Here is a 144,179-nt window from a genome sequence, read left to right as displayed (position 1 = left end):
TAGAAAAACAGACATCTCCTGTACAGGAGCAGTAAATAGCTAGTGGTTCACTGGCAGACCTCCACAGACACGTTTCCCAGAAAATGCTCAATGCATGAATAAAATGTAAATGTAGGAGAGCTCTTAGGAAGACATCCATGTTCCACTGCCACTGCTCGGTTTTCTTTTCAATGGATTTCTGCAAAGGAAGTCGTCATTGGGTAAGTGATAACAAAATGAACCTCGCATATAAACCCAGAAAAATATAATCCCTTACCATACATCATAATTATTAAAAAGTGATTTGGGGGGTTGGTAGGAAGATTGCATTTATTCTATGAAGCATTTTTATATGGACAGACAAATGCTACTTATTTGCACTGGCTGGATATGTGGCATTCATACCCAATTTCATGCTTTGCTAATTTAGAAAAGTTAGAGCCTTGTGTATTATAAAAGAATGGAAAATAGCTATAGAATCAATATGTGATTGCCCTAGGATATTTTGTTGACAGGTAGAAATATATATATACAGACAAAGCAATGTCATTGGATCCTAATATGAAATATACAGCTTCATGAGTACTGTGAATCAGAAGCCTTTTATTTGTTAGGGTTTTCCCTTTTCCAAACTGCAAATGATTACAGAACTTTGAATGTATTTTTTAATGAAGCCAGGATTAATCTTTTTTGATTACCAACCTATCAATGAATTGGAGCCAGTCATTGAGATCTGAATACCTGTTACTGGAACCAATTTGTATCCCATCTTTCTTTAGCTTCTTCCTTGTTTGTACTGTTGTAATTCTTCATCAGCATCATTGACATATTCTATATATAGTCTAAAGAGCTGGGTTCTCATGCCCCACTAATTCAGAATATATTTTCTTAGATTCTGGGTTAGTTTCTTACGAGACTGTACCTCGTGTGGTTTGGAAAAACTACAGTATATGTTATGGCTTAGCCTGTAGTTTATTTATAAGCTACTAATAAAGTATAGTTTAGCCACTGTCTTTACCCATTACCATGAGGGACAGCCCAGTCCATATAGGACACAAGGGAAGAAAATGTGTTCAATAAATGGAAGCACACAAAGGTACACACAGTATAATCAATTAAGCTGATTATTCTTTTGAGTTACATTTACAATGAACAAGAAACTATTGTAAGAACTAAGTTTGGGAAAACAATGATTCAGCATAAGGAAGGCACATATCCATTTAATTTGTTAGAGAATATATTATGGCAGGATTGGAAAATATGACAACTGCTACCAAAGCTGGAAGTTGAAACAATTTGAGATATGCAGATATTACTTCTTTGTTAGCTGAAAATAAATAAGACTTAGAAGAACTCATAATGACCCGATCATTATGACAAAGAAGTGAAGATAGTGGATAGTTTTGTTTTCTTCTGTTCACATATAAAAGGTAAAATACTTATATAAACAGAAATCAGAGTATCTTGGGCTCAAGTGTAGATAAAGATGGACAATATGCTAGAGAAAGATAAAGATGAATCTTAGGAGAATGGTAATAACAAACAGTTCATTAAGGTTAAGAATATTTCTGTGACACTGAAATCAGAATAATTAAAACAATGGTTTTCCCAGTGGTAATGTGAAAGCTGAACATTGAGAAAGAACTAGAGAAAGAAGATAGACATCTTCAAATTATGAATCTGAAGATGGTTACTAATAGTATTATGGACAATTGGATGAACCATTCAGTTAATCTTAGAAGAAATAAAGACTCTCTGTTCCTTTGAATAGTGATAGCAAGCAGAAGCTTATATACCTTGGGCACATGATACAGGTAGATGATGGGCTAGAGAAAAATTAATAATGCTATGAAGAAATAGAAGGGAGAGTCAATGGATGGATGGATCTAATGTATCATGGATACCACTGTAATATTGATGAAATAGCTGCAGGCAGTCTCCAAGGGAACTATTTGTCTATGCAGTCACTAGGAATCATGCCTGGCTTGAGAGTACTAACTAAATAACTAAGGAATATGAACCAAACTGAAAAATATTGGCATATATGCCATCTACGTATGACTTAAATATATGGGAGGCACAAAATGCTGGGTGGGCCCAAAATACATGAATTATTACAGGAAACATTGTGAAATCCCAAGATAGATGATTAGTTATTGAAGGCTACTATTCTACATATTAGAAAATAAATGTATGATTTATATTTTGATGATATTTTTGATCAGCAATGTATAGAATCGTGGTGTCATCCATTCATTATACTCCTAATGGCCCTTTCTGTAGCTTTAAATTTTAATCTAAATATGTATATATCACTATGCACAAAGAGGCCCCAGTGTGATTAGAAAATTATTTTAAATGAAATGATTTATTTCAAATATATTGTTTATAATCTGCTTTATAACTGATGTGCTGTTGATTTTAACTGGACATTCTGGATTTGTTCACTAACTAGTCTGTCTATTTATCACCAGGCCCTGTTCAACATCTGGTTTGAATGTAGAAATATCTAAACAATTTAAGCTGTGGTTACTTAAAGGAATACCACTCTCTGAACTATCTTTCCTGTGACTTAAGAACTGGTGGGGATTGCCTTTTGGTTATGCCATCATCAAACAAAGCCTGGATATCACAATTGGCCCTTCTTGATAATATCGTCCTGCTGAGACATATCCCTGCACTAGATATTAGGCTTGTACTGACATTTGATTAATTGTTTTAAACTTCTTTTTCACATTGTCCTTTGATTAATAATGAATGCCAGGGTGGTAGGATAGCTTGGGAAATTGAAAAGCTTCCCAGAAAAAGGCAATGGCAAACCACTTCTGTACTGTTGCCAAGAAAACTGCATACTGTAGACATGCCCATAAAGTCACCAGGAGCTGCACTTATCTGGAAGATGACCTTTTATCTATCAGAACAGGATGATTAAAGGGCAATTTATTGGGAGGGAAGAACGGTTGACACAGTGGGCTTCCATAATGGTTTTGTATAGTACGTTTATGCCAGGCTATTTTTTGTATCTCACATTTCCTCATAAAACTGATACAACAGAGATCACAATGATGCTAAAGAGAATATGCAGTATTTTTTTTAATTTTATGTTTCTTAGATATACAGGTTTTATTGCATGTTGGCTAAATGTAGATACTTATTTTGTTTTCTCCCCATTATCCTGGTTATATTCAAACAGACACTGGAGAGTGAGATCTTTGGGATATCTTTTCCAAGAATGTATTACAAGAACACGTGCTGAATGCTGGAGATCTTAGTGGACAGACAATTTCTGATGGGCCCTAGCAGATGTACCGTATATTGGAATGAAATGGATTAATACATATAAACTATTAAGCTTAGCTGGGACTCCTGTTCAATATTGTAAACTGACAACTTTATCACCTTGAAGGCAAAAAATACAGGGTTTTTCCCTCCCCAAACAAAGACTTTTGTAAAAGCAATAAGGTAACTGTATGAAGTGTGTCTATCATGATATAATCACCCCCCAGGGGGGAAGAGGTATTTGACTACATCTTTTGCTTTGTAATGACCCAAGGGTGTGATTATCTTATGATAAGCACACTTCCTGTCATGCCTTATTGTTTATATATTTCATATGTTGTAATGAATCCTGAAGCACTTTCTAGGGCTCATAGCAAATGCAAGTGACTTTGAAGTCTAGGAAGTAGCCAGATTTTCTAGGTACATATAGATTAATATTGTATACAGTAGGAAGAATGATGAATTATTCGTATTAATGGTTGTCAGGACAAAGTTTTTAACTTCTCTTTCTGTGAACTTCACAAGCAGGAGTTACTGCTTTGCTCATTACATATGCTAAGGAGTTATTCAAAGCTGAACATTATCAGAGTTAGATGCTACATTGCAATTGGCATACAATAGATTTTGGCTACATTTGGGCATACTACTGAATCATAGTTTAATGTTATGAGAAATAAGTCAGCACGCTCATCTCTCTCATTTTGTGCAGCCAGGAAAATACATGGTCAGGAACTACCACATGCTTTGTATATTAATCATATTTAGTATGTTGTTTGAAACCAAAGCTTAATTTAATTTCAACTGTAGGTATTTAGAATAAGCCACCTTTATAAACTACATTTTAAGGTGTCTTATTTCAACAGAACATAGTTATAATTAAGATTAATTAACATTTGAAAAACATTGCAAGTTGCAATTAATATGAAAAGGTGTTTTCAAATTTGAATTCATATTCAAATTCTTCTTGAAACTGTGTCAAGAAAAGAACAAGGGAATGGTACAGACTAGAGCTGTGAACGTGAGCTCTTGATTGTATATACTGTATAGTCTTTAAGGATTCATTTTGTGTGGTGTTTTTCAGTATTGCAAGTATGCTGTACCTTATCAATGGACTATCAAAAATACATAAGTGAGGGAGATAAAACAGCAAACCTAAAGTACCAAAAGTTATAGTTACAGTAATTGTCCACACTCTTCTCATTTCATAACCAATCATATAATTATTTCTATCTTAATTAAAATACAGTAGTAGAATGCAAAGCAAAACCAGACAAAATCTGCTGACTTTATCTGGGAATTTATATAAGAAACCTGAAGATTTCATTTAAAAACATACTGGTATGCTTCATATCTCCTAAACAAATGAGTGGCTTAAAATTTAATTATTATTCACTTTTGGAATGTTTCTGAATATGACATTTAATTATCAAATTTATAATTGTAATATTTTAGAATAGTGCATTTTAGGAACATTGCATATTAAATGTGTACCAATTTTAATGTACATAAAAATCAGACTAATTTTGGAAATAGCATGAAATGGGTTTACAAATTAATACTGGCAAAACACCCTGATATATTGTTGTTGTTTAGTCGTTAAGTCGTGTCCGACTCTTCGTGACCCCATGAACCATATTGCGCCAGGCCTTCCTGATATATTACTTTACAAATATGTGCAAATGTGTTCAGCAGGCTAAAGATTACACCTACTTACATACTTATACACATATGCACACGATATGATATAATATTAATAATAAAAGCAAAATATTTCCAATTTGTTAAAAATAGAAAATGATCAATTTGGAATATGTATGTTTATAAATACAGTATTATGATACTCCTTTTGATGGCTTAAATCCTCTTCTTTCACATGTTTTATTGAAATGTTTACATTTTACTTAATCATTCAAAAAAGAAAAAAAGAACACGGTCTGTATAGTTTTTAAAATAACCTGGGGGGGGAGGTTTTCAGCTGAAAGTACTGATTTGACATAATTTTGTTATGGTGTAATAACATCCCTTATAGGATGTTGGCCGACTCTCCTGTGTCTCCCACTCCCCACTTTCTCTTTTCGTAGTAGTCTCATGACAATGAGCCACTGGTTATTTGGAAACACCTATTTAGCTTTGTGGGGGGGAAAATCCACATTTTCACAATGAAAATAGTAATACAGCACATTCTAATTAAAAAGAATGGGGCTAATGGTTGGTCCATAAGGAAATAAGAGAGAGATCAATAGACTTCTGAAATTTCAATTAGGGACTAGTATTAAAGACAACAGGATAATAAACTAAGCAATTATCTTTGATATACCTTATGATACAATCACACCACAGGGTGAATCTGCACCACAGGATATGGAGTTCTCTAGTAAGTTTGTAACCTTGTTAATCTGATCTATGTAGCAGTCAACAGTTAAATACTGCTTCACTGCGGGAAAATTGTTATAGTCTTCCTAGGCTGCCACCATAAACTGGATGATAAAGATGATGGCCTATCATTATGACTCCTGATGGGTTGATTCACAGGCTGCATCAGCTCTGAGATCAGCCAAGTTAACTGCAGGTCATCTTTCAAAACATCTGTGTGTCTAAAAGAAAGCTTATTTAGCAAGATAGCTGCACAAGCAGTATACTTCTGATTATCATAAAGGTCAGACATGCACATTTTAACGGGTGGTAATGAGTAGTTTTAAATATGTTTGAGCCTTTTCTTAATCCTGCCATGTCACAAGGCTTCTATTGTTATGCACCAAAGAATGTGCCTTTAATTGTACCATTTGCCCTATTGTATCTTGATCATAGAGCAGGAAGCGCAATAGTTACTTGTGATAACTGCCTACCACATGTCCTAATAATTACTAGCCTTCGGTAAATTGCAGAGGGAAGCAACAGAGGAGACTGGTAAAACAAAAGGCTGTAAAAAGTTGCAAGGATTATTTAAAGAGTTGCATGTAGTATGTTAGATTGTGCCAAATATGTAAATCTGCCTGCCTGTTACTCCTTTAAACCAGCATCATATAATGTGGATCATTGTTAGGAACATTTGGGGAAAACATTTTAATAGAATTAATGAGAAGAGGCTTAATCAATGCTGCTTTCATTAATAAACCAATCATATGTATGTACAGTATGTCTGAATAAGTCCCAATAAAGCACATCCCAGTCAAGTGTATGTTACAATCCATCCAGGAAATTATCACTAGTACTAATCATCTGACAACAGCAGAACGGTCTCACCCAGGAAACACTTTTATATTGATGTGCAAAACAATACTTGTTTATAAAGGATGGGTTAACTCAGGTTTTCAGATTTAATAGATCTGTGAAACTATCTAATATTAAAAATGACAAGTTCAAATATTTCAGAGTAGTATCCATTCAAATAATTAAAGATGTGTAAAATGTTTTTACACATTTTAAGGCGGTTGTTTTTTTTACTTGTGTAGAAAACTTAACTGCTGTCAGTGGATATGTTGGTACTGGTCCTGTCGTCATCCTATCCTTTAAATATCTGTTTAACGTTAAATTTAGTACAATATTTCACAAGTTCTGTCTTAACCACAGTCAAACAAAAGGGAGATGTAGTTGGCATTTTATGTAATGGTTAAAGGATTTAGTAGGATAGCCATAATAATGTCCAAGACCGCAATCATAAATAAATTGTATTATGGATAGGTGCTGTTGCTCCCAATGGGATTTACCTTGGAGGAAGCACACGTATTGCATTACACCAGTGTTTTTCAAACTTGGCAACTTTAAGATGTGTGGACTTCAACTCCCAGAATTCCTCAGCCAGCATGCTTCTGGGAGTTGAAGTCCACACATCTTAAAGTTGCCAAGTTTGAAAAACATTGCACTACATTGTGCTAAAGTAGTTGACAGATGGAGTTGAACTTATGATTGCAAACATGCATATAAAGCAATAAACTTCACTGTTTTGACTAGGATTTGAAATGAGATAAATTTCCAGAAATTTGATGTAACCTATGAGTGCACAGGTTTCCAGCCTGGGAGTCCCCCTGGATCCAGCTTTAATGCTGGACTGCCCTAAAACATTTGAGATAAGGGAGATCTTTATCAGCTGCAGCAGATATCCCAAAGACAACCTTGTCTCGGGGAGAGAGATATGCTTTGGGGTGACTCATGCTCTGATAACATCAAGGCTAGATTATTGCAACACACTGTTTCTGGAGCAACCTTGAAAATGGTCCAGAAATTGCAACTGACTTATCAATAGCACAGATTAGTTGTGGTCCCTGGAAGTCCTGAATTACTTTTGTGTTGAATTCACTTCACTAGTTGTCAATTACTTTTCTAGTAAGGCTTTCTAAGGCTCAGATCCACCTACTTATAACATTTTTTACTCCTATACAGTTTGCTCTTGATTGATCAATGGACAACTATCATGTGTTCCTCCTGCCATCAATACATTTTGAATCAGTGATCAATTAAGCTTGCTTTCTGGTAGGGCTCATACAATGGAATAATTATTAATAGAATCGAAGCAAATTCCCTCCTTATTACAGTGTAGAGGAGACTCACAACATTTACTCAGTAGCTGTAATATTATTTTACTTTTTCTACTCAAAACATTTGTTATTTTTTGGTTTTTTAAAGTTCTTAAGATTCATTAAAGTGGGAAAATATACATGTTCTAAATATAAAAACAAAATATGAACTTTCCTTGCCCATCATGACTGCCATGTGCATTTAAATGAATGGAAAGATCTCTACACAAATTTCTTCTGCTATGTACTAAACATTCATTTGCACATTAAATGTATGCTTTGAACAGGAGAATAAAATAGATTTGTATTCTTTCTATGAGGTGATTATCCAACACACCACCAGAATGTACAGTATGCAATAATTGTTTTTTGAGTCACTGCTTGAAATATTAAAAGAATAGAAAATGGAAGACACCTCCTCCTGGCCACTTCATACAATTAAGTCTAACCTTCTAAACAAACTGATTCAATTATTTTTAAGGGAAAAAAAATCAAAGAAGTAATCATCAGCTCCCAAAAGCTGATCTATACACTTTTAGTGTGCAGATTCTACATGCTTCCAAATAGATTATAATTTTACAAAGACATGAAGAACTCAAATATGTTCTTCCTATCCTTTTTCATTTTTAGATAACTTGTCTCATAAAATGTTCTTAAAAACTCAAACCTTCATTCTGTAAACATTCAAGTGACCCAGTAAAGATTTCATCTCAGTATGAATTTTGGGTGATGCCCCCCTCATGCTCTACACAACTGCTTTTTGACTTTTATGCTTTATTATTACATTTTTATCCCACCATTTATATGTATGTATATGTGTATGTCAAGGTGACAAACATACTTCATACCCTTGCCTCCTATGTCCCCCACAAAAACAACCCTCTGAGGTGATTGGGCTGAGAGAGAGTGACTGGCCCAAAGTCACCCAGCTGGCTTTCATGCCTAAGGGAGGACTAGAAATCCTGGTCTCCTGGTTTCTAGGCCAGCACCTTAGTCATTATTCCAAACTGGCTCTCTGTATAATCTATATATCTATAATCTATATATCTATATCCAATCTATACTGTATTTTTCTATATATCCTTTCAAAAAAGGTTCTACTGTAAATATAATTTATATTATAATTGGAATTTTGCTCAGTTTAAAATCCTTCAGAATACACATTTGCTACTTAAATTCTGCCTTGCTTTCAGCCAAAGGGTATTGAGGATGGTTTATACAAAATCATGAAATAGTAGTACAGTGCAGCTGCTTCCATCTTCTCCTTTATATATGGAGGTTTTCTCTGTACATAATAGGGTGCAGGGACAAAGAACATTTTCCATGATAATTTCTCCTGTTAATTCTGTGAAACAATTTAGTGAAGGAAGACAAATGATGGCTGTGGAATAGCATTTCAAGAATGCTTGCAGTTACCAAGAAAGATACAGTGGCTTAGGGCTAAGGTTACAGTGGGAAAATGGAGCAGTGTCAGCCTTTCCAGGTAGATCAGTCAGGAAATACGACCAGATGAGCTAATTCTAAGGCTACCTTAACAGAATCTTCCAAGTCTGAAAGTACACATCTCCCACTGTCTCCTTTACAGCCTGAGAAGTTAGGAAGGGTCCCTTTTGAGTCTCTTTCTCTATCCATTATGCAGCTGCAGGCTATGCCCTCTCTTATCTGACTGTTCCCTAGGCAGCATCTCTTCATCCTGTTTCTCAAGGTCTTTTTCATATACCATTACAGACAGTGATTCAAAGTGGGTAGATCAGGACTTTTTCATTTTCTTGAGTTCTGGAGGGCTGGATTGTGGGTGGAATATATTAATGCAGTATAAAATATAACTGAGAAGGGCAATAATGAAAGAAATTTTATCTATAGGTATGGGCCTAAGAGACAAGTGATATTGGCTTAAATCCCATAATGAACAGGATAACCATTGAACCAACTTGATATGATTTATGTATTTATTTAGAGTCAGATTTATATCCCATCTTTCTTCCAAGAGCTCAAGAAGCATACATAGCAGCACCTTTTCCCATTTTTCCTACCATCATAACTCTTCAGAAGGAAATTGGGTTGCAAAGTCACCCAGTGGACTTCTACAGTTGGGGATGAACTTAAATCTGAATCACCCCGATCTATTCCAATACTTTAGCCACTATGATACATGGACTCACTTATATTTTTTATTCAGACATCAATATCACTTAAGTCAAATGGGTCCTTCATTAATGATAAAAAGACTGTAGCTTTAATAAGTTATATAATTCCAGGATTTACTCCTGTGCTATTGTTAAAACACAAGTCAATAATCCTTAGATGTACTAAATTTACTGGAACTTCTAAATAAACAAGTGTATGATTGCATTAAATGCACATTATTCATTGGGCATTATTTCTCATTAACTGTAATTAATTATAATCTACTGCTCCATTTGCAATTACTCTGTTGAGAGATTGCCAGGTGCTTGGAAATCTGAAACAGTTGTGTATGGCGTAGCATTTGGACAGACATGTGTGTTTATTTTTCAAAAAACCTTATATCCTCACAAAGGGCAAAACTGATGGGATGGCATTTCAGGAAAACTTTCTGGGGAATGTAGTAACACCAGAAAAGAAAATGATAGGTTTGAGACATCTACGATGTAGCTTTTATTTTCTTTTTTCATTTCTAAAAAAGATTACTGTTACTTCACAGGAATGCTGTCAGGTTAAATTAATAACTGATTCTAAAGCTCAGGGATACCAGGAATGGCAGAAATGATATTACACTCATGTCATTGACAACTCTGTTGTTAAGGGAGCTTTCAGCTTTTTACAAAAGCGGAACTACCGTGCTCCTATTGCACATATTGTTGGTATTACGAACCCTCCCAGTCTGATACAATAGTCTGTGGTGGGCTAATTTAATGAAACAATGTAACCTTTTAGTAGAAGAGATACATTGAAAAACTCTATTACAAATATTTTCTTACATTTCTTGCTTACTGTAATTGTATCTTGAAAAGCTGAGCTTCCTGGCTTAGAAGGTTGAATGGCTATTCCCAGCTATGCTTCGGGTATTCCTTCAGCTCTGGAGTCAAGAATTCTAGACCTCACCTTGGCTCTTCCTAAAAAGCTGAAACGCCATACCAGCTTCTAGAAGTTAGCTAAGTGAGTCCCCATTCAGAAGGGTGTCAGCCACCAAGCAGAGAGCCAGGGAGAATGGATGAGGAGGAGGAAAAGCCTGGCTTTTCTTAATATTAACCTTCACAGGAGGGCATTATCATTTAATTTGCACCTTGTGGATTTTTTTTTTTTTTTTTTAGTAAGACAAGTGTATTGCCTTAGTTAGGCAGTAGAGGTGGCAAAGGCAGCAAAATCCAGTTGTAATTAGGCTTCTGAGCTGCAGCAGGATTGCGTAAGCAGATGGAGGAGGACTCATCTGGCTTGTGGGGGGCTGCTGATCTCCACCTTTTGGCATGGGACAGCAGCAGGAGCTTCTGAGTGGAATGAACCTGTGTCCTGCAGCTGCCATCGGACATGGAGCAATGGCCATTTTGCCGGTTACAGCTTCTTTTCCAGTTTCCTCTACATTGGCAGGGTGCTGCAATGAGTGGGCTCCCAAACTTTTATTACAAGCAACTCCAAGATTCTTTCCCCTTACCATTTGGAGGAGAGGTGACTATGGTGTGTTGGATTTCAGAACTTTAGACTCTTCAGAGTTTTGATGGGAGTTGTTGGGCCGGTTATACTTCTGGGCTGCTGCTGCTGCTGTTTGTCCTTGGGTGAGAGAGAAGGAGGCATGGACAGACCTGGTGACAGCAGGGTAGGTGGTGGGGGACAGGTTGGTTGGATTGGGCTATGAGTTGATGTGAAGTTATGGAAGAGGGTAGTGGTGTAGCTGGTGCTGAATGTGAGGCAGAAGCATCCCTGAAGCTGGTGCCAGTCTTTAACTCTGCCTGGGAGTCTACTTCCCAGTAAGAGATGGTATGCAGTTTGGAAGTCTCATGGCTCCTGCTCAAAGAGCATGTGGCAGCCTTGGCTGGGGTTGGGTGCTTTGCACAGTTCATCTTGTATACCAATTGTGCCCATTCTTGGACCAGAAGGCCTTGCTTTTTATGATTCATGTCTTAGCTCCCATTTGGATTACTGTAATGCACACTACATGGGCTGCTCTTCAAGAACATTTGGAAGCTGCAGCTGGTCCAGAATGCAGGACCATGGAAAGGTTTTGGAATCTCTCAATATGCTCATATAACACTGCTGCTTCGTGAGCTGCACTGGCTCCCAGGAGGTTTCTAAGTGTGATTCAAGATGCTGACTACCACCCATAAAGGTCTACATGGCATAGGTCCAGGCTATTTGTGGGACTGCCTGTCCCCCATTGATTCTGCCCACACCACAGGTCTAGCAGGGGCAGCATGCTCCAGGTCCCTTTCATTAAGCAACGCCATCTTGTTGGACCTGGAGTTGTGCCTTTTCTGTGGCTGCACCTGCCCTGTGGTATAGCATCCCTCCAGAGATCTGGATAGCCCAGCTCTGTTAGCCTTTCATAAGGCTGTGAAGACCTGGTTCCCCTAGGCATTTGGGCCAGGCAGATAGCTGAGCTCTGTTGGTGATGTGGCTTTTTCTTTGGGAGGTTGTTGTTTAACCAGGGCATCATGGTTAAACTATTATGATAGTTTTAAACTTTCTCCAGCGCCCAGAGTCAATGCTGTGAGATTGGTGGCTCTATAAATCATTCAAATAATATTTTTAGCTCAGTATTTCTCTGAGAAGACTGTCTTTAGTCAAACCTAGTCTTTTCAAGGTAACCACTTCATACATTTAAATGTTGAAAAGTTAATTGATGTATCTGTGTCTGTGTGAAGTTTTTAAATGTTTCATATAGTTTTTAAGTGACCTTGTTTTCTTTTGTTGTAGCCAGTTATCATGTAAGGCGCTTGTCAGTTCTTCTGTAGCCACTATGGGGGCGATATGGGTTTCCTGAGTTGAAGGATAATAGTACATCCTTCACATGTAGGATCTTAATTCCTAGTAATAACAATGATCACAGTTGGTATGTCAATACATATGGAAAGCATGTATTTGATATGGAACTTTTTTGTTTATTCATAACCAATAGTTTATTCCATCTCTTTTGCTACCTCAGCAGATAAAACTCAAGCAATAGTAGTTTAAAGAGTTTAAATAGGTTGATATGTTTGATCCCATTGTGTGAAAGCTTCAGTATTCTCCCTCCCACACACATACGATTCAGTTTCTAATACCAATTCCTCCTTACAAAAACACGAGCTCTGATATCTTTGCATTTTTCACCTTATAAAAGAAATCCAAAACATTGCTCATACCACCAGGGGGTTGTCTGAATTTTTCTTCAGACTACTCTCAGTGCTTTTGTTTTCTTTAAAGTTATGCCTTTAGTTCTGACTTGTGTTTGACAAAATGAACTTTTTTTACACCTTTTTTTTTATGGCAAAGCAATGCATTCAAATAATAGAGAAAAATGCATACCTAAGTGGAACAAATCAAACTTTTCCAAGATCTTTCTCTTGGAAGCAAACATTCTCTTAGATGTTACTTTCTCGGTTCACTTCACCTGAAATATAAATGAACTGAAACCAAAGAAGAAAATAAAAGAAAATTGGTTGACTTTTTTTTATGTTGGATTGCAAATTTCTTATGCATAACAAAGTGATATGAATAGCAAAAATTCACTATCATTAGGAATTCAGTGATATCTGTAACTATATAATTGTGTAAATCTCTCCTTATTTATGTGACTTCTGGTAAGATTTACTTCAGGGTATAACCTGTGAAGTGTTAATGATCTTACACTGCAGTCCTAACTGTCAAATCAAATTATAACAAGTTTGGTTTATTTTTCAAGTAGCTTCAACATGGATTACACTTATATTGGATCCAGGACTAAGCACCTCATTAAGAGAGTTTAAAATCAATGGTGATAACTCAGCTAAAATAAGTAGTCTGCTATTGATCGCTCATTGCTCAGCAATATGAAGGTATTGTTAATCAGGAATAAGAGTTGCTGATTTTTAAATGTGTGTGTATTTGTGTGTGCATGTGTGTTCAGTTATTAGTAGCACTGTATTTCTACTGAAATTAGTAGTGGTCAAGAACGTTTCAGAATCAGGTCAATTAGTTTTCTGCAACTTTGTTGAGAAAACATGCATATGGATCTCCCAGGTCTACTGATTTTGTAGTCCTTCCCCAAATTGATTCACCCACTCCACTCTTAAGGATAAACAGAAATAAATAGAGAATTTACTATAATGCTAAACTATACTGTTGTTTGATGGTATTGGGGTTACTAAGTTGTATGAGCTTAGCCATTCTGTTTTGTGCAGTCTGTTTAATGGCTTAGCACAACGTGTGAACAAGATACGTTGTGGTTTATTCAACAAATCATGGCTAAGTTGTGAGCCTAGGGTAGTTGTAATTTGTTTTTTTTCTGTGTTAATATGCAAATGGGAAAGGCTGTGTTCTTGCACACTATTCTTCTTATGCATTAATAATAAACTAGTTCTCTGTGAATCAATCCTTAAATAGCCACAATGGCAATTTACAGAGGAAGTATCACATTGAAGGTATCCAAATATGCAGATGGTGTATTGACAGCAAACAATAAACCAATATTCTGTAAAACCTTAATTGAATGTGAACTTCTTATATTTACACTCAATTAGACATGATTCCCCAGAAGCTTGACTTGCCACCGTATTTTAGACTGGATTTCTAAAATGGTCCAATGCTTAGTAATCTATAGAATACTAATAGATTGTTAATAGAAATGGAAAATTGGGAGAAAGGAACTCAAATGAAATACCCTGGAAGTGATGACTGGCTGACAAATCCTGAAAAGGAGCAGCCCTCCAATGTTGGCAAATTTCTTTCCATGTCAAGGATATACTTTAGTCTATGCTTTTAGCCAGCTTTCTTTTTTTTTAAACAAGAACCATCTATTAATAGATGATTCATGTGTGGAGCACTTTGTATACAGAAATCTCCAAAAGGGGTCATTTATATTTGCCATATCTAACAATCAGCAACAAGATGGGAAAATCTTGTTTTGAAGATTTTGAAAGCTTCCCTGCCACTCTTCCATCAACTCTCAATGACTTCTCCCAACCCAAAGTCCCTTTCCACAAAACTTACTTCTAGAATTGATGAGAGACACACGTTTCAAATGTTTTCCGATGGAAGTTTTCCTGACAAATATCCCTGCAAATGGTCATTTTGTGCAGTCCTTACTAAAGGTCCCAAAGCCTAGAAAAATATAGGATATTTGTGCTGGGAACTTCCTGTTTATAATAGCTATGGGGCTACAGAAAAGAGAAAGGTAGCCCTAATTTTAACTCTAGACAGCTAGGAATGGGCCAAACTTTTTTTTTTTAAAAAAACTAGCCGAAATCAAAAGGAATTTAGCTCTGAATGTAAAAAGCTAATTTTGGTTTTACAAGTGTTTTTCTTTCTTTCTGAAAATACACATCAGTTCCAAAATTCAGCACTCTCTCTAGTTCTAAACCATAGCTTTAAAGAGCTGGCCTCAGAGGTTCCCTTTCCCTACCATTTCCTTTAGCCTGACCAAATGCTTCAGCTGCTGGTCTTGCAAGTTGGATCTTACACTGATTTTTTTTCCTGTACACCACATTTTGTCTCTCTTCCCATTCAACATTCCCATTCTTCTTCCAGTCTAGTACCTCCAAAGTAAAAGAATGGGACAAAGCAATACTGAATTTATGAAAATGATACTCAAAATATATCAGTGATTGTTTTAGAAGTGATGCATTCTGCGGACTTCAGGACTAGAGGATTTTCTTCCTTGTTGCAGACTGTTCACCTTAAATCATAAGCCATAAAAAAGCAGCAGCAGCAGCAGCAGCAGCAGCAGCAGCACTTGCTTTATGTGTTGGTCCCTTGTAGGTGGTGATATGGATTGCATAAACAATTTGAGAGGTAGTACAATCAGTAAGAAATGCTTTATTAAAAAAAAAAAACAACAGCCTGAAGGTACCTTTCTTAAGCCCTCTTCCCAAACCCAGAGCTGACAATCCCATGTTGTATGCTCAGTTGTGAACTATAGCATAGGTAAATCCATATCGTTGTGTACCAGTGGAAGGCATTGTGGCTGACTACCAATTTAGCAAGCTTTCAGTGGCTGCATTTACTCATGTCAGCAAACCAACGTTACACTGCATGTAAGACAGAGGCATGGGGAAAGGTAGGCCATCAAAAAGTCAAGATGATGGCTTGACTGTGCAATCAGAGCCGCATTCTTTTTTTAATGTATTTTTAATCCTTCTACATTTTTTACTCAGATTCATAGTATCTACAGACACTAGTTGGTTCTTTTCCTTTTAAATGGTCAGATTCTACTTGGTTCCTGTTTTGCATGGTTTCATTGGCTGTTTTTATAAAACCATCTTGTAAGAATTTCCAGGATGAACAACCCTTCATAATCTTCATGCTCAAAAGGAAGTGCAGGTTTTTAGGATTCCTCTTTTGCAGATGGATAATTTTGGATGAGTCTGACTTTGCTGTCATTGAGAAAAGTGTGGTCGCTAAGAGTCAGCACCATCTTGATGGCACATAATCAATTATAATCAATGATTTAGCTGCAGTTGGCTAGGTCAAAGTCCAAAATTCAGATTCAGACCAATAGATTTGAAAATGAATTGTCCTTATGTTACTTCCCCAAAGGGACCAGTGCTTTAGTCTAGAAGAATAATCCAACTCATTTAATGTTCTCTTACTAATAAGAAATTAATTGTCTATAAGGTATTGTCTTCATTTCATACTCCTCCCCCATCAACCACAACAAACCTTGACTGGTGACTAATGGCTCTCCCCCCCCCCCCCAAAAAAACTTTTTGTAGTGTTCATCATTCAATCTGCGGGCAAACAGGCTAGGAATAAAAACACATCTGATGTTGGCTTACATTATAAGAGTTCAGTTAGGCTGCCAGGAAAATTCAGAGTACTTTTTCTTTAGTATGCTGAATGGCCTAATTAGAGTTTTCCTTTGTTTCTTCTCTCTTCCTTTTGTGAATATCCTGTAGTTCTGCTCAGTGGACTGAAGTGTGTAGTTTCACTTTCTTCTGGTGCTGCTTAGTTTCTCTTCCTCTCTGACTGCTAAGCTGATTCCAAATATCATTTCTTTTATTCCTCTCCCCCAGCATTATTCCTCTGTTGGAATTCAGTAGGAATTAAGGAAACTTTTACCCTTTCCATGGTGAGAATATTTTCCTTTCCAAAATCTCTAAGGAACAAACTCGTATCTCACTTCATTTCAACAGCATATGGCTTTGCTAAAGACAAAGCTTTATGCAGTTGATTTGATTCACTGGATCAAAGAAAGACGACAGCAATTTTTCTTTCTAATTTTTGTTTCAGTTCTTTACAGCCTGATTCCTTCTGTCTGCATATCCACCTTTTTTCCATTCTCCATCCCGAACTGCAGTTGGCTTCTCTCTTACTCCACCTAAGAAAAAGAAAAAGTTACCTATCCTCTTTGTTTATTCTCAGAAAGCTAAATAAAAGAATGAGAAGAAGCATCTGCATTTAGCAGCAATCTAAATCAAGACAAACTTCTGCAGAGAAGAAAGAAAAATCTGCTTGGGATTTCTTTGGAAAGAGCGAAGATTGTGTCTCCTATCAATTCAACCTTGATTTTGGAAAAAAAATGACTGGGTTTGTCAAGGATGGGAAGCCAGTGTTCAGTTTTGACTATATATATATACATATACATATACATATACATAAAATTCTTGCTCATGCAGAACTATACTTATTAATCTTCTCTTAAATTGCAGGGGGCGGGGGAGGTTGTTATTAGCTGGTTGTGAAAAAAAGTCATTTTGCAGATACTCAGAGACACTTTCACATATCCCTGCTGGCTAACATAGATTTTTTAGTTATTAAGACTACACATAATTTGTGATCTCCCTGGTCACCTGGTAGCAATTCCTATTACAGCTACTATTTACAAATCTGTTTTGTATCAGGTATCATCATTTAATATATTTAAAGCACTATGGGCTGTTCTATTTTCATTGCATATTTTCCCTGTTTAATATATATATATATATATATATATATATAAGCAAAATGTATCCTCCCAAGTATACTTGTAACTCCAGTATAAATCATTGGTTTAATATGTTTTCTAAAGTGGTAGTAAAATTTAAATCCAGGCTGTCATTTTTATTTTACTGCTCCCGGTGCTTGAGGACTTTCTCGCAAATGAAGAGATCTATGCAGGCATAGACAAGATACACTGTGTCTGTGGAGATATGACTTGGAATAATGAGGATATCATTTTTTAACAACAACAATAAACAGAGGTTTTGCTGTGAATTAATAGAATTAATATTTAATAAAATTTCATATTTTATTTTGTTTGCAAAGCTTCTGTCTCAGGCTGTCCATTGCTCAGCTCTGCTGACAGGCTGTATAAATTTGATGCTTTCTTTGGAACCGTCTGATCAAAGAGCATCCATTTTATTTGCCTTTCAAAACCCATAAATATTGTTTTGAGGGTTTTGTTCAAATCAAAGGATATATCCAAAGTCACTTGTCATTTTAACTTGTATGTGCATGTGTGTGCTAACACCACAAAATGCTATAGATTTCTAAATCAGCAATGTAAGTTCTATTCAGAATCACTAAAGAAAATGTGGCTTATTTCTAGAATCTAGCACCCCTCCAGTAAAACAAAGGCACCTTTTATCTTAAGTTAATTAGTTCATTATATGGGAGATACATCATTCTTTTAAAAGAAGGTGATGAATCCCAAGTGAAATAACAAAGGTAGCTATTGGTAATAAATTAAACTGAAATGTAAGAAAAAATTTTTAAAATATTGATTTTGATTAAAATTGTATTTAGGAGCAAGAATACTCTCAAGTTTGTGTTAACCGTGCTTGTGCAAGGTTTTCACTCTGTACAGAAGAAACAGATACCTATTGTTTGTAAATAAAAAAGGGAAATTTTCATGGTGGCACTTCCATCTGTTACTACAACAATAAGTGAACTGGTGCAGTTAATCACAGCACTTTTTTTTTTGTAGTTGTCAAGAGAAGAAAAAAAATTCTCATCTTGAATCTCAACTCCTGTCTGTTCATGCTTTCCCATCAAGTACATCTAATCCTGATGGTTAGGGTTGTGTTTTAATTCCAGAATGGGTTTGCTTTAAGTTCAAAGACTCTGGGTTTCATACCATATTTGAGATCTGCAGCCAGGAATAGCTGCTTTCAAGAAAATGAGCTGCTATTTAAAGCTCATGTATGCGTATTTGACTCTGTTGGCCTGCAGTCTATTTAGCAATATATTATTTTTCATGTGCTTAATGAAAATTACGAAATTTTAAGAAGGGGAAAACATCTTCAAGCTAGTTTACCAGCTTAGAATTAAAATCTTGGTTTTTTTTTAAGCACTCATTTTTGCTAGGGGGGAAGGACAGTGATTCAAATCAGTGCAATTGCAAGACTAGGTACTCCAGAAATCAAGACATACCAGGGCCAAAGGCTACAAGGCAAATTCCAAATTTAAGTTGCTTAGTAGAAAGGGGGTGGGTGGGGGTTCCATTTACTTTTTGTAATTGATTTGCATTCTCCCAAGGAAAAAATGCCTTGTACTCTATTTTAATCAGTGTACTTATTTATGTGTCCAACTACAATCTGGCCAAATTACTTATTTTAGAAGTATATTGAGATTATTTAGTTGCTCAATGGATTTTGCCATATAGGCTGAACATCCCAGATAGTGATGGAAAGTCAGTAATATATTCCATTCATAACGGGGAACACCGGAGGGTATATGAATGAGTGTTCAGAAACAAACAGCAGTTTCAAACATGTCAGCTCTGCTTTGTCCTGTTCTGTCAAGTGTATGTATGGGGGTAATTTTATGAAAGAATTGCTTTCAATGGAACCAGTTTGGAATTAGCAAAGGGGAAACCAGCTTTCTTTCATATAATACAAGAAAATTTACTATGGAAATGTTGGATTTCAAACTTCTAGAATGGGCACTGTGATAGGTTTATCATTCTATGAAAAAGTGTAATGAAATACTGAGGTAGCCGAAAGATCAGAATGTTTACAAGCTTGTAAACCATGCAGTTGTAAGTGGAGCACTTTTTTGATACAGAAAAATATTAAATCACTTGGTATTTTCTCTTGACAGTTTGTTGTTAACTGTTTTTTTTCTTAGAATTAACTTGTATCCAGTGCTCAAAAGAAAGCAACCTCTATTGGCTTTTTTAGTACATGATGGAAATGAGAACTTAGTAAAAATGATTCTGAGTCAACATTGCTGGATCTTAGGCCAGCACAGGGAGCTGCATGCAATTCCACAGACTTTCAAGGATTTCAGCTGCACTGTGTCCATAATGGATTGTGCCACTCATTTGTTTAAATCAACTCAGATTATTCCTCCTCCTCTCCCCAATGGCTTTTCTTTCTGGCTAATTGAAAAAAAATGTTTTAATTTTAAGGAAAGGTTAGCATCAAGATTCTGTGCAAGAACAACGTACAAGTATCTCAGTGAAAATTTAAACCAAATGCTGCCCATTTGGGGGCAGTGTATATATAATATGTAATTTAAGGTGGAGACAGGACAGTTATATCTCATTCTGACAGCAATTAAATCCATTTAATGCAGTGGAACCTCTGGTTAAACTTACGTAGGATCAGTCCCATACAGCATACTAAACAAACAAAGGTTGTTCAACTTGTTAGAGGAAATGATTATTTTTGCGTACTCTGGCATTTTAGAGATAAAATTGGGCACATTTATTGATGCTTAGAATACCTGATTTCTCATGAAACTGATCTTTTCACTATTAAGTGTCTTTCAAACTGAATTCAACTTTTGGCAACTTTATGGACGCAGCCAGCTTTCTTGCATATTTAGGCTACTAAAATCTGGACAGCCACTAAATGGCAGGAAAGATTTAGTGTTTTCTGGATCTTTTACTCCCATCTAATGGGTATCTCAATTTGGTAGCCCTAAACAACACATAAGTGTGTTCCTTGCCTTGATCCAGATGTTTTTCAACTTCCCAGTTTAGTCTACAGCCTTGCTACTCTCAGTGGTCTCCAATCTAAGTACTGACCTGGCCCAATCCTGCTTAGCTTTTGAAATCAGACAAGTTGTTAAGCTTAAGCACTGTTGCCTACTATAGGAAAAGGTGGTCATTGCTTACAGCAGTCTCTCTGCTGTAATGTTTACCATGGTATGTAGAAAAATATTGCCATCTGCTTTCTGTATGATCAAACCACAACTGCAGGGACTAGTTGAAAAACTAGTGCCTATATTCATTTAAATATAGCTGGCAACAGTTTACATTCATTTAATCTGCAAGGTTGTATGTACTGACTTCAGTAATCGGGTATATTAGACTAACCATAACAGCATACTTTTAATGATTAGCTTACTAATAAAGAGAAAGGAACACCAATGCATCCTTTAAAAATGTCCAAAAGACAGAATAAGGACAAGGATTTACAAAATCAGAACTGAACCAAACATATAAGGATCCAAAGGGATTTCTTGTAATATACTTGTCAACTTAACTACAGCAAGATCCATCAGAGGATCCTTTTCAAGGTTGCATTCTACAAAAAAAATTACTGCCAATTGTCATATCTAAAGTGTACTGTCTGAGTGTACATGAAAATATATTTTCACCCTATCCGTCTATAGATTTGGCCCATTATGTGCAGCTCACATTTCATGGTGGTTTGGAATAATTTAGCCACAGAACCCGAAAAACAAAGTTGTAGTTACTGTATAACAGCACAACTAATTTAAAACTGCCGTTGTTCTTTAAAAAAGCAATTATTTATTGTGACCTTGGGTTTCAAAGTTTAGTCAGATAAAGTGAAGTCATCCCAGTTATGTTTTGTTTTCTGATATGGAGCTTAATTCTTGTGTGGGAAAAAGTGCTGAAATGTACAAGATACCCAGCAGCATTTGTTTTTTCTTGGAAATACAGTGGAAAACTTCCCAGTGACAATCTATCACCAGTTTCCTGAACAATTTCCCTGGATAAGACAGGCACATGACTATTATGCATTATTTTTCAAATGTTGGGGGGGGGGGCGGGAAGGGAGTATCTGGCATTGCTAACTTCCTCACATCTGTGCCAAGGCATGACATTTAGGTGCTGTTACAGTTTTAAAACTGACAGGAATGTTTCTAGCAGAAATTATCAGGATCAAATGCCCTTTGAGGGAAAAACAGTGAGGAACAGCCATTTTTTCTTCTTGTTTTTGTACCCAATTAACCCTCACCCTCCTCATGGAAGCCATCAACTCCTAACAAAGCAACTGTTCTAACAAGAAAAGGAATAGGACCACTTGCTTTGGGAATAAAACATCATCTGAGCCTCCCTGAGCAACATCTTCAGCCATAACTGTCCATGAAAAGAATAATGAAACATTAAGGATTAAATGATCTTGTTTTCCTTTTTTCTATTCCACTCCCTTTCCTTTTAGGTCATGCATTTTTAGATTTAAGCCTGCGAGCAGAGACAAATGAGTTTTTATCATTAGGCAAGATACATCGTAGACAGAGAGGTGAGGACTGAATAGCAGAAAGCAAACACTGGACTCTCCAAGATGTAGAGAGCCTGCTGAAGTTTATTCTTCCCAGTCCCTTAAGCATCTAGAGAGAGGGGCTGAAAACAAAAACAGACTGTTTGGAACATCAGCAGTCCAAACCAAGAAGTCAAAGTAATGCTCAAAATAAAATATCTAACCAAGGAAGTAAATGGATTTGGCAGCAGCAGTTTGAGCCTTGTTCTCCTGCTCTAACACCAACAGTTACAAATAAGCCTTCCAGCCTCAGCTGTGGGCATATAAGCAACGCCTTCCTTGAGTAGTCTCTGGCCTCTTCCTTCCCTCTGAGAAAGGCTTTCCAGTGGGAAGAACTGGCTCTCTTCTCTGCCTGTTCAATGAGTTGAGGCAGCTTAGAAGGATGGGGGAGTTTGTTTATAGAGACCTGATAAGAGTAACCTAGCAGGTGCTTTCTCTGTAGGCTTCTGTTTGTCTTCCTCTGGGCCGACTATATTTCTCAATCTTCTTCTTCAACATCCACTTCTGCCCTTTCTTCGGAAGGGATTTTTGCTTAGCAGGCATTGAGTTTGTAGGCACTCATGCTTTGGTGCTGTGGCTTACTCACAAGGAGATTGGTGTTTTCCCTTGTCAGCCTTACCAAGTAGACCAGACAGGAAACAAGACCAGATAAGCTAATTCTACTTTGTTGTAAAGCTACATTAACAGAACCTTGTAAGTCTGAAAGTATGATTCTCTCACCATCTCCTTTACAGCCCAAAACACTAGGGAGGGTCCCTTCTGAACCTCTTGCCCTGCCCATTTTGCAGCTGCAGCCTATGCTGTCTCTTATCTGATTCCCTAGGCAGCATCTCTTCCACTCATCTCCCAAGGTCTTTCCCACATACCATTACATCCCTTCACTACATTACCCCCTTCTCAGGCTTCAAACAGCCCTCTTGAATGGGTTTCTGGGGCTTCAAATCTACCATGGTGTCAAGTCCACGATGTCCAACTCTCAGTTCTGAAGCATTCTCACACAACCAGGCTTGGGTCAGATAAATACTTCTTTATTAAGAGGTACATGTAGCTTGTAAACAGAACATTGCTAAAACTAACGCCTTGGGTAAACCTCCCTCTATTTATCCCCCCTCCCCTTATTGCCTGGCGTTGTGACTCCTCTTCACCTGTTGTTGACCTCTCTCCTTCCTCCCCGAGCTTCTTCCTGGTTTTTTGGGCCCCAGCTGCTTGGCCGGCAATCAGCCCGTCTAAAGTGCCCATATATGGTTAAGCTGCTTCCCAACTCCCCTTACAACCATTAACAGCCACCCCTCCCCTCCTTAGTTACAAGTGGCAGAAACAAATCAATCCAACTCCCAACGAATGCAATACAATGGAAAACAACAACAGTTGGGTGATGCAGGTTCTGACACATGGGGTAAGGAGGAACCAGCTATACATGTTTCTTGATTGCCTCGATTACTTTATCTCTGACTGGTATAAGCCACATGATACAGAGTAGGTGTCTGGACAAACTTCTGGTTTGCTTTTAGCTTGTCTTGGTGAAGAATGGATCTTTTTCAGGGATATAAGGTGATCATCACTGGACAATTGGGACAGCACTTTCCCTTTATCTCTCTCATGAATAATCATCAAACATGAACTAAATTGGCTTGTGGATTCCACCCACTCTCTAAGCAAATTGATATTTAATTATTTATTTACTCAATTTATATAGCCATCCATCTTGCTTTTAAGTGACTCTAGGTGGCTTACAATAAAACAAATAAAAACACAAAATACACACTATAAAACAAAAATAAAAACACCTAGCAGCTGGGTTTGGATGCTGGCTGGAAAATTCTGGGAATTGAAGTCCACACATCTTTAAGTTGCCAAGGTTGAGAAACACTGATCTAACCTATCATCCATGCAACCAGGAGATGGGCTCTAACCCATGCCCAGGGCCCCAGGCTTGAGCACAAACCCAGGTTTTCAAGGCCAGAATAGTGGGGGTCTAGCGATGGTCCTTTGAGGAGGGGGCAAACCACCTCCTCCTTAAGAGATGGCGGAACCATCCCCTTCCTCAAAGAGAAGTTAAGCACCACTAGAACCCAACCATGTGCCCCTTCTGAGAGAGGGACATGGATCTAACATAGAGGTGGCTACACTAACAGCCCCAAGGACCCTGTCTATTTCCTCAGGCCCAACAGGATAAAACTTTCCCCAGAAAACCAAGCTAGACCCAGCACCAGTAACCTCAACAGGACCTGCATCAAGGCCAGAATCCAACTTAGAGTGGATCTGATTGACTTTGTCCATCAGATGCCTAGCATACTCTTTACAGGGACTCTGTAGGTGAGCCTCAGGACTGCTCCCACCCAGGGGGGATCAGGCCACCCGAAACAGGGCCACTGGACAGCTATCCACAGATGCAATAACAGCAGATAAATATTGATGTTTTGCCACCCTTGCCACCAATTGTCCTGGATGGACAATTTCTTGTAAAGGCTGAACAGCACCAAGAAGCCTGTCACATTCCTGGGAGTAGATGCATCCAGATGTCCCCTAGCATTGCATCATAGCGGCAAGCAGCTGCTGCTACAGAAGCAAGAAGTAGCCCATTACTTAACACAGAGATATAGATTTTGAACTTCTTCAGTGACGTGTTCTGTCCTAGACTGTTAGTACTCACTAATTCCTTGATTTGAGCTTAAGGAAGACATGCTTAAGGAAGACAAATGTCAAAAAATATTCAGCTCCAGTTCCTAATGCCTTGTTTTGTTCTGTAGGCCTCATTAGGACTTGAGAGACAGAGAAGGTATCATTTGGAGTTGCAGGGGAAGAACAAAGATATCTATAGATAAATAGAAATCTATAGATAAATAGATAAATAAATAAATAAATAAGCAAGCAAGCATTATATGTTGTTTATGATGCAAAGCAAAATGTCCCTATTTTTTATCCTAAGATATTGATAAGCATTGTTTCTTGATAAGGCAGCTCCCTGGGTAGAGAGGCCTGCTAAAAATACAGCAATAATGCTGCCAGAGGTCCTGTTGTTCTCCCATGGAAAATTCCAGATGTGTCTTCCTTGTAGTCAGGGCTGAAAGATAGTCCATGGCATAGTTACAAAGCCTCTAGTTTCCACAGATGAAATGGGAATATAGGTTGGAAAAAAGGTATAATACGTAAGCATATTATACCACATGTAAAATTATACCATTATTCCCATTAGAGAGCTGTTGGCATCATTTCTGGCCACATCTCCTCTAGTGACTTATAGCACCTTTCAGAATCTCCTGGAATCACTCAATTATCACTGTACCAACAGTAATGAGGACAGGCTTGCATTGCCTTAGCGATGGCTGAATGACACTGTAACTCACTAGTGGGAAATGGCCTCAGTGGCATGTTAGATTAGTGACTTATTTATGTATGTTTAATAATAGGGGGGAAAGATCTGAATTTCAAAATAAGCAAACCATGGGAAGTTTTGTTGACAAATCTTCAGTTCTGAATTTAGGCATCATTCTGAATGGCAGAGCAGGAGGCTTTATTCAGACAATGGTACACTTCTGTATTTCTCACCACTTTTGGTCATTTTTGCTAATGCAAAATTCGATTACATTTCGAGAACCTTAAAATCTGAAATCTTAAAAGAAGTAATATATTACTTATTGCACTGTTTCTGGAACGGTTGCTCAAAAGGCAAGTTATTCTGGCAGTAATAACGTTATTATAGCTATACCTTTGTTTTGTTTCTCCCTTCTAATAAGCTGTCTTAAATAGTTTAATAAAGCTGAAAGTGATTGTTATCTCTATTGCTTCATATATTTTATATTTTGTGTGTGTGTGTGTCTGTGTATACATACTTCTTTTCTGTTTAACAATGCACCAGAGATTCATTGTTTTTTTTTTCCTCCCCCTGTTAAAAAAAATGTGGTAAGGTTGAGGGTCAGTGAAAGAGTCATTCTAAGCAGAACATTTCCCTCAGCAAATGCAGCTGAGCTGTGAGAAAAGTCTGTGGAGGATATTGCCTGAGGCAGTATTAATTCAAGATTCACACTCTGTGCAAAGTCACACTATAACAAGGGGACTGCAGTGAAGAAGTGCGTGTTCATAAGCTTCTATGATTATCTAAAAGTTCATGTTATTACTCAAGTGAATGTGGGAGGACTGAAAATGGCTTTATGTTTAGAGCTACCACATGGATTGGAGTGGCAGATTCTGCACCTTTCGCAGCACTGTACTAGGTGTGCTCAGTGTGGGGACAAAGTACACAATGGCCCCTTTCTTCTGTAAGGACACGTTCACTGTACTGTGCTGACTTCATTGAGTAACTCTGGAGAGTAGAGAGGAAAAAAGGACCCATTATTGTCACACTGCACATGAGGTTAAGGCTGCAGTTTTGAAGTGATTGAGATAAGCATGCTCAGGAGGACGTCCCTTGATCACCTGGCACTTTGGCCCATGGGCCATTTTGACCCATATCAGAGGCCCACATTTAAAATACAAGAGGTATATGATTTGCACAAGATTATTTAGAGCTTTAGGTATAAGCCAGCATTGTCCTTTAGGAAGTTATGGCTGTAACTTCTCTATTCTTCTTCAGACTGTGGAAAGGAGTACTGCCATAATAGCGATACTATAAGGAAAAGATACTATAGAGAAAAGGAAGGAAAAAAGACATACAGTATATTTTTAAAGGTAAAATTTAACATTAAACTTAAATGGTAATATTATTTGTGAAAAGTATGCATGCATTAATATTTATAGCATGAATTATAATGTGAGCTAAGGACAGATCTTTGTGGATTTGTAAAGAATTCCCCTAAATATTTATCATTTAAGGGCAGGTATATTATAATTTTGTGGCATTAATTGATCCAAGCCTGGATTTCAAAATGTCCCAAGGTTAAATGTGACATATAAATGAGCTGGGGAACCTCTAGCCCTGCTGTTGTTGCTGAACTACAATTCCCAGCATCTTACACTATTGGCCATGCCAGCTGGTTCTATTGAGAGTTGTAATTCAGCAACACGGGAAAATCCCATCTCTACTCTACATCTTCTATGAATCTGGAGGCATATTTCCAAGTATCTTGGGCCTCTGAGCATAAGGTACAAATGTGCATGTTCAGAATTTGATTATTGTGGTATCATTATACGTGCAGGGCAGAAATATAAGCATGACTTCCTGAATACTCCAGAGTAGTATGCTTTATGGCATATCAGTTACGATATTAAAATAGTAAAGAACCAGTATTTTTACATAGAGGATAGTATTTTACCAACTTGTCTGATTCAAGCATCCCAACCATTTTTGAAGCTTCATGTATAAACATCCCAAGAAAGAGAACACAGAGGTCCAAAGACCCTCTACAGTCTTCCAAATAAGCCCTTGTTAACCTTACTCCTATGAGTAAGGTGTCAGTTACTCATGAAGCATTTGCGCATATGATAAACAAGGAACATCTGTTTTTTTAAAAAATAAAGCATTTTGAAAAGCCTCTTGGGAAAGTCTGAGCTTGTCATGATAACTGATGCTGCATGTATACGCATGTTGTGCGAAGAAAGTGCATAGAACGTGCAATGTTTACATTTCAAATGTCTTTTCAAAAATCACAGTCTAACCCACGATCCATAATCTTGTCCTGTTAAATGTGGTCAAATGTAAGTAAATTAAGATGGCAGTAGCTTGATACCACCAAGTATTCAATTATGGTCCTTGATCCTTGACTGAAAGTTGTTTATTGGTTATTTATACATATATCAGATGATACACTAGATTAAAGGGATAGAATAACGTCTTCTCTGTTATTTGATAACAGATAACTGATATTTATATTATTGTCACTTTTGGCATTGTGTTGCAGAGACTGTGTGCACCACTTAAATTAAATACCATAATCTTTACTACTTAAAGCTGTCTACTCTAGCACTGATTCAAAAGCTGTTTAGATCAATAACATTTTTTTTTTTACTACATTGGTTGGTTGACCTGGTCATAGCTTCATGCAAAATCTGTTGGTTGTTTTAGCATTCATTTGTAGCATTAACTTGCTACAAATGAATGTTTTAGCATTTATGTGTAGCATTAACTTGTTTACATGTCCAGACTATGTTGGCCACCTTCAACATTTCTGAGTGGTCACTCCACTGAAATCAGTGTGGTTGCTCTTAGTTAAGTGTTTTATGAGCTTTAGCCTAAATAAGTCAAGTACACTTACATATAAACCAACTTACCTAGGGTTAGGAAAGATATGCAGTTTGCTAGTAAAATAATGTTTTAGAGGTTAGAGCACTGAATATAATTATGAAAAATTTAGGGCCATACTTGATAGATCCTACACCAATTAGTTACATCTATTCTGCTCATACAGAAACAGGGACCTAATATGGATTGAGAAAATTTGGGATGATGAAAGAGAGTATGGATCCTACAGCTTCAGGTACTTTGGCTGTAGAAAGAGGTATGCTTTGCCTTCCCAGTTGAGGGAAATGTTTGAGCTGGGCTTTGCTATCTCAAGCTGAATCCCCTTTCGCATAATCTTAAAAGAACAAGCTTCCATGAATATCATTGTATCTCGGGCTGGTGTGATTTCTAGACCTGTTTCCTTCTAATCCAACACAATTGCTACTATTTTTGCTTTAAATGAGGTGCTTATGGGCACAATGTAGTTGCAAACTCTCTTGGTAGCTACTGGTCTCTTTTCCCCAAATGACTTGGTTCTGTAACTGACAATTTCTTCTCTGGCAGCCATAGAATCTACATTGTACTCAAAATACCAAATATTTCTGCTAACCAAATGTTTGGGGACCCTGGAATCGAGTATCCTTATCAAATGCAACTTCTACTAAACTTTCTTACTTAATTCACAAAAATATAGAATTCTAAGAGCATTGTGTTCTCACTTTAAAATATGGTATCAAGAGAAAACTGAAGCAGTTAACTTTTTATTATTTATATGTTCAATTTATATGGCTACCCCTCTCAAGTACATGTCTCTGGGCGGCTTGCAATGTTTAAAACAAATCAAATATCTGGGCGGCTTGCAATGTTTAAAACAAATCAAATATATACTAATATTAAAATAAAACAATAAATAAAACACAGCAGCTGGAAAATCATGAAACACCCTCAACATAGCCAAGAAATGGGCTCCTTCTCACACCCAGGGCCCTAGGCCCAGGCCCAGAACCAACATTTTGATTGTCCTGTGGGTGGAAATGGAACAAAATGAAGTAACAGGAATAGCTATAGGAAAGTGAGTTGGAAGCCAGTGCCTTAAAATAACGCAGGAAAAAAAAAAGTTTTTTGATTTCCCTTTTCTTTGGAAATGATTGTCTGGAGGGGAAAATAAAAACAGGCACTTACATTACATAGTAGTTTTGCAAATATCACATGTGTGTGACTCTCACCAGATGTCTGATGCAAGACACTATTCAGTGTGTTAAAAAGCCAAAGGCACATTAACAGATGCTGAGCATAATGAAGTAAGCAGCATGGTGTAGAAGAAAAAGCACAAGATTGAATCCCACTGAAGCATCCTTTAAAAAGCTATTTTTCTATTTTTTTCTCATGTTTTTAAGAAAGTAGACCATGCCTGAATAGCAGCAAATAGTAAACTTTGCTTTTAATACTAACCCTTTTGTTGTTTATTCTACATGGCAATGGTTTGCTTAGAAAAGTAGCCCTGCATTTACAAATTGAATGGATCACATTGTTTGGGTGATTCTGGTAAATATTGTATGACTAAATCATCCCCTCATTCCAAAATGGCCCACTGTGGTGTGGGTGTGTGCATAGACTGTGTAGAGACTGTGATTCTAACACAGTGTTTCTCATATTAGTAACTTTAAGATGTGTGGAGTTGAACTCCAAGAATTTTCCCACGCTGGCTGGGAAATTCCAGGAGTTGAACTCCACACCTCTTAGATGCTGAGGTTGAGAAACACTGCTCTAAGATATCTGCAAAAGTGCAGAGACAACCATGGTTTGGAGGAGATCCATCCCAGATCTACCACCCTTTTTTTTCTTTTTAACCATACCTCCAGGGTGCAGAACAAGTATAGAGAATCCCTCAGCAACAGTGGTAGGTAGTTCCTATTCACTGGCATCACAGAAGCATGCAAGATTTTCTTATGCCTTTCCACTTGCTAGGAGGGCAAGAAAGGGCCTAAGACAGTGATCCCCAGCTGCCATGCTCCCTTGTAGGAATTGTCTTGTCACACAACTCTGGGGAGACAGCTGTTGGGAGAGAGATGTGGAAGGGGCTAAAATATGAGATGACAGAAAACAAAGTGAAGTCTAAGATTTTGGTGGCTGTACCCCATAAACTTTGGGAGGGACTGACAGATACTGAAGCTAATTGGTTTATTATCACTGCTTTGGTTTAAGTAATTGACAAAATTATTCTGCTTATGAAAAGAGTCAGTAACAGCTTGGGAGAGTGTGGTGAAATGATTTGTTCTTCCAAACAGTACTTTGTTTTTAAAAATCCCTAAACTCCATGAGCTAGGGGCTTTCCTTATCCCAAGCAAAATTTTCAAAATTCCACTAAATTCAAACAGAAAATCCAAACAAAAACACGGTGACACCACAAACCATTTTTTTTAATCTGAAACAAAATATTAAATATGTTTCCCTTACTTCCACAAAGAACTTCCAGATATCTATTGTTATCAATTTATTTAATTCAGATTTTTCTACCTCTTTACATGCAATCATCTTAAAAGAATGCACAAACAACAAATTACAAATTACAAATAACGTACAAATTTAAAAAAACAACAAAAAATACAATAACAATAAATTATAAAAATCAATAGAAAATGTTCATTAAAAAGGGAATGGAGAAGACAATTATTCAGTTATAACATTTACAATAGAAAGATCTGTGTGAAAAGATTAGTCTACAATAGATTTCTAAAAGGTATTGATAGTAGGCATCTCATAAATGAGATTTCATCTCTGGATATCATCAGGGAGCACATTCCAGTGAGTAGTTCAAACAAAAGGAATAACTCTCTGAATCAATTGCTTACTTTTCCAAATAATAGCCCTAACTACAACCACTGTTTCAATGTTACTTGAAGTCTGATGCTAAAAGCATCTACTTTAAATGAAAGGTATTTGGAATCTAGGAACAGAACTGAATGGTTCTCAGGGCTTTTGTCAGAACGAACGAACGAATGAGTGAATGAATCATTTCTTGATCATTAACTCTAATTATGTTTGTTTTATTTTTTATTTCAGTAGTATTGGGGTAAGTGTTTTGATGTCTCCTTTATTAAATAATTGGACATTTGGCATCTTTGTCAGTCTACTTCAAATTTAAAGAGCTCTACCAGTTGATTCCCATCTACTTTTTGCTCACTTCCATTATAGATGATAAAAAAACAAAAAAAACAAAAACCAGTCATGTGATTCTTCCACATGACAACTAGGGCTATTATAATAGTTATATGCGAAGAGTTACAAGGTTATATCAATAATCCCATGGATTAATCATCAATCAATCCCATATTGATTAACCCAGTTCCATGTTCCTGTGTTGATATTCATGAAGCAAAGCAGTTGGATATGTCTATCCAGGTTGGATAGGAGTGTCAGATAGAAGTCATGCTCTCTACCTGGGAATTTCGTCAGGATGAGATTCACTGTAAAGAGAGCAGAAAAGAAGCATGTGATTCACAGACTCTATTAAGCCATCCTTGCAAGAGCATATGCATTGATATAAAGAAATGTTTTGTTTTTTGTTAATTCCAGCAAAACAGCTTAGGTTGGTTGCAATCTGGCCTAAGCAAAGACCCACTGAAGCTTTAAAACAATAAAGGGAGAAAAGTAGGAAGCTGGCACATACTGGTTTGAAAGAAATCACATAGACTGTAAGGTAAGGAACCAGACTTAAATTGATTTGAAAATCAGTATTCCAGATATGCTGCTTTATACCATTTCTGGTTCAAGGCTTCTTCAACAAGAATCCTAGGAAGTAGAGCTTGGAATAGGTTGGCTTAAAGTGGTCTTGAAGAACCAGTGGGGCCAAACCCATTAGGAAAAAAAATAGTTTTCAGCAGAAATTAAGAAGCTAATACCAAACTCTAACATCTATGGAGAGCAAGTTCGTCTGTAAACATAGAGCAGCATTCTTAATACAACTTAAGACTTCCAAAATCGCTCCAAGAAACTTAGACTGTACTGAGTTAGAGCCTACTTAAAGGATGTCGAGCTTTGTAAAAGTATAGACTTGGATGTCATAGAGAAGCTAGAGACATAACTTTGGCTGCAAAGACATCACAAGCTCCAGAGATGAAATGTGTTCCTTTTTGGTGGCTGAACAGCTATGCTGAGCAACACCAGCCATACAGGAATAGGAGGAGGAAGGAGAACTAGGTTTGTTCACCACCTTGAGTTATTTATAAAAAATAATAAAGGTGGGATTGTTATAATTATTTTTTAAAGTGTTCTCTGCAGGACGTTGCGGCCTGGAACAGCACTCCAAGATATTTATAGTTATAACCTGCTTGACAAAATTCCCATTCATTTGCCAAATATGTATTTTATTGTAGTTTCATGCTAATACTAGAACTTTTGTTTTCTGATGGTTTATAACAAGATTTTCTTCAAGGCAAAAAGACGCCAAAGCCCTCAGTGCCCTTCTCATTCCAACTCGGAAGACAGACATCATTACAACATCATCAGTGTACAAAAGAGCGGGAACCACTATTTGCTAATGCAGGAGGTGATGGTTAGGAATCAAGAGGGCCTGGATTATTGAATTAATACCCAGTGTACAACGTTGATGGTTCACTCTTCATAGCAGATAAAGAAAACTGTAAATAGAGAATGTTTAAAAATATCATAGCACCTGGAACTACTCTGCAGTGTACAACAAAAAATTGACCCAGGCAATTTGCCAACAACTATAGGATAAATCTGGAAAAGCTTAATAGACACAAAAAACTGATCCACTTGAAAGCAGACTGTATGGATGTGCTTGTCACATGTTGAAGTCATTTACTGCTTTGAATATAAAGTAGGCTTTGTCATTATATAGAAAAATATACCCAAGGCTGCTGAGCCATCCTAGAGTGCCATTTTAAAATAGCTGCCGGACAGAGAGGTAAAATACAGCCATACTTCTCCTGTTAGTTTTTAATAGTTTAGAAGATACTGTACTATAGCTTGGGAAGAGGTAATTGAAGGAAATCTTAGTAAGAATGAATCACACCACAGAGCAACAAAAGGACTGGATGAATCATTCCACCAGGTTTTCGTAGATGAACAAGAAAATATGAGGCTTCTGTTTATATAGGGACAAATTAGCTATTTCCTGTTCCCAGTAACTATAACGCTTTTTTCACTGAAAATACTGTTCAGCTTTTCATTCTTCTATAAAGCACCAAGGATGAGCTAAAGATGTATGAAATTGAAAACGCTGTCTTAAGGTAGACAGTGAAACATATGTATATTTTAGAATATAAAATAACAAGAAGGTATAGAGATTTTCAAAAGGATATTGGTGCAATAAAATGTACAGATACAAAAGCTCTCTCCATCAAAGGGATCTGTAAAAAGTAATTATTATGTGCAACATGAAATGTTAGGTTTTTCTATTAGGGTTTTTTTTTTTAATATCCTACTATCTCTTTTCTCTCTCAGTATATATATTTCTCTATTGTTCCAGCTTTCACCAGGGAAATACCAGCTTCAAATTTATCCCTGAGCTAAAACCTATAAGATGATTGACAAAATATTAAGAAAACGGAAAACTGGGTTAAATATAAACTCTCTTGCTATTAGGGATATACTCCTCATGAACAGGCAGTGACTATTCACATTCAGGGAGGAGAGAATAATTTTTAAATCATTTCTTTCTTTTTAAGGCTAAGAACCCTTCGTAGTTTCCATGCAGCTATGCACAGAGCCCTTCCACACAGCTATTTGTAACATCTTTAAGACTTGCGGGCATTCCTGCTACCTTATAGCCTTACCCCATTTTCCATGTGGTCTCCTGATGATATACTGTACGCTCAGGCTGAATTAATAAAACAGGTAGAAAATACATATACAGCATTAGAAAGTTTTATTTAAGTAAATGATGCCATATCTATTAATTAGTTCTCACTGAAGACAGACTCATTTCAAGTTGTGATTGCTACTGGCAGCAACACATCCTTGTCCCTTAGCCTCTGAACTAAGAGATGAACACAATGGCAGTAAATTGCTCTGTTGATCAAACTAAAAGACCATTTAGCCCAATATCCTGGACTGGCAATAGCCCTGCCCTCTAGTTTTTCTCAGGCAACCGCTTGAGAGGGCAATAGGCTATGAAAGGTATCCTCTGCTTTCCACTGCCAACCCTGTTGCTTCTAAGCCTTAAAACCAAAGAAAAGATTCCCTAATTCAAGGCAGCTTTTCCACTGTAGCTTTGAAAAGTTGTACTTAGCTGCAGAAGCTCTGTAGAGTTCTGTATTGCACAGGAAACTTTCATGTGTATACTGACCTTTCCAGAGTCAGGCGATGGAGATTCATCAGAGAGAGCTAGTTAGCATATTCCTGTTGTCTCCTTTCATATGAAGAAAGTGAACACTCAGAGAGGACTATGATCTTTGTACTTGTTTCAGCATGAATGGCTAATTACTAGCCAAAAATCTGTCATGTGAAGTGCAACATTCATATTTTCCTGCTGTGTTTCGTGCATCCCAGGGTTTCACTGGTCTGAATATTTGTAAAATATTTGTGTACAAAAAAGGACAGCACGTTCTAGGAATTTTGTTGATGAATAAAGAACATGGAATTATGGGGAACCACTAGCTACAGATAGTTACAGTGGAGTGGAGTAGAACTGGTCCATAAGTTATTACTCAAATCTAAGAATGACCAAACTTTTCAGATGATGTATATCTGTTTGAATGTGTGCATTTGGGTAGGAGAGGGTGGATGCTCTCTGGCCAAGTGTCAAGAGTTGTACCTAACGATAATATCAATATTGTTGGGTAAAACACTTACTGAAATGGAAATTACTACTGTGGCTACCAAAAACATATTTTAAAATGTGCAAAACATTTTTCTGGGATGAATGTTGCATATGGGTCTTTGAATAGCATGCCAAAGATAATACTGCAAAAAACCAAACCAAAACAGAACAGAACAAAAAGTGGAGTACAAAAACTAAATTTAATTTGATTGATTATGTGCCATCAAGTTGTTTTCTACTTCTAGTGACCACATAGGTAGATTTTCTCCAAGACAATCTATCCCTAACCTGTTCTTTCATGTCTCTCAACTTGCTGCTGGTCATCCTCTTCTTCCCTTTCCTTCTATCTTTCCCAGTATTAGAGCCTTTTCCAGAGAGCTGGGTCTTCGCATAATGTGTACCCAGGTAGGATAGTTTGAGCTTGGTCATTTCTGACTCGGGTGAGAACTCTGGGTTGATTTGTTCAATGATCCATCAATTTGTTTTCTTGGCTGTCCATGATATTCTCAGGTGTCTTCTTCAACACAAAAGTTCAAAGGCATCAATACTCCTTCTATCCTGCTTCTTCAAAGTCCAACTTTTGCTTCCATAGAATGTCACAGGAATACCATTCCTTGCATGATTCTGATCTTTGTAGGCATGGAGACATCACAGCGTTTGAATATCTTTTCCAAGGCCTTCATGGCTGCTCTACTAAGTGCTAGTTTGTGGCATATTTCTTGACTGCTTGTTCCTTTACTGTTGATGATTGATCCTAAAAGGCAGAAGCTATCCACCACTTCAATATTTCATTTTAATTTCATTCATTTATCTTTAAATATAATTAAAATATGCCAGATAATTTAATTTCTAGGCATGGGTTTAGTAAACTTCTACCCTTGTCATGTTAAACATTAGCTTTTAGATATCTCTGGGGGATATACCCAAGCTTTTTGGCTCTGGGGGTTTCAGTTCAGTCAAGTAACTTCTGCAATAGTGCTCTCTTTCATATGGGTTGGGACATACTACCTAAAGTCAGACAGAAAACTGCCCTAGCTGGTCAAAAAGGTTTTGTGTTGAACCTAACCAATTTTATTATCAGTTCTCTGCAATGGAGGCAAAGGTTTTTCATACCTATTTCATACCTAATCCTTCTGATTGGAAATACCAAGGATCTCCTATATCCAAAGCTTGACCTCAGTCACTGAGATTCTATCTCAGAACAATTGAAGATCATGCCTCATGCAATACTTCCACCAACTGAGAAAACGCATCCTACTCTGCAAGCACTCTGCCTCATGGAAACTTGATTTCCTCCTTTATTTCTGCAGGAATAGAGTTGGAATAATAGATGATGTTTCCAATCAACAAGGGATCTATTTTGACCCAGCAGGTATCCGATAAGCTAGAGGCTTTTCCCAGGCCTCCATCATAATGCAAAGACCATTGGAATAACTCTTCTTTTGTTATGCAGTTTATCTAACAAAAGGGAGTACTGTCTAAGATAAGTACTGTGAGAGGAAAATTATTAGTAGCCTTCTATATGTTTTAATGTTAGTTTTGATTGCATTTAATAAAGCCAAGTTAGCTAAAATGTGACCTGTAGGGCAATGACAGGAAATAAGTAAACTTGCAAGACTAAGCAAACTTGCTGATGGGAACAGACGTGACAAGGACGAATAGAACAGGAAAGTATGGTAAAATTAGCACCAAGGAAGTTATGGTTCAGTTGCTAAACCTAGGAGTCATGTCTGTGGTTTGTGGTTTTTGAGGATAAAAAGGATTGCATCTGAGGGGGTCAGTGCCACACGGCTAAGCTGTCTTACCTGACCGCTTGCTTGTGATGGTCGGCATTGCAATGTGTATCTAAGTAAGTACCTTGTATGCTATCGGTTGAATTTTACTTGCTTATTGAACTAACATTTAATAAAGCTTTTAGAACTTTGAAGTGACTTATGTTTTATGGTGTGTCTGCCTCCCGTGTTTAATGAGGTTTTTTCCCTGACAGTACTATTTCTGATTCACTGGAATCCCATACAAAATGGAAAGGTTTGAGGTCTCTCAATTCTCCAGTTTCAGGAGAAAGAGAGACTATTGAGCCTACCAATTGGCCATTTCAACCAAAGACTTTCAAATGCATATTTCCTTACTAGGCTGAGTTTTTGCACAGATTGAAGGTATATATACATCATATCTCCCTGTAGGATCTCCCTGCAGAAGTTAGCTCAACAGTTACAATCATGCTGAGACAAGTAGCTGATGGTCCTCCTCTTTCAGGAGATCAGGGGAAACAAAGTCCATATGAGTTGGGCGGCTAATACATTTAAATAAATAAATAAACAAATACAATTTAAAAAACCAATACTTGGAAATGTTTTTTTTTTCCTTATTGGTACTGCTGACCTTTGGAATGGCCTCCCACTTGAAGTTAGGTCTGCTCTTGGCCACCTTCTGGAAGACTCTGAAGACTGAGCTCTTCTGGACAGTGTTTGAGTTGTGATGCCTCTTTATTTGGTACTCTATGTTTTTAGTTCTTTTCTGCAATTCTGCATTTCTGTATTTTTGCTTGGTTGCATTTGTAAGATGCTGAGAGTATTAGTGACAGAATAAAAATCTACCCAATAAGTAAATATGGGCATTGGAAATATGCTTTTATATTATGAATCAAAATGCAGATGCAATCAAACTGAACCATATTGGCAATATACAGATGAGATGGGGATGCATCTTTTCATCTGACCTAAAATTATGATACGTATCTAAAACTTTACTAAAATATAGTGAAATCAACTAAAATGTTACTAATATATAGTAAAATCAACTATTTCAGGCTCCTAATCATTCACTGTATCTTGTCATGATGATTTCTTCATGGCTGCTCTATATTTAGACATCTATATTTCCTTAAGCCCATAAATAACATTTTTACTTTGAAATGTCTATCACACCCATTTCAATCTCTCATTCTCTGCATCCACAGTTACTCAAAACAAAAGCAGACCTCAACAGGCAGTGTTTAGGTTGTGGTTTTATAATGACACACAGGGGAAATGGAAATTGACGAATAAGGTACATCTACTAATCCACTATGAAATGTATCTGCTAACCAAATCCTTGGGTTGACCCTCCATTCCCCATTTCCACACAATCAGCTCATTGTGTCAATGGCAGAAGTTCACTTTAAACATTTATAATGGTATTATAATTTGACACAGACCATATGGGTAGGCCAAATGATTCAGTCCAGCCATACAAGCCTTGGGCTGTTTCTCAGCATATGCCACTGGTCACAACATAAGGATTGGTGACAGAATGCAATTCAGAATAACATTATTGTGCATAATTTGTAGCCCCAAAACTATGTTCCTGAAATGTCATGTCATATGCCATTGATTTCAAAGTAGAACTCCCATTGAAATCAATTCAGGGCTTTGCTTAAGAAGAAGGGGTGTATGAAAAAAGGATAATTGTGCATCTTGCACTTGTTAATATTTTCCAATTTCTTCAGGAAACTGTATGCTCAAAGCCTCTCTTTCTTTAAATGTTGAAGGTCAAGAAATAAAGTCCTAATTTTCTTCCCCTCTTTTAGCTTGTTCAGTGTATGAAAGATAAATACCTTTGTGGCAATATCTGAAAGGAGAATGCTTTTAATATTTTCTTCCCTTTTCCTTACCTCTACACATACTGCACGTTCACAGTTGCATGACAGTTTCCTCTGCCCTAATGAGACCTACAGTTGGACTTGAGACATTATTAGAGAGAGAGAGCTCTCTTTCTTTCTCTGAATTGGTTAGACAGCATATTATGATAAATAAAAAAAATGGTGTTTTTTCTTTTCTTCTTACATGGTCAGTAAACAAAAGACAGTGGTCTTCCCAATGCTTTTTGAAGTGGAAAGATTTCAGTTTATTTCAGATTTATAATCAGCAAATTAACATGAATGATAAACATCAGTGCTCTAAATATTTCACCTGCTTTTAAACATGTGGATTTTGACTTTCTTTTAGTTTGAAAGATGAATTGGAAACATTTTGTACTGGGAATAAATTATTATTTTATTCTATTATAAAAATATATATAATGCCTCTGAAAATGGTTGCATTTTTCTATAATATAATGCCATACCCAGTTTCGTTAAATAAATACTAGGAAATAGATCAAGTATTTATTGCAAACTCTTTGTATCTTAATTATGAATGAACCTATTTTTTCTGTGTCCAAGATGTGAATAAAATGTCAGTGTTTAATTTTATAAAGTAGTTAAATAAATGTTTCCCTACAAATTCTTGTTTATCCAAATTGAAAAGTATCAGTATGAATAATTATAAATTGCTATAAAGACAGGTGATTTATAGTCAATAAAGTATATTTAGTATATTTTATAGAGTCCTTATAGTATATTTAGTAAAGTTGATCATTTTTTTTTTAAAGGTGCTAAAGTGGGTCTTGGAATGCTAACCCATAGCACTTTTTGACCAAATACAAGAGCAATGATTCAATACTCTCCCCCATTTCAATGAAGAGACTGAGAAGCTTTATGATGTAAAACTAGAAGGTTTTTTTATGTGTCTGTGCACCAGAATTCTGAATTGACATTCATGAGCTGTAGCTACTCCAATATGGTAATATATTTTAAAACTTAACTATCTTTTTAAAGCATTCAGTGCGAGTAACACTGATAGGAAGTATACGATTTTAGATAAAATCTTAAGAACTTGGTTCCTTCTAATCCAACACAGACGAAAGAGTTATCTAATTCTTAGTTCAGGACCCTCTCTCCCCAACCAGATACCTATGTCAAATTACATGAATGCTGTAGCTTTTCTTTCACAAATGTGTTCCCAAGCCCCAGAGACTTTCTGCCTTAAATTTGGCAATAATTAACAGCTATCCTGACAATATAGAGCTTTTGTCCATTAATTAATTTAATTTCTTCTTCCAGTTGTCAGCCACTATTACAACTTATGATAGAAAATTCCATAACTTAACTCTCTCAGTCTGTCTGTCTCTCCCTCTCTCTCTATATATATCCCCCTTTCATTAATTTTGGTTGCAATTTTCTACATCGTCTCTGGTTCTGTGATATCCTTTCTTTGGGGTGATCACATCTGTACATAATATGCCAAGTATGATGATACCATAGATTTGTGTAAAATGTAATATTAACAGTTTTATGATTTATTTATTTATTTGCTTATATCCTGAAATAAAAATGCCTTGTCCCTGGCTGTTGCACACAGCATCAACATTTCCCTTGAATTAGCCACCACAATTACAACATCCATTTTTAACTCAGTCCCTGTAATTCAAATCTTATCAAGATAAGTGTATCACTTTCTATTCATCTGTGTTCCTTTATTGTGAAAAGGAAAGAAACTCAATAAGAAATGTTCAGGGATTTTTAAAGCAATTGTTTTAGCTGATGTGAAAGCAAGTCAAAATAATCAAGCATACCATGTATATCATATGACCCTTGCATATATTGTATGCATGTACACAAACAGGCACATAATATTAATTTATCACTTTCTTTGCTTGGGACTTTATCCTGTCACTTCTTAGGCATAAAAGTCAGGGCTGTTAAATTCTGTTATTGACATGACAATTCCTGATCAGAATTTTCACTGCAGTTGAAGCACTGTAGCTTCTCATCCAGAACAGACATTATATTCTATTCAATTTTGTCAATACCAGAAGTGGTGCTTTTCTATGTAGTAGTAGTAACATCTGGACAAAAGAATATGTTCCTTTACCTTTGCACATTTGTCTATAATATAGTATCATTTCTTCAGTTAGATTGGAAAAGAATGAAAACATTGCAGGAAGGAAATTTTATTTATCCTTTAAAGGATGAAAAATTCTATACATGACATAAAATTCAAAGTTCTGTCACAATTCTCTTGTACAAACATGTTCCAGTTATTTTACTTTGAACCTAACCTGTGAAATCTATTATGTAAATGCAGTCAGACCTCACTGAATGCAATGATGCAAGGGACTGCATTCTGTTCAAACTTCTTGCATTGCAACCTGTATCTTCTATACAACATGAAGAAAGTGGTCTCTTATAGGAAGAAACACAACATTACCAGCCAAATATTACATTTTTATTTCTGTTCTATTAACCACAGTCAGTAGTGTCAAATTCCTCTTTAAATAGATACAGCCTAAAATCTTGAAAGATATACATAGGCTTCGTTTCTCAATGCAGTAATGAAAGATCTATCTGTATTAATTGTTACATTTTCTCAGTGAGTTTAACAGCATTCTAATATTTGGACTTTGAAAAACAACTCTTGCAAAAAAAAAGTGTTAAAAGTTATTCATAGAAAATATTTAAATGTTATTGTTATCAGGACATATTAATGGACACAAAACAGCTGCCATCTTTGCTGATGAAATAAGATTTTTTTATGACTAATACTGGATCTATCTCTGGAATGTAGTGTATTGTTTGTTTGTTTCAATTTAGGTTTTTATAATGTTTGTCAACATTTTCTTACACTGAATATAATGGAATTTATTTCCTTCATACTTCCATTACATCAACAATGCTGACAGGAGATTGTGGGAAAAGTCAATTCATACAAACTAAACTTTTACATGGGAACATATTAGCACTAGTGAGAAATGTAATTTTGGAAAATCATTCTGTGCATTATCAATCAGAAAAAGCTGCCATAAATCAGTGTGCTATGGCTAATAATATTCTTAATAAACATGACACTTTATAGGGTATAAGGACTTATATATAGCTTGACTTATGGGTAATAGCAGAATGAGAGGAAGGAAGTTGACAGAAATGAGGCACTATTTGTCTTATACAGAAATTTTGTTACAGTAGAATATAAAAACTAGAGGTAAAGCAAAAGATGTAGAAAGGTAGGTTTTGAAGAAGATCTGAAGAACTATGGAATTATGGCATAAGAGGTAGTCCTCACAAATGGTAATTGGGACTGGAAATGCCATTGCTAAGTGACATGGTCATAAGGTGCGATGTCACATGACTGTGCTGTCTTACGATGGCAGTTCCAGCAGTCCCAGTTGCCATCATTGGGTGAATGCCATGTGGTTGCAGCATCCTGTGGATAGGTGATTGCCATTTGTGACCTCCTGCCAGCTTCCCCATTGACTTTGCTTGTTGGAAGCCAGCAGCAAAGGTCACAAATGGCAATCACATGACTGCAGGGACACTTGCAACATCATACTTGTTAGCCAGCTGCCGAGCACCTGAACTGTGATCATGTGACTGCAGGGACACTGTGACACACACAACTATGAGAACCTGTCATTAAGTACCCCTCATTCAGCACTGTTGTAACTTTGGACAGTCGCTGAATGAGTGGATGTTAAATGAGAGCTACTTGTGTTCTGTAAGACAAATATAAAGAGCTTCATGGGAAAAAGAGCAGGAAAACTTTGGTTAGTTGTGTGTACAGCTAAACAGCTAAAGGACTGAAACAGGTAACAGGCAAGAGTGATCCATATAACAGAATACCAAAATGTAGAAATCAGAATATTTGCTTTGCTACATAGCAGAATGATGATGACTCAGTGACTGGTAACTTTTCACAAAAGATATTTATCTTTTTATATACATTCAATCACACTGACCTATCTCCCTTATCACATTGCTATGTTCTCCATTGTAGTAAACCCTCACACAATATACTGTGGATTGTCCATCTGGGTGGAAACTTCCCTTTAAGTAGAGAAGGTATAAGTTATATTTCCAAGCACTTGTCTTGATTGCTTGCACATGGTTGCATTTTGCAAGACAAACTCATAAATAATGGGCCAGAATAAAGACACAGTCATACAATTCTGCACACATATCTAGGCTGCAAAATTCTGAATGATTACTAGATGTATTAAAGAGAAACACAAAACTCTTACTTTTTGCTGCCATCTACTAGTCATTCAGATTTTTGGAACCCAGCTATGATATGAACATTTGAAGATTAGGGTGATTAAAATATCTCATTGATTTAAATGGGTTTCATCTAAGTGTGGCTAAGTCATATCTACCTACCTACCTACCTTATAATGGTCAGTGTCCAGAAACAGAAATGCTATTACAAACAATGAAATGAAATGAAACATTGAATAAGATCAAGGTGATCAGCAAGCAGAATGAGTTAAATTATGAGACAACTTGTATCAGTTAGTACTTCATTTTTATATTTTATATTTTGCTACAAATTCAAGTTGTACATAATTGAAATTGAACATAATAAAATCCTATAAAAGTTGTCTGTTCTTCCAGGGTATTGATGAAATAGGGGTAAGATATAGGTGATTATCTTTTATTATATCTTTTATTATAGATACTATAATAAAATAACACATGTTGGACTGTTTTGATATTCTCAGTTCCACATGGGCAAATGTATTTCTCATATGGGATCTTAGAATATTTCCCTGTAATCATGACAAGGGCAAAGTATTATATCTAGCTAGGAAAAAGGGCTTTCCTTACCTTGAGAAATGTAAGTAGAGAGAGATAGCTGGTCACTTTCCCCAAACTCTTTATCACTCAGGTCCTGCTTCCCTGTGCTACACAATTTCCTTCCATCTGGAACTCAATATCATTTAAGCTTGCAGAAATGTATGTTTGGCATGATCATACCCCAAGGATTGCATGACTCCTGCTGATAACCCACATGTCATTAGTTTTTGTCCTGTGACATTATTCCAACTTGATGGAAAATAATCAGCCATTATTAGTAGAAGTAAACCTGGGGGAAAAACTGGGGCTTTAGTTAGTAGTTTAACATTAAAGTACGGCTCGGTCTGCCTCTAACTGTCTATGTTCAGTGCCCAACATAGGCACTGAATGTATTGTGAACATCCTTTAATATGAACATTGTTCTATATTGCAGGCTGTGTATGTACATCATTCTGAATCATTGAAACTGTTAGCACCAATGTCTACAATGACAAATAGCTGGAGAGTGGGGATTCTTAGATTCTGCCTATTACCTTTTTCAACCCAGAATGAAGTTTCATTGAATATCTTCCTCTCCTTTCCTCTCCCCACACTATTCCCCCCGTTAGTGGCATAAAACAAAACCCATGTTTAAAGGAAAAACAAACTGCTCAGAGATAAAGAGGAAAGTAAATATAATTCCATTTTATTTATTCATTAATGTTGGTGTACTGCCTTAATCCTTTTGATTAATTCACACCACATCTCTTTAGGTTTGGTGATTGCTCAACACAGCTATGTGGTGATGTGTGCTGACTTTTGAATATTAAAGTACAACCTGGATTTAGGCATGCCTGTGAAAGAACTGCCTGTACATTTCAAATTTAGTCATAGTGCTGCAAATGTTTATAATTACCACACAGAAATTATAATGTTACTTTTGGTATCTGCATCTTATAATAATGAATGAATATAATTACTACAGCAATGTAACACTTACTATTCTGGTCACAAACCATTGTCACTCAACCTTTTTTCTTCTGTGAACTCAGCAGGGTTAAATGTATGGAACAAAGAAAAAAATACTTTTATCTTATTTTTTTTCTTTTTTACCAAACTATCACATTAGCAAGTAGTATAAAATTAACTTAGTTATTACATTTAAGTTCAGTTTCTTCTCTAAAGTACTTATGCAGTTGATATGGTAGGGTAGGATCATAAATTATGTGGTCCTATCCCAACATTTTTGAGTGGTGTGTTATAATAGTGACCTTAATGAAATATTTACTTTTGGGATATATGTATCATTTTGTCTCAGTAATCTTGTGGAATTATCTTTTCTTCTTATTGTAGAACTCAGTGACAAAATTGGCTTTAGGTTAAATGGGCCAGGAAAGGAGAATGAAGGAGAGCAGAAGTTATTTGAAAGCTGATCTGGCTCTCTATTATTCTATTTCCCTCAAAAATGTGTGTACCTGAATTTCTTCTGTCCATCACATAGGAAGTTTGTTGCATTTTATTAGCTTTATCTACTGTTTTGTAATTCCCACCAACTAATGAGACACTTGCTCATTCCAGTTTATTTCTTATAATGCCCTTCCAATTCTATAAGGAATAGGTGTTTCCATCCTTTGAAAATTAAAATACTCTATAGGGGATGCAAGGTAGTCCCTTACTTCTCTTCTCTAAAACGCAAGGAATTCAGAATTGCGCCATGCAAAACAGGTAGCAGGAAAGCTTTTTGAATTATTTTGCTGTTATACCAGAACATCTCATTTGGTTTTCTCTGACAGGGAAGCCAACTATAAAGGTCATTTCTGCAGCGAACTTCAGAAATACAAACTCTAATACTGAGTGCTGAAATCTAGTTATAAGCACTGTGATATTCACTGCCCTTGTTGATCTTTTGTTGGCTTCTGCTGGAGGCTTTTCATGGTGCCCTTGCACAACCCATGTTCTGCTTGTGAAGAATAGATAGCTTTGTTTTTCATGGAAACACAAAGGTTTGTGTTTCCCCTCTCTCCTGCCCACCTGACTAGTGTACATACATACAAACACATACATGTGCAATCATAATGGCCACATATCTGTCTTCATATTATGGTCAAGTTACAAAACACTAGTTTTGTAATCACTGTCCTCATTTTTCAGGAATTTATCTGAAAACTTTGATGGAAAACAGAACATTGAATTAGGTAGGACATGTGGCTCATCTGGTGGGGATCTAACCCTAATTATGATCCAGCAAGGCACTTCTTTTTGATCTTTAAATATGTTAAAGTTCACTTTCAATATTTAGGTCCAAATAAGTTTTATTTGAAAGTAATATATTGGAAAAGAATTAATGTTAATATAGCTAATGAATATAGACCAAAGTTGACAAGCCTGGTGGCTAAAAATAAAAGCTGAGTCAATAAAATCTATGCTGTTTCAAAAAGATTTTATGGTCAAGTTACAAAACACTAGTTTTGTAATCACTGTCCTCATTTTTCAGGAATTTATCTGAAAAATGCAAATGCAAATGCAACTGAAATGCAACTACGGTTTCTCTAACACTCTAATGAATATGGATAGTAATAGGAAATGTGTATTGTGTTTGGGCAACTTGGATTTTGAGGTCTAAAAAATTAAAATTTGATTTACATGATGAAAATAATAATAGTCACAGAAATAAAGTAGCATAAACATATATTAGCCACTTTGGATATTATAGCTTCAAACCACAGCATAATTTTAAAGTTTAGTTATAATGTGTTATATTTGAATGAATGGGTCTGTTTAGAATTTGGAGGACCAACTGATATAATTGTCTTAAATATTTTTTTTCCTGATTCCGGATAACTCTGTTCAGTTACAAAACATACTACTTACAGGTCACTTAAATTAAGAAAAAAGAATAATAAAAAAAATCTCTGTAGCTATTGTGATCATGTCCTACTTGATGTCTTCTCATAGGGGTCTAGTTGGGCACTTTGAGAATTAGATGTTGAATTAAGGTCTTTAGTCTGATCCAGAGGGTCCTTCTTATTTAACTACCCTTCACACCTGAGTTAGTTTTTCAGAGAACTTGGTCATTCTTTAATATAGTTAACTTGATGATTTCATATAATCAGATTTATATATTAAATAACAATGAGATATTTATTGCAAGGGAATTCCATCTTTATTTTATTTTTGCCTTATTATACAGCCAAAAGCACATCAATTATCCCAGCCAATGGAAACTGGGATGACATATTGCAGAAATTGGCCTGGACTTCCAGGTGGTACTGCAAAGAACAGTTCTCAAATTGAGTTAACCTATCTTTTGACTGCTTTATCACTAAATTGGTAAGCAGAATTTTCTAATCTAAACAACTGCTTTGTGGTATCTTTCATTTCATTAATTACGAGTCCAATATTGAGAAGACAGAGAAAACAGGAATTTGCCCACATCTTCTGAAGGAGAGCATTTTCTTAAGTGAGCAGAAGAAAAGGCAAATGTTTTAGCTATGACTGAATTTATAAAAAAGATACTTTTTACTCCAGTTGAATATAAGCCTAAAATGGAAGCAGGATCATTGTGCGGGTTGTCTGTTCCATTTAATACAATACCCTAGTTGTATTGTGAGATTTTTTAGTTCTATTATATGGGATCATATTCTGTATTTATCTCAGCAAGTGGGAGCTTATTTGGCATGTTTTTGCTCATATAAACAAAGGATAAAAGATGTTTCTAAAAATCCATGAATTCTAGTGTAAATAAGTGTTGTGATTGAGAAATGGCAGAGAAGTCATTTGTAAGTTCATCTGAAGAAAATAAGAAACAGTCTTCTTTAATTTTTAAATTTTTTAGAGGGAGATAGGTCACCTTGGCTTGTGGGGAATTCCTTACTTTATTTTCAGTATGTCTCATCAAGATATTCCAATAGTAATAAGGTTTTTTTTTAAACCCAGTTTTATCTTTCTGAGTCTCTCTGTTTTTTCTGTCTTAAAAAAATAATTTTTAAATTCAAGCTTGTACTTTAATATTTTAAAAAGTTTGTCCAGCTAAATTTAATTTCTGTAGCTGGAAAATAATAAGCTTGTATGCTGGAGTTTAGTTTGGTGGATATGTGGTATCTGAAAATCATTCACAACAACATACTTTTTTTTTTCAATTCCATGTCAGACTTGATCCTGACTTCATAACCTTTTAGTATCTCAATCCATTGAACTGATAGATAACTATAATATAGGTCCTATTGCAATCTATAATCAAGCTCCAGTAATTACTAATTATTCTGAGACAAAAATTATCTTATTTTTTCAAGATGATATTTAAATAATGCATCCTTATTAAAGGATTCACTTTTTATAAAACAAATCAAATAAGATTTTTGAGGATTTTTTTTTTAGTTCATCAATAAACTGCAAAGTTAATTTTTGGTGGTGGGATACTTTCATTCATATATTTATGGTTGTATTATTGCATATGCTTCCTAAAAAAAGAAGAATCAACATTCTAAATGAGAAATTTTGGAAAACAAAGTCAAGGGACTTTTACTACATGTGCAAGATAATTTGACCAGAATTATATAAAACCTTTGTCTGCTAAACTAGAATGTAATTCTCCCTGTGCCCTTTATTTATTTATTTATTCATATAAATAATATATTGGAAATGAGGAGAAAGACCTCATATATTAGTGGCCTTCTGATTGAAACACAACAAAATAATATTATCTGTACTATCAAAGATACTCAGACAGAAGTACATAAATTAATTTCATAAATCAGCATTTTTTATATTTTGATACTCATCTATATAATACTAAGTCAAATGTTACTGAAGCAGAAAGTAATATTATTTTTTTTAATAATATAGCTCTTCCAAATATTATAAACAACCAGGCTGTTTATTTAGCTATACTTTTATGTCTTCAGAAAATAATAGAGTCCATTAAATTCATGAAAACAGGAAAATCTCCTAGTCTCAACAACTAGCCTGAGTGTTTCAAGACATATATTGCATTTTTTTGTCCCTGGATTTTTGGAGGTTTATAATTATTATTTTAATGCAGTTTTCCCAACTTTCTTTATCAAGCTTACATAACAGTAATTTGCCTGGGAAAGATTTGGTTAATTATTCAGTCTATCATCAATTTCCTTGTTAAATACCGATGGCAAAAAGTTAAAGTGACTACAGAAGATACTACTTTCAATTGTCCATTCTACACAATTTGATTTCAAGCCTCAGATAATATTTTATTACTTATATTTTAGACATTCAGAAAAATTTGAATCAGCATTGGAGGTCTCATCAGATGTGGAAAAGACCTTTGATATGCTACGGTGACCAAATATTGATATCCTTCTAATTATTATTAATTGGATTAAAATATGGTATTCTAATCTTTCAGCCAGGGTAATTGCAAATATTATAGTTAATCTCCCTGCAAGAGAGTGCACTTGACTCCTAACCCTCATAGACGGTCCAGAAGGATTTCATGGTTGATAGTAGCAAAGGCCACTGAAAGATCCAGCAGGACCAGGAGAATCACACTCCTATCCCAATCCTAATAAAAGTCACCCACAAGAGTGACTGATATGGTTTCTGTCCCATACCCATACCTGAATGCTGAAAGATAAATGTCCAGATAATCCAGTTCATCTAGGAGTATTTGTAGCTATAGGCATTCAATATTCTCAGCAAACTATCTTGAAAAAGTTGGAAACAGGATGAGAAATATCTAAAACAGTCAAGTAGGGAGACAACTTCCTAAGGAGGAAACACCTTATCGTTTCTTACAAGGCAGGATGCAGATATCTCTCCCTTGAGGATGTATCCAGCATTGCCTGAATTCAGTTTCTCATCACTTCCCTAGAAGCTTTCACTAGCCTGTACAGCAGGATCCAATCCAGAAGTACTTTAGCTGGACTGGCAGCACAGAGAATCCTCTCACTTCCTTGGGATCTATAGCTTGAAACTGATCCCAAATAACCACGTAAATGAGACCTGTTATCGCAACTGAATTTGCCCAGTTGGGTTCCACTTCTGAACAGATATGAGCATGTTTATCTTCTAGACACTACATGAACTCTTCTCAACAATCCAGTAGCACACCTGCTACTCCAGATTTCCCAAATAGGGGTTGGCTAATTTTAAACAAAGCTGCCAGGCAGCTACTCACAAATGCAATAAGGGTGGCCAATTAAGTATAGTAGGATACTTTTTATCATCATGAAGTAGGCTTAAATTTGAGGTCTTACCCATGTCCACTTGTACTGCATATCTTCTTCATCTTAGGCCAGTGTCACTCTAGCCATCTCTTCCATCACTTCATCTCTCAGAACTCCTCCATAAACCAAATAGTTTCTTTGGATTAGGGGCAGGGAGAGGCCACTCAAAAGCAATCCTATAAAACACTGCCATTGATAGCTTGTTCAAGTAATCAGTCAGGCAATTTTGAGAAATTTCCAAGCACCCTCTGGAAAAGCCAGAGGATCCATTAGATACCTGAGGCAGATCGGTCAAATAGGTCCTTCCTCTCTGCTGAGAGCTATGCCATTGGAAAACTCCGTTCTGTCATGAGAAAAGACTGGTGGAAACATTCTTCATTGTTAGACCACAACTTATCTGCTCCAAGACAAAGTTCCAATATATGGTCTCCAATGTGGATCAGGCCCATTATTTCCTGGGATAAGCTTATAGCTGTGCTCTCTGTGGTAATATATCAGAGCCTGGTTCCTCTTTTTGCATAATCTTCAATATTTTCAGCATTAAAGACAGGAAGGCATATTGGGATAGAAATACAATTTTGACCCTTATTAACATGATAAACATACTTTGGTATAATGGTAGTTTTAAATTCATTCACTAATAGGGATATTAATATTTTAGATCAGCTAGTCAGATTTTTAGAAAGATTTGAACAAGAGTAATTTGGATTGTTTAAAATTGCAGAATGGCAGTATATTAGTTAAAATACTTTGTGATTTCACAATTTGGTCCAAAAGCATTAGCCACTTCTAAAACCCCTGAATTACTATTGGCACTGAAATGTGTTTTGGATTATTCTGAATCTACAGGTTTTTGTTACAGACAAAAGTATTGCTGGGATGGATATTAGTTATTTCAAAGAACTCTGAAAAAAAGAATTGGAATATCCCATATTAGTAAATCAATTATAAGAATACCGAATATGGTTCTTATGATTTCAAGATGTGACTAATTCAACAAACGTTTGTTTTCATGTTTATTGGATACCTGAGGGAAAGTTTTAAAGGGGCTGGTTGTCATCTTCATTATGCTGGAAGTGTAAAATGATGCCAGGAGCACTTCTACATTACCCATTATTGTCCAGTTCTAACACCCATAAATTAGTTAATACAGTTATCAGAAAAGTAATATGGTACCAAAAAAATTGGAAGTTATTAATGTATGAGGGATTATGGGATTACCAAGCATGGGGCATAGCAAAAAAGAAAACTTTTTTACCACACATATGCATGTTTTGATCCTAATTTTTTTGTATGTATATTTGTTTTTCTTTATTTGATATCTCACCCTCCTTTCTTTCTATATATTAAAGAAAAAAAATAGAATATTTAAAATTGAGAAATTAGCCATCTTTGTCCAACAGAGTTCTGATATATGATAGAAGTTATGTCATGTGAGATGATGGAAGTTACATTAAATACTTGCTATAAGAACTTATAGTATTTTACAATGAGTCTAGGTGTGAGTAAGTCTTTCATTTATGGTGGTTGTCACCATCAGAGTTTCGGAAAGCTTTGATTTCTTTCTGTCAGCTACCTTAATATGTTTTTACCATTTGCTATATTGTTTTCACTGTAATAGTTTTAATGCAAACAGTCTGATAGTAATGTATTGTCGAAGGCTTTCGCGGCCAGAATACGATGGCTGATGTGGGTCTTCCGGGCTGTGTGGCCGTGTTCTGGAAGTTTTGGTTCCTAACATTTTGCCAGCATCTGTGACCGGCATCTTCAGAGGACAGGGACAGGAGCACAGAGAGAACTGCTCCTGTCTGTGCTCCTGTCCTCTGAAGATGCCGGTCACAAATGCTGGCGAAATGTTAGGAACCAAAACTTCCAGAACACGGCCACACAGCCCGGAAGACCCACATCAGCCATCACTCTGATAGTAAACTGAACAAAAATTGACATGAATAAATAATAATAATTTGGGAAAAAATGTGATTTCTTTAGGCTTAAGGCACTGTTACATTAATTCATCCATTACAGATTAGCTTTATATATGAATCAGGCCATTATGGCTTGTTCAGCAAACCATAATTAAACCATGTACTTAATGTTATATGTGAATGCAATCACAAAATCAGCTAAAATAATTCTGAATATGGATAGATACAGAAGAAAATAAGTTAAGCTATAGAGGAAATAGGCTGAGAAGTTTCTGGTTTCTATTGCTTTAGAAATCTGATCCATGTTGAGTTTAGTTTTTGCTGTTTACTTCTATAAAGCTCAGCTTGTTTTGATGTAAATAAAACAGATACCCCAAGAGTTATGTATACATCTACATCAAGCTTGAGTACCAGGTGCTTCTAAACACCAGTGTCTTTGAGCAAAATGAAAACATTCCATGGAGATGAGGATGAGGATGGTGGCAATGAGGATGATAATGAAGCAATTGATGATTTTAAAAAGTGAGAAAAGCCAAGCTAAATTATTTTTAGTTCTAACAAGATTTTTTTTTAAGTTCTATACATCACTGCAAAGCAGGGATGTAAACTTTAATAATACAACACTGCTACTTTAACAAGGCTACATTTGTCTTTGTCCACATGATAGTGAAGGATTAATATGAAGAACTTTTGTCTAGCACAAGTGATTTGAAGATGTTTTGCTCCATGCATGTGAACTCAGCAGGTGATTCTTGCCGGTCTTTGATGTCAAACAGCACAAAACTTCAGTGAGTAGTAGCTTCAGAAATGTGATAGACATAGCTGAGTCTTCATATGAAGCTCATGCTTGAACTACATCAGAAGAACTGACATCTATTATGGTGAGCAAAGACAAGTGTTTGAAAAGAGATTCAAACAGAAGTGTCAGAATTTACAGTGCATAGTTTTATATAAGTTGATTTTAACCAAGCATATCTCTATGAACCCGGCAGGACAGAAAAGAAATTTCAAAAGGCAGAGAAATTGTTGTCATCTAAGGGCATGGAATGTTTTAATAGCTCAAGGAACAATATTTCTGAAAGGTTATATGGTGATCCATTTACTTTGACTTATATGGTGATCCATTACTTTGACTGCGTAATAAGGCTCATCATTGTGATTTTTTCTTTTTTCTCTAACATCCCCCTTCTCCATTGTTCTAAGGGTTATCTTGTGATATAGTTTCAGGAGGTAAAAGAAAGAGACTTCGTTGTGGATATGTGAACCAGCCACATATAATTAAACATAGTTGCTTACAGGATAATACAAATGATCTCTATCTACAGTCAATACACAGGTGGATAGTAAGTTCCCAGTTTCACCTGAGGTATTTTGGCGAAATAAAGTCAGCTTTTAAAGGACCGTATACATGCATTGTTCTATCAAGCCTCATAAACACTGTTTAGCTGTTCTCTTCCATTTATTTGCTTTTGTACTCTGTCTTAAATGCATGCTTCCCCATGCATGACATTCAGAACAGCAATTCTTTGAAGCACACAATTTGTTTGAAACTTTGTCCTACAGGCTTACTCAGAGCAGTAGTTTGAAACTGACCCCAAAAGTCCAGGGTCAGAGTCAAGCCTAATTGTTCCCTTGAAATACTGCTGTTTTTATTCATCTCTGACTTAAAAAGCACAGAAAATAAATCTGCTTGCCTAGGACACAGAAACTCAGTAACTTCAGAGCTTACTTACTATTTTAGCTAGGAAGTTGTGAATGCCAGCTGAACTTTCATAGACATTCCTAATGAGTTGGACAGGCTGAATCTATTCTTCACGTTTCTTCTTAGACGATTAATTGAACTGATTAGTTGATATTTATTCTGTAATACATTTCAAATATACTGCCTTGGCCAGTTCATAAATTTAGGCACTTAATGATCTGTTTCACATAATACTAAACTACAGTTTGATAAAACTGAGCAGGAATGAATCTCGGGGTCATATACTTTTTTTCCCCTTCTACTCCTGCAGCACAATTGTAAGAACACTGGAAGCTTTCACTTCTGCTTTTCAGCCAAGGGTTTCCCACTACATCCATTGGTCTTTCTATTATTCCAGCATTATACAAAAATAATTGTTTTAATTAAATTGAAATGTCTTCTCAATGGTGGAAGAAAGCTGAAGAATTAACTGGAATGTATAGATGTCTAGATACTACTTCTTGCTTTCAGTATAGATTTACAGCTGTCTCAATAACATTTTTTCTGCTATTTTTTTGTCTATCTAGATTAAATGGTCCCAACGAACAACTAAGAGCCAGTTACAGGTCAAGATGTTGCTTAGGTTGTTGTAAAAAGGCATGCAAACAAACAGCTGTATCATTTTTTTATGTAATGTTGAAACCATTAATCTATGTCAGTGAAATAATTTATCATTAGCAATAGAAATATCTGTAAAGAAATTGTGTAATATCAGCATCAAATAGCCTCTGCATATTCCTCCATGTATTCAAATAACTAATAAAACAAAGTCTAACAAAAAAATAACAATTCTTTCATAAGTTAACACATTAAAGCAGCTATGACTTTAATGAAACTGATTAAAGCAGCTACAGTTAACACATTAAAGCAGCTACAGTTTTTTTCAGCTCACAAGAAAGCCTAAAAAAACAAGAGGCTGATATAATGAAAGGGTGCTATCTTTATAATCTTTCACGTTGTGAAGCATGTCTTCTGAATCATTTTTGAAACATGCACAACTTTAATGGAGATCCTCCATGGGTAAGGTCTGTGCTGTGGTATAGTGCCTTGCATACAAGTAAGACAACAAGAATAGTATAGATGGAAAAGGGGATCTAGTATGGTCATTCTTGCCCTTTTTTCTTGCATCTAATAAGAAACTTTAGTAGTGCCTGAATAGAGCTTTTCTAAAATATGCATTTGTCAAAGGCTTTGCCAGATAAAATGTTGTAAGGTGGATCAGAATATTGGAGGTAAGTTTTGCCAGGAGCAGGATTAGACATTATGTGTGAAATTTAATTTTTCATAATGTTCTCAGGGGTTTTGTGTGTGTGTGTGTGTGTAAATTATGGTTACAGGCATTTATATCACCAATTATTCTATCTCACAAAAATTGTTGGGAGCCTCAGGGACTTAATGCCTCTGGCTGGGTCCATATTGCTTGTCTCTCCTCATTGAAGTTCTGTCTTGGCACAGGACTGGTGGAGTGACAATATTTCTTGCTGTACTTTGCTTCCTCTTTCTGAAGCTCCTGACCCCTAAAGCAATGCTACTGAATAGAATAAGTAAGACCTATTCAAGCTACTGTCATTAAAACTGGTACATTGAAATCCATTATTTCATTTACCAGGTGTATTTAAGATGTCTTTCTTCAATTTATGCAACAAAAGAAACCTTAATTCTGAAACTTAAGGTATAAAAATGGCATCCCTCAAAAATTACACCACATTGTTTTATTGGGTCATTTTATTGCTAGTGGACCATAGATTCAAGCTTTATTGAAGAGGGTAACATGTTTTAAGTGTCCATTAATGCATTCTTAATTAAAATGGAATGCCTATAAAAGTCCTTGTGACTGCCACATGAATAACAAAACAATTATATCAGTGTAATTGCAATGAACACTAAATGAATTAATAATGAAGGCATTCTTAGTCTCTCACTCTCTTTTTCTCTTTCACTTCTACTCATTCACAGGAATTCAGCAAACAAAGCTAAGCCAGGCTGCTTAATTTCATCAATACCACATTCATAGGCTGCACCCAGCATTAATTGTAAATAAATTACTTGGTACACTGTGCTATGGTGTAGCTGACCAAAAATTCATGCTTTTTAAGAAAAGGATTAAATGTACACCAGTTATGGAAACAGTGATCTATAGTATGCTTTCACACAAATGATCATGTGTAGCCAATTGTACATGGAATAAAAGTCAGTGGGTAATATGACAGTATACTTTTTCATAAATAAACCCACATTAGAACGTTTAAAGATGATTATGCAGTAATTCTTTTCATATAGGGAAGCATATAGTATGACATTTGATGCACATGTGAAGCTAGCTGAAATGAACTTTCCATGTAAGCATACTGCAACATATAGTAACCTTAAACTAAAAGCATTACAACATGTAAATTTAGGGCTCATAAACCAAAAAGGCTAGGGCTAGAAAAAACAAATGAATAATATCTAAATGAAAAATACCCAAGATGGTATGCATTTAAGACTTAAAGAAGAACTGTATGTGATTCATCTATTTGCCTTTTAAACTGCACCCTTTTCATCTTTTCAAATACCCTACTTAATGATGGAACAGTTTAACTAGTGATAAGGGGAAGAAAACAGATTGGGAAAAATGGCAAAGTTATATATGAAGTGAGTGCTAGAGGCTGAATATTTTAGTTACTTGTGTAGTCTGTTTACATGCTGCCTTTTTCACTATTTTTTCTTTAGGCTGTGACTCATTTGCTTTTGACCCTTTTGGACTTAGTTCCTGTTTTCCTCAATACCATGGATGTCCACTGGGGGGGCAAGGATGTTACAAGCATAGCATCATGGGGCAAATGGCACGAATTACATATTGTTCATCATTTGCTTTATGATGTCATAACCCAATTGACACACATTACATAATTCACACCATTTGAGCAATGACATCATGACATGGGCAATCATGGCTTTTATTGGATGCCTTTGCTAGCCACGTTCACATTTATGTACCATATTTTTCCGACTATAAGACGATACTTTTTTCTAAAATCCTAAAAACTGAAGGGCGTCTTATTCAAGAAAGTCAGCCGAGAATCGCGCGGTTGCAAAACTGCCCATACTTTGTTTCTGCAGAGAGGCTTCCTCCTATTGCTAGCCTCCAATCACGAGTGAAATAGCTTGTCTCCCAAACAGACTTCCTCCAATCACGAGCCTGATGTAACTGATGTCAGCTGATGCTGAACAAACCAATTAGAGGAAGGCTGATTGCAGAGACAAGCTATCTGCAGTTTCACTCGTGCTTGAATGTAATCAGTTATGCAAAAGAGCCTGGAAATAGAGCTGCAGAGAGACGGTTTGGACCTCCTCCCACCGAGTGTATCAGGTAAATGTTAACTAATTACTAAATAAAAATGTGTTCTGCACTATCTTTAAAATATTGATTTTTTAATTTTGGGTTAGAAAAGTGGGGGTCGTCTTGTACATGGGGGCGTCTTATTGTCGGAAAAATACGGTAATTTCGCTTTAGAAGGCCATCCGACTCTCAAATAACTGTGGGTGGCTTGCATAGTTAAAAAGGAAAGAAAGAATGAAAAGAAAAAAGGGCATGTATACCCAGATAGAAACCCAATACATTACCAAAAAAAACAAAAACAAACCCCTACCAGGGGCTCAAAAATCAACCTAACCCCTAGCCTGGGAGCAAAGCTAAGTTTTTAAAGACTTTGCAGAACCCCTGCAGGATAGGAGCCGTGTAAATCTACAGTAGGATGCTGTTTCAGAAGGCAGGCACCACAACAGAGAAGGCACGCTTCCAGTGCATCTCATTAGATTACATTGTTTTCATTGAAGGGACCCGGAGTGCCCCCACTCTGCCCAATCTTACTGAATCTGCCTACAGGCAGGCAATCCCTCCAATAATGAAACCCTGTGCCACAAAGAGCTTTAAGGTGACAAGCAGACTCTGAACTGCACTCAGAAGCCAGCTGGCAACCAATGCAGCTTGCAGAGTAATGATGACACGTGGTCATATTGAGGTATACCCATTACTGCCTGGATTGCTGCATTTTGGACCACCTAGTAGTTTCCAGGTGGTCTTTAAGGGCAGCCTGACATACAGAGCATTCTAATAGTCCAGTTGAAAGGTGACTAGGCTATGAATGACTCTGAAGGGCCTCCCATTCTAGGAATGGGCACAACTGGCACACAATATGGACCTGTGCAAAGACCCTCCTAGCCCTAGTTGCCACCTGTTCTTTCAGCAGGAGCTGTGAGACCGGGAAGACCCTCAAGTTTATTTATTTTATTATCATATTTATATAGCCACCCATCTCACACAAAGTGACTAAGTTGTACATTTGTCTTGAATGGAGAAGTGCTGTCCCATCCAAAACCAAAGATGAAAAATTCCCAGATCCAGGGGACCTGAACAGCCATAGCCACTCACTCTTGCAGGATTGAGCCTGAATCTATTTCTCCCTATCCAGGACTGAACAGCCTCCTGACATTGGGTCAGGTTATTGACAGCATTGCTTGGGCAGTCTAGGGTCAATTGGGTATCATCTGCATACTTATGATACCAGACCCTGAATTTATAGGTGACCTCACCTAGTAGTTCTATGTAAATGTTAAATAGGAAGGATGACAACATTGAGTTCTGAGGCACTCCAGAAGTGAGAGGCCATGGGAGATTACCTCTTCCCCTGGTCAACACTAACTGGAACTGATCACAGAGGAAGGAGAATCACAGCAGCATGACACCTTCCTTGCAATCAGTTCAGAAGGATACTGTGCTCAATATATCAAAAACTGCTGAGAAATCAAGAAGCACAAGGATAGATGCACCACTCCCATCCTGGTCCACCAAAGGTAATCAACAAGCATGTTCAATGCTGTGTCTATACTGTATCCTGGCCTAAAACTCAGCTGAAATGGTCCAGATAATCAATTTCCTTCAAGAACCTCTACAACTGTAACAGTAGCCACACCACTGCTCTCCCTTGAGGTCTTGGCTGACACAAAACCTGAAACCTGGCTGGATACATTTTCAAGAGGGGAAGAACCCCTCTGAGCCCATCCAGGTCTCGGGTCTTATCCACAATAAGATCATGGATGAGGGCAGATTTACTACAGACCCACCTGGCAGTCACAAGCAACACCCAAAGCCCAGGGTCCCCATGGATTCAGCCCTTTGTTACCAGGAGTGAATACTGAGGACCAGAAATTGGGATTGTTCTCAGTCAGCACACCCGGTGTCTCCAAGTGTGGCCTGTCCTTTAATTCCTACCTGCCTGCTGCAGCCTCAATAGTATTGCCTATATACTCCTGATTCCCTCCCACCCCAGTTCCCTGCTCCCAGGCCAGAATTCATACTTCCTTTCACTCCCACACTCTCACAGATACTGCACAAACACCCTCCCTGCACAGCCTTAGCCTTCAGCCCTTTCAAGATCCCAGCCCCCACCCACCCCCAGCTGCTCTGCCCTGGCACTCAGCAGCAGCAAGGGGACAGGTTCTACAGAAGACTATACAATCCTGCCCAGAACCCAGCCCTCCCTTCCTTTCTAGAAAGAACAGTGGGTACAAACCCAGACTCTTGGGTGAATTACAAGGCTCTGACACTCTTAAGCATGTGACCCAAGACTGAACGTTTGCCCCTCAAAGGTTATCCAACAAGGTTCTTAAATTGTAGTTCAACTGTTTTATGATTGATCTGGTCATTTGTAGTTCCTTTTAAGTTCAGCAACAAGGGAGGCTGATATTTCCCTCCTATTTTGTACTATCACCATTCCTGCTGTCAAATGTATGTCCATTTATTTATTTAGATGCTACCTGTTTCTAGTGCAAAGACATTGTATGCAGAGTATATTGCTGGCAAATAATAGCAAATATCATCATACTGGAAGATGTGGACTATGCACCCTAATATTGTGGATGACATTACTAGAACTTCTAATGGTATTGCAAAACTGCTATACAAGTAAGTCTTGCAACCCAAGATTTGTAAGAAAAAAATTTTTTTTTCTCCTATAAAGCATGATTGGTTTTGCATTATAGATTTAACTGGCTGGTGTAGGTGACAACAAGTGATGATCTGTTGTTTTCACTTCTGAATCTGCCTTTTAATATAGTATTATGAGTGAAATGATCTAGGTGGATACTAAGGGAGTGAAAACTACTGAGCCTGAGATAAAGCTTTGCTAGGGCTCCTGTCCATAAATGCAGATGTTAAAGAAATGACCAGTGTTGCTTTATATAGAGAGAAGTCTTTTAAAGAACAGAGATCACAGTTAGGATATGATGATAACACAGTATTCTTACAGGTCATATAACATTTTTAAAAACATCTGTCAAGAGTATATATTCCTAGTAGGGTCACCCAAGGTGTGAAGGTCATCCCAACTGCCCAGTTAAAGCAAGCAGGCACCCATATTGGGCAGCAGCAATATAGGAAGATGCTGGAGGTAGATGATCACTTTAGTGACAGTGGCAAACACATCAGTTCATACTGCATGGGAAAAGACAATGGTAAACCAGTCCTGTATTTTTAACAAGAAAACTATATGGATAGAAAATACAAAATGATTGATGATACAGTGCCAGATGATGGGCCCCTTGGGTTGGATGGCAATTTTAATGCAATTTATGAATCACATTTTCATGATGTGAGGACAATTTTTTATCATTATTGGGATGATTTGCTCATTACTTTGAGAATGAGTGTATGTCGATGTGTAGCTCCACATGTCTAGGATCCCCTTAATTTCTTGGTGCCTCAGGTTCAGAACCTCTGAAGGTTGGAGTTGGCTCATTTCTTGAAACACCAGTTCTAGAATGTTTGGAGCATCTGCTTGTAAAATCAAATCAAGGAAGTATGATGCAAGATACATATTTTGTAGTAAATGTTATATTTATTTCTTGCTCATCCTATCCCAATTAGTAAATTCATTTTATTCATGAGGAGAATTACACAAATTTATTTATCATTTTGGGACTGTAACATTATGCAGTTTGAAAGCCCTGATCTTTACCTATACTACCAGGTCTCAGATACCAAATTCTTTGTGCAGTCATGTATTGTGATCTAAAGAACTTGAATGAGCTGAGATGCTGTGCTTCTAAAGGTTCTTGCAACCATATTCATAGACACAATTGCAGGTCGTCATCAGAGGTTCTTCTTGAAATACGTTTTGGTAACCAGATAGGTAAATTAGGTCTCTTCAAATCTTCACCAAACTTAACAAATTTTTAATGAAAGGATCTTTGATTCTGAACTAAGATATACAAAATTCTTGGCCGTGAGCAAACAAAATCTCATGCAGAAAAATAATGCATGGGATCAAAATATACATTGAACGTAGCCATTCAAATCATAACCAAAACTGGTTTCAAGTAAAAGTACCTGCTCCAAATTTGACATCTTCCTTACCACATATTAAAATCGCAAGCAAGGAAATAATAAAAGCCAAAATGTAAGCTCCTACAAAAAAAGAAAGAAGGAAAGAAAGAAAGAAAGAAAGAAAAGGACTACATTATGCAGTTGTGTTACCATCTATGTGATAGTAACATGAACAAGTTACCATTTAACATGTAGAATGAATCTCTGTGAATCTATGGCAAATTCAGTTTGGGCTGCTTCAAGGATTAGACTTTTTTTTAAGATATAAAGAATTAATGTCAGTGTACAATATTTTTCTAGAGCATTGTAATTGTTCTGCATGCATACAATATTTACTTAAGTGTAATTTTCAAGAAATGGTAATTTGAAAGCTAGCAGTCTGTGATAGGATCCTGTTTTCCAAAAAAACAGAACATTTCTTCCAAAAGTTAAGGAACAATTCAAAACAGTATTTCCAGTAACTGACACTTTAGTCATACAGATGCTTTTCATGTGTCAGATTTTTTAATATAAAAGATCCATGGGATTGAACCAAGAAAATCTGAGGATGTGACTGACAGTTTTTAATATGCCAAGTATAATTTTTAACTGATTTTTTTTGGAATAGCCTTATATACCAAGCATTGTACTGATGTTTGTGTAAATCTTTGTATGCATTTCAGATGACAGGAAAAAGATGATAAGGTGGAGATGTTTTGATAGAGAATTGAAACTTGAAACTGCAGTCCTTCAATTTAAACAGTGATCCTTTTTCATCTTTCTTTCATGTTCCTGTTTTAACTTTTGCCACTGATGTAAGGGGGTTGTGTTGCTGAGAAGTAATTTGAAAGATATCAGGTACAGGCTGTTATCTAGGTGAAAGATCACAGAACTAGTGAATAACAGATAGCTTGAATTGGTTGCCTTGACAAAATGATGAGCCAGATCAAATGACTGTCAACAATCTATGTTTGTCCTACTAAAGTCAACATGGAAAAATCTAGACTATCGCATCTCCTCTTGCATTTCTCAAAATATGTTAAAAATATTCAAATTAATATATCAAGTGCTCTTCTCTGGTTCCTTTTCCCTGCTTGGGATTTTCAGATGATGGTTTTGAATCCATAATCAAATATTTCATAGGTTAAATGGTATTGACTGTGTTTTCCTGAATGTATAGGACTATAAACTTAAATCCAAAATGTTTGAGTTTTCATTTTGCATAAATTTTGTAAAGTAAATTAGCCAGAAGGATTCTTAAAAGAAGCAAGGTTTTTTTTTCTAATTATTTTGTTGTAATGCTGAGACAACAGATCAACTCTTTTGCTATTATTGCTAATTATTCTATTGGATTAGACAAAACATGTTGCCATTCTTGGCATACTGTTCTTTCAGTTCTGAAGAGTTCTTAGTTCAGGAGTATTTTTGCCTTATTTTTATTTATTAATTTACTCCATTCTTATTCTTTGTGTTGGAATGTGCTCAGGAAATAAAATGTACAAGTGCACAAATGCCAATCAAACAGGGAAAAAATATCAAAAATATCAGGTAAATATAGAATCAACCAATTAAAACTAGTGTCAAGCCAGTTATAGAATTGAACTGCATTGAATTTGCCTGTTGATCTAGCTCTTTTCTGGCTTGAAATTTCAGAGTGTGAGAGCAGTTATTGGAAGACTGAAATATGTCAAACACAACAACTCTTGAAACATGAAGAGGTACTTCCACATTAGATGTGGATGTAGAATTGCCACACTTTGTTCCTTCTCTCATTTTTATAGGATATTTGCCTAGTACCATTTTCTTATCATCTTGTCGTATTCTTTCTGTGTTCTTATGTCTTCCCGAACTGAAGAAAATCTAGCTTTCTCCTAAAGAACAGAAGTACTGGACAATTTCTACAAATGTAAGTGCCTGTAGTACTTTTAAAAGATCTTTTTAAAGCAGTAGAACTTGTAGGTGCAGTTGACTTATTACAGCAGTATATATTCATTATAAATTTTACATTTTAATCTCATTTTTAAAAAAATAGTATTTTAATTATTTAGAATTATTCAGAAAAAGTGAAACCTTAACAGTATGGCAAGTGGCTATGCTTCCAGTTGTAACTAATAATGGAAACTATTTGTTAGTTCTAGGAGCCACCCTTCTGGAAGAAGACAAGTTAGAATGGTCTTTTTTTAAAAAAAGATTTTTATTCCACCTTTCTTATTTTTATAAATAATTCAAGGTGGCGAACTTACCTAATACTCCTTCCTCCCCCTATTTTCCCCACAACAACAACTCTGTAAGGTGGGCTGAGAGAGAGAGTGACTGGCCCAAAGTTACCCAGCTGGCTTTCATGCCTAAGGTGGGACTAGAACTCACAGTCTCCTGATTTCTAGCCTGGGGCCTTAACCACTAGACCAAACTGGCTCTCCTTTCTTGGCTTAATATAAAGGTGTTGGGCTGTATCAATATGTATCCATAATAGAATATACCATTTACACCATTTGGATATAGTCCATTCAAAGCACCACCATATTCAGTTAAAGTTGGCACTGTTTGAAAAGATGTAGCAAAAATGCAGAACTCCAGATTATGATAAATAGAAATTATCCTTTATAGACCTCTTTGACAGCAGACCAAAACCATATTACAGAAAATCTTTGTGTTCACTCTAGGCATGTAAGTGTCTTTATTCTTGTGTTTCTTAATTCCATCAAACTACCATTGTTAAACTGATTTAGAAGCTCAGAAAGAATGGATTGGTATATACACTCTCCTGATTTTGTTGTCTCTCTCTCTCTCTCACACACATCCACACACACTTAAATATATCTAGATAATGATTTTCAATGATTGGCTTTGTAAAGATAAGTTTTTATTTCCAACATTTTCCCCTCTCTGTGTTGAAGACACTAACTTTCAAGTAGAGATAGACATAGATGACTAGTTTAACTATGATTTGTACTAAGCAATATATACATAAAATCATTTCGTAATGGATTCTGTGTTCGTGATTTTGCTTCATCTGTGACTGACATGACATAAAGCAGATTAAGCAATCCATCCTGTCTACCTGTAACTTAATTTCTCAAATTTCAGTTAGACATTAAAAAAAGAAAAAAGTGTGTGTGTGTGTGTGTGTGTGTGTTGCTGGGGGGGGGGCGGGGGAAGAACCATAGTTGGAGTTATAAAAATAGCAAGCATTATTTCTCACTGTCATCTATTTTCAATACACTATCTCTCCTTTACCTAAATGGGAAAATTAAATTGTTACTGGAGGAAAAAGACTTTCTTGCCCTAATTGAAAGAGTTTAGAGCATATAGCTGCAAATGTGCATGTCAAACAGCGGCCTTTGTTGCAATAAGTCTTTCCGACATCCCAGCACCTACCAAGCCCTCTCTTCTGCCAATCTTGAGGTGAGCCGTGCAGAAACATTTTAATTAATGTTGAACTTCTTAAAGTTGAAGCGAAAACAATTACAGCTCAATTTTAGTTTGCCTCCTCTTTTTCATCACTTACATTCTTTGCCTCCTCCCTCTCCATTAGAGTGCTTCATTTCACAGTCTCTGAACTGTAATCATATATTTTTAAAGTTGTGTGCGTGCATATGTGCATGTATCTGTTAAAAAGAAAAAGAAAAAAAGCCTAACAAGACGTTGCTTTTCTTTCCAACAGTCTGGAAGCTTTCAGAAGAACAAGGGAAAACCTCATCTCTCACTGAATGCTACAACCGCAGTAAACCTCTAGCATTAACATCTCATTCCCTGTCTGTGACACACACACATGTGCGCACACACAAAGAGAGATGCTGCAAATGGACAGCATCTCTCCCTTAACAACTGTTTGTGAAGAAAGTTCATAGTGTACATCACATGTATGTTGGATCTGTAAGTGAAGAGATCTGCAGTGCTGCTAATTAGATCTAAATTCTTGATTTACTATTTATAAAACAAAATTGATTATTACTTCATCAACAACATTTAAAGCATCATTAAGAGAGGTCTGCTCTAGCAGCCTCAGGTTAAATTTTTTAACAAGCACTTTAGTTGCTAATCTGTGTTATTGCCAACATATGTAAACTTCCTAATGCTAATTGCATTCAGCTGTGAATCAAACAATGTCTAATTCTCCTCAGGATTAATTATGCACATGTGCTGCCTGCATTCCTAAACATGGTTCTCATAAATAATAAGAGATATATCTGGGCAGATGGGGTTTTTCCAACTAAATGATCTGTTTATCATGAATAAAATAATTGACATATAGTAGACTCTGAATACAGAAGTCCCCACAACATTCACATTTTTTTCCATGAATAATTACCAAGACAGTTGTGCAACTAGACGTTCAACACTCAGGCTCTAAAAAGCATATTCTTCTCCGTATTATATAATCTCAACTGCTTACCTCTTTTTTCAGTGTTAAACTGAGGGCACATTATAAAATAGCCTATATTGTATGGTGGATGAATAAAGATAAGTGGCTGTCAGGCAGACATGAATTTGGTATGGCCAAGGAAGCCAGGGGGAGTGGACTTCAGAGGAGACCATACTAAAAAAAAATATGGTGGCTCTGAAGGTTCAAAAATGTCCACAGAAAAGGATGCCAGTAGTTCCTCTTTGAAAGTGTGAAAGGGTTATTGATATTTTGTACATCAAAGATATTTTACAATCCTCCATTTTTAGAAAAGTACCCCTTGCTTTTGTTCATCTGTATATGCAGATTTGCATCTATGCGTGTTCTCAAAAACATTTAAGAATCTCTGGTTTTAAGGAGCACAGAGGAGTAAAAACAATAGGCGTAGGCAGTTCTGCACCACAGCGTAAGCTCTTTGTCTCCCATGCTGCTTTTGGTGTTTTTTTAAGCCCGCTTCAAAAATTCCAGTCTGGATTGCAGCTGGGTTGACAATAAGGCCACCATAAGATCTGACTGGTCATTCTCCTGTTTCTTGCCCTTCCTGTCCTTGCAGGAAAGAGAAGCCTTGCTGGCTGGCTCCTGTGTGGACTGATCTACCAGTCCCTGCTTTTTCATTTTAGGGATTGTTCCCTCCTCACTGGTCCCCGTGCTTTTCCTTTGCTTTCTCAAATGTTTGCAGATGTTTGCACATATGGATACTTTCACACCTCCTTCCTAAATGTCTCCTTCAATCCTAATGTGGACCGGCCCTTCATTCCTTTCTCTTATAGTTTCATTGTTGCTCTGATGCTACAGTAATTAAAGCAAGAGTTGTTCTTTTGCTCCTATGTCCTCGATAGGTTCATGGAAACTTTGTAGCAAGGAAGAACTGCTATGTCAGCTTCACAGAAACAATGTAGCAGTGTTCCTACTAAAATGCTAACATTTAAAAGATGTTAAATATATGAAGGGAAGGGAAGCTTTGAGGTAAGATGGGCAGAGGAAAACAAGGAGAACATGCTTCATCTGGACAGAAAGAGAGAGTGCCCATGGAAAGGGAGATACAAGGGTTGAATGGAGCATGCACTTCTAAAGTCGAGAATAGTTGACTTAACAGGTAGGTCAGAAGTGGAACTGAGACTGGCTTGAATTCCAGGTCAGAAATTCTCTGTTCCTCTTAGGTTGCAGTAACAATCAGTCTATTTCGCATGTCCCATCAGTGTTTTTTAGGCCAAATAAAAATAATCACATTTAAACGGAGCTGGAAGGTGATACACTCTGCCAGTGTAGGTATCTGTTCCTAAACACAGTAACATCCATATGATGAAGCGTGCAGTACATCACAATGCAAGCTCTAACCTTTTGTAATTGTGACATCATCTGCAAGTACAAAAGACAGATTTTGCATTGCGATATTGTGATGCACCCGTTTGTCATCCTTAACCTCTCTAAGCCTCAAAATACATTTTAAAAAACTTTGCCTTTTCTATTCTAAGGGTGGCCTTAGGGCCTCAGAAGGATTGCTAGGGAGGATTGTAGGCATGGAGGTTGCCCACCTGTGCGGTCTGGCTTGTTCCACAATATACCTTTCTCCAGAATAGTTATGTGCTTAACTCCATTAGTTGATCATTTGCAGTGATCAAGGAATAAACCAGAGATGGAGATACTGAGGTCTGTAAAATTGAAAAATAACACAGTTAACCCAAGTGGAATACAAAGTAAAACTTGGGTGGAGAACAGTATGAGTATCAAGAATGAGATAACCTGCTTTTTAAAGAAAGACAGCTTTCTTCCCCCAAAGCTATCATTCCCCATTAATTTTTTTTCAGTCTTTAGGATACATATTTCAATGCATTTTTAGATCTCCATGTGGACTCATTATGGACCAATTCTGTTTCCCATATGCTTGCTTGCTTATTATTTATATATCTATTTATTTTTCCATTTATGTTTTTCCTTTTCTCTGTGAATAGTGTATATGGAATTTTCCTCACTTCTGATAACAGAAACCCTGTGAGATAGGTTGGACAGGGCCACAGTAACTCATGAATTCCATGGCTGAATGGGGACGTGAGCCTGGATCGCCACAGTCAAATCCAACTCATCTAGCTAGTAAAATTATACTTTGTACTGATTTTGGTTAGTTAGTCTTGATCTTATCTTTGCTGTACCAATATAGGTATTGTGATATTTTATTGTTTCCTAACTTTTGTAAACTGGTTAGAGGGTGTTATTAATAGAGGCTATAAAATGTCATAAATAAGCAAATAAGTAAAATCTTTTAAAAATATTCTATTAGCTATTATTGTTTAAATGGTACCATTTTGCCCTTCCATCAGCCGGAAAAGAGTAGAGCAAATCTGAATAACTCAGTACTGTGGGCAGAAAAGAGAATGTTGATGAAAAGTTGAAAGTACTTGGCAGTGACAAGCTAGTTCTCAGTAGAATAAAATAAGAATACATAGTTAACAAATCAAGGTGCCATATCACAGTTTGAAATAATAAAGCAGATGGTAGAATATTTTACCCTGGAGTGAGGTTATATCCCCCAAGGAATGATATTGCTGAATTATGGTGTGTATCTGCTGAATTTTTTCCAAATTAAACTTTATTTGGGGAATGTGACACAATTAAGTGAGCCAGACTCCCAGGTGGAATTAATTGTCACAACAGCATTTGTTTTGAAAGATTTTGCTGGTTTGGTTCCTTTGGGAATATGGCCAAGTTGTTTTTCCTTTCAAGAAAGTCATTGCCTGTTGCTGATTTTTGCAAACAAATGAAACTGTTCTTACTGGGATTCCCTTCTTGTTTCACTATTTTGAAATGGCATCACACCTAATAACTAGATTGTAATGATCTACCTAAGCATAGTTATGAGAAGAAGACAAATGGAAATTCTATTAGAATCATTCCATCACAAAAACTCTCAAATTTTCTCATAGGAGATTAAAAAAAAATCTTATTATTCTTTAGAGATTTGAGTTATGTCATCATCATCATCATCGTCGTCGTCGTCATCATCATTATCATCATGTATTTGCAATTTGATTGTTTTTTGAATTCCTGTTTCTTGTTTTGCTAGCATGGACAATGATCAGGGGTAAAGAGAGTTGTCACTGAAAATATTTGAAGAGTATAATCAGGTCACCCAAAACCTATTTAGTTATCCACCTTTAGTGTAAACTCTATATGTGAAAGGTGGGAGTGGGAATGAGCATGCTAATTCTGCCTCTGTCACTGTTCTCATTGTTAGTAACATCCTCCCAAGGATGATCCCCAAGATTTTAGAATTCTGCAGGATCTGGAGTTTAACATCTTGGGGAGAATCAAGATGGGTGGAGGAAGTTTTCCTTTACAGACAGGTGTTCTCTGCATACAGAAGATACCAAATGCAGAGGAGAGAGGGCAGAGAATTGAACAGGGCTTCAGTGACCCCCCTCCCCTTTTTCTAAATTTTCCTAGATTCATTTACCCCTTTGTCATTGGAGAAAGGTGACAGTTATACATTGTAACTTAAAGTGCTGCTTTAAGATTCTTAGAACATGCTGCGGTTAGTCTATCATGGTGAGTCTTCCTGAAAAAAAATGGGGCTACACTTGGGGACTAGTGGAGAGTCTATTTTACTTAGAAGCATTATTAGGTTTAAAAAGTTAATAAAAGCCAAGTCAGCTATTTTCAGAAAATAAAGTCTTGGCTTTAGCTGATGTTAAATGTTTTTCCAGTAAAGAATCCTGCTACTGAAGGGCTACTAATTCTACATAACAGTAGTATTGGCAGCTTTTATAATTATAAAAAAATAAATAGACACACCTGTTGCTATTTTGTAGTTTGGTATATAACTATGTCTCTGAAAAAAGTCCCCCTTATTTATTTATTTTTTTTTAAAGTTGGTAATATTAGGTATACTTGAGAGGAAGAGTTACTGGAAATAGGAAACTTCCTTTGGACAAATGCAAAAGATTGTGTTGGGAACCATATTAAATTAGCTGTTTTGTTCTTAGTAAGTAGCAGTTTATCCTGTGAGAAATATTCTGTCCTATTATATATAATTTATTTGTAAAATTGCAATAGTTGTTAGATTATTAAAGCTCCTATGCCTATTTCCTTTAGTTTCTGATTAGTTTGTGATCTTGGGGTGCTCAGTGGGACACAAACAAGGGATTTAGTGGCTAAACATAAGCCCATCATCTCTGAGTTTCCATTCTTACATTAAATAAACAAAATTTAACAGTTGATGAAATTGGAATAAAAGCATAAAGAGGACAAAGGATGAAACATCCCCGCCTTGCACACAGGTCATACCTGGTTTGCCGTTCAGTGCCACATACAGGTTGGGAGAGCTTCACTCTGTCATTGGGTGAGATTCAGAATACATCATGAGGCAAGAAAGCTATAATTTGATCGTGCAACAAACAAGCTGTGGCCAATCTTTTAAGTCTCTAGTGCAAGCCATATCAAGTGACAGTAGGGGTGGGGAATCAACATAAATCAACTCTTACCTACATAATAGTTTCTGGGGTTTGTTTTGTTTTGTTATAATGTGATATAAGTTTCTGAAAACTATCTATTTTTGGTTTCCGTTCAATAACTTCTTCACAAATCCTGGACAACTAGTTCTTATTTCTCTATTTCTAGTTCTTATTGCAGTATTTGTTCAAGGGCTATTGTGTCTTCCTTAGCAACTGTCAAGTGGTGACTCCTTCCTGTATTTAGCAGAGGGCTATTTCATTACACCAGTTTTAGGCTAGAATCATATGAATGTGATGCTTCACAGAGAGTCCTTTATTGAATATACAAAGAAGAATTCAGTTCATACATGGGGTTCATAATGATGTTCATGTACTGCTGACTGAAATAGAACTAGAATTCATTTTATTTATCACATTTATATAGTCACCCATCTCACATAGTGACTCTGATGATGATGGCAAAAGGATGATCTAGACCATTTCAGATGCTATGTTGCCACTTTCTTACACACAGTAAAAAAATAAACCCAAAGCCACCTCATAAGTAGACATTGCAAGCCAACAAAATTCCTAGATATTCAATGAAATAGAATCTACTTTCTCCTCCTGCGTTGCTGATTTTATATAATTGTTTAAATGTGGGACATAATAAAATATATGACCCCTCTCCAGGATCACATTGGTATCACAAAGAGCCATGCCATACAGCTGGATGGTGTACCTTTAGGTGATATCACAGCTAGGGATTGGCAAAGTCTTAAAAATGTGACTTTCTACTGCCTGGGAGGCTTTCTTGACTGACATTTTTGATGATGATGGTGACAATGATTAAAGAGACAGAGTACTGTATAAGATTGGGGAGAGTGGATAGGATTGCCTTTTCTTTTCTTTTTTCTTTTCTTTTCTTTTCTTTTCTTTTTTCTTTTCTTTTCTTTTCTTTTTTCTTTTTTAACATACAAGTGACCAAGGAATCTTTTCCATATTATTTTTTTTTTCAAAGCCTGGCAAACTAACAGCAACCCTAGGTTTTGTTAAGGGAAGTATTCTTTTATTTTCTGCAAGCAGGGGTGTCTACAAGGACTGGTCAAAAAAGTCAAGATAGTGGCTACTGCAGTGTTGTTGCAGCTCCTCCTGTTTTTTACATGCGTCAGACACGCAACATACATAAACAACAGGCAGAGCTTCAATGCACTGTGGCAGATGTTATCTTTACTTCCTTTATCATATCTGGTGGGCACCCCTGTCTGCAAGGTGCCTTGGAATGCTTACATCATACATTTCAGCAAACAGCCCAGTTCTGTGGTTAGGGTGCAAGGCTTTTTTTTAAAGGAGGTACAAACTCCCAGCTTTTTGGGGGCAGGCTGATTGACACCAGCTAGACTCAGTTTGTGAAAAGTATTTAGTCCAGTAAAACTGGCTGTATGGTAATTCTCCCCTCCTCCCAATGTATACTGTGTTTCTCACATTTTTGTTGTCTCTGCAGTGGGGAGATTGGAATCAATCCCCATCTGTTTTTCTGATTAATTGGATTTATCAGTTCTTTTCTTGCCTCTGGTTATCATTTTTAGGCCATAGGGACTGAACCAGAAGGGCTGAGGCCAGTTACAACTCAGAAGCTTATTTCAGGAGCTGCTAGTTTATATACAGTATTTTACAGCTCTAATGCCAGGATATTTTGTTTTGAGCAAAAGGTAGGAACTGAAATTGCAACATTTGAAATAATGGGTGTGGTACTCTGCTCCAGTTTGGAATAGACTATTCTACAATCTCAGAACCCTCACAACTCTTTTGTGCCCTGTACTTGTGTGTACTAACAAGATCATACTTCCAGAGGTAAGACATCAAAGCAGAGGTTTTCCACCTTTTTCATCTCATGACACACATCATTTTTTAACTGTAATTTTATTAAATATTACAATTAAAAAGATAAAAACTAATGCAAACTAAAAAAATAAAAGAATAAAAAGAAAAACTAGAAAGTGCAGAAAATAAAAAATAGAAAGAATAGAAAAGAAAGAAAAAATAAGAATATAGTAAAGAAAAGTAAAAGAAATATATAAATTACTTCCCCCTTCATCACAAGTATAAACAATTTTAGTAACTTATCACCTTCTCTTAAAAGACAACAAATGATCTCTTCTTCCCATATCTCATCTCCTATATTTAAATAAATCCTTAAAGCCTCATAATTCAGTCCTGATCAGCCTAAGTCCATTAAGGGTTACCAGAGATAACAACACATCTATTTTAACTTTGATCAAATAAACCAACTTTATATTCCTTCCGTTTACTTTTAACAATCTTGATCTTTAATCCCTTCAAATAATGTCCTAGAACTTGATTTCTTTTCATTTTTTCTTTGTCTCGTCTCACAAAATTCTTCAAAGCTTTAACAAGTTTCTTTTGTAAATCCAATATAGAAAAGTTATCCAGGTCACTCTTCTGGTTTGTTACTTGTATATCCCTTTTGTTTATTAAGACACCAGCTGATTTCATTTGTATATCTTCATTTGTACCATCTTTTTCCATATCATTCTTGTAGCCTGTCATTTTTAAATCCACTTTCAGATCAGTCTCAGTCTTGTCCATCAAAACTTGTTCCTCTTCCATAACATCTAAACACAGTCTAAGGGTAAGACACTCTTCTGGGTCCATTGTTCAAAAATATTGTCCAATGCAGAAGTATTTTGCTCCATTCTGTATTAGTAAGTCAAATTTAAGTGTTCTTCTTTAATTGTAATCTTTAGTTCCTTCTGGTTCCCTCTAGTGTCCAATCTTCAAAGTGCCATCTATTATTATTATTATTATTTTCAAAAGAATTCAAAATAAAAACATTTTCCCATGGGAAGAATTCTTATAATTAATTTCAAAATCTTATTTCAAATCCATCTGGACCCTTGGTCTGTTTGTAACTGTCCAAAATCAGTGTTCTAATCATCCTTTTGTTTATTAAAAAAATTGTTTAAGTCCTTAAACTTGTATTTAAAACTTCTTATGCTAAGGACTGAAGGAAACTCACCCAGTACTGTAAAACCTATCAATCCAAAGGTTCCTAATAGCTGAAAAGAAGTTAACAAGCAATTTCCAAAAGTGATTAGAAAAGGAAGTATGCGAACCCAGTGTCCATAAAGGCACCAACATGGTTTGAGGAAAGATGGTTTTCCCTTGTCTCCCAGAGCTTTAAACCCACCAGAGACTGCTGTCCTGCAGTCTCCTTGCAAGGAACAACTATCTGGAGCACTTGTGGGTGATCTCATGTCCTCTCCCTGTCTGGAAAGGAATTATGAAAAACTGGTCTACTTGCTGGCTCTTCATTCCACTGCAGTCATCACCTTCACTTTTAGTGGAGCCATCTTCAGTTCTCTATTTCTTCCCTGGAAGACATCATGACAAACACAACACATAGGTGGGACTTCTGGTCACAAACTGGAAGTCCTGTGATATCCCAGGTTGTTGGGACTCAGGAGGAGAAATAGAGGTAGTCTGCCTCTGGTGATGTCATGGGAGGTGGTGTTCTGACTGATGCAGCACACCTGTGGACCTTTTGTAGCACAGCAATGTGCCCAGGCTCACTGGCTGAAAACCGCTACGTTAAAACCTACTTTAGGATCACTGTTGATAATCACTTCCTTTTGCTTAACAATAAGGCTGTACACAGGGCTTCACCCAGAGAAAATTTAGACAAAAAATAAGATCAATGAAAATATGTCTGTGTAAATATTCCAATAACTAATTTATATCAGAACAGAGCCACAAGTAATGGTTTGCAATATCTTATTGAGGGCTGACATATTGCTGGAAAATAGATTCAAGAAAGGGAATAAACGCAATGAAGGTAGTTATAGCCATTATATTTTAAATTCTGTGGCAGGTAACATGCTGGAAGAAATTTTAAAGAAAAAAGCTACTTAAAATATGAAAGTAGTTGCAAATACACAAAATATTACTATTAGGTTTGTACAGGAAGCCAATTTTCTTTGTTTATTTAAAAAAGAGATCTGATTTTTCACATTCAGGAAATACAACAGCTCTCAACCATTCACATTTTTGTAATGCATTTGATACAATTCCATATAATTAATCAGAAGTCAGATTAGAAAATGTGGGCATAAACACGTTGTTAGAGGAAACCATTTGAAGAAAAGAAACAATCAAGGGGTTTGATAAAATGTTAAATCCTAGATTAGAAGTAATTAGCTAAATGACTGATAAAAAAATGAAATAACACAAAGCTAGATATCATACATTTAATGGCAACAGTAAATCATATCTGTTTATTTGGGAAGGTAAGAGAAGCAAAGTGGGTTGTTAACAATTTTGCGATGAAATACTTAAAATATTTGTAATTAAAAGGAAGGAATTATTGGTAGCTTTGTTTAGAGCATGAGCTCTATTCAAATAGGTATCATTTAAGACAATTGAGTGCAGAGGACAGCTGTATATGGACCTGCATGTATATGGACCTGTAGAGACTGTCTCCATGCAGTTGGGAACCCGGTAGAAAGCTTTGTCCACACTGAGCAAAGGTCAACAGATGTGAGGATAACTTGCTCACTATCTTCCCTTCCCCAGCATTTTTAATGTCTGTAGGAAGGGTAAATAGGGTGGATGGCCCTGGCTATGCTTTTTTCATTGTCCCCTTGACAGCCTTCATAGATAGAGGAACTCTCAGGGGCAAAAGCTGGCCCTTGATATCAGGATGGCAGAAATGGGCATAACTGGCCTGTTAATCTTCATTTTGCCTCTTTCTGTGTAGAAACCTGAAAGTGACTCCTCTGGATTTGCACTTTGATCTTATATAAAAATCAGGCTTGTAAGGCCATACCTGGGAAGTGTAACAAGCTTTGTTCATCTGTGTACAAAGACAGGAGATTAGTTTGAGCTGAAATAGGTAATGCACAAAAGTAAATATACATTAAATTGTACAAATTTTAAAACCCTGGCAAGAGCAAGGAGGAGGAGAAGGATGATGATATTCCCAAAAGGAGTTATATAGGGAAGAAGGATGCATGTAAAGTCCTATCCTCACTTCCCTAATCAGCATACAAATGCTATGGCAATCTCTTTTTCTGACATGTCCCCATGAAGTTGTTTTCATGTCATCCTTGGTTCACAAGCAAGACTGGGTTCAATCTCCTTTCATTGTACTGGCATTGAAGTCCTGCTTTCTCCTTGGAACCAACAGCACCCAATGATAGCTGGAATGTTCTATTTTGCCACTGATTATGTCTGATGCAGAGGCAGGAACCTGTAGTGGGTAGAATGACAGCAGCATCTATTGGCTATTTGAAGCTGATGCAGACATGTCCTTCTGGTCCATGTCAAATTTATTCGCTACCGTTCTGCTGTTGACTTCAGCTGGATACAACAGTGCTGTGCCTGGGATCTATCAGAATCATGCAATAGTTCTAGACCAGTGTTGTCCAAACTTGGCCACTTTAAGATGAATGGACTTCAACTTCCAGAATTCTGGGAGTTGAAGTCCACTCATCTTAAAGTGGCCAAGTTTGGACAACACTGGTCTAGACTGTTCAGCTGGTAGAAGCACTTTAATTCTGTGACCTTGACTGCTTCAGAGCATGGCTGAAATGATATAAGAATGCATTGGTATAACAGTGACCTTCTGTTACAGTGATAGTGTGATAAGCTGAAATGGCATAATACTGAAAGGATGGGATAAACTCCTCCTGCCCAGAGTGGAACACAGAACTCCATAATTGCAGTCATGTTATGTTGCCATGGAGCCAGCTAGTTTTGCATCCAGCTAGGCAATGGGAGGATGCAAAGAGGAACAAGATAAAACGGACATCCAGTGCCCCATCCCATTCTTATTTTACCTGTGCTCTGTTTGCTCTCCCGAGTGAAGAGGAAAGAGTTTTAAAAAGTTAACTGGGAAGCAGCAAAGTTGGGTCCTCAAAGCAACTGGGGAAGATCTGCCTTGTAGAAGGAGGCAGTGGTGGGAAGCTCCAGAGGCAATCCTGAAAAACTGTATCTGCAGCATTGCCCTGAAGGTGGAGTTGAACGGATGCATAACAGCTACTTGACTCAGCTTCACAGCAAACTTCATGATGCAGCCCTTGTGTCAAAGGCACCTGAGATCCTCTGACCCGTGTGCATTCATTGGCATATTTTATAATTTCCTTCAAATTCTTCCATAATATTGATTGTTATGTTTAATGAGGGTAAAGCAGCAGTCAGTCTCCCCTTCCCATTTTCCTGGAATGTGTATGTATAAATCCACAACTTCTTCTTCTTTTTTTTAGTCATTATTTGTTTGGCTTCTTTCTGTTCTCCCCATAAAGATAAAATTCTCTTTCAGCTGCCAAACCTTTTTCTCTCCCTTTCTCTATTTTATTGCTTTTGAGTTTTTTTTTTTTTAAAGGAAGAAGTCATTCTCCATTGTTTTTATTTCCATTTTCTATTTTCTTATTCTTTGATAACCAACCTTAGAAATGGCATTGCAATGTCAAGACAGTCTGTTCTTTGTTAAGTATTAGCTATGTCTGATTTGTTTTTTTAAGAGAATTTAAAAATGGACATCAAGCACAGTGAATTATTCTCTGCTTTGAGTGTTGTCACCCAATGCAAGAAATTGCCAAATAGGAGAAAGTAAGGATTCATGTCTGAAAAGGTCCATTTTTCATTATGAGCAACTCTACCTCTGCTAAGTTCATATTATGTCTTGGTATCTATTATCTACTAGCAGTCTAGCTGTCTCTTTAAAACAAACACATATCGTAGACAGAAGCAAATTATTTCCATCCTTTGTAAGGGAAAGTCAGATGTTTCCAATTTAACTATGTGTTTCAACTGAAATTCAGTCTGTCTGCTGTTTTTGGTTTAACTGAAGAGATTAATTTATTTCAGAACTGTACTAGCTAAGCAATAATGAAAATGTTAAGTATTTGTGCTTAATTGAGCCACATATGCAACTCAATTAGAGTTTGTGGTGAACATGGTTTTGGCTATTTGCAGCTCCTGCAAGGACTCCTTAAGGACTCCATTGCTTCTGAAATTCAGGAACAGTGTGTAATTCTAATAATCATAACTTTTAGATATTTGAATGATTGAACTGAATATTCTTGATTATTGACACTAATCCAATGACTGTGATGGGAGGTGTAGTTTCAACACATCTAGAAGAGACTAGATGGGGAATGTCATCATAGCAGATGATAGCACCTGCCTGATTTTTTTCTAGGCTTAAAAGTTAAGCATGATCAGACTTGGTTAATATTTGAATGGAAGATCTCTAAAGTCCTAGGGCTGTAGGCTAGACTGGTTGATAAAAGAGAATTTTAGAAGAAGACAGAATATGTCCATGAAGTCATCAGGAATTGAGCTTAACCTGAAGAAGACAATTTTTTTAGGTTGGGGATGCTGATTTAGATTGTGAAAATAAAGATTATCTGCCCAGTCCACTTCAGATTATGAATCTTGGCCATATAATTTATAAGTATTTTGGAAAAGGGGCTTTATACTTTATACAAGCATGTAAGGAAGTGAGGCAATGTTTATTTTTTATGCTAGTGTCTCTTGTAATTTCTACATATATTCAAGACATCATATGTTAGATTCAACTATATAATGAAATCTGGACATTCTTTATTGAAACTTTTGTGTAAAACTCTACATATATGCATACATAAGATATTACTCAGATATTGCTGAACAGCATCTCTCATTACGAGCTATGCTGTTTTAGGGTACTGGAAGTATCAGTTTAGCAACATCTGGAGTGTCCCAATTTTACCAACCCTGCATTAGAACAAGAAAAGAAGAAACTTAATCCAAATATGTTCCTCTCCTGTGGAGGAACCTGTGGCACATTTTGCACAAGTAGAAGCTAGAGAAGAGTCATATAACAAATCTATATTGCTTGAATTCTTATATCAGCTTTTATGTTGGTGGAATATCAATTGCAATTATTTCCCTGAGTCTTGGATGTAGCTTTTATTAAATGGCTAATCCTGCCTTTGGAGGCCCACAAGTGGCACAGGTACCGCATTTGGTACAATAGTAGTTTCTTATAATTAAGTTCTTAGTATTGAAATGGAAGCTGTCTGTGATCACCAGTTTCCTAAAGAAACTTGGCATGCATTTCTGAATGCTGTAATTGGGCCAGGGTTGGCATCATTTCTCTAAAAAGTGGAATACAGCAAGTCTTGCCAATTTTAGAGTCTTCTCTTGTTTGCTCATGTTAAAAAAACAAAACAAAAAACGGATGATGTCTTCCAAAAACTATGAGTTGTCTATGCTTTTGTAAATGATCTGGAAAATTGCCAAAAGTATTTGTAGAATTCAGTGGTGACAGGTGTAGGTAGGTAGAGTGAGGGAGTTGGATTAGGAGTGGGGAGGCTCTGTCCATTCTTAGTTATAGAAGCTTTCTGGATTAAGATAGTTCATAGTTTCTCAGCTGAACCTAATTTGTAGGATTGTTGTTGTGGGGAAAACGTAGAAGAAGGAAGTTCTATATATGGTGCCTTGAGCTTCTGAATGGAAGGCGTTGTTGATAATATGCATTGCTATGTAATAATACATTTTCGTAGAGATGAAATAGTGATTAATACTTCTCCAGTCCATCTATTACCTGCTTGTCGAACCCAGTCGAGTTAGGAATTTTTTGCACTGCATTTTTCTTTCTCTGTGTTTCTTTCCAATACCTTACATATGGGTTCTCTTAAAAGTCGTTACTGCTACCTGACCCTGCGTAAATAAGAAACATGTAAGCATATCCAGAGCTACTAAAGTTCATAAAGGTTTAGAAAAGCTATGGGAGAGAAATTCAGATTATTTTTCCTCATTCAACCACCTGCTTGGTTGAAAAACAGAGAATTCTGTTAGAAACTCATGATAAAAAATGCATAATTAACTTAAATATAGCAAAACTATATGAAATAAAAAGCTACAAAGTACATTTCAAAGTATATTAGTTTATGAATGGTGCTCACTGCTCTCTGTATTAATGACATTTCATTTAGAAAATATGTTATTTCATCTAGGAAAAAACACATTTTGTAATAAAGTCAGAAATATCACGACAAATTGGAAAGACATTGTGGGTAAATTATCATTTAATGAGTAGTTTAATAAAATCAGCTTAGTTCATAAGAATGGGATGTAATAGCAGAAAGAATGGAACCCTAATCCCATTTACTCCTAGTCTCAAACCACTCTCAAATTTCATTACAGTGTTAAGGGGGGAATCACATAAGAATTGGCATAGTTTCAATGCTACTGATTCTTAAAGGAGATTTAAAAAGATGAAACTATTCATCATCTTGTTACTCTCAAAAATACATCTGAAACTAGTATTTGAATGGCACATAAATCATGGTCAAAGCAATTAAAACTAACTTTTAGGAATTTTCTTCTTTCAACTTTTTCTGTCTCTCGATTACATGGGAATTATTTCTGTTTTCATGACATCCTTTATACAGAGAAGAAAGCTGCCAGAGACTTCTAGCAGAACCTTTGTCACTTGTCATAAACATGATCATGTTTTGTACCTTGTCATAATCCCTGCTATATCTGTTTTTCCATATGTTCATTAAATATAAATCTGTGTTTTGGAAAGCTCATTTCTAGATGGGCTGGCTCTACTATTTTGGAATGTGAGAAGCAACTGACTGCAGGTGCATGGATGGATGGCAGAATGTTAGCAAGTAGAGTTTCGTGTGCCATGAATCTTGTATGACACCCCGTAAATTAGTCCTCAGTTAGAATGGGGAACATTGGCTACGCTGAAATAAAATTCTGTTACCAACCAAATATCTCGGGCTGGCTGTTTGCCAGAACACATTTATGGTCACTAGATAATTATTTGATTTTATGTATATCTAATAGAGCCGTGCAAGGACTTCATGTTGCAAGCCAAGTATCCCTCTAAGGAGGTTTGAGGTACTGAGACTTCCTGAAGGCCCAGCCTGGTTGCTTTGAGACTTTCCACATGGTGTCCCTGCATCAGTGCAAGTGCACAGAAAATCTTTCTGCTGGGATTCACCCTGAAAGGTTTAACTGGATGATGGGTGCAACATTCATTTTCCATGTATAATATTTTAGTCTTTTTTTTTTTAGATTTTTTTTATCCTGCCTTTATTATTTTTATAAATAACTTGAGGTGCTGAACATACCTAATACTCCTTCCTCCTCCTCTTTTCCCCACAACAACAACCCTGAAAGGTGGGTTGGGCTGAGAGAGAGTGACGGGCCCAAAATCACCCAACCGGCTTTCATACCTAAGGCGGGACTAGAAGTCACAGTCTCCTGCTTTCTAGCCTGGGGCCTTAACCACTAGACCAAACTGGCTCTCTCAACGTTCATTTTTGATGTATAGTTCTTTAGTCTTCTTGGTATGCATTTTCAGGTACATGCAATAGACATAAGATCTATTCTGTCCATGCTGCTTCATGAAGAACCTACAGAGAATATAACTCCTGTTCTGACATTTAATTTGAGCAGTGACTACTTTCAGATAAGAACATTATTAAAAACATATTTGAAGTGTGATAGCCGTTATGGCAACCCAAAATTAGCTATCTAGGGAAAGGACTTAGACCTTTTTACATAGTATCAGCATTTGTTTCAGCTATTTGCACACTTGAAAAAAAGTGATAAAGGTTATTGTAAGAAACACAAGAAAAATAAAAAGAGGCAGGTCTCACTATGATCAGAAACTATAGAATTAGACAAGTAAATATGCTTATGGTGGCAAATTTGAAGTGAGGAGATGCAAACTGTGCCTGGTTGAGGAGTAAAGGTTTTCTTTATCAAGGATCATTTGAATGAGGCTTTAAGAAAAAGTGTTCTTCAAGTGGAACTCTCTCCCCACCTTAATCATAATATTGTGTTTATTCACTTTCACATGATAAAGAAGCAAAAGCCCATACCCTTTTAAAATGGAGAGAATGATAACAGATAGGATTTTCTGTTGCAAGGCTTCCCCAGGGTTCGTGCAGATCAGAAAAGGAGGTGTCAGAAGATGAATGTTCTGGTGAAAGAAATGCTGCTTCCAGATAGCGGCCCTCTAATGCCACCCAGTTGTTCTGTGGGTTAATTACTTTATTTTCTTATCAGGTATTATCTAGAGATATTAAGGATAGGAGATTTAATGTGAAAAGATGGGAGAGTTACAAATGGAGGACAATGTTTATTTATTTATTATTATTATTATTATTATTATTATTATTATTTTGTAAAGTTCTGAGAATAAGATAGGGATATTATGCAGTATAAATTGTGTCTGGAAACACTTGGCATTAGACATTAAATGATACAATTCAGTCTATCGTTTCTCAAAGTCCAAATAAGTAAGAATAGCTTGTAGGGAGCTAGGTTATTTGAAGGATAACTAAACATGAAAGAAACTATTATTCATTTGCTAATGTTAAAATCTGTAAGTTAATCTACAATCTATATCTTCTGCTAGCTCCAGGATTAATTCAAGGGTCTTCTTCAGCCCTGATTTGCTGCAGCAACTTTGGCCTTATCTTACATTTACATTAATTTAATATTTTGACATGGTATTACTCATCTGATTCATTCCTACTCACTATGCCCTATTTTCATTCCATGAACTTCTTGGTTTCTTGAATCTATATATTTACTTATCTGTACGTGTTTACTGATATACAGTAGCTATGTTCTGCAGCTCAGTTTATCCAAACATCTATTTATCTAGGAATTCTGGATATTTCACTATAATTTGTATAAAAGAGATTGTATTATATCGGAAACATTTTATTAGCACTGATTATTTTTGGCATATGGCTTAGGAAAGATGAGAGCATTAGACAGTTGGAACTCAGAAATTTGCATAATGATTGCACAATTAATTAGCAATTACTGAAAGCCATTATGAGAATTCCTGAGTTCAGCCTTGACTATCCAGTCATGATTGTCCAATAATGAAGAACTTCAGCAATCAACATGCCAGAATTTTTACAATCTTGAAAATATTTATTAAAATAATCTGTTTATACTGGCTAACTTCTTGGAAAGGGTATACAGGAGAGGTGATTGTGAATATCAGCTACAAAAGATGGAAGCTGTCTTGCAGCGTGTCAGAATTGCTGTCTGTCTCGATTCCTGTTGGCTTTCAGGAAATTATTATAAGCCAAATTATTTTAGAGGGCATATTCTTAATTTACTGTATGGCTCCATTGTCATTTATTTATTGTTTTTATTTATTTTCATTTTTCTTGTCACTTACATTGTCGTTTTTATGGTGATGTTTTAACTATTATTGTATTGTACACCTTGGAAGTTTTCACTGCAGCAAGGGAGAAGCTCAATAAAATAAAATAAATATTATCTAGCATTGACTGGCAATCACTTTCTGAGCTCTCCAGCAAAAGTCTTTCTCACCACCTGCTATGTAATCAAAAGTCTGTCAAAGCACACTACCCCTATTTTTCATGCATTGTGTGATTCTTGTGAACATCCCAAGAATAACAGTTCAGGAGTTCCACGTCAGTTATAATCTCTACCTCTCCCAGGCTGGCTTAATAGATGAGAAATGAAAGACAGCCTTCTTGGATAAGTTTCTTTTGTTAAGGAATCTGACTAAATATGCCCTACTGAGGGAGCATATTTAGCAGAGCTGTTGGGTCAGTTTTGCTAGCATTTCCTTGGTAACACTGGGGGTTGGAAATGTACATTAACACAGTTTGTTTATTACATTCATATACTATTGTTTTCTAAAAAAAAAAAAGAGCAATATGGCATCTTATTCATTGATTCCCCAAATTAAATAAAAATAAAAATATGGCATTATCAAGACTCTGGAGATGAAATTGCTGAAGTTTTGCAAGATGTGGTGAATTTGTGAACATTTTGAAACATGTGCTTTTATTTTTAATTTGTTAGGATGATGACTTTACCATTGCATGTGATTGCATGATTGAGTGCCTGAAAAAATTGCCAATATGTTCCATAATCAAGCTGTGGGCAGCTGTTTCTAAGATATATATTTTGTGGGGAGAAGATGTTGGGTGCCCCAGATGCATTTGCAGATACAGACTATGCCTGGCCTGTCAAATCATGCAAATGAATAATATCAGTATCATTAAAAATTACAAGTGGCAGCTGTCTCTTAATTCTCTATGTAAGTTCAAAGATCTTTTGAAAAGTCAAACATGTTTCTTTTTTCTCTGTCTACAAAATCAAGTCATATTTTATTATTACTTTGCTGTATAAAATTAATTGGGGCTTCCCCTCTAATAATAAACCTTTTGCTTTAATTATTTCAAACTGTATCTGGGAAAGTGCAAATCTGCCATATAAAAATCAATAGTATGTATTATAGTTTACAGCCTAGGGAATGTTATTGCAGTACTTTATGATACAGCTGTTTTGCACAGCATGATTTTAGTAGTAAAATATAATCACATCAAATATATAAAAATTGCAGTAGACAATCAGAGCCAATTACAGTATGGCAGAGGACTGGTTATTGGCTGTGAAAACTAAGTACCTGGGTTGTCATAAACATAATGTTTATATAACTTGAGTCAAAAATGAATGAATTCTGTTTTATTACTTACTTATGGTTATTGACAAAACACTTAAGGAGGCATTTTCATAGGGTTGTACGAGCTTTTAACTGCATGACTTCTATTTAAGTCAATAAGCAGTATGTACTTAGAATCCACATGTAACATTTTGAAAAATTATTACCTAGTGGTTTGTTATTGCTTACACAAAATCATTTTCTTCTTCAGTAGATTTTGTGTACTATAGACTGGTTGTGAGGGTTAATAGAAGTCTCTTTTTAAAAAATCACTGGCCTCCAAACATGGCTGACTAAAAGAGTAATTCATGTAGGTCTCAAATGATAATGAAACAATTTGCACTTCTATAGCTTCTTTCATCAGGGATCTCACAGTGCATTAGCATTAGTTAATTATGCCTCATAGCATTCCTTTCGATAGGTAAGTGTTTAATGGATGCAGTAAAGAAAAGGAAGGTTAGATTACTTGCCGAAAGACACATATTAATAAAATAAAGAATCAGAATTAGAATCCAAAGGTCTTGTTTCATAGTTGCTACCAAGCATGAGATGGGATTCCAAATCCTGAAAAGACTAACCTTGAGTAATTGAAGATGCACAAGGGAGCCTATAACAAATGTTAAAGTGGTGTCATAGTGGCCTCACAGAGAAGACTGACTTTTAAGTGCACTGTGTAAGCATGATACCAATGAAGTCCCATTGACATATCAGCTAGCCAGGGTGGTATGCTGGTTAAGGTGTTGAATTAGGATCAGGGAGATTGTTTCTAGACCATCCTAGGCAAGGTTCTCCCTCTCTCGGCACAACCTACCTTGTACGTTTACTGTTAAGAAAAGTAGGAGGAAAGAGTACTCTGTAAGGATAGAAATCTAATAGACAAGTAAATAACAGTGGAGTCCTTGGTGATCTCTGAGCTCGGTTGGTTGCTTGCAGACGTTTCATTACCTGACTAGGCAACATCATCAATGCGAGTGAGTGTGGGGTTTGCTCCCTGTTTACATACAGTAGCTTGCCCTGCCAGTGTTGGTGGGGGTGTGGTTTTCTCCTTGGTAGTTCCTTGATTAGGGTATTGTTCTCTGCTTGATTGTTTGTCATCTGAACATTATTTAGACAAGTACAAATACACTGCAGCAACCCAGAACACCAGAAAAAGGAAACAGATCGCCTATACAACATCTTCCAGCAAAATGGATACCTACGCAACATTATCAAAAAGTGCCTGACGACTCAACCCACTACAGCACAACCAACACAAGCTATGAAAAGGATAACGCTACCATACGTCAAAAACATCTCAGAAACAACCAACAGACTATTACAACCACACGGCATCGCTATAGCACACAAACCAACTAAAGCCCTCCAAAACATCTTAAGTAAACCAAAAGACCCAGTAGCCCAAGAAGAAAAAAACAGGAGTCATCTATTACATACAGTGCAAAGACTGTAACAGCCTTTACTTATTTATTTACTCAATTTATTAGCCACCCATCTCCCTTTATCCAAATGACTCTAGGAGGTGTATAACTATGTAGGACAGACAGGCAGAAGACTAGCAGAGTGCATCCATGAACACCAACTAGTGGTCAGAAGACACGATGAAAACTCCTTAATCTCACAACACATGGACAGATTCCATAGTTTCAACTGGGAAACTGTGAACATCCTAGACCAAGCTAAATGCAAAAACTTGGAAGCTTGGCATTCAGACAAATCAGCCATCAATAGACATATAGAGATAAACCACATTTGCACAACATTCAAAGGAGACAATTAAAAAAAAAAAAACTAAGAAGGAAACAAAAGATCAGAACACATTCTCTCCAGCAACCAACACCCAGATAAGCAGGGATTAACAGCGAACAAACAATACCCTAATCAAGGAACTACCAAGGAGAAAACCACACCTCCTCCAACACTGGCAGGGCAAGTTACTGTACATAAACATGGAGCAAACCCAGCACTCACTAGCACTGATGTTACCTAGGCAGATTAAGAAATGTCTGCAAGCAAACAACCAAGCTCAGAGAATACCAAGGACTCCACAGTTCAATCCTGAGCTACATATATTCTCTTCTATTGGAAGTAAATAACTGCTAACTGCTGCCAGTTAGCAACATTTATTCCCAATCTTACTGGGATCCAAATACACAATTCATTCTTGCTGTCTGGATGATAGTAAGTTCTGGATTTGGGTTTCTTGAACATCAGCACTTATGTATATAAATTGACTTTTGAAAAGCAGTTTGAGGCAAAATATAGTTGAGCTACTGTTGAGAGGATAAAATAAAACAAAACTCTTGCATCTTTCTAAAATGAATGCCTGCTACTAGGACTTAGCTTGTGGCAAGCACTTTATGGACCACAAGGTCCTTGGAATTTAGCAGTGTTTGCAAGCAGTGTGGAACCTGGCAGAAACATAACTTTGTGAAGTCTTGTCAAACAGCTCCAGTTTAACAGCTTGCTGTCACCTAAATTTGCTAACTAAATTTTTACTAAATGTGTAAAAGCAGGTTCCTTTGTGCCTCCAGTTAATCAACGTCATTTATTCTGCCTTGATAATATATGCAAGCAGAACAAGCCATAATAAGAGAGATATTTTTCCTACACAACTTATTTCTGAAAAGGCTTTCAGAGGTGAAACTCTGCTTCAATCAGCCATATAGTATTTGACTCCAATAATAGTAATGTTATATCCACGGCATAATCTTATAATAGCTGAATTATATCCAAGATCTGAAAATAGTAAAGAGTTGCAAGGGTGTATGAAGCATCTATAGCGTGTTTGATAAATGAAGTGGCCATAATGGTAAAGGTGTTGGAAATGCATCTTTTTGCACCTTTAATCCTATTTACTTCTAGGGGCATTAGGAGTAGAAAGGGCAAAGAAGGAGGCATGTGCTTCCCTTTCTCATTTCTCTCTTTGCCCCTCTGATTGGAAGACTGGTATTTGTAAGCTCTCTCCTTCAATCTGCTTCCTAACTGAATAGCATTTCCTTCCTTGCTTCTCTTTTTCTTCCATGTGAGGACAGAACGATCAGAAATGTATATTTTCTAGGGGAGCACAGAAGTTCCTTTATAAACTGTATTTGTCCTTTTAGACCTCAAATGTCTTCTGTGAATACATCCCATGGGGTTGCTTCTATATACACATGTATGTTCTGCTAAATATGAACCCTAGTGAATGAACTAGAGGATTCCAACCAAAATTAATTCAGAAATGCTCCTGCCAATGGGACATCATTCAGTTCCTTGGCCATCTCCAGCAATGTTCTAATTTCATATTATTTTGCTTTTTGTTCATGGTACAAATAAAAATATGCTTTATTTACATCTAGTGAAGACAGTGTGGTGCTGTATTTACAGTCTGTTATGCCAGAACGTCTCAGGTGACCCTTTTCTTAAGATCTCTGCTTGTTTATTTTCCTTACAGTTATTAAGCAGACACAATTGGAAGAGAAGTAACCTCATATATGTTTACCCAAACTTCTTTGAAAATGGGTGAAGCTGCTTCTATTAAATCAAAATTAAAAAATAGAATGCATATAGAATTAAGCATCCATGTTTTTAAAGCACTAGATAGTAGATGTCACCTAATTAAAGAAGGGATTTTGGGTTGATTAATGGAAAGTGTGTTAGCCAATTAATCAATTGATTTAATCTCCATAAATTTAACACAATTTTAGAAAGAAACATTATAGCTAAGGATTTTAATGTGATGTTGGACTATGTTCTTAAAACATGGAATTTCATGAACAGCTTTGCATGTATTGAATCTGGGGCAAGGCAAAGAGGATAATTTTACATAATTGGAAAGAAACTTACTCTCTTAACTTTAAGGAATGGATCCAAGATATGAGTTTGTTATCTATTTTGGAAGACCTCTGTTCTAAAAATGCGAAGATGATACAATATGTTGCTATGTGGTCTAGATTTAATGATAAGCTTAAGAACTGAATTAACTTTATATAGTTAATTAGAGCTATCATATCAGATCCTTTTTTGTTAATTAGGTTTTTTTTGTCACATTTATTTTAATCACTCAAATATATTTAGGTTTTTTTTCTTCACAGTATGATCTCTATTGCTTTTTTCACTGTTGGTGGTATCTTTTTTATTTCAACATTTTAAAAAATAAAAAATTAAATTAAAAAAATATACCTTTGTCTATGAGGAAAAACAATTGTTCTAAAGTGAAACATTCTTTGCTTTTAGACAATGCATGGATATCACCTATAAAAACAAATATTTCTTCCCAAATAGTGCTCCCCATGTAGCTGTCATTGCTTGTATTAAAAATAATTGAAACATTTAGAAATGACATAACCCAATTCATCAAAAGCCAATTTTCAGGAGACCTGAATGTCTTTAACCAGTTAACGTAGCAATTTAGTAGACTGAATCGGCTTTTCCCAACTTGATGCCCTATCACCTATTCCAATTCCTATCATCCCCCCGCCCCCGCCATCCCTGAAACTGGGAGGTCTCCTGCTGGGGAAGACTGAGTGAAAGGGCGCAGCTTTGCTCAGAAGTCGAGGCATGACTTTTACTCCCCCTTCTTGCCTGAGGTCCTCTTCCTTGCTATTTGGCTCTCTTCACATTGGCAGAAGGGCCATCTTTTTTGTCTTCGGGAAAGCGGTTCATTCTAAGAAGTAACAGTGTGCAGTTCTACCCATGGATCCCCAAAAGAAAGACCCACTGTATTCCCAGGTACAGGATTGCACTGAATGAGAACAAGAGTACTACTTTTGTGCCTTTCTATCAGCACTGCACTTCTCAGGACCCCATGAGATGCTGCCTCAGCTAAGTGGCAGGTAGGAATAAGCCATAAAAGCTGAAATTTTACTAGTAGATTATCCCCTTGCATTTCCATCACTTGTGCTTCTGTCTTTGTGCTCTGCCTTCATTGCCCGTTGTTAAATGATTGATAAAAATTGTTAAATAGTGCAAACTCTCTATATGCCTTGGTGTAATGAGGCCTGTCAAACATGAGACACAGTTCTCATCATGATATTAAAATTAAATGCAGCATTTTAAAAATTTCTGACATAAATAAAGAAGTTATTTATCTGGACCAATGCCTTTTCTATAAGCTCAGTGTTCTGTGTAAGTCACTGTCATTGTGCATATTTTATTTTGTGACACTGTGGCAATTTTTCTTCTTTTTGTATGCCAAACTTGCTGCCATTAATCCAAACATTGTCAATAAAGTTTAAGATGGTTTTCTCTCTCTCTCTCTCTCCTCCCCATCCCCTTCTTTCCTTTTTCTGTTCAGGGTTATTTCAGATTCTTTGAGTGTCACTATAAAGACATATTCCTGTAGGCTTCTTTGTCCATCTTTGACATCCATCTGGATTTGGAGATTATATCTACAAACTTTCTAAGCGGCTAGTTGCTGTGCCTAGGGTAGGTTCATACAATGTGCTAGACTAAAACCAAAATGGAATTGGATAAGTTTATAGTACTTCAATGTGTTGTGACAACCCTAGTTTTGTCATAGCATGTTGTGTGAACTCAACCCTTCTGTCACTGAAACTGGACGTGACTGCCCCGATCTAGATACATTGGCTTACAAAGAAAGATGCTTCTGCTGAACAGGTTGCCTGCTCTAATTTCCTGCCAGCCAATTGCGGAACAAGAGATGGGAGTAACTGAAACCAGTCTCCCTCCCCCCAACTTGTCCCTGGAGCTATTAGTGCTTATATTGTATAGAGAGATACATTAAGAAATGGTCTACATAGGCCAGCAGAACATAGCAGAGCGGACTCTACTACTTTTAATTATATGTGTGGGTGACAGCTTTGAAGATTCAAATATCTTGAAAATAAAAACCTAGCAAATTAGTCAGCAGGTTTTAATCCAGCCAATTTCCAGTTGTTAGGCTAGCATATGGTGAAGAATTATATGATGTCTACCCACATTTTTTACTACACTATACTTGTCCCACTATCTTAGTTAGTTCTGGACCAATTAATTAGGGAATATACTAGACATAAAGAGTATTTTCAGGAGCATCTGTAGAAGCTTGCTGTCATGCTTCTACGTGATGCATGTATTTGACATCACAATGCTTGTAAAAAGGGCCAGGCTTGCATCATGACATTGCTTTTTTTCTTCCTCCTCTCCCCCTCGCCAGCCTGCAGCCACTGCTCAATATGTTCTTTGCCATGTAACAGCCTCAGTTTGGGTATACAACTCTATCCCAAGAGGCACAACTTCAGAGGGAGGGTGAGCAAGATGTCTGTGACCACGGCACATCTTCACTGGAATAGCTTGTGATGTTTTTATTATTATTTTTTTAAAAAACTTCATTTTTTTATTAATCTGTTTATTTCTTTCTCTTTTGTATTTTTGCTTTACAGCAGATACACACACACAGGCACACACACACACACATTGTGCCTTCAGGTCAGTATTGACTCCCAGCAACTGCCTGGACAAATCCCTGCAGTTTTCTTGGCAACATTTTCAGAAGTGGTTTGCCATTTCCCATTTCCTAGGGCTGAGAGAGAGTGACTGGCCCAAGGTCACCCATCTGGCTTTGTATCCAAGGCAGGACTAGAACTCATGGTCTCCTGGTTTCTAGCCTGATACCTTAACCACTACATCAAACTGGCTGTCTGCTTTTTAGTTCTGACTGTGGCTTTAACCATAAACATAACTTAAATTTTACTTTATTTTTTAAAATATTTTTATCTTGAGCTAGCCATAGTTTCTGCCTGCATCTTAGCACCTGACATGACAGGAAGGAAGCATCATTTTATCTTTAGAACCTTACACTTTTTATCACTGATATTTTTCCTTCTTTTAGGGCTTTTTAAATTAAAACACAGAATAAAAATATTTAAACGGATACATTAAGTAATTAAATAAATTACTTCCCAAGAGTGTAATTATCTGGATATGTGCAGAGTTAAAGTCCATAGATTGTTAACTACACTTGTTCCACTGAAAGCAGGATAAGCAACCATAACAGCTGCAAACATGGTTCTGGATCCAATTCAGTATGGATGCACATCTAAAGCTATTCACTTCTTTTTAAAAAGCAGGCTAATTGGTAGAACTTTTGGGTCAGTTCTGTTAGTTTTATTTTTGTTTACTATTGTACCTGTATGGCACCCTGAGATATTTTGAGAGGCTGGCTATATTAATCATCTAAAGAAATAAATAAAAATAAAAGCTAGACTTTAACTGATTTTTGGTTGGTTTGTTTACTTGCTTGAAGAGCCAGTTTGGTCTACTGGTTAAGGCACCAAGCTAGAAACCAGGAGACTGTGAGTTCTAGTACCACTGTAGCTGTGTGACTTTGGGCTGGTCCCTCTCTCTCAGCTCACCTCACCTCACAGGGTTGTTGTTGTGGGGAAAACAGGAGGAGGAAGGAGTATTAGGTATGTTCACCACCTTGATTTATTTGTAAAAATAATAAAGGCAGGATGAAAAATCTAAAAAAAAAAAAAAAAGGCATCGGCTGGATTGTTTGCACTTAGAATACGATTGCCATTTGCACTCCAGTGCTTGGCAATATTTTTTTAGTCAAGGGCCACGTTCCTTCAGGAATAACTTGTTGGAGGCTGCCTAATGGGTGAGGGCTGAAAATCACTCCCCATGGAAACTCACCCAATCATTTCAGTGGAAAGAGACATCCAATGCTAAGCTTCTTCCTCTCCAGTAATGAACCTGAGTGTGCCTACGTCTACCAGTTTATTTCGGGCTGATATTTGACAAGGACTTATATTAGTGGCTTAATTAGATTAAGTGCACTTTGGGACAAGAAAAGTTTAAAACTGATTGGAAATTCTTCTTGAGGGGTGTGTGTGTTTGTGTGTGTATGCATACACATCCCTGTATATACATACATAGCATTATCATTCCATGGTATCACACCCCTTTTCACACATTATAGCTTTTGTTGCAATGTAAATATAAAAAGTGTTTTTGATGCTCCAAATATTACAAATTACAGTTGCATAATTTATTTGGATACTTACAGATTGGACTTTTTTCTGTTTTCTTTTGTTATTGCGTTTATTTATTTTGCTTGTTAGATTTATATCCTGCCTTTTCTCTAGGGGCTGAAGATCACTTACATGGGGATCACTCTTCTTTGTACAGTACAACTGTACTTTGTACAATAACAACTCTGTGAGGAAGGTAGAGCTGAGAATGACTCACCCTTGATCACCCAGTGTGTGACCTGGATGAGGATGGACTTGAACTTGAATCTTCTTGGACTTAGTCCAACATTTTAAACATATTTTATTGAAGGTTTTGATCTGCTAAAGAGTTTGAGTAAAAAAACTTAGAAAGAGAAAAAAATAGATAGAAATAGGAAATACAAATGGAAAAAACAAACACTCTGTCCATCATCCACAACATAATAATGCTGACATATAGGCAATATAATAGACATATTTCTCCTGACTGTATAGCTCTAAACTACTTGTCTCTGCTGGGAGATGTGTGCAGACCGGTTGACATCCACCTAGTTGCTCAAATGAGAAATTTGCATCTCCATGCAAGCAATAATTGGTAGTATGGAGTGAAAGGGATTTGAGATTGATTGATTGATTGGTTTAAAATAATAAATGGCCTTGACAAAAATATGTAAGAACTATTACCTAGGCAAAGGGAGTTGAAACATTATTTGAGTCCAGTGAAAGAAGATAATATTCAGAAGTCTCTCAGGCAAATGGCTCCCTGATTCACTAGAGTATGAGAAGGAAGGGAGATACAGCACAATCAGACTTGGAAGATTCTGTTATTACAGACAGTCTCAATAAAGTGTAATTCTGATCTTCCTGTGGACTTAATTTTTTGGTCTAGTCTGGACAGTGGGGTGACAGGTGGCCATGTATGGGCAAATGTCCAGTTGCCACCATAACACAGGTCACTGCTGTATGTCAGTGTTAGAGATGTATAATATTCAGATCAGAAGTAGAAATATATGCCAGTTGCAAATGCCGCAGTCCCCTAGCCCAGGGCTTTTTCATACTGTGTTCCATGAAACCCTAGGGCTTTGTGAGAACTTGATGGGCTCCATGAAACATTTTTTTTTAAAAAAAACCACTTTTCTATCACAACAGCTTTGCCTCTTGATCAGAGTTTCCCAGATTTTTGTTTTTAAAGAGGTTTCATATCCTGAGAAAGTTTGAAAACCCCTGGTCTAGTCAATACTATTGCATTGGAACAAATGCATTTTGTTAAAAGACACTAATAATTTCTGTGGCTTTGAAATAAAATCCAGCAGGCTTTCTGTTTTACTTGATTTAGTGGGAACTGTTTGCAGAAAGCCTCAGGTTAGGCTAAGTTTAAGTATTTGTCTTTATACTCAGTAGTTTATATATTTTAAGAAAATGACAAATGGTTGCACTGAAAAAACTCATTATGGAAACTATTACAGGAAAATGCTGGAAACTCTGTGAAAGAGAGCAGTATCCACAGAGCTTACAACTAGACTTGTAATTAGAAGAATCTATAAACATTTATCATATTAAGCAAAGCTAATTTAGTAAGTTTAAACAAAAACTATGGAGTTATTTAAATGTCCTGAATTGAGATGGTGTTAGTAACTTACTAGAAGGTATGATTAATTTACTTCATTGAGTAAAGAATACATAGGTAGTTAAAATCCATTTGACATGGTGCTACAACAATGCTTATCTAGCCCTTCTCTGTAATGGTATGTGGGAATGACCTTGGGAGGCAGGAGGGACAGCTTCAGGTTAGACAATGGCCTAATAAATGAAATTTGAGTCTGAAAGAGGATGGGTGGAAAAAGCATCTCAGAGGGGACCCTCCCTAGATTTCCAGAGAGTAAAAGTAAGGGATGGGAGGGGTACTTCCAGACTTGCAAGATTCCGTTAATGTAATCTCACAATAAAGATAGAGATATAACATTCATTGTCATGCTTCTTGCCTGGAGTACCATTATTTTGTTAATGTTTTGAATATGGCAAAACTGAGAAGTTAAGCTACTTTAATCTTGCTTGCCTCTCCAGAGCAAATCAGAAAAAGGTATGACATCACTACTGAAAGAAAAAATGAGCAGATGGAACCCCCAAATCAATTTTACTGATCTCAAACATGTCAAACAAGGTTGTACCTGGTTAGTATTGGATGGGAAATCATCAGAAGCCCTAAGGCTATAAGATAGACTACGAAGTTGAAAAACATTCCGGAAGAAGGCAATGGCAAACTACTTTGGTACTGTAGACAGAAAACCTACAAGCAATCAAGCTGAACTCAAGGGAGACTTGACCTTTTTGTAAAACCTAAAGACAGCAACATCAGAAGGGCCTTTTAATTTGCTAAAGTAGGAAAGCAGAAGGCTGGATGGTAAACCAACCTTATGAACTGGAAGCCTAGCTGCTGAATGAACAGAAAATCTTAGCGAGGAGAAATGCCAAAAATGTGGAGCTATATCATCTGCTTTGGAAACCAAGATAGGGGCCATTTTATCCCTACTATCACACTTTAATTATCCAGAGAAAGAATATCAGTTACAGATTCTCAGCATGTTCCATAATATGGATGGGGATCATTTTAATCTGCATTTTAAAATAAATTAACTTAATTTTCACTTACCAGGATCATTGTTAGCATCTCACAGATATTTCTGGATGTTTGAGATGATCAGGTATGTGCAACATAGAGTCTTTTGAAACAAACATCATGATTTTGAACCTTATGACACTCCTTGCCACCTTTATACGCCTGTGATAAGTGTCTTCTTCTGCACATTTATCCAGGTTAGAACCTTGGCCCTTTGTAGCTACTCTAATTTTTCATTAGTCTTGGCTATAATAGAACCATTGCCCACTGTGCATGTGTTTGTCTACTTTCCAAAGAACACAGTGAATTAGAACAGGTGCCAAGCAAGCAGCATGACTTTTTGAAAACTTGTTAGGGGAAGCTGAAAGGACTGCCCATGTTTTGCTGAGAAAACTATTAGTTTTTCTTATGTGATCGTATATTCTCAGAATAAATGACTGTTATTAATGATCAAGGAAATGATCGCAGACACAAGTATGTATGTTTTATATCTCCTTTGAGCAAGTAACATTTAAATACAAATATGATGGATTCTAGACATGCAGACCAGAGCCAATTATTTGTTTCTATTATAAACATTCTCTTTCACTCCCTGTTTAAAGTCTGAAATAGCCTGAAAGCTTACACTGTATAAATAAAATAAAAATTATTGTTCACCTTGGCAACTATAATGTTTCTTTATGTAAACCATTTTAATTCAGTTACTCTTCTAAATAAAGAGTTGTTCAACTCCTTAATGTCACTGTAAAAATGAATGATATCTGTTAAAAGCAGAAGAAATAAATAATGCTTTTACTGCTATTCCCACAGACAAACTTTCAGATTGATGAACTAGACAAACAATGTAGGGTAAAACAGGCCACTCTCCTGAACCAACAATTCTTCATACCACTTAAGATGGTATGACACTCATTGCTTCCCACAACTGAGTTTTAAAAGTATGACGAAAATCTAAAAGTTTGAAATTTGCCATATCGTTGTCCTTCCTATTTGCAATTAATTCTCAGTGCATTTTAAAACTAATCTGTGATAGTCATGTGGTAGGACTCAGAATTAGACAATTGATAAAAATGTGTATGTGTGTTTTTTTAATGATCCTGTAGTAAGTCCCTTGTAGTGCATATATTGTACATTTTGCTTCCATTATACGTTAGTCTGTGGTCTTCAAATCCAATATTCCTGTGGGTATCATCTTGATGCTGTGATGATTCGAAATGAACAGATGTTTCCATTTATACAGGTAGGCTACCACCTGGACATATAAAACTCACATGTATTGGACTGATACTTGAATATTCTGTATTGACTAGTTTTCTAATGAGACCCAGTTGGCTTCGTGCAGATTAATATATTGATAGATGGAGTTATTCCATCTACTGTTAATGTATCCAAGCTGACAGAAGTGAAACCAACATGATTATATTGAAGAGTTCGAAGTAGGCCTACTGAAATAGTTTGTAAAAATTAGAGAAAAAGTGAAATACATGTGTATAGGCACATATCTCACATATCAAAGAGAGAAAGCCCCCAGAGAATCATTTAATGAGCATTAAGTGGCTATCAGGAATCATGAAATGTGGAGTATTGCCTGAAAAATAAAAACTGAAGCATGGCATCAGTGGAAACTACAGTGGTACCTCTAGTCACGAACTTAATCCATTCCGTGACTCTGGTTGCAACTCGAGTTGGTCTCAAGTCGAGGTAAAGTTTCCCATAAGGTTCAATGGAAATACGGTTAATCTGTTCCGCCCTCTGAATTTGGTCGCACCACGAGGCAAATTTCCCCATAAGGTTCAATGTAAATACGGCTAAACAGTTCTGAAACATATGCATTTTATTTTTAAACCTCAAAAACCTTCCAAACACCACAAAAACCTTCAAACGCCACAAAACACACCACAAGCCTCACCGGATGTCTCCTTGCTACCGCGATCTCGCCCACAGGAAGCCGCGACCATGTGGCAGCAGGGCAAATGGCCGCGGATCCGGTTCATATCTCGAGGGGGAGTTCGCATGTCGAGGTAAATTTTTGGGGCCAGAGCTGGTCGTATATCGAAAAATTCGTAAGGAGGGGCGTTCGTAACTAGAGGTAACACTGTATTATTATTATTATTATTATTATTATTATTATTATTATTATTATTATTTAAATTAAACCTTATGACTAAGCAAGTAGCTGACAGTTTTCAAGAGAGATCATCTACAGGGACGGGAAAAACAAATCTCCCTGCAGACTGTGATACCCATCATAACCATTCCTTATTTCTATAATTAAGGCAAAACTACATAGTTTCATGCTACATATTAAAAATAACATGTAACTTGATTCAAAGTTGCTTAAATAATATTCCAGCTGCATGAGTTAGGATAAATACTTTATTGGTCTCCGTCCCTTCTGTTTCATTGATTAGGATTTTACCTTAATTGTTTTACCTATCTTGATTCTTCCCTGTTTCCTTTCTCCTTCTGCTTGTCCTTCTTCCTCTAAATTTACTTTCCCTCACATCATATGAGAGAATATGGGGCTGATGGTACTGTATGCTCTTCTCAGGTCTTGGCACTCTTTCTCCTGGAAATCCTTTGGCCTTTTTCATGAGTATTCCAAGTAGGTTATTTTTTGATATTGCAAATTCCAGGAAACATGCTGGAATGTGCCAGTGATCTGTGGGAAAGCTCTCTTGGCATTCATATAATGACTCAAGTACCATGTTATACAGTATATACCACTCCTGGAACTGCCACAAATAAGTTCCCAACCGGTTTCTTTAATGAAATGCAATATTCTTTCTTTTTTTCTTTTTAAATGACTGAGACCCAAATATCTTTCCCTGCAAGATTTGCATCATAGTTAGGAATGCTTTATCCATTTTCAGAGGAAGAAAATGACCCATTGCTAAATACTGCTATGTGGGAAACAGATTTTTGAGGTAGGAAATATAGATGAACCATTGTTTCATCACAGTATAATCAAGATGGACATGATGCTGGTGCTATAGGTGAATACAGTAGTGCAAATGGTTTTTAAGAGCAGGATGTTATTGTTGGTATTGACAGTTCAATCTGTATTGTCCTATCTTCTGTAAAGTGATGTTCCACGAGGAGTAGAAGGCTATTGGCTTAAGTTAAGCAGATTGTGCTATGTTACACTGTGTGACATGCCCTAGAGCAATGTCATCTTGTGTTATTTTGGTAAAGAAATACTGCTCTTTTATCAAGCAGCTAGGATAAGAATTTGTGCCATCTTTGACTAAAACAGTGGGCAGCAAACACTATGTGCAGCACTTATACCATCTTTATGTCAAGGGCCTTTAAAAAAAAAAAACATCCTTCACTGTACATAAGTGCTAAAACAGAGCCTTTTATTTATAGAGATAGGAGGTGTATTTGGGGAAATAAAAAAGGAGAAGGCTTGACAAGAAACTGGGTCATCAGAATTTAGAATGTATTTACAACCAGCTGCATAGTTTTTATATCTATTTTACTGTGAACACATGCACACACATACAATTACCATTAGGTGCGAAAATATTCAGAAAAGGTATAGTATATGGAGTGTGAAGAGACAATAGCACTTATTTGGTTTATGGAAATTAGAAATATAGCAGAAAGGATCTTTAGTAATCTTCTTAGGTGGAAATGCTTAGTGGTAGAAGCCTAACTATTTATGCATTTTCAGGCATAGAATGGTCATTATCACTCCTCTATGGTTTTTATAAGCTTCTTGCTTAAATAGTACATTATGAAAATGAGCTACTACCATTGGAAGGTGGGATAAAATTATGGCTCAGTTCTGACCCTCAGGGTGATTCTATCGGGACAGTGACACTTGATAAGAAACAGTCCTGAATTATTGCATTATGTTATGTTATAAAAAGAACACTTTGTATCTAGCCATTCTGTCTAATGATCTTTAATATTATTTCCTATTGATCATGGATTTTTTTGAAAAAAAGGAAAATGTGCACAATGAAAAAAGTGATCAGTATTGTGTAGGTACGTCTATCTGCTGATTTTAGAATAAAATTACTGGTGCATGGTATGGAATGTAACCTTTTGGTTATATTCTGCAGTAAAAAGAATGGCTTAGAGAGGTTTTTATGTAAATTAGTAATGCTCTGTGTTGGAAGCTTAATTGTACTTTTTATTGTTAGACAAGTCAATACTGCTTTAATACACATTTTATAAGCTCCTTGCTAAAGTTGTATATGAAAGGGATTAGTTCCCATAGATGAAAGGCATAATCTTAACAATGAGGCCACATAAGAAGAATGGTTGAAGTACCGATAAAGGATTTGTTGGCTCCAACACAGAGTAAGTCTTATTAGTCACCACTGTTTGACCCACGGCTGTTGATTGTATGGGCTACATATAGAAGGCTAAGCATCAGAACAGAGATTGTCTATATTAAGCCATAGTTATGATGGTAAACAAACATCATGTACATACAAAATAATTTAAATAACGATTATGATACAAATACCTATGAGATTTGCTTTATGGCTTTTCCAGGTGGACAAAGGGAAGAGGTAAATTAATATAAAGGTAGCAAAGCAAAACACTGGGCTCTAGCATACTCATGATCACAAACAAGGGGCCCTCAGGTAATGCCCACTTGGCCAGAGTAAATGCTGAAGTATCCTTTTGATTACACTTCTTCAGCTAAATTTACCATCCTGTGTGTTTTGCTTGTCATTCCCTCCTTCACAATTACATTCCTGGTTACTGATTTTCTCTTGAGGTGACCAGAGACAAAGGAACATTAGATTTTGACAGAAGAACTATGATAGGAGGGCAGGTAATCCTATAAAGCACAAATATATAATGAAATTGAAAAATAGCTCATAAGAACTCCTGGTTGTTTTCTCAGCTGAGAGACTCAGACCAAGACAAAGGCTGATTGAATGGCAGTGGATGTAATAATGGCCTTGGCATAATAATTCATTTCAGTAAATGCAGCCCATAAACCACGGACACATTCAAATTATTGCTGAATGGTTCGTTCTTTATGTTGTTCTTCTGCCCTGCTGTGTTGCTATAGCAGTGTTCCTCAACCTTGGCAGCTTGAAGATGTGTGGACTTCAACTCCCAGAATTCCCCAGCCAGCCATGCTGGCTGAGGAATTCTGGGAGTTGAAGTCCACACATCTTCAAGCTGCCAAGGTTGAGGAACACTGTACTATAGCATAGCCATTGCCAAGAGGTTAGATGGAAGGCTCCCAGGTCTGGCTACAAAATTCTGGATGATAGCTAGATGGCAGGAAAGAGAGAAAGAAAACTCTGACCATTTCTTGCAGCCCAGATCTGAGAGCCCCTTTAGATGTATAACACAGTTTCCACATATTTGGCTCATTCTCATGTTCCTCTAACTGCAGCTTGACCACGCCCCATGATCCGTTTTTAAATGATACATTCCCAGGTTCACCATGGCCCCGGCCCACAGTGGAGGCAGCTTAAAGTTATTTTTAGCAGTTCCAGTTTTAAAATATTGTTTCCCTTTTTTCTCTCTCTCTCAACAATGATTGTTGCTGTGAATATAATCTAGGAAACTTCACTGACAGTGTGGTTAATGCTACAGTCAGGACTGGGAGACAACTGGGAAGTACACTGAGGGCCACTTTGACATGGTTTGCAGGAAAGTCTGAAATAACTAGGTTTTGCCCGTATAATGCCTGACTGGTGCTTTCTGAAGTATTTGTCAAGTCTTTAATAAGCTCCTGATAAACACAGAGTGTTTTTCAAAGAGTGGTAAACCTGAATTAAAACAGATACACAAACACATAACAGTCCTGTGCTGTGCAGAAGATAGACTAACCCCCAGTCAACAACAAACAACCCCCACCCCCATCTTTTCAGGGTTCTCCCTGTCCATTCCTTCCTGTCCATGCCCCCAACCAGTCCTCCTCCTGCTCTGTGTATGTACATGTGCACAGGTACACGTGTGTGTGTGTCTCTAATCCAGTCTATGGAAAGACAAAGGTGCTGCTTGATGGTCAGTATCTTCTGATCATCAGCAAACAACGCCCCAGTCGAGTCTCCTGCCATGAGGAACAGGTCTCTTTCTTTCTTTGAAAGATTGTCTCAAGAAATTTCTTGCTGCATCTGTGCAGTCAGCTTCACCCTGTGCATCATCTCCTTGCCAAATAGCCCAGTTGGTAAGTCACAAGCAGGGTGTGGGATGCAGTGGGAGAGAACTCTGCTGCCCATTGGTGGTGCTCCCTTCCACTTCACCCATGTTCTTCTTCTTGCTGATTGTCAGCCAGGTTATTTTTGGATTTGAATTTAGGGCTCTTTCAAAAGCCAGTTTGGTCTAGTGGTTAAGGCACCAGGCTAGAAACCAGGAGACTCTGAGTTCTAATCCCACCTTAGGCATGAAAACTGGCTGGGTGACTTTGGGCCAATCCCTCTCTCTCAGCCCAACTCACCTGACAGGGTTGTTGTTGTGGGGAAAATAAGAGGAGGAAGGAATATTTAAGTATGTTCACCACCTTGAATTATTTATAAAAATAATAAAGGTGGGATAAAACATCTAAAAAGAAAAAGAAAAGAAATAGCCTGACTGATAGATCACAGGTCTCCACAATGTCACATCTGTGTTGGGCAACTTGACAGATGGCTAAACTTGCCATTCAATCACATATATACATTCAAATCAGCCTCACCCCACCACATGCTAAGAGACCAAGGCAGTTGTTTTTCCTGCTGCAGCCAATGCTCACTGGGAGGGGAAATGAACCCTTGGGAATGCACCAGTTGCTTTCTTTAACTTGTTCCACATTAATTCTTTATGCACCAGTCACCAGCCTCATAACTGACACAGAATAGTGGTTGGCATTTGCAGCAGAGGAATTTATGTCTGCATATTTTTCTGCTGACTCAAGGACTGTAGAAATGCACATTAATATGGCAGTGAGAAAGAGGCATATAAGTGGCTAGTTTATTTGGGCAGGGGGGATGCCAGTCAGCACAATTACTTGTTTACTAGGTTGCCTTCAAACAGAGGTCTCAGTAGGTATAAGTAGCCAGAAGAGTGAGTGAGTAGTAACTTTTACAGACTTCTTTGCAAGGGTGGAATTTTTGCTTAAATGCATGATAGGTTCTGTGTTCACCCTCCTGAAACAAGTTTTCAACTAGTTGTAACAAAAAGAAATTAGGGCAAAAGAAACTGTGTGAAATGATATTATGATAGAAGAACCAACCCTTTTGGTGCTTATATGCATGATGTTTAGCCAATGTGGGTAGGCCTATTGTTTTTACTTTGAACCTTATCCTTCCTTATGTGTACATTTCCTTTGTAAAATGAGAACACTGAACACAAATCATTTCTGATCTGGATCAACAGACAGAGCTACGACCAGAGAAGCTGACCAATTGATAGAGGGCATTTTGATTTTCTGTCTGATATTTGCTTGATCACCTTTATTAAGGAAAGCTTGGTGAGATTTTTGGTGCCATGGATATCTGAGAAAAGTTGGAATGACTAGTAGATTAAACACAAAGATAATTGGTTACCTGCCTTCCAACTGGAAAAGAGTGTGGCTCCTCACTTATAGCTATCAGGCTGAATAGGTCATATACAGTATTTTAAATGCAGACGTTTCCAAGTTCAAATGCTGGCAATTCCGATTTTTCAAACAGAATTAAGTAGCTGATTATATGAATGTCTGAAACACTGAAGAACCCTATCCAATCAGAATAGGCATTAAAAGTGAACACATTTATTTGCCCTAGCATAGGCGTATATAGCAGAAATATCTCCATGCTAACGATACAGAACATTTCTGGTGATAAGACGTTTGGTTTTAGATATTTATGTAACATATATATCTATATAATGCTTTCTACAGTTTACAGCATCAAAGCAATTTATAGCCATATTAATTTTATTAATTAATTACATTTATTAGATTTGTTAAGGCCGCCCACTCCAGAAGATTCTGGGTGGCTAAAGAATAAATGGCTTCCTGAGAAAGATCCATAGAAGTAAAGTCCTGGAGATCTTTTTTATCAGTGACGTGACACAATATTTCTGAGTATGCAAAAGCTTCTTAGGGATATGCTGCCCCCCCATGGAGCTCTAACTTCTGTTTCCCAATTCTGTGCATCAGAGGGTAAGCCATTAGAATCTAAAGCAATCATTCTGCATCTCTGGGTTATTTTTATTGCACGTCTTGTCCTTCCTCAGAGTTTTTCCCCTTTTGAAATGCTCCTTCAACTTGTTTCAGGAAGGCAGTGTTCATCCTACAAAATGGTGTGAGTTGCTCTCCTCCTTCTTTGTGGTTTTTGGTTATGTGTAGCACGCAGGGAATCACACCGCTCCCGAATCAATGCCTAGTAAACTTTTTGAGCAAGACCCTGCTGGAGGGAGTGGGGCACCCTAATGCCTAGGCAACATGGCTGGGAAAACATATGCTGTGTCACAAATTCATTAATTCTCTCTTCATGGATATATCATTGACAGCTGAGTCCCTCGTGTTTGGCTTCGGCAGCATTTCTTGGAATGTTTTCATAGAATGTCCCTGTCATTGACATTTTGTTTTGTATTTTCTTTCTCATTAATGTCTTTTTCCCCCACTCAGGGTAAACGCATGCTGGATACTCTGACCATGTGCTGTTGTAGTGGCAACACATGTTAGTGTATAAGATCAAGAAATCATTTTTTTTTTAAACTGTACTTTCCTCCTTGCTTGTTTTGAAAAGAGTGCTCCCTACATGCACCATAATTCCATTTTCTTTTTTTCTGGCTGCTCTAACGGCCTCATTGCTATATTATAAGTTTTAAATCCATGTAAGAGAAAAGGAAATGTCTAAGGTGCTGTGTACAGAAAAAAATCTTCTGTCTTTTCAGGACATCCTACATTTACAAATGTACTTCTTAAGTCTGTATTTGCAGTTAGTTATAATTATGACATTATGCACTAAGGATGGTGTGTCATCTTAATTTGACTACTGCATTAAATATGTTAAGCAGTCATAAAATTTGTTTTAATATGCTTTACTAGCATGCCTTAAATGGACTTCTTCCAATTTCTCCTTCTTGTCAGTTTTTCCTCCAACTTTGGTTTTAATCGTACAAGAACCTGCTGTCAACTCTATTGACTTATTCCTCTTAAATTGGATATTTATAGTATAACGGGCAATGGTTCTTCAGCTGATAACATATGTTGATCTGAAAGACTAGGGCAGACTGTATTACAATGATTTAAAAAAAAAAACCTCTCAGAAAAAAAAAATGGAGCATATAGATGAACATCCCATAAATGTGGAAGTCTTTCTATAATGTTGGTCACTAGAGACTTGTCAGTAGACTGAACCATATTGGTTCTGGCAGTCTTTCTAGTGGGACAATATTTGCCTTCAAGTACTCTCTTTTCTCTTTTTTTTCAGTGTCAGCCTGAAGGCCCTTAGACAACATATGTTCACTTCATGTCATAGAGATATTGCTTCTGGTACTGCAAATACATTACCACATTGAGCTTTTTTGTAAAACAGATGGTACATATTAAGGTCTCGGTTTCTTAGATGATTTCAGCAACAATTGCACTGCATTCCTCACATTGACAAAAACATCATCAGCACCACACAGCGCAGCACTAGATTATGTCAGAGTGGTAAATGAAGGCCCACAAGAGAAAGATCTATAGAGGTGAGTGTGCCCCTTTAGGAAACAGAAAGGCAGTGTTAATCAATTACAGGAGATGCTTTCTTGCACATTAATGCAGTAGTCTTGAAAAGTGATCTATTTAACTAGAACATAGCAAACAGTAAAGTTATATTGATTTGGTAAGGAAGAGGAAAACGTTTAAAGTCCTCTAGTCCAATCGCAGCATATCACGCTCACAAACGATTAGATTGCAGTCTATACTTTCCATGTTAGTCTGTGAATATAATCTGAGTGAACATGTTATCTAAAATTGTATGCTGTTATAATTGTACGTAAACCAACAAAACGTTCAATACTAACATTAGACAATGTACCCTATAAAAGAAAAGAAGGTGATACGCAGTCTCTTGACCTCAGACTTGGATCTTCTGTAGCTTCGCTGCATAACCATGGCTGCCAGAGTTTAGAATTATAGTCTATTTGAGTTGATAAAGGCTCACCAATGTCCAAAATCATCCTGATTTTAAGAATCATATTTTCCATGTGAACCAGATTGGCTCCTCTGTCTACTCCTACATTTTCTATACTCTTATTGATGAGGGAGGTAGCTAAGAAAATATGTGTATTCAACTGATTTGTGTCATGATTTTTGAATTAAATGTGTACTCTGAAATGATCTGTGGCATGCCACCACTGTGAGACTTATGTTACTTCACTTCAATTCTATATACTGAAAATAAAAATCATAGTGAGAAATATTGTCACTTAGCTAATTACAAAAACATTGTTAATACAAAGAGATTTCCCAATAGGTGTCATAACTCCCCAGGTTTGGTAATGAGTCATGGATTTTAGGGACATGATCAAATAATAAAATAGCATTGATTCTAAGAAATCCCACTTCCCCAGAAGTTCCTGGCCTTAGGTGGTTGCAGCACCATCCTCAGAATGCGAGGACTGCAGACTAGAAACCACATTACAGCCTGAGTCTTCTTAATCCTGGTTAGACTAGCGTTTGTTAAAACAATCAAGGATGCTTTAAAAACATACTTCCAGGAGAAGTAAAGCTTGCCAAATAGACTGTAAGTTACAGTCTATTTCATATCTTTGTCTAGCTGATTAACACAGGCTCGATTATTGCTTCAAATAATTGGCTTTTAAAGGCTCCAGGTGACTTGGGCAGCTCATGAAATACCCATGCATCTTCAGCAAAATTTTTAACATTATGTACTGTTATGGAGCTTTATATAACTCAGTTCTATCATCCTAACTTAGGAAGACTTAGTAGAAAATCTATTGCCTAACCCAAAGCCTAGGATTTGTAAATAGTAATTCAAATAAGAATAACTGTGGATCATCATCATCATCATCCCCATCATCAAAGAAAGGTGAAATTTTCCTGCAGTGAAGAAAAAATTAGGGTCAGAATCTCATGACTGTTTTGGGAAATCCGTGTAAGTTCAGAAGCTTTTAGGGATCTTGGTCTTTTTTAGAACTGCTTCTTTTAGTATCCAGATTATAAACGATTGCACATGCCTTCTTCAAATATTCAAATATTCGGGATGCAAGAAGTAAACATTAATACAAGTCTTGCTTCCAGCATCCTGTTGCACTTGGGTTTATCCTTAGAAAGCAGAGTATCTCAGGAATGGTTCAAGGTGTAAATCAGGAATCTTGACTCTTCAGGATTTTTGACCATACAGAGACTGTCAGTGCTTAGAAAGCCTAACAAGCTGAACAGAAAGAAGAAAGAAGTGCAGGGAAGAATGGGGCCTGCAAGTGTTACTGCTTTTTTCTGACCTTCTTTTAGCCCTCATTTATTCTGGCAATGCCTAAATAGAACTATCATTCCACCCACATTTTGATTTTGATTTAGGATACAATAAAATACTAGTCTAGATATGTATTCAAATGACATAATTGATAAAAAAGTCAATTTGTATGGATTGAACATGTAAATAATGGGGTCTGAGAAGTGGCTAAGTTAAGCATGCTCCTTAAGATTTATTGTATAGCTTCTGCTGGCTTATCTTACAGTTTCCTGTGACTTATCTTACCACAGCTTTGTCTTCATTACATTGTTATAGGTAGGAGAAATGGGTAGGGTAGGTAATAATGGAGTACTTTCTTACCCCATATTTAAAGGTAAGTTTGCCAATGTTTCAGTATGGGAAGGGCTGTAGGATGGAATGGGCAGGACAACCATAAAGTGTGATGAACCATTATATCCATACAATAGTGGTCTTTGGAAAATTGCATGACATTTTGCAGTATTAGTACATTTCTTCTCAATATTCTGGGAGATCTGGAATTGAATGACACTGGAACTATCAGCCTAATAAACCAAAACAGCTTTAATTGTACACTTGATAGTACAAACAGAGCTGCTTAAGCATGATATTTAGACTGCATAAAAGTCATTGGCTTAGCCTATCCGGCACGTTATGTCAAAATCCACAATACCTTAGAGCTGCCTAAGCATTTAAAGTGCTATCCTATATTTCACAGGGGAATAAGCCCTATACCATAAATCATTTGGAGTGGAAGGAGAAAAGTTAGGTAGATAGAATTTAACTCATTTTTATTGTTAAAAACAATTCCAAAGTGGTAACGCATGTGTAAAATCACAGAGTCCAGAGTCAAAACCTGTCTATTTGCATCACCAGTTATGGTGAATCACCAAAACACACCACTGATTCCAGTACAGCTCAGTGCAGGTCTTTGTATTTTAACAAAAGGATTTAGCTATAATAGCAATAATACTGAACTCAAGTCTTCCTTTATACTACTCACAACCTTCTTGAACAGTGTTCTAGAATGTAGCAACTTCTTAAGCACTCTAGAAATAGCCTGGTATCCATTTGGTTCAGGCTTGGAGGTCCTGATTCAGATTAATTAAATTTCTATGGCCAGAATGCCTCTACTAAAGAGATGCACTATCTTTAATCAATCACAACTGACTCATGGCTCCTGTTCGAAGAGCAGGTGACAATTATGGGTGTGCCTTGTTACACCCACGTTACACCTTTGCTCCATGAGCTGCACTGGCTCCCAGTTTGCTTTTGGATGCATCTCAAGGTGATTGTTATTACCTATAAAGCTTAAATGGCATGGGGCCAGGGCATTTGAAGGACTGCTTTACTGTCATCATTTCTACTGGTCCCTTTAGGTCAGCACGAGAGCATGCTCCAGGTCCCATCAATCAAGGACTGTCATCTAGAGCAGGGTTCCTCAACCTTGGCAATGTTAAGACGGGTGGACTTCAACTCCCAATTCTGGGAGTTGAAGTCCACCCATCTTAAAGTTGCCAAGATTGAGATACCCTGGTCTAGAGGGACCCAGGAAGTGTGCCTTTTCCATAGTTGCCCCTGCCCTCTGGAACACCATATCACCTGATGTTCACTTTTCAGAAAGCTTTGAAGACTCGGCTGTTTTCTCAGGCGTGGAGGCCAGGAGACTAACTCAGCCCATACTGCTGGTATATGGTGTTTCAGGGCCACTTTTTATTAGTTGGCTGGGAAATGTGTGTGTGCACATGCATAGAGAGAGAGTAATTATTTATGTTATTCAGTAAAGGGATGAAGTACAAATTGACTTTTCTTAGCCAGTATGGCTAGATGTTGCATCACTGACAAAATTGACTAGCTTTGATATGGTTCCGTAGTTTTCAGATTTGACTCCAAGGAACCTTGGGCTCTTGGCAAACTTATCAAGGCTTCCTCATGAGAATTAGCAGACAAGAATTCATGAAATAAGATTTCATTTTCAGTTTTATCAGATGATCATCTTTTAGCACCTTTAGGTACAGTACTTCTGCCACAGGTGACAGGGAGACATAATTCTTACAGACTAAGTTTATGTAACCTGGATTTATTTGAAACACATAACGTAGTCCAGTACAGAAATGTTAATTTCCTATTTAAGTTAACAGAACTTATTTGAGTAAACTAGCAGAGGGATTACATTACTTCTGTGAAAGATATTCAGGAATTTGGAGTTAAAGATCGTGTTTCAAAAAATTTAATGGAGTTTGAGTACCTAACTCTAGACCTCTTTTCCTTTCCCAGACATTTTCCTGAAATCATGAGGTGTACTCTAAACCTGTCTGTTTCCCCTAAACATTTTTCCTTTGAACTCCTAAGGTCAAGTTAGTATTATTAAGATGGGACTTAAATTTTGGCATATTCTTCATTTGAGAATTAGCTATCTTCTGCAGAACCCGAAATATTCTGTGATATGTCCAGCAGGCACCTGCGAAATGTGCCTTGGACATTCTTTTTACATATGGAATGTTATCTTCCTATGGGTTTCATCATTTTAATCCTGTGTTTCAACTGGCAAGTGAAAAAAATAATATCATTTACATAAAGTGAACAATACACTATACTAATTTTCATGTTCATGAAACCAATAGTACTGAAAGTGAAGCTGTAGAAAAAACGCTGTTTCTTCATGGGAGACATAAAATACTTAGAGCAAGATATAATGCTGCTCCCCATTTTAGACAAAGCTGCCTGCATCCATGCCGCCATGTAGATGTTCCAGTGGCTAATTCTGGTCAGAAATTTATATATATATATGAGTGTTATTTTGGTTAACCACATTATGATGCGTTAGCAGTCTGTAATATTCAAACATAGGAAAAGGGTACAGAATACAATTTTCGTTCATTTTCTTTGAGCATTTTCTTATTTAAATCTGTCCCAATGATTTAATAAGTTCAGAAGAAGACATAACTCATTTTGGGCAAGAATAAGGCTCATTTGGTTATTCAGTGACAAGTGAATTCAAAGAAGACATCCTTTGCATTGGGGTCATTATCTTTTTAAAAAATGATTAGGAAAATATGAGATCAGCCCATGGGCAAAAATGTATCTCTTTCATGTCATCACATCCAATATATTCCATTCAAATATGTTGTAACTAAGTTACATCCTGGTTAAGGTGACAATAAAAACCTTTGCTTGCAGATGAAGTACCCTTAAGATCTTAGATATTCTTAATTAGCATTTAATACCTGTTTTAAGGCTTTTGTATTTCAATGTGTACTTTCAGGCTGAGCTGTATTGTAATTTTTGTTAATTTAGAATTCGTCTGCTATTTTTTAGTATTTACAGTGAACTGTGGCTGGTTGAAACTTTTATAGGTGAAGGTTAAGATCTAGTATTCAACAATATAGGCCAAACTGATATTAGTTTAATAATCTGTAAACTGTGGCAGGAAATGTAATTGTCCTACATTACAAGGGTACTTCTTCATCTGCACAGTTTATTCATATGTATAATCTAAATAATTGAGTACCTATTCATATAATAGAACATTTTCCCAAATGCAAACATATTTAATAGATGGTTATATCCAAACAAATGGATAAAAAAGATGCCAGAATATAATTGATTTGCTTTTGATTTACTACAGATACAAATTTACTTAAACAATAAATCTGGATAAGGTAGGATTTTTATACAATATTCAGATTCTCAGTGAAAAATTGGGCTTGTGAGAAATACACACACACACACACACACACACACACATCTTAAAATTATTAATTATAGGAGCAGGGATACATCTGTTAAATAATGTTTTGGGACAGTATATTATACCTATGTGTGTGTGTGTGTATGTGTTTTTGTGTGTATGTGTGTGTATGGAGTAAATCAGAGTAAGAACATATGCAAATTTAAAAAAACAATTATTTGAATTGCATAGTCCTTAAATGTGAATTCCTTTTGTCTACTGACATATGATTAAAGCTAATTCCATTATGAACTTTAACAGATTAAAGTTAACGAACATCACTGAAAGATTTTTGAAAGATTTCAGTCAAAACCCTGATTAAATCTTAATCATTGAGTGCTGTCTTCTGAGACAAGATTTAATTCCAGTCCTCCAGTTTTAGGAAAGAGAGCTAGTTTGGTGTAATGGTTAAGGCTAGAAACTGAGAGAGCATGAGTTCTAGTCCCACCTTAGGCATAAAGCCAGCTGAATGACCTTGGACCAGTCACTCTCTCTCAGCCCTAGGAAGTGGACAATGGCAAACCACCAAAATATTGCCAAGAAAGCTGCAGGGATGTCTCCAGGCAGTTGCCAGGAGCCAACACTGACTCGAATGCACACACACACACACACACACACACAGGCACACACAAGAAAGTTGTAAAGAATTGCAGTCACTGAATCCTATTACAGCATTGTCTTGTTTTTTCCATGTAAGTCCACTTGAGTATGTGGAAAGGGAGTAACCAACCTCTGTTTCCATAGGTGTCCAGTAAATGCCATAATATCACATTAATAATGATTTCATCACACAAATGATGATGAAATCATAATGCAAATAACATGTAGAGCATAATTTGGTTATTTGTGTGATTATACCCTGATATCCCTTGCCCCCCCCCCCTCCTTGACTTCTGGGGTAGATGCCTAATTTTGTCCTCTTTGAGGAACAGCATATGGCTGTGATTACTTTGTAGGAAATCCAGCAACTGTAAATGTAATAAAAGAATATTTAGACATTCTCACAACAATGTTGTGGCAAATTTCTTGACAGCAATAGTAAAAAGAACTCTACTGAAAAAGATTTTCTTCTCCATTGACACCTGACAAATCTCTGAATACAGGAGTATATGTAGGAAGGCCTCTTAACTTTTATTATAAGGGGAAAAATAGCTCTTCTAGTATTCCTATGCCATTGAGGGCTCCTCCATTTTGAATCTGTTGGTGTTTTCAAGTGAAGGAGTATCCAAAATATCCACAATACAGTAAACTATCTCGGGTGCAATAAGTTATCTTTTTCCAAAGAAACTCTCAGCCAATTCTGCAACATGAACTAATGAAAGATGTTGAATGCTTTAGATGGTACTTAGATATCTAATAAAAAAGCTAACTGCCAAGCCATAGAGAGATTATTTTAAGTGCAACTCCATCCAGGATAGACTGAAACCACTCTTAAAGACTGAATAATCAAATAACAGTGCTCTATCTTTTCTGACTGCCACCAATTGTTCAGCATGTCATTGTTGGTTGTTGTGTTCATCAGGCAGCAAATTTCAATAATCCATCTTTCTATTAAGCATACACAGAATTGTGCTGTATGATTATTTTAGAGATAGCCATCCTGGTTGATTTAAAAGCCCACTCATTTATAAATTCACACTTGTAAAGAAAGGAAAGGCATATACACATATGACAGTGATAGAGAAATAGAATTTAGGCCTCAACATTATTTATTATATAGTTTACTAATATTGATCCTTAAGCATGCTTTCAAGCTTGATCATCTTAAAAGTAGGCTACAATTCTGATTGCATGACAGTTCTGACATCAACATTTCACTTTCTGAAATTCCTTCTTCCTCTTAAGTATTCAAGGAGTAGGTGCTCTGACTTCATTTGTTTCTTAATTTGGCCATTATGCTTAATTTTTTGAAAACTGACATTAAATGATGGGCTCCAGAACATGCAGGAATAAATCACATTCAGTTCACTATATCATTTTGTCCCCCAGATGGATATACAAAAATATATCTCAGAGAATATTTGGAATACTTCTATTAGTCGTGGCTATAGTGAAGTAGGCAAATAATGACTGATATTATTAATCAGTAACAAAAACTCTCAGAAAATCTATTTGAAGATATTTGATTGACAGATTGGTCTTTAACACAGTTACTATATGCTAATTGAAGCAATCTTTCTGAAAAGTGAAACATACCTTTACCTGTAATCGTATCTGCTGAAATAGTAGCATGTGTTTTGTTCTCTTCCTAATTAATCACATTGTATTAAGAATATATCTACTTGGTTGCCAAAGTTACTTATGTACAGGTGTATTTTTTTTTTCCTGAAGCTATTTCAGGGATTTTTATTACCATTAATCTTTTCGGAGGGTGTATATAATTTATCTCACCAGCCATCAGAATTCCCAGAGGGTAAATTACTCTAGAGTCTTGGTGCCCTCATACTGTATCAAATTGACCTGCTCCTTGTTTGCCATTTTTGTGTACTACGTTGCTTATTTAACAAGAAACAGAATGATTGTGATTCTGAGAAGGTCCTTTGATAGTAGTTTTGACACTCTGCCTGAATAATGACCCTCATTATGGAGCCCATGGCAGGCTCTAAAACTCCTGATTTATGAATACATCACAGAATCTGCATCACAGCTTCTCCTACTCCCTTCCTCTTGATACTAGAATAGATAGAGCTAAAGCCCTTTGAAATATAGTCGAAATGAGATAATTGCATGATTATGACAATTCATCTAATCTCATTTTTTGGGGTTTACAAAAGTATGCCATTAATTTTTATTGTTTTTCATATTATTATGAATATTTGACAAACTGAGAGAAAAAAAACTGTTTCACAAGGTAAGCAGGCTAATTTTACCATATAAGAAGACAGAAGTTGAGAAGACTTCTTTTGTTGTTAGAATGTTAGTGCTCCCCTCCCCCCTTTTAAAGGTTTTGTGGGCAAACAGCTCACTCCTCACATATTCAACCCAGAATGCCATATTTTTACCAGTGGCAGCATATCAGATGTTCTGCTCATGTAGTAGAGCTTTTAATGAATCTTGAAGTCAGGCATTGGGAACCTGTGTCCTTCAGATGTTATAGAATTCCCAACAGTCTTGGCAAGCATGAGTAACGTTGAGGGAAGCTTACAGTTGCAGTTCAACTGTATCTGAAGAGCAACAGATCCCAACTCTTGCTACACCCCCTCAATTTATAGTTCTTCAGTAAGAACTGTACCTTCCATATCTCATATTCTGATCTGCATATTCTATAAGAAGACAAAGCTTATCTTTTAAAACCAAATGGCAATATGCTGCTTACAAAATTGAGAGAATTTTAGTCCATAAAAACCTGACCTGGAACTAAGCAGCCATAATGTTGCTACTATACTGAATAGCTACTTAATTAAAAATAGTCTTTGTGTGAATGAGGGCACATCACTTGAAAAATGCCCCTTTGTCCCACAACCTAAAGTGAAGATTGCCACCTACTGAATTGCTTGCATTAACATTTTATCTACCTACCTACCTACCTGTTCATTTATTTACAAAACTTATATGGCTGCCTATCTTATACAAGATAATCCTAGGTGGCTCACAACAGCCAGTAAGAACAGAAGAATAACTCACAATCATGCACCTTATAGAAAAAAAGATATAATTGAGCAATCCTTGCATTATATGATTTTATTGTTGGAAAGCGGGGAAGCCATCAGATCAAAGTATACAGCTGCGTAAAGGTATCTTGATATACCAGTGAAACATGAATGTTGATTTTCTCTCCTCAAACCATCCTTAAGGTAGAGCATAACCAGTAAACCAGTGATAACACTCCCACTCTGTTCCATTCTTTATCCGGATTGTCCTCCATTTTCTCTAAGTGACTCTGGGGATTTAAATTGCTTTCAAGATACCTCCTTGAGTTAATTGTAAATTATATCTCAGAATGATAAGGGTCATCCATGTCACAGGCAGCACAGGCAATTATAGTGTATTAAGATGGTTTTGAAATTTATAATCAAAGTGATACCATCTCGTTCATGTTTGGGTTTTATGAAGTTAACTGATCAAAAGCATGACTTTTTAAAAAATAGCCTTCATCTATCTGGGTTAGAGAGTTTTTGTATTCATTTATAGACTTTAGGAAACCTAATTTAGAGTAAAACAAAAAACCCCAAACAGCTCACTGCCTTCATAGCGGAAGTATATTGAGGAAGACCTATATGTGAAATACTAAAAGCAGGGAGGGAGGACAGAAGAAACTTACTACCCCTCCCATAATGCTCCTTAGACAAGACTGTTTGCTTTGTTGCTTTCGTGCTTGGCACCAGAACAATACTGCAGCTCTATTTTTTTTTTTTAAGTATTTGAGGGTATAACAAAACCTTCTAGACTTTAATAACTATACATGACAGATCTGTCCTCTCTGGCAAGGTTAACTGTTTCTCCCAAGGAGTTAAGTGGCATATAAACTATTGTTCACACCATTTGTGCTAACAGCCTAGCATGACCTCAAATGCTGTAGTGGTCATAGAAGGTATCCAGTACAATACATTTATCAACAAAGGAAAAAGGACCACAGGGGCAGAGCTGACTTAAAGTGTATTAGGGATCTATAAGGATAAATGCCCAGGCTCTCTCCACAGCAAAAAGTAATTACTGAACCATTGTTTCTATAGTGTTAATATTTTTTCATGGTTCTTTAGAAATACAAGCTATTTAGTTCCTGGGCTGACATTTGTACTGCATTATATTTCATACAATGCATCCAGACTAAAGTGTATAGCAATCTAATAGCTGTGAGAATATTAGGCTTTTATAAGAAAGTATTGATAGAAATAAAATGGGGGGATCAGATCTGATCAGTACTTATTAATAATATAACTAAATAATTTTATTAACACTGCTTGAATAGTCACATTTTAGGCATTTGTTTAAAAACTGTACATTCTATTTATAACTTGGATAATCTGACTTATATTCATCTCTCACAAACATATTATATTATATTATATTATATTATATTATATTATATTATATTATATTATATTATATTATATTATATTATTTGTTAGTTGCCATATAGCAGCAGTTCTCATGGTGATGAACAGTAAAAATTCAGCTAAAACCCACACAAAATATAATAAAGCAATTAATTAAACTATCATTTGAGTAAGCTGCTAAAATGGCAGAGACTAAAACAGTAGAGATAAAATTAGTTAATATTTCAGCATATACAGTATATCAAATATTAAAATTAAAAGGTGTTTGAGACTGCCAGGGACCGAAGGGATAAAAAAATAGGCATGTCTCTCTTGACGCTGTTCTAAACCTGGGGAACTAGTGTTGAGAAAGTCTAGCAGTGCACCTCAGTGCGCAAGGACGTTGAGGTCAGGGCTTTCCATTGTGATGTTACAGCTTTAGTTGGAATACATGGAAGCAGTGTTACTCCAGATACTGTGGTCCCTGATGGTAAAGAACTATGAATTAACTCCTGAAAGGACTAATATGATAATAAGGACTTAATCCGTTCAATATTTTGTTGCTGTATTTTACCATTGGAAGCTTCCAGATTGTTTTCAAAGCCAGTTCCATGCAGACTGCATTGCAGTCATCTGAATGAAAGCTTATTAGGCCATGTACTAGTGAAAACAGGCTATCTTGCTCCAGGAAAAGTCATAGCTGATGCCATAGCTGAAGCTGATAAAAGCGGTTTCACGCCACAGAGGACACTTGTGTCTCTATTGACGAATATTGAGCTACAAGCTCTTCCAAATAAACTTGATTCTTTAGGAGAAGTGAACACAGCTCACCCAAAGATGTAGGTTTCACCATTATCTATTTGTCTGTTGTTGTTGTTGTTGTTGTTGTTGTTTTTAATGCTCTTTCTTCCAAAAATAACATTCAAGGCAAGTTTTTAAACAGAAATCATACAGCAAAATATATATATTGCTGCCAATTCTAAGGTGAAACTGAGGGACGGACTAGTAGATTTGATTGTTTCCTTGATAACGTTTGGATTAAGATTAGCATTCTGAAAAGGCTTTGGTTGCAGCAGATTTGTAATTAGCATCAAGAACCACCTTAAAATTATCCTTTTAAAAAAAGGTTTTCTTATTATATCAATAACATTGACAGAAAATATAGTTAATTTATTTACTATCTAAAACATTTATATGGGTGCCCAATTCAGTCAAGGTGACTCTGGGTGGTTTACCAAAAAAAAAAAAAAAAAAAAGCAACAAACCCAAAATTTAAAAAACCCAATTTAAACTAAAAAGATAAAACCAACATAAAAAAATAAAACAGAATGGGTGAAAAACATACAAAGAGTGCACTCAATTACAGGTAGTCCTCGTTTAGCAACAGCAATTGGGACAGGCAACTTGGTCATTAAGAAAAGCAGTCACTAAGTGAAACTGTGATTGTGCTTTGATCTTACCCCAACTTAACTTTGCTTTACAGACCTGCAAAGGTCATAAATGCAAGGATTGGTCACAAAGTTCCCTTTTATCACCATCGTAACTGCAAATGATTGCTAAATGAGGCAGCTGGTAGACAAGGACTACCTGTAACTGTCATATGGCTATCTAGTAGGCTCCACTCTATCATCCCAGTTAATATGAAAGAAGACTGGAACCTCCATTGTTTTGAGGAACCGTGGCTGGTCTTTTTCCTTGCACTTGGCTGGTCAGTGGAGTTTTCTAAGTCATGTGATATTTAATAAATGACAGTTATGTCAGTTGGATGCTGGGGATGGAGCCCAGAAAAGAAAGAAGACTCTTCATTTGTATTTTACTATTTATTTTGCTTTATCTGTGGGTTAAAAGTCTGGGGGGGAAAATTGGCTGGATTTACCCATTCAGCTAAACCATATTTTGTTTTAACCTTGGGTCATTCCAACTGAACAGCGGTTACTAGATCTTTGAATATGAATAGGTTCCTCTCCCTTAGAAGAAGAATAATACCTCGTGGCATGTAAATGAAGAAGATTGCCAATAAATATAAATAATACATTAGCATATAATTGAATTTACATTTAGATAAATAATTTTCAAACAAATGAACAACTGTGCAAAAGCCCTCCTGGCCACAGCTGCCACCTGTTCCTCAAATAGCAGCTGCAAATCAAGACAACTCCCAAATTGCTCACCCATTTGGTTGGGGTAGTGCCACTTCATCCAGAATTAAAGAAGCCAACTCACTAGATGTGGGAGGCCCTAAAACCCAGACCCACTTGGTCTTGCTAGGGTTGAGTCGAAGCCTGTTGTTTCCCATCCAGGCTTCTACAGTTTCCAGATACAGCAAAGGAGCCTGAAGTTCAGTTTTTAGTTCTTAGCCCAGGGTGGACATGTATTAACTATTGATATCTTTTTGGAATAGCATTTCAATGTACATAAGTAGATTTATGGGAAAATCCCTAAACCATAAATAAGATATTAATGTACGAATATGTGTAGCCTAGGGCTGAACTGTGGAGTCCTTGGGGTTCTCTGAGGTTGGTTCTTTTCTTGCAAACATTTCATTACCCAGCTAGGTAACATCTTCAGTGCTAAAATGGGATGGGGTTTGCTCTCTCTTTATATACTGTGGCATGCCCTGCCAGTGCTGGTGGGGGTGGGGGCTTTGTTTTGCTCCTCTGGTAGTTCCTTGATTAGTGTATGTTTACTGCTTGATTGTGTGCCTGGTGGTAACCTTTGTTCTCTTGCATTTTTGGATTTAGCTTGGTGTAAAATGCTGACAGTTACAGCCTGGTATTCAGACAAGGCAGCAATTAACAGACACATAGAGATAAACAGCATCTACATACTATTCAAAAGAGACAAAAGATCAGAAGATCGCCTCACCAGCAATCACCACTCAGATAAGCAAAGGTTACCACCAGGCGCACAATGAAGCAGTAAACTTATGCCAATCAAGGAACTACCAGAGGGAAAAAATAAAACAAAACAAAATCCACACCCACACCAACACTGGCAGGGCATGCCACAGAATATAAATAGGGAGCAAACCCCATCCCATTTTAGCACTGAAGATGTTACCTAGCCGGGTAATGAAACGTTTGCAAGAAAAGAGCCAACCTCAGAGAACCCCAAGGACTCCACAGATATTAATGTGATGCTGAATTAGATCCACAAACTTTGGAATCTGTCTTTGAGGAATTATGGTTGCATTGGGCATAAGGAGTTGCTAAAATAATTATTCTGAAAAATTGGAAGAATGATATTATTCCAGACATTAAGGATTGGCTTTTGGAAATGTGTAATTTATCCTTTTGAAAAAGACAATATTTTCAACTAATCAGAAACTCAGCTAATCATAAAATGAAGCAATATGATCTTTGGCATAGATTTCATGATATTTTACAAGAGAGTAGTAATTTTAAGTATTTTTGTATCCTTTTTTTATTTGATAACATACTATTATAAGTTACTTTTTGTAAATCAGTGATTTCTATAATGTATATTTAAAATAAAAATCCCCTCGCACCCCTATGGGTGGTCTTCCTCAGTTTCGGGTCCTCTACCAGAGGCCTGGGAGTTTGAGGGTTCTGTGCAGTATCTGAGCTGTTCCTAGCACTGCACTCTTCTGGACAGAAAGCTTTGATGTTGTTCCTGGCATCTGTTGGAGCCACTCTCCCAGCTTAGGAGTCACAGCCCTGAGTGCTCCTACCACCACTGGGACCACTTTGGCCTTTACTTTCCATATCCTCTCTAGTTTGTCCTTCAGGCCCTGGCACTTCTCCAGCTTATTTTTTGTAATCTTGCTATAAGAAACAATAAAATGGAGGGGGGGGGGAACTGAGTATTATCAGCATACTGATATTACATCTCATGTTTGGCAGATGATCTCATTCAGCGGCTTCATGTAGATATCAAACAATTGTGGGGAGCTTCAAGTCCTGTGGAACTCCACAAAGAAGAAGACTTGGGCTAGATCTCTTTTGCCCCGCCCCACCTCTACTCTAACTGGAACCAGCACTAGTGGAAGGAGGAGAACCATGGTAGCATTTTGGTTCTTACCCCTAACACTTTGAGCTAGACCAGAAGACTATCTTGATCAATGGTATGAAAAGTTGCCAAGAGGTAAAAACAAAAAACAACAAAAAAGCAAGGATGGATGAACCACTCCATCCCACTCCCACCAGAGGCCACCCACAAGTGCAGTCAATGCTGTTTTGGTCCCATACCTGGATCTGAAACATGACTGAAAGAAGTATAGATAATCTGCTTCTTCCCGGGTTCTCTGGAGCTGCAGTGTAACCACTCTCTAAAGAACCTTCCTAAAATTTGGTTGCATCTAATGTACTACCACTTCCTTCAGCACCAGCCATTCTCTCAGAGATGAATTTGCCACCACCTACACCCAGATACCCCTTCATGGATCACTGCCTTGTCGTGGCGAAGGGGCTTGCGTAACTCAGTGAAGCCATGAGCTATACCGTGCAGGGCCACCCAAGACGGACAGGTCATGACAGAGAGTTCTGACAAAATGTGGTCCACTGGAGAAGGAAATGGCAACCCACTCCAGTATCCTTGCCAAGAAAACCCCATGGACAATGTTAAAAGGCTAAAAGATATGACGCCGGAAGATGAGCCCCTCAGGTCGGAAGGTGTCCAATATGCTACTGGGGAAGAGCGGAGGGCATTTCCAAGTAGCTCCAGAAAGAGTGAAGCGGCTGGGCCAAAGCCGAAAGGACGTTCAGCTGTGGATGTATCTGGAAGCGAAAAGAAGGTCCGATGCTGTAAAGAACAATATTGTATAGGTACCTGGAATGTAAGATCTATGAACCAAGGCAAGCTGGATGTGGTCAAACATGAGATGACAAGATTGAACGTCGACATCTTGGGAATCAGCGAACTGAAATGGACGGGAATGGGTGAATTTAATTCGGGTGACCATTATATCTACTACTGTGGGCAAGAAACCCTTAGAAGAAATGGAGTTGCACTCATAGTGAATAAGAGAGTGGGAAAGGCAGTAATGGGGTACAACCTCAAAAACGACAGAATGATCTCAGTGCGTATCCAAGGCAAACCATTCAATATCACAGTCATCCAAGTCTATGCCCCAACCACTGATGCTGAAGAAGCTGAAGTTGACCGCTTCTATGAAGACCTACAACACCTTCTAGAACTAGCACCAAAAAAGATGTCCTTTTCATCATAGGGGATTGGAATGCTAAAGTAGGAAGTCAAGGAGTAATCGAATAACAGGCAAATTTGGCCTTGGAGTACAAAATGAAGCAGGGCAAAGGCTAATAGAGTTCTGTCAAGAGAACAAGCTAGTCATAGCAAACACTCTTTTCCAACAACACAAGAGACGACTCTATACATGGACATCACCAGATGGTCAATACCGAAACCAGATTGATTATATACTTTGCAGCCAAAGATGGAGAAGCTCTATACAGACAGCAAAAACAAGACCAAGGAGCTGACTGTGGCTCAGATCATGAGCTTCTTACTGCAAAATTTAGGCTTAAATTGAAGAATGTAGGGAAAACCACTAGACCACTCAGGTATGACTTAGATCACATTCCTTGTGAGTACACAGTGAAGGTGATGAATAGATTTAGAGGATTAGATTTGGTAGACAGAGTGCCTGAAGAACTATGGACGGAGGTCCGTAACATTGTACAGGAGGCAGCAACTAAAACCATCCCAAAGAAAAAGAAATGCAAGAAAGCAAAATGGCTGTCTGATGAGGCTTTACAAATAGCTGTGGAAAGAAGGAATGCGAAAAGCAAGGGTGAAAGGGAAAGATATAAGCAACTGAATGCAGATTTCCAGAGAATAGCCAGGAGAGATAAGAAGGCCTTCTTAAATGAACAATGCAAAGAAATTGAGGAAAACAATAGAATGGGGAAGACTAGAGATCTCTTCAAGAAAATTGGAGATATGAAAGGAACGTTTAGTGCAAAGATGGGCATGATAAAGGACAAAAGGCAGGGACCTAACAGAAGCAGAAGAGATTAAGAAGAGGTGGCAAGAATACACAGAAGAACTATACAAGAAAGATCTTAATGTCCCTGATGTCCACGCTGGTGTGATCACTGACCTTGAGCCAGACATCCTAGAGAGTGAAGTCAAGTGGGCCTTAGGAAGCATTGCTAACAACAAAGCTAGTGGAGATGACAGGATTCCAGCTGAGTTATTTAAAATACTAAAAGATGATGGTGTTAAAGTGCTGCACTCAATATGCCAGCAAGTTTGGAAAACGCAACAGTGGCCACGGGATTGGAAAAGGTCAGTTTACGTTCCAATTCCAAAGAAGGGCAACGCCAAAGAATGCTCAAACTATCGCACAATTGCACTCATTTCACATGCTAGCAAGGTTATGCTCAAAATCCTACAAGCTAGGCTTCAGCAATATATGAACCGAGAACTACCGGATGTACAAGCTGGGTTTCGAAGAGGCAGAGGAACTAGAGATCAAATCGCCAACATTCGCTGGATCATGGAGAAAGCAGAGTTCCAGAAAAATATCTACTTCTGCTTCATTGACTATGCAACAGCCTTTGATTGTGTGGATCACAACAAACTGTGGCAAATTCTTAAAGAGATGGGAATACCAGACCACCTTACCTGTCTCCTGAGAAATCTGTATGCGGGCCAAGAAGCAACAGTTAGAACCGGTCATGGAACAACCGATTGGTTCAAAATAGGGAAAGGTGTACGACAAGGCTGTATACTGTCACCCTGCTTATTTAACCTATATGCAGAGTACATCATGAGAAATGCCAGGCTGGAAGAATCACAAGCCGGAATTAAGATTGCAGGGAGAATCATCAACAACCTCAGATATGCGGACGATACCACCCTAATGGCAGAAAGTGAAGAAGAACTAAAGAGCCTCTTGATGAGGGTGAAAGAGGAGAGTGCAAAAGCTGGCTTGAAACTCAACATTAAAAAAACTAAGATCATGGCATCTGGACCCATCAATTCCTGGCAGATAGAAGGGGTAGAAATGGAAGCAGTAACAGACTTCATTTATTTGGGCTCCAAGATCACCGCAGACGGAGACTGCAGCCATGAAATTAAAAGACGCTTGCTCCTTGGGAGGAAAGCTATGGCAACCTAGATAGCATATTAAAAAGCAGAGACGTCACCTTGCCGACAAAGATCCGCATAGTCAAAGCTATGGTTTTTCCAGTAGTAATGTATGGCTGTGAGAGCTGGACCATAAAAAAGGCCGAGCGCCGAAGAATTGATGCCTTTGAACTGTGGTGCTGGAGAAGACTCTTAAGAGTTCCCTGGACTGCTAGGAGGTCAAACCAGTCAATCTTAAAGGAAATCAACCCTGATTGCTCATTGGAAGGATCGATAATGAAGCTCAAGCTCAGATATTTTGGCCACCTAATGCGAAGAGAGATCTCTTTGGAGAAGACCCTGATGCTGGGAAAGATTGAAGGCAAAAGGAGAAGAGGACGGCAGAGGATGAGATGGTTAGATAGCATCACTGAAGCAATGAGCATGAAACTGAGCAAACTCAGGGAGGCAGTGAAGGACAGGAAGGCCTGGCGCAGTATGGTTCATGGGGTCACGAAGAGTCGGACACGACTTAACGACTAAACAACAACAACACCCAGATAATTGCAGTACTAGGAAATGATTCTTCCCTGATGTAGAATAGAGTCAATAGTATGTTATGATGTAACATAATTCTCACTGGATCATTCTATTTCTAATAAGGAATGTTGCTGAATCCTTCCTGCTAATTTAGTGGCCCAGAGAGAAGTATGTACAACTCTCCCTTTGCTTCACAGTACACACATATACCCCAAAACACAGAGATGCAACAGACAGGGAAAGCAGAAACACAGACACACTCAGACAAATAACATGTTACTGTGTTATGGCCACTGTCCATAAAGGGGTTGGAAATAATTCTGGAAATTGTGTCTGCATGCTTCCCCTATCTTATTAATTGCAAGTTTCAAACACAACCAAGATTCCTTTAACATTGTTCCTGGTTATATTAACATGAAATAAAGCGAAGAGAATTGTAACCACTGCATCATCTCAACCATTCTGTGTAACTGTATGTTGTAAGCCCACACGGTTCAATATTCTTATAATTCATCTTGACCTTTGCTTTTCTTATCTGCTTTTCACATTTGGAAGGAGCTCATTCCTGTTGCCAAAAAAAAAAAAAAAAGGCTTGTTTGGCAAGTGAAAAATGCATATGCTAAATTCTGGGACACATTTCTTAAAGATAGAAGTCAGCCCTGACTTATTTTTCTTATCTGGCCCTTCCCTTGGCCTTTTTGCTTGCATTTAGTTTTAAGTTTACTGGTGGCTGTAGAACTGCCCCTGGGGCTGCTGTAGGGGCCAGACATATTGGTCTGCCTTTTTTCCAACGTGTCATTGATGGAGGATGTTATTCTTTCCTCAAAAAGGTGCCATTAAAAACCAAAGGCTCAATTTTCTGAATTCCCTTATTACGTCTCTGGAATTGTCATATGGATGTGGTAGCATGCGTCCCACAGCATTCACTGAATGAGCAGGGAAACTCTTAAGAATAATAAAAGTTTCTTCTGCCATAATATAGAAATGTCTTCAAAAGTTACCACATAAGCTATCTATTCAAGGGTGTTCTCCTCCCCACCCCCCACCCCCGGGTCCAAACATTCAGCACTTTCATATGTGGACCATATTTTTATTGGCAGACTCTCCATCTTTTTTTTTTTTTTAAGAAATTAGAAATGGAACCAACAAAGGTTAGCTATGTAGTAATATTTATGATTTCTCATAATTACAATAATAGTTGCTGATGGAAATTTACGTGAATAATTCTACCCTTTTTATTTATTATCCTTACCTTTCAGTTCACAAGAAGTATTTTCTTAGCAAATTTTAATTTAAATATCCGGCTATTATCTTACGTGTAATCCTATCAAAGACTGTCATTCATGCAATGTTTTCAGAGATATATCATCACCGAGCCCATTCGTGAATGAGCTCTGTATTTTACTAATACTGTACTATTTTAGAAACTATTTTTATTAATATCTCTACAAGTTTAATAAATAATAATAATAGTAATAATACAGCTGTAATTCTTCCCAAGATACCAGTGTATGTTCTGGTAAAAAAACAATGTGTTTTTTGTTTGTTTGTTTGTTTGTTTTAATATGGATGTTTAAAAAAAGAGCCTTGGTTTGATGCATTAAACTTACTTGAAAAAAATAGTTATTTTATACTGAAGTTATCTCTCACAGCCGACTTGAGATATGAAAATACTCTCATAAACTTATAAAGTTATTCACAGATGGATGATGCCACATATTTCCTGTACAGGAAACCCTCTTCTTACAAAATAGGGGAACAGTTTCAATGAAACCCTAGTTATGACCCCCCTCCCAAAGTGGCCACCAAACTGTAATTTTAGTGTAAGGTAATAATTGACAAGATGATTTTGGAAAACTGCAAGAGAAGGGAGACCAACCTGAATGTAGCTTGGATTGATTACAAGAAGGCATTCGACTCCCTGCCATATGATTGGATAATCAAGTGCCTAGAAATAACAGGAGTCAGTAGAAACATCGGAAGTTTTGTGCAAAGATCAATGGCACAATGGAAGACACTGTTGCTGGTCAATGGTGATAGACTGGGATAGGTTAACATCAAGAGAGGAACCTTTCAAGGAGACTCACTATCACCACTACTGTTTGTCATTGCATTTATTCCTCTCTCTACAATACTGAACAAGTCAGGTCGTGGCTATCAAACATCAAAGACATCTGCCAGGCTATCCCACCTCCTTTACATGGATGATCTGAAGCTGTATGGAAAAATGCCATCTGAGATAACTGCTGAACACTGTTCAAATATATAGCCAAGATATTGCAATGGAGTTTGGACAAATGTGCCACCCTTACCATCAGCAGGGGAAAAATAATGAAAACTGAAGGAATCAAGATGCCCTGTGGAAATAACATCAAGAATCTGGATTAAAAAGATCACTACAAATACCTGAGCATCCTTCAAGCTGACAACATCAAGCACATTGAAGTCAAGGAGAAGGTTAGTAGTGAATACATAATGAGAGTGAAGAAGATCTTAAAGTCCAAACTCAGTGGGGGAAATAGCATCAAGGCAATTAACACCTGGGCAATTCCAGTCATTAGATGCATAGCTGGAATAGTGGACTGGACTCAAGCAGAACTAGAAGCCCTGGATAGGAAGACCAGAAAAATAATGACAGTGAATGATGCCTTTCAAGCATACAGCGATGTTGACAGACTCTAATTACCAAGGAACTTTGGTGGGTGTGGAATGTTGCAAGTACACCAGACAGTTGAAGAAGAAAAAAGGGCATTGGAAGAATATCTGAAGGACAGTGAAGAAGATGCACTGAAGCTAGTACACCATGAAGTCTTACGGAATACTGAAGAGATCAAACTGGCCTACAAGAGAGACTAAATGAAGAATAGAAAAGAGACATGGCAAGGCAAAGTATTACACAGTTAGTACACAAAAAAACTAGCAGGCAAAACACATAACAACAAGGCCTGGCAATGGCTAAGAGCAGGAAAGTTGAAGAAAGAGACAGAGGGGCTAATTCTGGCTGCACAAGACCAAGCCTTAAGAACAAATGCATACAAAGCCAGAATCGAGAAGAGAGCAACAGACAGCAAATACCATCTCTGCAAAGAAACTGAAGAAACAGTAGACCACCTAGTCAGCTGCTGCAAGAAGATCACACAGACTGACTACAAACAACGGCATGACAAAGTAGCAACAATGGTGCACTGGAATATCTGCAAGAAATACCATTTGCTTGCAAGTAAGAACTGGTGGCACCCCAAAACAGACAAAGTAATAGAAAATGAAGAAGCTAAAGTGCTCTGGGACTTCAGAATTCAAACAGACCAGGACCTGCCACATAACATTCCAGACACAACACTGTTGGTAAGAAAGACAAAAAAGTCTGGATAGTGGACATTACAATACCTGGAGACAGCAGAATAGAAAAAAAACTGGAGAAAACTACAAAATACAAAGACCTGCAAATAAAAATAAAATGACTGTGGCAAAAGAAAGCAAAGATAGTACCAAAAGTAATAGGCACCTTGGGTGCAATCCCAAAACGTCTGGAGCACCACATGAACACCATCAGCATTGACAAAATCACCATCGGTCAATTACAAAAGGCAGCTTTATTTCTCAGCTTACAACCTGCAACGATACCTTTAACACCATCAGACGCAAGATCTGCCTGTCCCAGGTCCTTGGGAGGACTTGATAGGTCAATAAAAATGCCAAATCCAGTCTAAATATCTGGCTGACTGTGTGACCCAAAATAATAATTTATAAATAATTTATATGCTGCTTGACACCCAGTAACTGTAGGTGGTAATGATTAAATACGTGAGGACTATCATGTTGCATGAATTTAATGTTAGTGAAATGACCTTAAATGACATTTAAATGACTTCCAATGTTTTTTTTGGCCTACTGAAGGTCACTCCAATGCCAAGTGTGGCTCTCAGACGTGCTCATACTCAGAATGTTCTTGCTTGTGCTTTGTTTTAGGGCAAGTTGATTAGATATTAAGGAATAGTACAAGCGTCACTGCTTTTCACTGTGCCAGCAACTTCCCCCCAAATTCCAGTACTACATGAGGCTAAACATCGGGGACCCTAAGTGGTATTTAGTTTAGCATGAGATGATACACCTAGATAAGTGCTGTTTCAAGCAATTCAAATCTGCTTCTCCCTTCAGTGCTTCACCTCATCATTTTATGACTTCCAAGTACATAGTCTATACTGAAAGTGAGTTTAAAAAAAAATTTTTTTTTTTTTTTGCAATGAGTATACTGCCAACTATTTTTCTCCCCACCCTTGAAAAGTTTGAAACAAATTGCTTCTAACTCCAAGTCAATCCATCATATTCAAAAGTAAAACATGGGAAATATATGTCTGTTTCTGGAGTTGAAAGATTTCCTACACAAGATTCACAACTTGGCTTCCAAAAGCAACATTTTCTTAAAATGTTCTAACCCAAATAATGGGGTAGAGACTTGTTTTCCTTTATATTTTGAATAATATTTTTTTACGGATAACCACCAGGTTAATTTTAAAATATTGTTAGCCTAATAAGAATACACTGTATATTTTGCCTCTACCTTTTCAAACACTGAAGTTTGCAGTAAGGTTCACTAGAATTTATGCCAGGACATTTGCTGGGTCTAATAACCAGATGCATCTTATTCTTGTCTTTGATAAAATGAGTAATTATTACTACTGCTTGCCTAGTTTTATACCTTTCATTAGGAGTTGAGCACCTCTATTGACATGTAGCACATAGACTTGACTAATTTGAGGCTATTGCATAATCTTACAATTATATTAAAGCACACTGACAGTACAGAATTAGAGACCAATATTAAAATGTCCTTAAATTGTTATATCTATAGAAAATGTAAATAACCCTTATGTTTTTTCCAAAGAATATTAAATATACATGTAGCACTCTGTATCTAGATTAATAGTTTATGGATGATGATTGTTATGGAAACATAAACCCTATGATATATTTAAAGCAGTCACTGATTCTTGCATAAACAAAATATACCCCCTTGACTAGTTTGTACAAGTAGGCCTCATTAATTTTTATATTGAATCTATTTAAGTTTCCTTGTGTAGATTTTAAAAGAAATAAATTATTTATAACCAAATGAGAAATGGATGCTCAGACATAAAGTTGCATATCCTAAAATGTCCTACTATAATTGTTTCTATTCATTTGTATAATGCCTGAATTGAGTCTCTGGGCATGCAATCTTCTAATTGCTGGAATAGCATTCAAGGCACCCCAGAATTTGTTAGTACTCCCCTGACAATTGCAGGCATAGATTCCAAAGGATTCAATTCTCCCCTGCTGTTTTCTGGGTCAGTAACTTGAGGTGGAAGAATTTAGATCAATTGTTCAGTTGGAGTAAGTGATTACCCTCCCATTGCTCAGTCCATCCTTACTTCTCCCTCCTGAAACAGATTGATCTTTTATAATAAATAACAATTGGTAAGGAAAATGGGGTCCTGTTTTATCTTCCTCCCCAGGCAATCTTATTTATCTGTCAAAAAGTTATAAGTGTGTTATCCTGTATGCATGTCGCCTTTTGAACAGATGTTCTGTTAGAATGAGCCAGTGCATCAGAAGCAAATAAAATCAATATTTTAAAGAACACATACATACATACATACATACATACATACATACATACATACATGAGAGACAGTCTAGTATAGTGGGATTAGTCCAGAGAGTCTCCAGGAGTCAACATTGACTCGAAGGTGTGCACACATGCACACGCACGCACGCGCACACGCACACACACACACACATAGGCATTACAATATTTATTCTATTAATGAGAAAATATATTTCATCCTTTCTTTCCACAAAAGATATCTAGGTGGCCAACAGTGTAACTGAAAAACCCATGCTTCTTTTGTACAGTAATAAAACAATCATGCTCAAAAACTAAAATAATATTTAGCTGAATTCTAAAATGCCCTGTCTCTCTCCCTCCCCCCACCCCCATACTTAGTACAAATGCAACTAGAACACAGCGACCAGGATGACTTTTGTAAAAACTACTGGTCTTCTTGAATGTTGAGCAAAGAGCATGTTGGCTGTCCTATACAGAACTACATTTTAGTTTATGGAGTTCAAATTAAAAGAGAGAGAGAGAAAGAGAACAAAAATTAACAAGCCAATATATGCTATTTGGTCTAGTAACTTCTCCTAACATTCAGGCTCCAATATGTCTGATAAATGCTGCAAGTTAATGTTGTTACTGATCATTGTCTAGCCTATGCCTCGACATATTTGCAATATTCTTCTTTTGTGCTCCTAATGGATAGACTGTCCTGGAAAATATTTCCCATGGATTATCCAGACAATATTTACCAAATATGTCATTTTCACAAATGTTTAGAATTGCTTGTCATCTTTTGAAATTTAGAAGCAGCAGCAATAGCTGTAAGGCAAAGCAATGTGAGATCTGTCAGAGATTAAAATACCATAATTATGTCTTCAGATGTTCTAATCTATTCATTATTTTCTGGGTCTGAAGCCAGACAAGGAAAGTAAATTCTGCATGCAGTGTATGGCATTTACATCTCTTATTTGTTTATACCTGTCTCCTGTATCAGTGCATGCAGGCTGATAACTCTGAAGCCTTGCCCCACTTGTAGACAAGTAAGCTTCTGCTACCTTAAATCTGGTGACTCTTGAGGTTGTTACTCTGACAAGTAAAATGAAGACAAGATTATTGGAAGTATTATGGATAACCAATATTTAATCCATCATCAAATACAAGTAGTCTCTGGGTTAAGAATGCCCAGGTTACAGACGACCCATAGTTAAGAATGGAGCCTATTGTAGCAAAATTTGAGTTAAATACACATTGATTCAAGTTCATTACACAATATACAGTATTATACAATAATACTGTCCCAGCTTACACCCAAATTCAACCTGAGGACAAACCTTGGGAACAGAATTTGTTCTTAAATTGGGGACTACCTATAAGTATTTCTATTAGAAATTCTACTTAATAAGCTAATTTATATATAAGTAGCAACCTGGTTTGTGCAGCCTTTTTTTCCTTCCTTCACAGAAGTAGGCAAAGAATCCAGGAAGGATTCTCTGGACCTGGGATTATAATTAAATATGAGAACTAATCAGTTCGTTGTTACTTCCATTGGTTTATTTGGGCACACTTAGCCGTAATACAAGATTCATGTGCCACGCAAAGCTCCTCACTGCCAGATTTGTTTCCCCGACCGTGAAAAGAACAAAATGGAAGCAAACTGATGTCATACTTTTGGGGGGAGGGGAGACTATGGTTGTGAATGGCCATCATGGATTGGCAGTACTGCAGCCTTCTTGACAGTCTAAATGCCAATTTTCTGAGCTTAAATATATGCTGTCTCCCAGGCATGGGTGTGGCATGGGCTTTAGCACATAAATTTAGGAGATTCCATCAACCCTGTTTGTCCTAGATATAGTAAACATTTTCTTTTCTTTTCTTTTCTTTTCTTTTTTCTTTTCTTTTCTTTTCTTTTCTTTTCTTTTCTTTTTTCTTTTCTTTTTAAAAAACCTGTATCTGCACTTACAATTGCTGGTCCTGTTCGTTGCTCCTGTCCGGTGCTCAGGCCGCCTTGACTCTAAACTGGCTTAAGAAAACCTTCTCTAGATTGAGAAACTTTGGCAGTAGCTTACAACTTATTCAGTCAGGTTACAGGCTACCATGTCCTTCCAATGCCCAAGTTCCCTGCTTCTATACCCTCCTACCTTTCTGTTGTAGGAAAGCCATTGTTCTGGCTCCTGACAGCAATAGCCAGCAGCTTTCCTTCCTCTGATATTTATTGCTATCATTTATATAGTCACCCATCTCATACAAGTGGCTCTGGATGGCTTACTAGATTAAAATCAACACCCCCATACCCTACCCCCCAGAGTAACCTCTGGTGCCCTGGACATATATTCGTTTACGTGTCTGTTTGTCTCTGTGTGCGTCTATATATATTTATACACATACAAGGTTAAATTTATATTTTTAAGCATCAAAATGGATATGCATAAAGGCACAAAAGCTTAAAAATTAATTTTAAAAGTCCTTCTTTGTAGCATGCAATTCAGTAGGTTCAATACTTCCATTTACCAGCATTAAGGAACAGCATAGTTGTTTTCTTGGCAGAGAGAAGGTTGCTGGTTTGAAACCCAGCAGTAACATACCTGTATAAAATCTTTCTGGAATAGGTAGTGCCCCCCTTGCCCACTTCTCCGTATTACTGTTTTTCCCTATTTTCCCATCAGATCAGGAAGAAGGCTTTTGCCACCAAGTTCCAGATAGCCCACAGATCTGTTTTGGGGTACTGGACACTGGGGTGGAGTGAGTGAAAAAAATGTTCTAAAACTAAACAAAACAAAAAGCAACTCCCATCCAATAATTCTAAAAACTAGAATGATATGACCAATTAACCTGATAATTTTTATTTAGTTTGATGGCCTTCTTAGTAGTTAATTCAGCAAACAAACAAAAATCATCTCAGAAAATAATCTTAAGCGATTCCTTTCAGGAAATACATCCCTTTGCCCTTAAAATGTTTCTAAACAAAGTATTTAATAGCCATATAAAAATATTGTTTCTTGTTTACCTCTGACACTTATATTATCTTTTAGTCCTATTAATTCCGACAAAAACATAATCAGAACAATACTTTATGCATCTGTACAGTACAGCTCTCTGCCTTTTGTTTTTATTTTAAATTGTTAGTTGTTTAAGTATTGGTCTTCATGTCTGAGGCTGGAACTATCTGAATATTCAGTCATGCAGGAATGTTTATTTCTTAGGAAAGCTAAGCTCTGAAATTAATGTCTTCATCATCACATCCAATTAAAGATTAAAGGAACTCTTGATTAAATATAATGGATCCTACTTTCTCTAGATACATGTCTTTTGAAGATAACTGAACAACTCTGTACAGAACATTTAGTACCCCTCCCGCACTCAATTCCTACCTTGATGGCAGCATTGTGCATCAGATCTCTTTAACATAATTTTAATATATCTGTAAAAAAAAAAAAAAAAACTTATTCTGGGTTTCCTGGTCATATTTGTTTTGGGTTAAATCTCTGCTTGTACATCCCTAAGGAGCATAATTGAAGTCATGGAAGCTGATGGAATGAGTTTGGTGGTTGATAAGTAGGAAATGCTTAGATTTGGGGGCATATGTAGCCTTTCATGTGCAAAGTTCTCATTTTCAGATACCCCAGGCTACTGGCTTTCCTGATTTGCAATTAATTAGGATTCTGATTTGGGTTGAAAAATTCCAATACCTATATGTCCTTTTATATGTATTTCAGATCATGCTGGCTGAAGCAAATAATTGTAGCTGTAGTCAATAAAGCAGTACACTCTAAAAGAGCTACTTGTGGTCTCATTCTGTATTTAATAAGACGTATTTTGAGCCCAGTTGATGAAAATATCCATCTACCATCTCTTTAAATAAAAATGATTTTTATTTTTTAAAAGTACTGATCTTTTGTCTTTTTTTTTTTTGTTATCTCCTATAGACTGAGTCTACATCTTAATGGTAGGTGTAAGTTAAAAATGCTTGAAAAAGGAAATAGAGGTGTTTTTTTTTAATATCTGTGTTAAAGTTTTAAGGCATGGGCTGAACATGACTTCTACAAGGTTTGGAATGCTAACAGATTTTACCAATGAAGCATATTGATGTTTTATAAATTATTGTCTTGGTAAGGAAATGAAGAAGCCAACCCCAGTTGCTGGGTTTATAGAGGCCACTGTTTTATGATAGGACTATGATGATGGCATATCAGCTGATAAGAGAAGCATGCACAGGGTTGTTTATTAGCGTGCCCAGAAAGATTGACATGATTAGCCCACTAAGATGTGCTCCACAGCAATTCAGGAACTTTGTGTGTGTGTGTGTGATTGAGTGCATGCATGCACCTTCAAGTCAGTTTTTGACTCCTGGTGACTGCCTGGACTAGTCCCTGCAGTTTTCTTGGCAAGATTTCAGAAGTGGTTTGCCATTGCCTCCTTCCTAGGGCTGAGAGTGAGTGACTGGCCCAAGGTCACCCATTTTGTGCCTAAGGCAGGACTAGAATGCACAGTCTCCTGGTTTATACAGTAGCCTGCTGCCTTAACCACTACACCAAATTGAGTCTCAGTTCAAGATTTGGCTAACCCATATTGTTGTGACCTCATTTACTGTCAATGTACTGATTAGAGCTGTACTGCTTTTTTACTACTCTATCCAACAGTTCAGCTTGGGCGTTGCCCAGATTCATAAATGTCCCGACATTTCTTGTTTCAGCTAAAATTACTTCTCTAGACATCTCATATTGCTGTTGTTTTCCATATCTTTATAGGTCCTCCTGTGAAACTTTGTGATGAAATCAACAAAACATCATTGGCATGATGTTTAATCATTCACAATTAAAGAACGTACACAAGAAACACACCTGAAGAAAATCAGAAATTAAATAATGGGTAGTTCCTTTCTTAAACTCAGCAGCATCCAGAGTAGCTTGCCATTTTCATCAGAATGACAAAAGCAGTATTGCATCACCAGTTTTGCTCCTTGTGTGTGTGTGCAACTTAGTCATGCATGTAGAAAAAGGGAGAGGCTTCCAGCAACATCACTGACATCAGTCTGACCTCCCTCATCTCTCTCTGTGGATGTTCCCAGATTATTGGTGACTTAAAAGAGGTTGTAATGCAAGGTCTAAGGTCTAAGTCCATCTTCTTCTCACAGGCTTTCTCCATAGCAGAAGAGAATGAGGGTTCTGGCTAAAATATGACTAGTCTCATTGGAACATTGCTTCTCTGCCTCTGCTTCTTTTCTGCTCTGTTGAGTTACACATTAAGTTGCATTAATTGATATAAAACATCTCAATCTCAGTTTTTGATCCCAGTGAGTACAGTAATTATGAAAATACAATAATATGAAATAAGGTGAAGTCTTCTTCAAGTTAAGCTGGACCCCAATGACATAATGAATGTGTCCATGAAGTTTCCTTGGCTTGCCACTGGCTTTTTAAAGAATTTATTTTATTGTTGTTTTGTAGTCTATCCCATATAGCTATCCTCTGTAAAAACAAACAAACCCAAACCACTACTCTCAAATAAAAAAATTAATGAGATAAATAAATAATAGTTTAATATCAGAGGTTTTCTTTTTTGCTTTTGAAATGTACATGCAGATATAAATAAGTGGCCCAAGCTAGATTATTCATACCACCATCATGGCATTCCTTTTATGAAAGTTGTTAAGAAAGAAAATAGTGTGATCATCAGTTATAGGAAAAGATTACCCTTCACTGGGATTTATACTGGTATTTTTCTCATATTGTGGTATCGAAGAATTACAGAAAATAAAATGGGTCTTTGTTGTATAAATACAGGAATATTTAAATTATATTTTTATCTACATTTTTAGATGCATATCCTGGTTTGATTTGTACAACTCAAGGTACTGTGCCTAATGTTCCAGCCTCCTACTCACAATTTCCAGTTTCAAATCCAACACCTCAACTGCTGTACCAAACTTTAGAATCTACTTTAGAATTAGTCAGACTTTCATACAGCATTGTTTCCAGCGTCCATTTGGACATGTTAGACACTGTATCATGGATCTTCTGAACACAAACCGTATGCTTGGTCATTAAGCTGAGGTCCTTCTGAATGTGTGGCCTAATGACTCAAAGTTGCACAACTGTTGCCATAGGAAATCCGTATTCCATCTGTAGAAAATGCTCAATATAATGGTTTAGGATTGCATTTGCTTCAGATTTCAGTTTTATACCAGGAGTTCACACATTTTGTTAAAAAATTAACAAACTTTTCCTACTTGCTAGAACAAGAGTACACTTTCCTAAATGTTCTTGGAAAAAGACAATTTCTCAAATATACTGAGGAACAGTTTAGGGAGGAGGGTTGATTTTTTGTTTGTTTGTTTTTCTTCTTGAGAATGTGTATGTGAATGAGGTCAGGTACCTTAATTAGGTAAAAGTTTCATGGAAGAGAGTAAAAGCGATGCACGTCATTGGCCTGATTACCTAAAGGCTCATCCTATCTAACAGAAAAGGAATATAGAGAAAGTTCCAACCCTTTTCCCAATCCCAGTCCTCCAGTTCTTCACATCATTTTCTATTGTAATAGAACAAAGACTAATGAGCCCATTCAAAGGTAGGCCTTTAGTTCAGAGAGAAACATGTGGTGAGAGCCCAAATTCCAGGTCCCATCAATCAGGGACTGTCATCTAGAAGGACCCAGAAAGCATGCCTTTTCCATAGCTGCACCTGCCCTCTGGAACACTACATTGCCCAAGGTTAGGTTGTCCTTGATTCTGCCCATCTTTTGGAAAGCCTTGAAAACTTGGCTACTTTCCTGGGCATTGGAATCAGGAGAGTAACTGAGTCCACATGATTGGTGTATGGTGTTTTTGGCAGCCACTTTGTGTGTTAGCTGGTCTCTCTCTCTCTCTCTCAAATATAAAATTCCCCTCTCACCCTCATGGGTAGCATATGTTTTCCTCAATCTCGGGTCCTCCACCAGAGGCCTGGGAGTTTGAGGGTTCTGCACAGTATCTTAGCTGTTCCTAGCACTGCACTCTTCTGGACAGATAGCTCTGATGTTATACACACACACACACACGCATGCACGCATACACACACACACATGCATGCACACATACATACACACACGCATACATACACACACATACAGTATATACACACATACATACACACATACATACAGTATATACACACATACATACACACACACATATACGTACGTGTGTGTGTGTGTGTACACACTGTATTTCTGTGTATGCGTGTGTGCGTGTGTGTGTGTATGTAGAATATTTTATTTATAATGTATTTTTAAGTCTTCTATAACCACCCAGAGTTGTATTATTGAGATGGGCAGCCATCTAAATTGATTTAAATAAATCAGTTTAAATAAATAAGATTCCAAGTTTTGCATCATCAGGCAGGACTAAGAAAGACACCATCTGGAAAGCCACTGCCAATTATTGCAGACAACTACCAATGGGCCAATGTTTCTACGTTCATCTTCCCCATAAATCACATCAGAACATGTCATTCCTTCTCATGCTCTCAGGACAGGAAGAGTGCATTAGCAATAGGGCAACTATCAACAATGTCCAGGCTACAAAATATCCTATGACCCCACAGCAATTCGACAAAATGCTTATCTCTACAGTCTTGTCTGGGTTCCTTTTCTTGTTTAGGCTAAAGTCTAGGTACAGTTTTAGGAATGTTTATACTGTATGTATAAGATTATAATCCAATTCAGCTAACACATCCCTGTCTGAATTCAACACAAGATGAGTAGTGATCAGCTCCTTCCCTTTTTAAGATGAACAGGGATACCACTGAATAGCCAGCTGTCCAGGAATGTTGCAGGTGTGTCTGCCATAGAGAATTTATCCAAGGATAACTCAGAAAGCAGTATTATTTATATGAGTTAAAGTTATAGACTTACTGTATATGAATGTAGGAAGATCTAACTGAATGAAAATCTGCAAAGCATGGGAACAGATTATTTTTAAGCAAGCTACAAATGGTCAAAAATTGACTTTACTGAAGTCCTAATGAAAAGAATAGATTAGGAATAAATGTTGTATTCTGGCAAATTACTGAAGACGAATTAAAGTTCTAAAATGTTTATATGCAGTTGCTCAGGAGAAGACTGGATGCTGCTCTTCTACTCTTGACATGCCAATATTTTTCTTTGTGAGTTTCATTTTTTAGGAGCTTGGGGCAACCTCTCTTTAGAAGCTTTCCCTTTGGTTTAAAATTATAATATAGGAATTTGCTTTAGCAGGAAAAAATAAAGCTCTGTTATGCTATACATTCTGATTTCACTTGCAAACAAGTTTATGCTGCTTTTGATAAAAGAGTGGGGAGCTTGGAGAGAGACGAAGAAATTCAGTCTCACCTTCTTGCCTCAAAACTCCAGGGTCTTGCCTGCCTTTTGACTCAATTGCTCCCTTGGCATGGCTACATACTTGAGCAAATAGGAAATATAATGAGAAACTGGCTTCCTTGTGGTATTTCCAGTTGGAAATAAAAGAAGGAAAAATGTTTTATCATATGATTCCCAAATGGAAATCTACTGAGAAAACTTGTTTCTCATAACACTTCATGTTTGCTTAAAAAAGGATATATGACAAGAAGCCTTTTCAATATGTATTACCACTATGGGTGAGTAACTCAGCCAACTAGCCCTGGCAGCTTGTACGGAGAGAATGCAAAATAAACACTTGGTTAAATTAAAACTCACCAAAAGACCAGGTAGAACAATCATTGCCTTTTCTTCTTAAGGACAGCTAGATTCATGTGGATGTCTGGGTTGGATCACAGCGTCAACAAAAGGAATGTTGTATTTAGCTAAGTCCCAGGGGAGACAGATACGAACAATCTAGATGACTGAGCTAGTCTTGAAAATGGTTTACCAAAGCCATACAGTTAGGAAATTGTGGCCTGCCTCTTGCTCCTTTAGTAGTTTTGCAGACACAGTAAATTTTAGCAGTTTTTCAAACTTTGCCAGAACCTTTGATCTATATAAGGTCCTGGAAAACCTGTGCAGTCAGAAGATTGTGAGATAAATGAACCACACAATGTGACGTGTAAGTATTGGCCCTAGATATTGCTTGGCCCTTACCTAATGTGAAGTTCCACCCATCCCCCCAAGAAAATGCACCCCCCCCTTTTTTAAGTGATCCAAATTCATCTTAAACTTCTCAATTCTAGTCCAAAAATGCAAGCATTTAGACATAATGGATACAATACACCAATATTATATCTACAGATAGGATAAATGTGGTTGTTCCATGTAACAATAATGTGAATATCTTCAGTTCCAGCTAAAACATTTAAGAGTCCATCTTTTAAACTTCACATTATAGACGTGTTATTTTATTCACAGTTTGGAATTTTTGGTATTCTGGATGTATTTGTTTTGCAGTAATGAAAGGAACAGGTTTTTCCCCCCACTTCTCACCAGCAGAGTATACAGTATTTCATGACTAATATTAGACAGTATGAATGCATTACTGCAGCTACTCCGATATTGTCATTGACAAATTAACAAAATTAACTTCCCCAAATCAGACTGCCTACACCATCCACAATTAAAACACCAGTAATAAAGAAACAGGGTATAATTAATCCTCTTTTTAATTTGTAATGAGAATGTTCATTGTTTATATGAAATGATACAGTTCTCAGATGTTATGATATGCTTATTTTAGAGGATTGATGAATGGAAATAGTGATCTGCTGTGGAATGCACATACACGTTTATAGAATTTTCTGAAAGCACAGTTGCAGGTGAATTTAGATGCCATTCAGTCATTTTAGAATCAGCAGTCAAGGTTAGCAGTTGAGCAGTCAATTTATCATATATCCAAATGCAGTTTTTTAATGAGAAAAACGTATGACTGGCGTAGCAGCAGCAAATGGCCAATGTTGTTGTAAATTCTTTGTTCAAATACATATAGAAGCCTGCGTGTAGGTACCCATGTAGTCAGGAAGTACAGCATGGGGCTTACAAGCATTAGGGAAAAGCTATTAGTTGAAATAAATATTAAAGTTCAAGCTATTTGCAACTTTACTGCACACCCACCCACTACATACAAATATGAGAGAGCAATCATTCACTTACAAAACTGAAAAACAGCTTTGCTGATATGCTCTCCTCATGGACATTGTAAGCACATAATGACATGCTAAACCATACTATGCCTTTCCCTGCTAGATCCCCCTTTGTGTCTGCTGGTTCTTCTGCTGAGTCTGGAAGTTACACCATTCTAGATAACATAGCAAGAGATAGTAAGGTTATGAGAGAGGGGAAGAAAAGAGACACTGCTTGAGATTCGTAATTTCAGACAAAGTCCACCAAGAATTGTGCTCAGACTGGATCAGAATAAAGAAGACAATAGGAGATCCTGGATTGTGTTGCAGCAAGTAGGGGAGGGCATGCTTGAAAAAGCATCTCAGTTATTGAATTCCATCCCTGACCAGTGATGATTAGAAGGAATTGAATTAGCTGTGCAAACCTGCACATGCAGAGAAGCTGGGAGCAGCTTCAAAAATAGCCATGCAAGACTAAGAAAGACATCTGCACGTTTGGAAATGCTTCTTCGGAAGGATTTGCACAGTTCTAGTGCTTATGACTTTATCCTTCAGATAAAGGAGAAGCAATCTTTTGGAGGCAACGAGTGTATTTTTAATTCTGATCTCATGTTACTGGTAATCTCACAAGACGGCTGGCCTGATGGGTGTGGTTACCCATTTAAAGGCAGGAGTGGTGAGATTACTGTAAGCCATCTTCCCTAGCTCTAGGAGGGTCCCTGCAATCCCAGTTTAGCTTTCCCTTCTTTTCTGAGCGTTTTCTGGGTGTTGCACATTAATTTTGTTTTTCAAGAACACTTATCAGGATCATATCCAAAGATGTTTCCTGGAAATGAAGCTGATGCTGGAGACCAGTTCTTTGCTTTGCATCATGCCAACTTTTCATATCAAAATAAATAAAATAAATATTTTAAAAAATATTAAAATGAAATGAGCTAGGAGCTTGGCTTGTGGAAAGCAGGCACCACATTCCCTACCTTTGATTTAGATACCGATTTTGTCTATATGGACTGTAAGCTTGCTAATTTTGCCCTGACTGATTTACACTTATGGTCAAACTTCAGTTTCCTGCTAGAAGAAAAGCAGGGGAGTGAAAAATGTGAACTGAAATCACATTACTAAAAAAAGAAAAACAGAAGGAGGAAGAGAAAGATGTCATCTTTCTGGATCCCAATAGCAACCCCCATAATAGGATTTTGTTATCATCTGTGTCTATTGGTTACTAGAAATCTTTTCTGCTTGACTGGTGTATATCTATAATATTCTCTCAAAACAATTCAGTGAAGGACTGAAGCAGCATGACAGATGAGGCAAAGGGGAAAGTTAGAATAGTTTTAAAAATTTCTACCTTCTCAGTAATGATATATATAAAAAAATGAGTGTGATAAACTTTTTTTAGTTTACTCATTTGAATGGAAGTAGCATTTAGAAGGGAAGAAGTTTCTGTCTGTGTACATAGGGGGAAAGTTCACATAGTGGTTTGTACTGTGTATCAAATTTATTTTATACTTTTTTCTTCCAAGAGAGCAGAAAAAGGGAGGATAAAGATCTCTGTTGATACCAGAACATCTTTTAACAAAAACCCAAAATGAGTGATTTGGTAAAATCAACACATACAGGACTGAAAAGTCAGAAGGGATTACTAAGATCAAAAAGAATAATTGATAAAGCGCACTTAATGCTGTGTAGGACTGTGATTCTGATGTTTACTTGGAAGTTAGCACTACTGAGTTGAATGGAGGCATGTTATTTTGCAAATAAATGTAGCATAAAGGAGACCACCAGCTTCTCCTGTGCAGTAGAGAAAATAAAGAATTGTGAAATAATTGAATGTGAAATAAAGAATTCAGTTGTTATAAACACAACTTTAGTTCCAATATATTTAGATTATACATTCATCGGCTAGACATCCCATATACATACAAAGTTTGCATGTTACTACACGGAATCCAAGAGGCACACACACATAGGTGGATAATGTATGCATATAGTGCCTGTAGAACCGATTGCACCGAATGTACAGTGGGAGACATGTGGACATGATGACAACACAGCCTTTCACATAACAGATTGTCAGCTGGATAAATATATGAAACAACATTACATCTTTTGATTATATTTAGATATTTAATATTAAAATGAAAATTGTTCAAAATCAAGTTTGCAACTTTTAAAAAATCTGCATAACTCATAGCAGTACACAAAATAAACGTGGTTTGTGTGTATAGTTGACTGTTTCTTCATTGATCATTTTTCAAGACTATGTTAGGTAGTAATTGCATATATATTTAGGAGAGTTGCACAAATTGTTCAGAGGCATGTCCTACATATGGGGTGGGAAAATACTAATCATTTCCCATAGTCTGAAGATCTTCAGACCATCAGGAAATCTTAGACCATCAGTGAAAAAGAAATTGGGGTAGTGGAGATGAACCCCACTTCATTTTCCTAAATAATTAAGATTTCTCAAGTATAAGCAAACCATTTGTTTGACTTAAGACAACATGCAGAGTCAGGGTAGGACCAAGTAGGGACAGATCAAACCATGGCTACAGTTAAGTTCTCAACCTTAAACTAATCTTGACTATGATCCCAGTGTCATGCAAAGTGCAAACCCAAATGTGGCATATTATGTCATGTGAACCAAGCCAATTTTAAATATTTTTTTAGATCTAAGATTACACCAATCTCTAATCTCTTTTTATTGTTTCCAGTCCAATGGAATATTAGAAATAAGTATTGATAAAAGAGTTCAATATTTTGTCGGTCCCTCAGCAGGATAAGGGACAGTGGAATGGAAGTGAACCACATGTGAATATGGAAGGAGAAGCCAGCAAAAGAAAAATCAAGAAAATAGGGCAGAACTGGCTGGGGACTGTAAGGGGAAAGATCCATTAAAACACCCAGTATTGATTCCTGTAAGGCCCCCCCCCCCCAATCCCTCCTTCTTCCTACTCAGGAATACTTGGAGTGGAGCACATGCAGCCTGCTTGTGCGTCCCAGTGCGCACACATACACAACATGTTATTTCATGACTCAGCAGAAAATACAGATTCCTTCTATGGCCCCTGCTGGACTGAATTTCAGGAGCCATGCTTTCCCTAGACTATTCTTCTTTCCAACCCAACAGAATATTGGAAAAAGATCATGAGCTGGGCTTGGGACCCAGTCCATCAGCAGGATAATTCTCCAAAAAGTGGACACAACCATAGGGGGTAGGGTGGGGAAAAGATGAGTTTGAAAATGAGCATGATCTGGCCAGATGCTATCATAAAGAAGAAATTCTCCTCCCCCCTCAAAAAAATCATCCAGTGTATCCCAATGGTAAAAGTACTTCAGCAGTGGGTCAGGCTACTGCTAACTGGTCTTTCAAAGCAAACAAAAAATAGTTAAGCAGAATTATTGCTTAATTTGAAAATCAGCCACTGTATAGGTCTTGGCCTATATAACATATGTATTTCTTTGTTTATTTTGTATCTTGTATTACAAACACTGCCCATGGCGGCTAATGATAATAAAAATAGGGATTTAAAGCAGTATGCTAGCATCCAACCATCGAACCAAATTAAAAGCAATTTCAGTAGACAGTCCAGCCTAAATGAACATACCTACCTGATCGCTAACATCTCTGCCTGCTAGTAGAAACTCATCATGTAGAGAGAAAAATATGTAATGTAGATGCAAAATTAAGTGTTTTCAAAGTTGTTCATGTGATCCTAATTCATAATAAGTCAGCTATTTGTCAAAAAGAAAGAAATAGGAATTCTGATATTTTCCCATTATTGCTTTATGTAAATTACATCCAATTTGGTGGTGAGTTGCATCTGGAGTTTTATATTATAATTATTAAGTTCACATATAATGAAATTGGCAGGTGTAATAAATTGGTACCGTATATTTGTGTAAGAGTTGTTAAAAACAGAAAAAAACATTGAAGAATGAGACATGAAAATTAGATAAAAGAATCACAAGGCACCTATTATTAACCCATTGTTTTGCTTTATGACTATACTTACTCAGTACAGTACAGACAATCTAGAAAGAACAGTTATCTCCCAATCTAAGACAGAATTAATGAAATACCTTTAAAAAAGAAAAGAAAGAATACTAAATACAAATGGATGATCATTTGACAGGTGATTTAAATTGTGTTTTTTAAAAAAAACTACCTTTAAAATGCTGTATTAAAAAAATTATTTGAATTGCATTGCAAAACATGGCATATATTTGCATATATTAGATCCTACATGGTAAATGGAGTACTGTTTGGGAAACAAGTAGCAAAAAATGGCATTCCTTACATCCGTGGTTCTCAACCTTGGCAAGCTGAAGATGTGTGGACTTCCATTCCCAGAATTTCCCAGCCAGCATGGCTGACTGGGGGATTCTGGGAATGCAGTCCACACATCTTCAAGTTGCCAAGGTTGAGAAACACTGCCTTACACGAAGCACATAGGATTGCAAACCCTACAGATTAGTGGTGTGGGACATGGTGGTAGGAGATAACACATTTAGCTACTCCTCTGTGTGTGTTTAACTCTGCAAATAGAAGCTTAGCCTACTAGGAATGGGCATGGTTTTTGAGATCTTTGGTTGCTATGCTAGATTTTTGTACGCAGAAAATCTTTGTCATTGTTGTTGCTGAGTTCCTTGACATGTGAGTCTTCTACCCCCATTCCCTTCAGCCTCTGCTTTATCCTGATGTACGTGTAACGTACCTGTGAGGGTTCTTTGCTTTCCAAGGACCGGACACACCACAGCATAGCAAATCTGCACACAATGCTTTATGGCAGCACACATCTTCCCCAACAACAGGCTACTGAGCTGCTGCTACTGAGCTCACAGCAAAGCTCCAAGCTCCTGGCAGGACTCCCACCAAGACTCACCATAACAGGTGCTCCTGGCTGTTGAATGATAGTCCTTTTGCCTGCTTGTCATAGCTACCAATCTTCAGACGTTGCCTCCACTTCCCCGTCTGTAGGCCATTTGCTTGTACCTTTCCCCTTACACACACACCCTCGACACACCCCTCCTCCTCCACTCTGTCTTAATGTTTGCTTTTCTAAGCTAAGAGCCTGGGTGGGGTGAGACTTCCTCTGGGCATCAGCATGACCTTAAAAACGCCAGGGTGTGGCTCTATTATCACAGGCAGCTGGAAAGTCGGCCTGGAAGCTTTTGAGTAGTCAGGAAAATGAGGGAACGGAGTGAGAAACATCCCTGCCTGGCTGCAGCTTACCCTTGACAAACATAGGCAGCAACCCCACCTCACCCCCTCACAATATCTGAAGTTAAAGAATTTAAATAGTACTGGATTAATTGACTGTGCAGAAAAATACTGCATAGCATGGACACTCCTCATTCCTTTTCCATCTCATCCTGCAGCCATCCCCAAGGCTGTGCCAAGCAAACCATGAGCCCATAGGGGAGTTTCATACTGCAGCATAGCCGGAGATATACCATTAGGACTTCTACTACTGGCTGGAAGATTTAGAAACTGATCAAAGTAATTACTGCAGCGCCTATCAGGAAACGAGGCAGAGGTTTTATAGCTGTAATTTTGGGCTCCCAGTGTTCTGTTGCAATGTTTCTCAATCTTGGCAGCTTTAAGCTGTGTGGACTTCAACTCCCAGCATTTTGGCTATGGAATGTTGGAAGCTGAAACCCACACATCTTAAAATAGCTTGAGAAATACCATTCTATTGGATTAGTTTGTCCATCATTTCCGGCATTGGTGTGTGCATTTGTGCATGGCCGCATCTGCAGGTGGGGACAAGAAAGGCAGAATGATGAAAGTGTCATAATGCAAGTCCCACCCCTTCTATACATACATCCTGACATCATGCTGATGTACCAAAGGGTGGAGCTTGAAGGGCAACACTACTTTAGTCATTCTGTTAAAAGCAGCAAGGCCCTGTGGATGCCCATACAGCGCACACATGCGTCAAATTTGTGGAGAACGTTGGTGAGATAATATGTTAGCTTTATTACCCTAAATTACACTGATCTGGAGTGAGCCCCACTGAGCCATGGATCCTTCGAGAATCCGGTGAAACCTACAGGCCCTTTCTCAGAAAAATGTATTTAAATGCACAAACTAAAATAGATATAGATTGTATTACAAAGGAAACCAATTACATTCAAATACAGTTATGTGCTTCTTTATTAATCCATTAAATAGTTAACAAACATTTTTGCAATCTTGAGGCCACAAATTACTTTGCTGCCTACATAAATTATTGAACAAAAAGCTAAATTTCAGAGGGTAATGAGAATAAGGCTGTAATTTTTTTCCCATCCAGGTTCACAGACCCCCCTGAAATCTATCCACAGACCCTCAGGTGAAGAACTCCTGGTCAGAGGAAACATGCATAGATTGTACCAGAATCCTCTACACTGATTAATAATTTTGTAACTTCAAAATATCCCATCACCGTAGTCATGAATTAGCTTTTATGGCTAAGCTATACATCCCTGAATATCATGATTTGGAGAGGATCCATTAACCTAATGGTGCAAACTGTGTTGCTGTGATATAATACAAATTAAAGCTTCCATCTTTTTTGTAATCATCCTTTGTTTAGGTAGGACTTATGTCACAGGTTGTTAAGCCTCAAGTAACTGCAAATAAGTCCTTTCTTTCTCAAGTATATTAATAAAAAACCAAAACCTGAAATGTGTGTATCTGTAAATAAAACATTTCATAGGTTAGTCAGTAGTATAGACAAATGCTGTTCTGATAGATAGCCTTTGTCTATAATACCCAAACTGGGAAGCTACATATTGTGAACATATATAATTTCCTTTAAGCAAGTCAAGTAAAGACTGGATTGTAGCATTCCTACTATGAACTATGCCCTGTGAGATCCTTTACGGTTCCTTGTCCAAGTATTTCCCTTTCTATGTAGGCATACTCTTGATCTTCGCCTTCTAGGGACTCAACATTTTCAAAGCCGCACTTAATTGTTATGTTTCAAGACAATTGGCTGTTTTACCCAATGTTGTACAGCAATGTGTTCTACCA

The sequence above is a fragment of the Python bivittatus genome, unplaced genomic scaffold (genome assembly GCF_059951505.1).
Source record: "Python bivittatus isolate LINGU-HERP-01145 unplaced genomic scaffold, Pbiv_v1 ctg000330_np1212, whole genome shotgun sequence".
In the NCBI taxonomy this organism is placed as follows: Eukaryota; Metazoa; Chordata; class Lepidosauria; order Squamata; family Pythonidae; genus Python; species Python bivittatus.
The sequence above is the reverse complement of the archived record's forward strand: the minus strand, read 5'-3'. Positions refer to the sequence as shown.